The sequence below is a fragment of the Onychostruthus taczanowskii genome, unplaced genomic scaffold (assembly GCF_017590055.1).
Source record: "Onychostruthus taczanowskii isolate IOZ18803 unplaced genomic scaffold, ASM1759005v1 scaffold102, whole genome shotgun sequence".
Taxonomy (NCBI): Eukaryota; Metazoa; Chordata; class Aves; order Passeriformes; family Passeridae; genus Onychostruthus; species Onychostruthus taczanowskii.
The window spans coordinates 1860642-2004820 of NW_024496748.1; the positions used below are offsets into that span (position 1 = coordinate 1860642).

The 144179-nt window shown below is 35.1% G+C and overlaps 1 protein-coding gene across 2 annotated transcripts; it reads left to right on the top strand.

Annotated features, from left to right (window-relative positions):
• Positions 1–32285: 32285 nt before the first annotated feature.
• Positions 32286–99790, top strand: CDH9 (cadherin 9). Of its 2 annotated transcripts, XM_041412973.1 has the most exons (11): positions 32286–32516; positions 52697–52991; positions 74095–74214; positions 76379–76546; positions 80453–80640; positions 81954–82207; positions 83472–83608; positions 85440–85561; positions 95693–95810; positions 95897–96148; positions 98884–99790. In XM_041412973.1, the coding sequence occupies exons 1-11, from the start codon at positions 32286–32288 to the stop codon at positions 99369–99371; spliced, it is 2373 nt and encodes a 790-aa protein (XP_041268907.1). In that variant the 3' UTR covers positions 99372–99790. The 2 variants fall into 2 exon arrangements, with proteins under 2 accessions (XP_041268907.1, XP_041268915.1); XM_041412981.1 differs by lacking the exon at positions 74095–74214 and having other exon boundaries at positions 32448–32516.
• Positions 99791–144179: the final 44389 nt, after the last annotated feature.

Below are 144179 nucleotides of genomic sequence, written 5' to 3' on the forward strand. Positions count from 1 at the left end.
CCCTATAGTAGTTACTGTGTTGTATTTGAAACACAATGAAAAATAGATATAAGGAAACAGGCCTTATGCTGTCTAATATAAATAAAGTTGCTTGTTTTACTACAAAATTGCAGAGGGCCTCAACATCAAATGGAATCCTGTCCATTTATCTGAGTGCCCTGTGACTGGTATTGAGCAGACCTATGCCTATCTTTAAACAGGGGCCAGTTGCCCAGATGCCAATGAATAAGCTCAAGAAAATATTATGAAAAGATACTTTGTTCATCTTTGCAGTTTCAGTGATTCCTTCATACCTGGATTGTCTCCTAATATTGATTAGCGTAGCCACAATGTTCCCGAACAGAAGCCAAAAGTGAAAAAAAGCCAGCACAGTGAAAAAAAGTAGAGCCATTACTCATGCCTTTTTATCATCTAGACATCTTCCTATTAAGAAAATACTTTTTAGGATCTGAAAGATTTAAATCTGCACCAGGACCTTAGGACATCAGAAATATACACTTGTCAGTAGCTTTTCTTTTTGTTCTCCCATATATTTACTGGGACAAAATTTGTACTAAATATTTTTCTTTTCCCAGTAGTTCCATTGCTGAAGTAGACATACTGTGGAATGAAAATGCTAATTAGAACTTTGCTTTATATGTTTTACCTGAACTACAGTAATTGATTTTGTTCTAGGTCTGGATTTAGCTTTCTGATATTCCAGTATTAGACCCAATTCTGCACAGTGTAACACTTATGCAAATATTGCCTTCATGGACAAGCAGCATTCAGAGAAGACCTAGTTTGTTCAGATCCAAATGTAACTGTCATTTAATTCAATGGAAAGGCTCTGACTGGTGTCTGTGAATTTCATCAACCCCTTAATAATTTCAAATAGGACCCAATGGTGAATTAGTTCTCACTAGGTACAGTGCACTGTGAATATGAGTCTGTTGAGCTCATCAATGATATTACTAAAGCAACAGCAAGAGCCTAAAGAAACCCTTAGATTTCTCACTTGGCTATTTGATACAAATCTTCCTTTTGTTATAGTACAGTTTCAGCACCAGATTAAATCCATTTTTTTTTCACCCCAACTACTGAAAGCCAGCCCCAACGAAATTTCATAACTACAAACTAGCCTCATGATTCATCTTTCCAAGAAATAAAGCGTGGGTACTAGATTAATTATGCTACAAGACAACTTCACCTTGCAGCATTTCCTGCTATTCTGTTGGTGCCCACAACAGCTATCATCAGGGTTTGTCAGTACAGAAAGCAATGGCAACCAATTTCTAGAAGTTCCATCACAAATTTTTATCTTATGTCATTGACTGTAATAGTCTTTAGCATCCAGGAGTCCACAGAAAAGGCACAAATAGCAAAAAAAAGAACTTAGGATTCTCAGTGTTCCTATTCTGGTAAACAATGTTATGCTTTAATTGAAAATGATAGCTCAAGCAAACCACAATATTCTGTAATATTGAACATCTGGTGTCATAATAGTGAGCAGCGATTACTTGTACTCAAACAGGCTGCACCAGAAACCAGGAAATTCATTATTGTTACTTTGAAAACTGTTTATTTCTGTGAATGACTTGGACATTATTAGTCACAATTCCCAAAACATTTCTTGCAACTTCGTATTATGTTCACTTTCAGGTACAGTGACAAGCCTATCATTATCATTAGCTGTAAGTGACACTAGAGCTGTAAAACTATTGAGCACACAGGGAAATCTCACACATGTTTCTTTCTTTCACCTTAAAATCATTTGTCACCGTAGTAGCATTAGAGGATAATCTTGCATTCTCCAATGTGTATTGCACACCAATAACACTGTGTTGCTAGTATAGATATTTAGAGTAATTCATTTTTCTCCATATAATTTACATCTTAGGGGTGTACCTTTACCCCGTTATTAAAACAGACCAAACTGAGCTGGTAACATGAGCCTCTGTATTTAAGCCTCAGTTAATAAGAGGGTCCTTAACAAAGCCCTCCTCTCTGAACCCTCCCACTGCATTCAGTTGCAAATCACTGTTTGGCTGGCAAAGCCGCCGTTCTGTCCCCCCCAGCCCCAAACCTTCTCACGCTGAGCACTGCGGCTCTATCAGCCCCAACATCTCGGTGAGGGGCAGCGACACCGCTCCTTGCGAGGGACGTTTTTTATTAATCAGGGGCATTGAATGGAAACCAATCAGACAGAGAGTCCTTTTGGCTCCTGCTCGCTGCCTGCCTGACTTAAAAGTGATGCCGGGAGAGAGGGAGCCCTAGCGAGATTCCGCGCTAGAGACACGGTGACATGCAGAAGGCAGGAAGCAGGTAGAGAAGCAGCGCTGGACGGACAGACCTGGGCTCACACAGACAGCCTGGGTGAGTAGATCAACTTTCTGTAGCATGACAACTGCCGGCAGCAAAAGAACAGATGCTTTCTTTAGGAGTGCCTAAAATGTTGAAGATGCCGTACAGATACTTTTTAGGGAAGGGGGAGTGGAGGGGCAGTGTCAGCAGAGCACTTTGGAGATATTTCTCTTACAGAGTTCAAAAAAATCACAACCCATTAAATTGCTGAAATCTAAACTTCTGATACTGTGCATGTGACAACTACTTGTGTACATTAAAAAATTAGTAATGTATATGCTCTTTGGCAATACTGTTAGATATTAATCAGTTTTTCTTGCCATGTAGGAGTAACAATATAGCCTAACTTTCATGCAGGATGTTTTTCACCTGTCCAGATAGAAGCTATCCCCCTTTTCTTTTTTTCCCACACATGTGTTTGTCAATACATCTAATAAAAACAACCTTGGTTAAGAAGGATGAAAAAATAGGATGTCTTTCTTACTACTAAGAATGAAGTGCTAATGCTTTTTTTTTTATTTTCTTTAGTGAAAGTAGCAAAATTAGTGGGATTTTTTTATATGTGTTATGGGGGGAAGTGCAGCTTAGGTTTCAGAAAGATTGAGAGCTGAGGGAGCTGTCCCTTTGGATATCTGTAGCAGAAAGTCAAAGTCAACAGGCTTAAAGCACAAGGATGCTCTCCAGAAGTCCTTCCAAACTACCTTGTCAGCCTAATATATATATAATCAGAGTCCCACAGAAAGCAAGTCAGAAAGCATAAATGGTCATACTGACTATTAGGCACTGTAGTAACAAACAGAAAACAATTGAATGACATTTTGTCTTTTCACATGCGAGAAATATGCTGTCACACGTGTTCAATTTCACTGTATGAGCTTCAAAGAAAGAATGATGTATATGAATTAAAAGGAAATTGATATCCCTTGCTGTTTAAGGCAATATGGATACAGCAGCCACTTACCTTGTCACAGATTTCTAAGTCATAGTTCAGAAAATAGAATGGCATTTTCTTAAAATACTTTCCATTTTCAGTAGACAAATTTACAACCAATGTATGAGTTTTATTCTGATTAAAGGGATAAAAGTGGTAAAACTAATATTTTACTGAAACCACAGCAGTATTGTGCTTCATTGCTCAGTACTACGTTAGCTACTCATGCTAAGAATAAAAATGGAAAAAAAATGCAAGTGTAATACTTGTACTAGTTTTGGAGATGAGATCAAAACATTTGTTAAATAATATTAGTCATAGTGATAGCAATTGCTAATGATAGATCTTTAAAAATCATTGTCTCTAAGTAATACTCCATATCTGAAATGACAATTTTATTCCAAAAATTGAGTGAACTAATTAAATATTCAGAAGACTTGTGTTATAATTTGTCTATGACTATTAAGAAATTTATTTGTGAATTGTGTTAGTTGTTAAAAAAGGCATATTGCTATCTATATGTCAATCTGACAAATAAAATATATTGTCCTGTCATTTGTACTTCACTGTGTAATAATGTAAATTCAAGAGAGAATTATTGTTTACTGTTAATGTGATTTTCTATTAACAAAAATATAAAACATTATACAGTCAAATGTCTGTGAAAAATAATTCTTGGTTTGGGCTTTTTTAAGTTTGGTAAACAAGATTAATTTTAAATGGAGAATGTAACTGTATCTGTACTATTGCTGCTTGTACCTAAAACAGTTGCCAAGTCTTTTTAAACTTAATGGAGTGAGTTCAAGAATCAAAGTTTTTCGTATGTTTATTCTGTGAACTAAGTAGAGTTTTTAATTTCAGAGGTGATCTTGTAGTCATTATTGTGGAATGTTATGCTTTGTGTGTAACCGATACATCTCACCTAAACACAAAAACAAGTTTGGTGATGCAGTTTGTAGAGATAATGTGGGGAGAAACAGCTCTGCCATATGCTTTGTACAGCTCCATGTTAAAATTGCTTGAAGCTTTCAGAATTTTCACGCTTTTCTGCACAAGTGACCACTCTGAAAAGGGTGTCCTCCTCTCCAGACAGCAGCCCATGTACAGGGATTTGTGCTCTCCTCTCACCTGGCTGTTGCTCCACAAGGATGCTGATCTCAGCAGCAGTTGCATGGTACTGGCAGAGACGCCCTCTCATCATGGGATCAGCCAATAACGATGATTTCATTCCCTGACCTATCCACCAAGTAAAATGTAATAACCAAAATCCACTAGTTTAAATGTCATCACCCATAACGCTGCTGAAAGGACCTTACAACTTAATCCTGACATTCACTTATCTCTGGCATCAGTACATGGTCTCTGAATCTGCACAACATGGGTTGAAGGGAATCTACTGGCAGAAGCATTTGAGAAGTAGAGCCAGAGAGTAACAGGACTGACAATTTTCTCTGAGGATGAGCTTGTTCAGGAGATATCATATAAGAAAACTGGGGTACATAATCTAGACTATAAGACAATATAGATATATAAATGTGTTTCTTCCATGCAGTCAGAGCTATTTAACTGCAGATGGTAACGGAAGCAAAAATCTAGAGAAAAATGCATCTCCCACACATATCAGAATGCCTTCAGAATTTCTAAGGCTTGCAGCAGGTGTTATAATCAAATGTTATCTGCAGAAGCACTAATATTTTAACATGAATAGAGATGCCCAAGTAAAAGGTGCCTGCATTCTCTATGTGAGTGAGGGAATTTAAGAAAATAATTCATAGGAATAAATCCAAAATTTTGCAAAAGGTGGTAGGAGGGGAAGGAAAATAAAGCAAAGGGAAATGAGCAAAAAGAATTTTTGTAAAAGCAGTCAGAGTAATTTCTCTTCTTGCCTTTTAAACACAAAGGAAATTGCTGAATGTTAAAAGGCAAGTTATTTTCCTGACTTTCAGTGACTGATCCTGATAAAAAATACCCCAGTGGCATCGAGGACTACTTGCCGAGCATGACTGAGCAGGAGAGGCATACCTTGATCGAATCATCCTATGTGTCTGCAGTGCAAAATCCTAGTAAAACTGAGACTTGTTGGAAAAATATTACTAGCTTCAGGAAAAAGGAAAAATACTGGATGTACACTGCAGCTCAGAGGAAGGCCCAAAATGTTTTAGAAAAAAAAATAATTAATACACAATATGTAATTTTGTTATAGAAATGTCAGGAAGTGGAAGTATGCTCTTCTGCAATCTTGGGAAGATTACAAAAGGAAGTGGGTGGCATTGTTGTTATCCCATACACACATAGTGCCACACAGAGACTTGACTTGGTCTCAGTTACAGAGGAGGTCTGTGTCAGAGACAAGGATAAAATGGGGCCCCTGCTTTCCCAGTCCTCCAAATTCTCTGTATGTTTACATCAATGTTCAAAAAAAAATATTTACCTTGAATAACATAAATAATTACAATGTTTCCAGAAAATATATTTCTGCAACTGCAAAATGGAGTGCTTTAATGGGTGTCCAGTTTATTTCTCTGCTAGTAAAATACAAACTTCTATAATTAAATTTCACACCTTTTAGCAGTAAGAGTAATAGCAACATCAAGACAACATCACTTTGGATTCTGTTTCCCTATCTCAGAAAAACATAGTTGTCAGATGACGTTACCACCTGATATGCAAATGTCATGGAGGTTTAGGTAAGTAGAAATTTTTATAGATGCTAGATGGTATTCAGGTTGCTTTGTCCTCAAAGGCTGTATTTGAGAGAAAGAATGACCACCTTCATAAAAATTCTGCCTGTAATGACATTGCAATTTTGGGCCTTGCATATTGGTACTCAAGGATTCCACTTTCTAAAAAATACTGACAACATCTTGCCATTGTACGTAAGTATGCTGAGAAAGAGCTCCTAAAGCGCTTGTCCAGATTCCAAACATGATCTTCATAAATTATACCCAAGAAGAGATTCTGTGAAAAAGAGAAAATTGTGGATGATGCATTATGTGGGGATGGAAACAGTAGGACTTTCCATAATTTTAAACAAATTACACAACAGCTCTCAGAAGGAGATTAGCTGAATTTGCGTATTTTTAACAGTTCAGCTGAAGTCAATTAATGATGTATACAAGCCTTCTGGCAATATATGCAGGCAGAATTAGATTTAGCCATTACTTTCAAAAAAATATGATCTATTATATTGACAATCAGCAATGCACAACCAATCAGTGGGTGACATTCATATTTCGACACGTCTTAAAAAAAGCATTCAATAAAACATCAAGTTGTATAAAAGGTGTTCAATAAAGGAAATTTAAAAATATAATGAGCTAAAAAGGCTCAGCTTAAGAGCGTACTAAAATAATTGGATTTTATTTCCTTTGTACTCCATCATTCAATATTTGCTCCTAAGGAGATGAAGAGGCAAAGCAAAAATGGGCTGAGTTGGGTATAAGGGTGAAGTTAATCCCATTGCTTCTGTTTTGAAAGAAAAAATAGGCACAGAACAAGTGAAATTTAGCATTTTAAAATCCAGCAGTTATAAATTCTGTATGATTTGAAGGTTTCAGTAATCTAACTACATATGATTTTAACAGATAAAATAGCCCCAGGTTATTAAAAGAACTGTTATATATATACACCTTCATACATGTACACATGCATCTAGAGACATAAACCCAACTACAACTCATGCAAATGCTAGAGAAAAATAATGCAATGTTTGTAGAAAGCAGTATATTACAATGGGTTTGCTTAAGTTTATAGTGCTGCATTCTGGCTGAATTTTTCTGCTTACTTTGTTGTTTATTACAATACTTTCACATGTTTTGCATTATTCTTTGTCACTATTTTCCATACTACTGGATTTAAATATCAAGCTTTGTAGTGGGAAGCTATTGTAAAAATGTTTTTTTTTTCTCAAGTCACAGATGCTGGTTGTGGGTAATCTCTTGAAAATAATTTTGCCTGTGTAGCAAAAGGAGAAAAAAATCAGGAAAACACATTTATTTCAAAAAGAAATTCTTGTAGTTGTTTAAACTATTTGTCAGGAGAGTTTTTTGTGCTTGTGCTGCATTCCAGAACCTGTATTCAGACAGGGTAACATTTTGCAATAAGACTGGTCCCACTGAAACCAGTGAAATTACTTTTGTGCATTTCCCTTACCCTGAGAAAAATTGAGTGTGGAATCTGTGTTCTTAAAACGATGCTATCTGATACAAAAAAAAAAAAAATCTATTTTCCTCAGAGTAAACATAAAAATATTAAATTACAGAAAATATTTTCCTATTTCCTGGAAGATTTGCAATAATCCTTACATTTGTTTCCCAGATATAAAAAGTAATTTCGTTACCAATGAGAATTCAGACTCGTAGAAAAAATGGATTTCAATATTAAAAATAATGTAGTCACTTCATTCCTTCCTGTTATCTGTGATCCATGGATTTACTGCATTTGAGCTTGATCTTGCTCTTAATGGTTTCAAATTTGTGTTATATATGACTTCTTTCCTAGTCAAGACAGCTATCTGGTTGAATTTGCATCTTTTCTAGGGTAAGATAATAAGTAAAATTCCTTGTGTTCTAAATAAAATTAATTAAGCTCTTCAAGTTACTTCATGGAGATAGGACAATACTGAAGGTAATTGTTCTTTGCTTAGTAGTAGTAGTAATAGTAGTAGTAGCATCAAGGCTGAAAACTCACATATTAGTTGAAGTACTGATTTAGTGATATTTTAATTACATTTGTCACAAGCTTATGCAACGGCCTGCTCTTCCAGTTACTGTGTTCTTGAAAAATCTACTTATGGTACCAAACCACCCCTGCAGTAAGCAAAAGGACTTTCAAATTAAAAAAATATGGTGTGTTTGGTGTACTTATAATCACTTTTAAAGGCAATTAAAGAAAGGAAACTCAAAAACTTTGGTACAACTGCTGTCAGCTATCATTGGACAAAAAAATCTACTGGTTGAGAATCTTTCCCTGAAGCTTTCATTCAGGAAAGGGGAAAGCTCAAGAGGGGGAGTGAATTAGGAATTTGCTAGACTGCACCACAGACTGAAGATTTTGCAAAAAACAAAAACAAAAAAAAATTAAAATATGTTCATCCCTACTTAAAGGTTGAATCTAAGAGATAATGATTTAGCAATATGCCTAGTGTTGCACATTCAGAAACATAAATGCAAGCACTGCTAAAATGAAAGATTTAGCACTTCTGACAATGATACTCTATTCTACTAATTTATTTTCCATTTGAATTTACGCTTAGGAAATTCACATTTACATTTCAGAGCAAATTTTCCTAACATGTCCCTGCAATAGGCACCCAAAGAATTTAGAAAGTATAGAATACAGAAAAAAAAATTGATGCAAAGAATAAACTCCTCAAATATACAAAGGCCCTCTATGGTCTTTTTTCTGTCACCAATGTATTGAGACTCCACTTCATAGCACTCCCCAAGCAGAAAGCCTACAGGCTGAATAGGTTTTTTAGCTTCTTTATGTTTTCAGATGAGTTATATTATTAAACAGAGAACTGCACTGTTATATAGAGACATAAGACCATGGTTCCCTTAATTACTAAAGAGATATACTATGTAATGTCTAGCAATGCATAAATCCTGATTTCGAAGGAATATACAGCTGAAGATTTGCTAACTATTACATACAAGAACCAATGGTTTCTGTGCAGTCTGAGTACTGATCTGTGTGTGTAACATACGAGGAACAGAACATAATCATAGTTTGACTGTCGAATAGAACTAAAAAGAGTCTTAAGGATTAAACAGTGCAGGATTCAAGGTCCTGGTGTCATGACTTAAAATGAATCTCAACTTGTATTTAAAAACTGGCAGATAAATTATACATATATATATACATATATTTATATATATAAAATTTATTTATTTATTTATATACACACATATATATATATGTAATATGTATATAATATATATGTTATGTATTTTTAACTGGCAGATAAAGTATATAAACTCCGGATAAAGTGATATTTTTTGACAAGTGTGGGTAGTTTGAAACAGTAGCTGTCATCTGGCTGAGAGCTTTCCTAAGATTTACATGTGGGGGTCCCAAATAATAAAAAAGTGGGACAGAAACATGCATTAAGTAACCCAGGGTGATTGTTAAAGAAAATGCCTAGAGTTACTAGAAGAAACCTTACCAACCTAGTTGAAAGCATCTCTAGTTCTCTGGAGAAGGAAGAAAATGAAAGGAAAAAGGGAAGAAGGGAAGAAGAGAAGAAGGGAAGAAGAGAAGAAGGGAAGTGGAGGAAGGAAGTGGTGGAAGGAAGTGGCAGAAGGAAGGAATGAAGTGGCGGAAGTGGTGGAAGTGGCAGAAGGAAGGAAGGAAGTGGCGGAAGGAAGTGGCGGAAGGAAGGAAGTGGCGGAAGGAAGTGGCGGAAGGAAGGAAGGAAGGAAGGAAGGAAGGAAGGAAGGAAGGAAGGAAGGAAGGAAGGAAGTGGTGGAAGGACGTGGCAGAAGGAAGGAAGGCTTCCTCTCCAAGAAGAGTGGATTCACAAAGTCAAAGCAACATAAATATTTCTGGATTACTTATTTTGAGATAATTTAAAATGCAATACTGTGGGTAGCTACAATAAAAATAGAACCACAATGATTGTTGTAGTTTATGTCCTTTCTTCGCAAATAGTATCAGAATCAATAATTTTTCAAACTGAAAGCTGAAATCTGAAAAAAAAAATATTTTAGAGGAACATAAATAAGGGGACATTGTGGTAGAATGGAAAAATAAATGAGTCACATTAATTTTCTGCTTCCTTCACCTCTCATTAATTAACACTAATTAAACTTCATGCTAGTCAGACTGTAGGTTTAGTAGAAAATTTAAAAAATCATGAAATTCCATTTCCTGTGGTGAACTTACATGTATTTGTGTATATATGTATCTATATCTGTATCTGTGTTGATATAGTTTTATCATTATTTTGATATAATTTTAGAGACAGAGGTTAGATTAAAAGATCTAAGGATCTAAGTATACTTATATCTCTATATATAGCTACATATGTCTGTGTAAATATAGCTCTAATGTGCAATGATGGATATAGATTTTTAAATATTTTGTTGTTTTTTTATGTGCATAACATCTCTGTAATGAAAGTCATGCATATACTCACATTGTAAGTTTTCCAGAGCTATATTCTGTAGTTGCTAACAGCTAGAGCAATATTCTTATGTGCTGAGTTGAGGAGGTCTTTGCAGGTCCAGTTTTTCCTCTATAATATCAGGCCTAGAATGGTAAATATCAGAGAAAAACACAAGAAAACATCTGCTCTCTCTATGCTGTCATTCCAGAATTATAGAATGACTTGAGTTAGAAAGGAAGGTCCTTTCAACCCCCCTGCCATGGGCGGGGGCACCTTCCTCCAGGTCAGGTTGCTCAAAATCTCATCAAACCTGGCCTTGAACTTTTCCAACAATGGAATGTCCACAAATTCTCTGGGTAACCTGTTCCTGTGTCTCAACATCTTTGCTGTGAAATATATTCCTACACATGTCCAACCTAAACCTTCTTCTCTTTCAGTTAAAATTCATTAGCTCATATTGAGATTTCATCTACCAGTACCCTAAAGCCCGTATCTGCAGAGCTGTTCTCAATCTCTTAATCCCACAGTCTGTAGTGATGCTGAGGATTGCCCAGTCCAGGTACAGCACCTTGGACTTGGCCTTGTTGAACTTCATGAGATTTGCATAGATACATTTCTTAAATCTGTCAAGTTCCTTCTGGATGGTGTCCTTCACTTGGGTGTAACAATTGCACACACAGCTTGGTGTCATCTGCAAACTTGCTGTGTGCAGTCTTTCTCACCATCTGTGTCATTAAAAAAGGTATTAAATAGTATTGGCCCCAGTAGAGACCCTTGAGGGACATCACTCTTTACTGGTTTCCACTAGCACACAGCCATTGATTGTAAATCTTTGAATGAAGCAAACCATCCAGTTCCTTCTCGTGTAACAGTCTAACCATCAAACCTGTATGCCACCAATTGAGCAGCATGACTGTTGTGTGGGATCATATCAAAGGCCTTGCAGAAGTCCAGGTACACGGTATCGGAAGCTACCTCCTCCACTGATGCAGTCAGTCCATCACTGAAGGCCATGAAACCAGTCAGGCAGAGTTTGCCCTTGGAAAAGCCCTGCTTGTTGTTCTTAATCACCTCGTTGTCTTCCATATGCTTTAATACATCTTGCAGGATGATGTGTTTCATACTCATACCAGATGCAGAGATGAAACTGGTGGGCTGGCAGTTCCCAGGGTCCTCCAGCAAATCAGACCAAATTTATTCTTTCAAGATTTCTAGAAAATAATTCCACTTCATTCAGCAGATTTGTTTTGAGGCAAAAATTCCATGAAAGAGGAACTTTTGACTAAATCACATTAATAGAATTACATGTCATGACTAAATGGTAACTTTCAGTGAATAACTTTAATACCCACTCACTTTGTAACTCAGCAAAAATATTGACAAAATCTGCACCATCACAAAATTTAAGCAATTATTTTGACAAAGAGTTTTAAGCTTCCCTTCCTGTTTCTCATGTAAGTGAGCAAAGGTTCAGGAAACCTGAAATCTTTTTGCTACAATGGAGTTTTTTGAGTTCTTCCTCCTTACTGTATGGTCATCTAAATGATCAGCATGAAGGTAAACAATACTTCTGTTAATTTTAATTTTAATGTCCCTTTTCAATGCAAATAAAACTTTTCTTATTCCTATTTCATTTAATCAGTCCTGAAGTTTAGTTTTATCCTGATTATTGAAAGGTCAAATAATGTGAGCATGCTCCTTTTAAACAGAAATTTCCATCCTAATAACCACTATCAAGTATCTGAAGAACAGGAAGGACAAGGAAAACATAGACACTTTTTTTGCAGGTAGTCTGTAGTGGTTAATTCTTAAGCACACTGAAGGAAGTATGAGGTTTCCAGCGTTGCCACAGAGCATCCAAGATTTCTTTTTCTATTTACAAAAAAGACAATGAAAGAAGTTAATATTTAAAGATAAGGTAGTCATAGGACAAAGCCATCACCTCCATATATAAGCAATTGTTTTTCCAGATGTGGTTGACAAACCAGCAGCACCAATCCCACTCAGAAAAAAAGATATTAAAAAAATTTATTTGCCCTGAAATATAATGGTGTTCATTTTTAAGGTAGTATGTTTTGTTACTTTTTTCCTCAAAAAATGGAGTGATGCCATATGGTATGTTAGACAGTTGAGATTGGAAATTGATTTATCTTAATAAATCTTAATACTTCACCAGCCATATTCTTTCATGCTAGGAATGGATGGTAAAACTTCTTGGTTATCTCACTGAGAATTAAAAAAGTTTTTGTCAGTGTTCATTTGTTTTACTATGGACAATCTTCTGAAATTACATGCAAGGGATATTTCAACACAATCATGATAAAACACTTCAATATTTAAAAGCAGAAACATGCATATGCTTCCCTTAGGTTATATGTGTGTGTATAAATATATGCATGTACTTGTGGGCATAAATAACTGTAATTTAAGAACTTGAAGTTGAAGCTCTTACTTGTGAGAGTCATGTACATTATAACTTCATTGAGTTCTTCTGGTAGTGAGCAGGAGTACCATAAGATCCCAGTAGAAACTTAATATGTGTGAAGCCAGTTACAAAAATGATTACCTGCCAGAATGGCAGAAGTATCAGAACACTTCCAACATTTATCTCTTCTCATACTGTGTAACCTTCCCTAGGGTGTATCTTTACAGCCTTCTTGCACAACCAGCAACTGGTCTCTCTGTGGTTCTCCTGTGGTTTGAGCTGGGGGACTATTGAGTTTTTTGGGGTCAGACGGATTTGTTGATTTGAAGAGAGGAGAGTAAAGGGTTCAGAGGTATCTGAATGATCCTCAACCCAATGAAGTGAGGAAAAAGAGAGTGGAACCCTTAATTAAAGGATGATCTGTCAGGAAAAATTACTTTTCCTATGTTCTGGAGACGAAACTGGTTTATCAGGTACAAGAAAAGATGCTTCCCCCTATTCCAAGTCTTCTTGACTTCTTGTTCAAAAGAATTAATGCCACCAGCATCTTTATCTTAACACTTTATTTATATTGAAACAGGGAAAGAGTGAGAAGGGTAGGAGTAATTACTCATATCTGTACTCCATCATTAGGAGGACTCCAGGAAAGGAAGAGGATTGTGCTAAGCATAGGATCCCACCTAGCCTAAGTACATGCATTGGTATCACTGGATATCCATAGCTTGCCATGCTGTTAGAGCAATCATCAATAAGGCAAGTTACATACTCCTCTATCACACTTATTCCCAATAATAGTGACTACTTGGCAAAAATTATAACTAATAACTACTAGAAATATTGTTAATATTTCTGCATTCCTCTGACATGGAAAATATTGCTTATTACTTAAGTGAAAGTCAATTATTATTTGTATATTAGACACAGAACCCATCTTTAGTAGAAAAACACAGCACTACCTAGATGTCTAGGGATACACTGGTTTAAGTGGTTCTTACCCTGTGAGTCTGCAAACTTCTCAGGAACCTGTTTCTAAGAGAACTACACAAAAAAAATGTATAGTCCAATTACAAACAGCTTGAAATTTGTCATACAGAATTGTACTTTCCCAACAGAAAATATTTATAGTATCTGTAATCCGTAGGAATCAAAAAGGAACAATTTAGAACCATATGAGTTTACTGCATTTTCAACAGATTAAAGGTTTATAAAAAAAGATATGTGGCCCAAGTAACCTTTTATTATTGTTAGACCATAGACTGCAAAAAAAGGGAAGAGATTATAAAAGAACAGGGAGTGGAGAATTTTTTATTCATACATTTGATGCGATTTTGATATCACTAAGAAATCCAAAGGACAAGAGGATAATGAGGAAGGCACAGACAGTACAGTTTTTAAAAAACAAGACATTTGAACCCTTCTAATACCTTGCATGGATATAATCTCACATTGTTTAAATTTACATTTTGACTCCATCTTTGATAAGAATAACCAAATGATTTTACTTTTGTAGTCCTGTTAATTTACTGGTACAATGAGAGAGTGTAAACAGTCATAGCTTATTGTTCAGAAATAATATACGCTGGCTTGAACAACACATTTTTTTGATTGTGCTCAGACTAAAATACTGAATTTAAATCTTGAAGCAAGAACTACTAGAACATGAGAAAATTGTACAAATAATATGAGGACATCACATGCATTGTCTTTATAACAATATGGTTCTATCTCATGGATCTAAAAGAATATATCTGTTTTATTAGAGACCAGAGAAATTAGTATTCCAGTGGTGACCCTCAGAAATTGCCAATTACCAGTCAGTAATTACAACAAAGTATTTCAAAGCGTTCTATGACAGCAATCAAGTATAAGCTTCAGGTAAACAACAGAAGTGCATATAGTTCTGATGGAAAGCTCATCATGGTCTAGTTGAATATTCCCATGGACATCAGGAACATTTAGATCCAATCTTGATAAAGGGAGGAAATATTTTCACAGTCATTAAAAGGCCAAGCAGAGGACTTGAGAGCTGCAAAGGGACAGAAAGGGCAGAATGCACTGCACAGCTGAGCACCAGCTTATTCAGAACAGCTGAAGCTCCTGACCACCAGGCTCCACGATCTGGGCAGTAGCAATAGGCGGGAAATGGTCCACATGGTTGCTCAATCAGGACTAATATTAAACTATTACACATTTTCCTTTCTGGTCTCTTCATATCCTTTCCCCTGCATAGGGATTGGTATGTGCACAGAATCCACATTACTTGTATCATGTCCATGTGTATAAAATGTGAGTAGATAGATAACATTAAATGATAGAGCCAATTAGAATATATTATGTGAACATAACTATTTGTATTTTTTTAAAATGTATTCTCTTCTGCACAGAAGTCATCGGTATTCAAGCAAACAAGTGGAAATAATCCATATTGCTTTCAAGGTAAATGTCAGACAAAACAGTATTGCAAAATGCCAACAGATAGTGATTTCTGATACAGCAGAGGATAAAGTTAGATGAAAATACAGATAATATAAAGAGGCTTCTTTCTGCATAAGCTGGTAGAGAAAGGGAAAGTATATCTTGTTCAGCTACCAAAATGAGATTGAAATAAAGTTTTAATATAACTTTAAATGAGACAAATATAATATAATGAACACAGTGTTTATAAAAGTAGTACATTCTTAAAATAATAGTTTTAAAAAAGTGCTATATATGAGTACTGCATAAGAAGAACAACAGACAAACACAAATTAGACACAGGGATAAAAATCTTTTGTTTAAAAATTCAAAATCAAATGTATACATCAGTATTGTGTTGAAGAAGTCATGACTTTAGAAAGTATTAGAATTTACATATTTTGAAGAAAATTTCATTAAAAGGTAGAGACAGAGGCAAAATGGAAAAACCATAGAAATACAACAGAAACCTAACTGCAGGCCATTGTAGACAGCAGAATGTTTTTACTGACTTAGACAGCTAGCAAGAAAATTCTAATATGTCCTGCAAACATTAAAAGAGAGAAAAATATGACAAGTATTATGCACGTGTGGGCAGAGCAAATGCAGTACATACAGGTAAGAGAAAAAACCAAAACACCCCTACAAAGATTAATTGAATATTGAAATAATGTCCTGTGTAAGTGATGGAGCAAAAAAGAATGGAAATAAAGAGCACCTTAATATGCTTAGCCTTTAAATGCATACCAAAATGGAGATCTACTGAAATATGTTAGAAAAATGCAGAATACATTGGCTTCCAGAAAGAAAATGTAAAACTATAATTTTATACATCATAGAAAAATCCCTAGAAATTGGGAATTCCAATTATGAAGTCACTACCTAAATTCTTATTAAGGCCATTTTTTAGTGTAGGTGAAGATAAAACCTGAATTAGAATCAGACAATAATTAGGTAATCTTAGTTCACTGTATGACAGAAGACCTCCATCATTAAAACAGGACAAAAAATTGAAAGTATTAATGTTATTGACTTGGTTATGGAGTATTTAAAGTAGGTCTGATGATATACAGAATAACTTCATTGAACATAATTGAAGTAAATATGAATGTATTTTCAAATGCCAAGAGGGAAAACAAAAGGAGAAAATATGGCTAGAATAAGCATTTTTATCTTAATTGCATTCACAATGATCACATCCAAATGAGGAAAGTTTCACACATAGTATAATTCTCAACATATTTTCTTTTATAATTTTAGCACATTCAAGGTGGTGTTAACAAAAGTGTTTTCTTATGTATTCAAGACAAAAAGGGAGAGCTCAAGACAAGAAATAAGTTTAACCTCAAGTTCATAATTTCTTAGATGATGACTTAATGACTTTTTTTCATGGTATGAAATTATCTGCTCTGCAAGATTACTCACTTTCATTATGACACAAGTGGAAAGGAGGTCCAATATGGAAATTAACATGAAGTATTTAATTTTTGTATCAGATATAACTGGAGTGATTTTATTGTTTCATATGAATTACTAAAAAATTTCACATCACAATGGATATGACAAAGTGGAAAGCTGTTTTCATATTGTGAGGCAATATAATAAAAGCTCATAAAATATCAATAGTAAAACTGAAAAGTTTGACTGAAATTTTAAAATATACCCCCTATAGAATTTTCCTTTCATGGGAAATTTGAAAAAAATACTGACAATGAGAGTAAATTATGGTGAATTCTTAATTTTGTTAAATTCTTAATAAATAGCAACTTGATGAAAATTAATAACTTTGCATTTTTGTATGTTTTGGATTCAGATATGTTGCTGGAGAAAATTACCTGTAGGAAAATTACCTGTAGGTCAAGTCACAAGCTTTTATGTCAAGGTGCACCATAGGCTGGATTGACTGTCACAGGAAGATAGGAGATAAGCAAAAACTATCTAATGAATTTCAGAGTTCAGAAGAAACTGCCTAGGTGCTTTTTTTCAGCTAAGTTATTTTGACATGGAATGTTTATTCCATCATGCTTTATCCATTTGCTTTTCTCATGAAAATCTGCAGTCCTACTTGTCTGCTTTGCAGTGAAGTCACTTCTAAAGCTTATCATAACCTCAATAACATAGAAGTTTTCCTAAAACTTATCTATATATTTTATTGCAGTGGAAATTGTTAGGTGACATCAGATACCACTGTGGTAAACACCAATTTGTGTGAATGATGCTTATTCCCAGACAAACGCTATCTTCAAAGTTTCACAGAAAGTAGCAGCGGCTCTTAAAGTACATGGAGAAAGTGCTGCTATTACAAATATTTCCAGTAAGAAAAATCTTTAAACAAATGAAACAATAGATCCAGTGTAATAGAGACTTTTGTCAAAACTGCTGAGCATCTATAAAACCAGTTTAATTCATGGACTTGCTGATATTTTGCAGTTCTGAAAACATCAGATCCATGTTTCCTGAGGTGGGTAGCTGGAAAGTGTTTCTAATAGACAGCCATTCTTCATCTAACAAATAGATGCTATAAATGGAATATTTAACTTTGTACTCTTCTCTGAAGAACACTTATTCTCCTTTCCTGCACCTTTGTTGTTCTCAAGTGTTTGTATCCTCTCCTTTTTCCTCATCTTCTCGGTGCTTTTCGCATCTTCTCACTTGCTCTTTGCCTTCCCAGTGCTTGCCATCCTCTTTTCTTATTTATTCAGCATTCACCTCACTGAAGACAAAAAGCAACAAGCAAACAAAGAAAAAAACTAAGGATGTAGTGGTTAAAATTACATAACATATTATTCTATGGAATTTAACTTAGGAATAAGAAGAAAAATACTAGAAGAAATCATATTCTATACAAGGGGCAACATATTTTTGCATATATTATTTCATCCACATACATTTATTTGGACTTGCACCTCTGGAATTTTAACTTAGCATGTCTTTTGTCATTGACCAAATAGGTCTGTAAAATCAGCATTTACTTTCAGCCAATACATTGCTACAAAATACTGAGATATAGTCACCGACAAACCAAGAGCTTCCCCTTAGTAAAACAGCAAGAAAAATCAAACTTATAATTTAGTTTAAAAATATTAGAAAGGCATTAAACAACTGTCAATACTCCTTCGTGTGAAGATATTGTGAAAGTAAAGCACATGGTACTGATGACTCCGTGCTTTTCCATTTTACTCTTTCAGAAACATTCTTGTCCACTGACCATTCAGATATGAAGGCAATCTAGCCTATGCTTTCCAAAATATGGGCTATGCCTACATAAGTTCTCTGTTCCTGTAAGCAAATGTTCAATAACTGGAAGCCTCATCAGTTATTAAGAGTGATATTTTATGTCAATCTCACTTTTTACAGAGACATGTAATCAAAGTATGTCTAGAAAATCCTCTTAGGCACTTTCATTTCATATATATATATATATATATATTCCATTTCAGAGGATGTGAAATAAGAAAGAAAATGCCACACTATTTTCTCAAAATTGATAAAAGTGCATGTGGGTGAAATCAAGAGCAAGAAAACTTATTGCAACTACTTTTTTTTTTTTTTTTTTTTTTTTTTTTTTTTGAAGGGTTTTTTTTTGGGATTTTTTTTTTTTTTTTTTTCATGACAGGATGTTTTCTGGAGCATATTTGTCTTTAGTGCAAACATTTCACTCAGATATGATAAGATTATTAGCATGTATTATCTAGTTCTGTGTTACACTTATTAATAGAAAACAAACAAATAAAAGACACCTCAGAGCAAGCATCATCTTTTAAAAAAAGGAATAAAGGAATTTATGCAGCTTCACTGTCTCAAAAAGTGCAAAGTTATAGTATAATGTTATGGCTCCCTCTTTTGGATAACAGATATCTAGTATGCAACAATAAAAAAACCTCATCATGTCCTTAACACCAAAAACAATCTCCACAGGGCACTATTTTTCCCTAAAATCTTACTTAGAAATTATTAGTGAAATCAATAAAAACATTCTTTTATAAGTTTCTTTCAAAATGCAAATATATTATGGGTGTTAGTTTTATAAAAAGACGTGCATTTCCAAGATAGCACTGTAGTTAGAATATTTCTGAAATATGTTGAGCATTAGTCTATCAAGTACCTATAAAAACTGGAACATGAAACTGATGGATTTCTCCTTATTTTAGCAGTGTTGTTAATATAAACTAGAGAACAATAAAGAGTTGATTGATGAAAGCACTTAATAGAACTTACCTTCTGAAAAAGTGACCAGAAATGAACAAATTTTACTCTTACACTATTATTACTTCATTTGTAACTGTGAATGAAAAATGAAATAAATGGCCACTTGGGTTTTTGGGGTTTTTTTTTGGAATTTCCATTTTAAATGCAACCTAGTTAAAAATCTACGGATTTATATGCATTCATTTTGGGAAATTTTTGAACATGCCATTGAAGAAGAATAAGAAATGTAACATGTTTAGAATTTAAAAAAAAAATCGTAAAAGACAATAGTTTTTATTATGTGTGAAGGGTGACGAAAGAGTAAAACTGTTGAAATGCATCACTCAATACAAAATAGTGACTCCTGACAGAGGTTAAACTTCTATGGTTTAAAATCTTTTTATAATGTAAGATTAGCAATTGCTGTTGGCTTTATAGATATTGTTGTATTTAATTCTGAATTTGGCTTTTGTTTTCTCAAGCATTGGAAGCATACCACAGCTCTTCTACATTAATATCTACTCATAATTCCATCATTCCATAATTCCAGGTTCAATTGCCTTCATGTATCTCTGTTGCTGTGAGACAATTGGAAATAATTTTTTTTAAATACCTTTGCAAAATTCAGTAGCACTATTCAATTACTTCAGCAATGTCAGCTAGAAGGCAGAGTTTATTTCACTCAAACCCCCTTTCTATTTCTTTCTTATTGCCTTTATAAAAAATATTGATGTTAGGCAGGCACATATAAATGAATGGATTTACAGGTTTTGTTTAGCACTTTCTATTACTAAAATAGACATTCCTTAACATTCAATAAGATTTTAAGCTATACAATTATAAAATTAGCTCGATTTCTATCAACTAATTTAAAATTATTACGTCATGATGCTCATTTTGGTTACACCATTGCAATGTGTTTTCTCTTCTCAACACCAGAACTGCAATAGGACAATTGCATTTGATATGCTGGGTCATTATTATTCATTCTATTTATTAGTAAGAGTTACTATAAAATGTTTATTTTATAATCAACACTGCAGTAATGAGATTTAGATGAAGGTATATCTTTACCATGAAGAACTGCCTGTGGATAGTGCATATAATGACAGTGTTTCAGAGTTAGGAAAAACAAGGCAATTTAGCAAGCCTTATTGAAAATAGAAATTAGGCTGTTTCATTAAGTGATACAGCTTACTCCCAGCCATACCACTAAAACAAGACAGCAAAATTTTGCTGTAATAAAGATTGCAGAATCCAAAAGATAAAAAGAGGGAAGAAATTCACTTGTACAAGGCACGTTTGTTTAATTGGCAATATCTATTCCTGTTTAAAGCAAGAAAAGATTAAAAGATTAAAAACTAGATCCTGACACATCCCTATGAATAGATAAACTATGCACCTTTTTTTTCCCCTGTTATATGCTTGAGTTAATTTCTTTTCTATGAAGTCACATATTTATGACTTGTCTTAGCAGTATGAAGCCCAAAGAAAGATATGTCTCCTCACATATCCTTTTCCCTTATTTTTTTAGGAACACAAGAAGGAAGTGAGACAATCACAGGCATTTGAGTTTATGCAAAAAAAATTTTAAAGCCAAATGTACTTTGCCATTTCAGGCAAAGCTAGGCCAAAAGTACTAGACCAGAAACCATAAAGCAAATACTTTGCTATATCAACTCTTTTAATCATATTTCTAATATTTTTTTCACTCTGAAACTGGAAGCATATACATGGTTTCATCCAGTTATAATTTTGCTTTTTACTGACTTTTAACCGAAAGGACAGGGAAAATATAGGAGGCAATTCTGAAATGCTGTCTGAATAGCACTCTGTGTGTTTTGAATTAATCCAAATAAATCACATGAAAACTTGAATGTTCTGGAAATTCATGCTGGGATCTAGATTATTAAACTCTCAATCTGGTTCAAGCATTACTAAAGAAAATATGTCACATGCCATTTTAAAGCTGACTTTTATTTTAAGAGAAATAAGCTAGTTGTTTCCTTCTCTGGTAGCTAGAAACAAAAGAAAAAAATAGCAAAAATTTTTTGTGATTGCACAATAGTTAGTATAAGCAATAACAACTACATTGTCATCAGAGCACAATTAAATTATTAAAGACATATGCATGTGACATATTTCTCTGCCTTTAGACCCAGTTCTAGGTGGGTCTGAAGTATTTTGAAATTTCCTGCCATGGGAGCAAAAAATAAATATGTTTATAAACATATGAAGGCTTCACTAATGGTACAAATTTGAGGCGGGCAAATTCAGGAAATACTACAGGAGATCTCAAAACCTCATGGGGAAAACTATAATCAAATTTTCATTATGAAATTGAACATTAAAACCAAATTCTGAGCTACTGCTCATTGCTCTTGGTGGGCTTCTCTGCAGGATTTCCAAACACCAGAGGACCACATCCAAGCTATTAGCCCTTGGGAGCAAATAAAAATGTAAATTCTTAGGGAACAAATTGCAGAAGAGGGGTCCACTAAAAAAGCATATACACCTGATATCCAGAGCTATGTATCAGTGTGATACCCTTTCTGCCAATACATCAGAGAATGAGGGAACAATTTAACAAACTGCTATGATTAAAATCTTCTTTGGGAAGTTCCATGAAACACTTGAACATCAGCACCTAGCTTGTGGCTACCCAATGTTCTGTGGTTCATTTGTTGGAGTTTTCAGAAAAAAAGAGAAGGAGTATAAACCCTAAAGGAAGAAATGTGACATTGGGTTGTTTATTTGTTTATTTATTTGACCAGGGACTCAGCAGAAGATTTCATTTCAGTACAATGGGATTTCAAGTTGGCAGCCACTTCACATACCAGTGAATCCTAAAAAGCTCAGTGTTGAAACTGCTAAAATATTCATTATTTTCTCTAACATTTCACTTGAATTTCTTTGTTACTTGAGTGTTTCAAGGTATCAAAAGCAATATTAAGTTTTAAAAAACTGTTCCTGCAACTTGTTCCTGGTAGAACTGAAACTACATCTGGGCCCCAAATGAGTGAAACTGTTAACAATACTTATAAAGAACACAATAGTTAGACACATGGAGTACCAGGGAAAAGTTAATGTAGCTCTTCAATAGGAAAGTCCTGCCTCACAGACCTATTCAAGTTCTCTGAGGCATCATTAAGCACATGTGTATCTTTGATCTCTTTGATATCATAGAGTTCTGCTTCCAGAAGGCTTTTGACAGGGTGACTCACCAAATGATCTTAAGCACCCATGAACTAGAAGTGAAGGTCCTTGCATATATCAGTAAAGGATTATATAACAATAATTTTAATTAAAGTTATTTTAATTTAATTAATAAATAATTAAAAATTTTAAAGGAATCAATTTAATTGATTAAATGAGAGAAACCAGCAGGGAGAAGTAAATAATGAGTTTTGCCATTGAAGTGTCTGTTTCAGTGTTCCACAGGGATCTGTACTAGAGCTAGTACTACATATACCCATAAATAAACTGAAGGCAGGTTTGAATATCAAGGTGAAAAATGCAGCAAGTGACATTCAGCATGTGCTGGGATAAAGTTAATTTTCTTCATAGTGGCTAGTATGGGCTGTGTTTTGGATTTGTGGTGGAAACATAATAATGGTAATGCAGAAACATTTTCCTTACTGCTGAGCAGGGATTACACAGGGCTAAGGCCTTTTCTGCTCCTCACAGCACCCCGCCAGTGAGCAGGCTGGAGGTGCACAAGAAGTTGGGAAGGGTCACAGCCAGAACAGCTGACCTCAGCTGACCCAAGGGTTATTCCAGATCACATGGCATCATGCTCAGGATATAAACTTGGGCAGAGAAAAAGAAAATAAAGGACATTTGGCATAAAGTAGTTTGTCTTCCTAAGTAACCATTAAATGTGGTGAGATGAAGATGGCTCTCCTGGAGATGTCTGAGCACCTGCCTGCCCATGGGAATGAATTCCTTGTTTTTCTTTGGTTTTGTATGTAGCTTTTGTTTTACCTAGTAAACTGTGTTTATCTCAACCCATGAGTTTTCTCACTTTTGTACTCCAGGATCTCTCCCCTGTTCTGCCACAAGATGAGTGAGTGGCTGTGTGAGGCTTAGCTTCCACCTGGGCATAAACCACCATACACAGCATAATAAAGCCAAGTGGGCGTGCAAAGGAATCTTATGACTGTGGTTATACTAACATACTCCAACTCTGAAACTTTGTAATGTACTTTGTCCATAACTTTTAAATGTAATTACAGACCCTAACATTATTTTGTCTTGTACCAACCGTCACTCTCTCAGAAAACTCCCATCAGGAAATTTCATTGACTGTACGGACATGGTAGACACACTTTGGACTGAGGTAGGAGAGAGAAGAAGGAAGTTTAGCCATAGATTTGAGCCTTGCTATGCCAACCAAACTCTACGTTACAATGGTCTAATAGCTACAGGGGTTTGCCATACCTACATTTGAAGTCTATACAATCCAGTGAGTGGACACCCAAATGATACGTGATAACACAAATTTGTATGAAATGACGTGAAATCACACACAAGGTAAAACCCAGACTGTACATTTAAAATAATAAATTCTTACTACTGCCATTGGGAATAACACCACGATGTGACAAGAGATAATAAAAGAAAACTTTAGCCCAGAGCTTGTGGTCAATAAAAAAGCAAGCTATGCCATATATCATGATGAAATTAAGCAGAGAAGGCGATTAAGCTGCTGTTTATAAATGCATGGAGCAACAAATTATGATTGCCAATCTCAAGAGATACTAAAAAAAAAGAGTAGAAGAGATTCAGAGGAGGGCTACAGGTGCAATCAAAAGTCTGGCACAGGTTCCATACAAGAGATGATTAAGCAGGCAGTCCCAGAGCTTTCCATCTTGGAAAAACAACAGCTGAGGGAGAAATTGATTTAAGTCCATACATTGATCAGTGGCAAAAAGAGTTTAGAGGGAATAACTGTTTTCTGTGACTTCCAATGGCTGTACTCGTTGTCTAATTAAGATGTCACTTACAAATTTCAAAAACAAACAAAAAGGGTTTGTTCTTTTCACAGGATTGGTGAACATGAGTCTCTTTGCAGAATATTGTTCCTCTGAGACATTTATATACTTTCAAAGAAAACTTTGAGAAAGTCATTGCAAAGAGAATCTATGGGGGACTACTACCTTATATTTGGAGACTAAGAAAACGTAAAGAAGAAAAACTATTATATGCTTCTCCACACTTAGGCGTTACCGTGAATGTCTGCTGGTTGAAGATAACCTTATTTGTACTGTCAGGTTACTAACCAATAAGCACTACTTTATTACATTTATTTTGAATTCATTCTTGTTTCACATTTGTTTTTGTTTTCACAAAATTACCTCAGAGTGAAAGTTTTTTTAGGGTTTTTTTAGGGTAATGTTTTAAGTTTTTAGGAAGACCTAGAAATAAGAGAATGGAAAGCTATCAAAATTTATATTTCTGAGATCTATTTTATTCTTGCAAGTGAGAGAATTACCATTTGTAGGTATTTTAAAGTGTTTATTATTATATAGGATAAACCTCAGCTACATCAGGCTCCTTTCAGACTACCTGAGGTAAACTAATAGCAAAAAATTATGTTAAGGTTATGCATTATTTCTGTGTACAAATTCCTATGCTTGTAAGAGTCCTGCTCAGCTCTGAGAATAAAACTTTAGATTTTTTGATCCCATTGGAGACAGCAGAAGGACATAAAGGAGGCTGATCTCTAATAAATGACAGCATTCAGCAGCTGCTCAATTCCCTGAGGAAGGAAGCAGCAACAATGGGCTACAATTACATTCTCAATTTGCTAACCACCTTTAATTGGTCAGCAACTCAGTTTTTCCAGTCCAGAGAAGTGAATGCATAATCCCTTGCAGGCAGCAATTAAGTCATTCTCTATAGGAACAAGATTTCTTATGACTCAGATGTATATGAGCAAACAAAAAAAAAAGGATGGCAGAGATTGAAGCTTTTAAATAGACCTTGAGATACTAGCTTGAAGATGTCTTTATTCTGTGAAATTCTGGCTTGCAACAATCTCTTGGGCCATTATACAAGCTGTAGACTCAGAAAGTTTAGCAAGCTCTCATTGTGGTACATGCCATACTCAGGAGATATGCGGAGAAAGGAAGCACCAGATGTGGAATCTCAGTACACTTCGTTAGGAGCTTGATGTGTGACCAGAGGAGACTGATACATAATGAAACAGCAAGAAAAGGAAATTTAGAGAAAGTGTGTAGTCCCAGTTATCAAGAGAACTGGTAAATCCTGTCATTAACAGTGCTGCCATAGATGAATATCATCTGTCTCATGCAGAGAGAATAATGAGAATCAATATGTCTGGAAAATAGGGGCCTATACCTCCAGATATGGTTTGGGTTTGTATGTGGCAGATAGAAAGCTATGCTGATTATGAAAAAAAAAAAACCAACCAAACAAACAAGAAAACAAGAAAACCCCAACTCCTGAAGACCCCAAGCTTCAAAAACCCAGCAAAAAAAAGTGCCTTAATTTAGGCACCTGCAGGGTATCAATGTCAAAGTACAGACAACCAGGTTATGAGTGACAAAATGTGAAACAATCTTAAAGGGGAGGAAAAGAGAAAAATTTTGCTTTGATTGTAGCACTTATTTTTCCTCTTGTTTCTAAAAGCTATTCTTTAAAACCATGAATGTGATGAATGTGTTGCATTTGTAAATAAGGTGTGGCATAGCAACCTATAGTGCAGCTTCATTATATGATAAGAGTGAAATGTGTTCCCTGTGGAGAAAAATCAATACTAAAGATCAAAGGAATATCTTCAAAAGTCCTTGCTTTAAGGGTTTACAAGTGCTATATTTCCTTGTTCCCCTCACGTTGATGAAAAGGAGATCCTGTAAAAATGTTCATTATTGGAGAAACAAATATTTTTTTTTCCCAATGACAAAATGCACATTTCACATGTGTAATCCAGTGGCCTGCTGCCTTGGAAGCAGATATTTTAAAGTCTCTTCTAGCTTCATTTAATACTATTGCTAAGAATTGAGAGGCCCTTTTACATGATGGGTTGGGAATACTACAGGCTTTGTTCTCTGGCTGAGGGAAGGATGGTTGGGCAACAAGCCATCTAGAAAAAGTTTCATCTGTTCCTCAGAAGATACTTGCTCCAGAGAAGGGGAGATGGTATTTGCATTGCCCAGGGAGAGTTGCTTTAAACCACAGCTTTGCCTCTGCACAATTTTGCCAGTGGGGTTTGTCCAAATTTGAATCAACATGTTCTCTCACCAGATCCACCCACCCAGAGGATTTGAGTTACTCACTGTGAGTGCTATTGAGAGGGTGACTCAGGCCATGATGAGGTGAATTTGGACCTGTGTCTCCAATGTAGATGGAGACCCAAGAGTCTGGAAAAACTCTAAAATAAATGCTAACTCTCTCTTGTCACAGCAAGAGAAATGTTTTTCCTAATGCACCTACAAACCATAGATTCATTTGCCTAAAGACATTAACTCAACAGACATTCCAAAACAAATAGCTTTTACTTCAAATTCCCTATTATTTTTATTAGTATGACTCCTGGAGTCATGTAGCTAAGGGAACCTTCACTGGTGTCCCAGAAATAAAGAATTGCCTTCAGCTGTTTCCTGGCAAAATTTTCAAATGTGCTTCACTGTATTCAGTGCTGAACAGATAAGCAACCCAACAGGCAAAAAACCGTTCTGAAAATCTATTCTGGAAGGTTTGCAGTGGGAGATGCTGAGTGAGAAAGTATTTCTTTAGTGTGGCCCATGTTTCTGTGCCAGAAGAGGATCTGAGTACTTGCACTCAAAGAATGGGTGTTTATCACTTAAAAAACCTGTCCTTTAAGCTTTGGGGATCTCTCAAAACCTACTTCAGCTCTCCTAGAAATAATTTCTTCATTACATCAAGTTTAGTCCATATGCACATTGGTTGTTTACTATTAATCTTTTCATCCTTAGCCCAAAACCCCTCTTTATCCATGAATAGGAAAGAGGGAAGAAAAAAAAGGTTTTGGGCAGAAGAATGCTAGAAAAGAATGCTGTTTTTAGAAAGTCGTATATCCAAAGACTATATTCATGTCTGCAGTATGACTGCACTCAGAGAATTTGAGTGCTGCAGTCAGAGGGAAGCATGTGTATGCATCCTGGGATATCTTTAATTAGTTGAGGAAGTGATAAAAGTGAACCTACAGTGGCACAGACCCAGCCTCTTCCTAGATCTTGGTATTGTCGGTGGCAGTGTGCTGTTTATAGCACAGCCTTTTGTTCTTAGTTCTTAGTGCTCAGTCTAGGTAGATTAAAGTGGCATTCAGATATTTTGTTTTCAGAAAAAGGCTGACAAAGCCAATGAGACTGCTTCCATGCATGCAGTCTACACAAGATTTATATTCACTATATCCTGTTAAAATACATACTTAGTTTTACAGATTGTTTGGATCATTCTGAACATTAGTTACATCTTTCTTATTTAGAGATAGGAGTGCAATATGAAGCACTGCTGCTGCAGTTAACTCTGCTATTTTTAGCTATTTTAGCACCAGGTCTTTTCTTTTAGAACACAAATTTTGCTTCACTGTTAACAAATGAAACAGACTAATGGGGGATACATTATCAAGTTGCCGAAGGTTAGCTTTTCTTCGTGTCACACTTAAGAGTGACTGTGCTGCACTAATTAAAAACATTACCATGGCAATTGCTATAGAAACATTTAAATTGGCATCATCAGTAACAAATCCGTGCTATTGATCCCAGCAAGGCTTATTTCACACTACACCTGAAGAATCTAAATAGAATATTTTGCATTCAAAAGGACTTCAAGAGATAATTTTTTTTCCAGTTGTTACTGTGCTCAGGAGAATAATGTTTTTCATACAGAGATTATTCATTTACCTGGAGGTGTTATAGGATTCTGATACCAAAGTCCTTACTGCAAAGAGAGACTGCAATAGTTCTCTGCTACCACCACATATGCTTAAACCATACAAATGAAAAAATACTTATTACCTCCGCTCAGATCCACTCTTTTGCAAAATGGGTGAGAAAAGCAGGTTCTCAAAAATGTTTGGCATTAACATGTTTTACACATGAATGCCCCATCTTAAGAGAAGTTTCCAAGATAACTAGAAAGAAAACCATTTTCTATTGTTTGACAAAAACAATAAGTTGACATTTTACTGATTATATGATGGGAGCAGAAATAAAGTGCGAAGAAATTGCATATACAATATTGATCAGTTGCTTGGAAAAAAAATAAATTATTCTCTAAAGATCTTTGGTCCTCTTAGAGGAAAAATCAAATTAGATGTTTAGCATAATGTTCAGTATACACTGACCCAGAATAATAAGTCTTTCTTTACACCTAAAAGGTCCAGTTATCTCAAAAATAAAAATCAGGAAAATATGGGCTGTAGCTTAATTTTTTGTTTTTGTTCTTGCTTCATTCTTCTTGACATTAAGGATGCTACCTTTTGACTATGTAGTAAAGTCCTACTAATTATCAAGGAAATCAGTAGAGGGCAGCGCTACACAGAAAACCACATGTTTAAAGCACTCTCATTTTAACTTCTCCCCTGGCTGGGACAAAATATGGGAAACTAGTTTCCTTTGAGAAAAAGACCTCTGTGAAAAATTGGTGTTTGCAAAGAGATAATTTCTTCTAGCAGGGTCAGAACATCAGTGCATGGTGCACCAAATTTCTCTGAACTGGAAAAGTTGGTCTTACTTTTCCAGACCATAACAGAATCCTTTCTTTCAGCATTAAACTCCACCCTCTGAGTCTACAGAGCACAACTACTGACCTGCTTGAACAGCTCACTATGAGACAAGATGCATAAGAAAATAACAACTATGAAGTAGTTTTCTGAGTACAAAGAAAAGAGTAGTATAAAACTCTCCTGCATTTAAATGAGGAGGGCAAATAGTGTTTGGGCAGAAAAGAATGAGGGCAATTTCAGGAAATGAAAAATGCGCAGTTTTGAAATAACAAAAATTAAGCACTTGAAATTTTATTTACATTTTGAATTATCACCAAACTTAGCATGCAGTCATACATCTCTACAAGGCCAAATGAAAATATATTGATGTCACCCATCCCTATCGGTTTCAAAAAAAAAAAAAAAAAAAAAAGAGTAAAATCAAAGTAGACTAAATCACCTGAGTGTTAGATTTCTCTAGGATTTGAATTAAGGACATTTGAAGCAAAAATTTTAACTGGTATTTTTTAATAATTTCTTTTTCACAGCAGTCTTTCAAGACTTAGAGGTTTTAGAATAATAATTTTAGTATTTTTAGTATGCATCAAAATTTTTAGTATGCATTAAAATTTTGCCAAATATGCATGTTATTTTTAGGAATTTTTGCTTGGTTTATGGCTTATTATGTCTTACTGCAGAAAAGACTGTAGGGTCCAAGAAATTAGAGAAATAAATCAGTCATGAACTTAAATATACAAAAACACAATCTTTATCAGAATAGTTACATTACAACACATAGTTCATATCAAGGCAAAAGGAATCAAATCCAAAATCTGATTAATATAAACTTTTGAATATTAATATTCAGAATGTACAGAAGAGGATTCTTGAGCTACAGTCCAAATGCAAGTGCAAATGAAAGAGCACTATTCGAGGACACATTAAGCAAGAATATCTCCAGAAGAGATAAGAGACTCGGTAAGAGTCACTGGACAAAGCTGATTGTCTGATTTCTGAACACAATATTTCCAAAGGTTCCTGTTGCTGCCTACTTTCATTCTTCAATACCTTAAGCAGGATCTAATTTACAAAGCATGAAGACACCCTTCAATCTGCCTCAGATGATGCAGTGGAAATGATTTGAAGTATAAATAATGATGTTTTATGCTCTACATTAATAAATGGCTTTATTCAGTGATAAAACCTACTTCAGCTCAGTATTATACAAGGAATTCAGCACATCAGACTTAAACATGGATGGAAGATTGCCTTACTCCAGGTTTTTCTTTTTCTTTTTATCTGTATCCAGTAAATTTCAATCACAAGACAGGATCAACATGTACTAAACATGTTCTTCAGTTAATGTCAAAATTTACTGGTATTAAATTAACCACAGGAGAGTTGCACTTTGCCCCTCTGCCTGCAGCAGGAACATATTGAGCATTACAAGGAAGAAAAATATAGTTCAAAGAAAACACACTCATGAATGTATGCTAAGATCTATGTACCTTCATGATTTTATGCAAATTAATTTACTTAGTGCTTTGATTCTTCAATTAAAATGAAAAGCAAAAGAAAATAACTTTTCCTGCACGATATACATGATCTTCTGCATAAATATGACACCTATTAGATTGTTTTCTTTTTGTTTTTCTAACCTGATCTTAGAAAGTGATAAATATTCCAAGTCTTCACTTCTTGCTCAGCTAAAACTCTTTTTGAAGTTACTAAAATGCTTATACTTTGATCCTCCTTCAGAATTGCTGGTTAAGACACTGAGTCCATGCAGAATATCATCATTTTAAGACAATTTCACACAAGGGCACAATTCCAGTAATTTAATCATTAAGGCCTTTAGAGTACAATTCAATAAATGTTTTCCATTAAATAGTCTTTGTTCTCAACTGACTAATAATTTTCACAAAAAGCATTTTATTTCCAAAATGAACTTTTGTAGAGAAAAGACTACTTTCCCATCTTCTATAAAAATCCCAAACAAATAAACAACAGGGTGAAATAGCTGTTGGTAATGTTGGGTTGCAGAAGAAAGGGGGATAATTTTGTATGTTTTTTTAAAAATTTCAAAATATCTGAGTGTTCTGGCCTCACACTACTATCACTGTTAATGGACCAGGACTCTCAAAGAAAATATACTTTTGCTTCTGGATTGCTTTCCTATGATTTCTGTAATATACAATGACAGCTCAGCTAAAGATATCCTAAAGCAAAAACAGAATTAACGTGAAAAAGTTTATGGAAAACACTGGGACATCAGGCACTTGAGTTGTATTACCAGATAAAGAGTATGAGACTGATTTTTTTAAAACAAAAATTGCTTACAAACTTCCACAGAAAACATCAGAGTAATTTTCAGAAAAACACTAATTACAGTAAGGTCCTATATAATGAAAATTCCCATTAATTCAGAGAAATTATTCAGGGAAAAATTAAATACATTCCAAATGTAGAATTCTTTTCCAAATACAGAATTTTATTAACCCCAGCAGGATTTCTATGAACTCACAGTTGTCTTACAAGTATTTTTGTTCTTGTTTAAAGAATGTGTGGAAGACATCAATAATACTTTACAAATTTCATTTTATTACTTTCTTTCTGCAGAAATAGAAGATCCTCTGGACAACTGGGGGCTAGCAAAGGGAAAGAATGGGATGTGTTAATCACAAAGTAACAGAGAATTCAGATTTGAAGACAGTTCTTAACAGATATTAAGGGAAGATAATATCAGGCTGAGCTGGAAGAGATTAGGTTGGAAGATTTCTTATTTGGGCTCTTTCCTTGTGTCAGGATGCTGCTCGTAGCTAAAGCTTTTAGAGAAAGTATTTTACTCAGCTTGTGTTTTAAATTAATGTCTATGTACTGTGTGAGTGAACTAGTATAAGATGAAAAAGACATTAAAATCTTGACTTAAAACTCTCTGAGTAATTTTCATGTTTATTTGTCATTCCCATGGGTTATTGTGATCAGTAGACTGTATTCCTGTTTCCTCAGGGAAAAGAGTTATTGCAACTTACACAAACACTTTTCTCTGTCCCCTAGGTTTTTCTTACAAAAGGAATATATCATTTGAAAAATTTGTTCTGGTGAATTATTAGAGGAGTGGAGGCTAACAGCATCTCTGGAAATGATGAGGACTCATTCCTTTCTGACAGTTTTGCTTTGGAGCTCTGTGTTTTATGTGGTTCATATGACGCCATCCCAGAAAAGGACTAACAAGCACTCACACAGTGAAAGGATAACAGGATTGTCAGAGAATGATGGAAAAACACTGCACCGCACCAAGCGTGGTTGGATGTGGAATCAATTTTTCTTGCTGGAGGAATACACAGGTCCAGATACTCAATACGTGGGCAAGGTAAGCCTTGTGTTTAAAGGATTCTTTAAAGGTGTTGCATCTAACACCCTTGGTACTTTCACTCCTTCTCCACAGCTGTTTTTCTTTTTGTACAGCAGTGGTCCCAATTTCTCGTTATGTCAAAGCACACCACAGATCACCTGAGGTTCCATGATTGTTCAAAGGTGTGAGAGAAACAAAGAAGTTCAGTGAAAAAAGAAAGGAAACTGTTCAGACTAAAATGTTCCAATTTCTTATTACACATGCCCATGCAAGTTTTATCACTTTTTCAACTGTTAAACATAAATATTAGATAAGAGAATATAAAACTTATGATTTCATTCATCTACATTCTGGCTTTTGCCAGAGTGCTGGGCTGTATACTTTCTCAAGTAAAATACACAGTTCTATTAACAATAAAATTACTGTCTCTCCATGATTCCAAGTAGGGGTGTAGTGTTTGAGGGAAAAAAATCTGGGGTTTGTGATTTATGAAATAATTTCTAAAATTTTACTTAATGGATTGAAAGGCTTTACATTATTTGAGATCTATCTACATCAGATGTTGTCAACAATGACACCTCTGAATTCCAGTTGTCTCCAGTCCTACCTTTTCTGATAACATGACACTCAAAAATGTCTAGATATTTAGCCCTCTGGTGTCACGCCATCCACAGATCTGACTTATAGTCTAGTATAACCAAGTTATCTTTATCAAGATCTAGAATATCAGAGATCTAGAATACACCGAGAGTGTATAGCAATAGAATACCGAGAGTGATTTGCAATTAAGGAAATGTTTATCTTAATGGCTTAAATTAATAAATGTCTGGTTCAGTTTCTGTCATTCATCCACAATGCTGTCCACTATGTCTTATTGTCAGGTGACCCTCTCATTTTCAGGTGACTAGCTACTAAACTGATTTGGACATTTGTAGATAAAAGCTCCAAAATATTTTTGAACATTAGCTAATATCGCTGGTTGTGGGAGACATAATCATCTGGAAACCATTAAAATCATCTCCCTATATTAAGAAACAAATGTCAAAGAAGTCAGCCCTTGTAACTAAGAACTTTATTCTTACCTTATTCATACCAGCACCTGTACAATTCTGTTTTCCATGAAATGCATTCTAATCTGAAGTAGCAGAAATGAGACAAAGGCAAATAATCCAATGGCTAGATCTGTTTATCAGTGTCAAAAATAGGAAGGTTTGTTGTAGGCAAAAGGGTCTTCAATAGAGGATGAACTAATTGCATAGATATACCTATAAAAACAGCAATGTGTTTGCAAGTATTATTGAATATTGAGTAGATTTGTCAAGAAAACATACAAAAAGGTGCACAATAATTCAAACTCCATAGCTGTAAATCTACCTAGACTGACAGAAATAGACTGATTTTTTTTTTAGTAGAAATCTGTCATAGAGGAGAAGCAAATATCAAACATTAGAGCTGCTTCCAATTTCAGTCCCACTGAATATAGATGAATGACTTCAAACTATTTTAACACTCAAATAAATTAAGCTTATATCAAGAACATCACCACTATCCCTGTTTCACAAAAGGAATGCTTGCATGTTATATTGCAAGAGATGCGAACTTACCAGAGTAAGGTAAGATTCCATCTTACTTATTTCAAACTAACAAAAATTTATTGGAAATTATTACCATATACTTAAGTCCAGGAAGAAAAACCAGATGGCTGTAGAGCAGATGGATCTGAGATGTTTCACTTCTTTTAACTCAAATTACATGTTGATATTTTTTACACTTTATTGCAAAATATTACAGAAAGACCCCTGAAAGACATCAGCATCACTGATTCTCTAAACAGGTGGAAATGACCCCAAACATTATCACGTGTTCCAAAGAAGAGGTGCATTGAACTGATGAACTCCATGTGTTTTCATTGATTTTATAACAGTTTATACCATGATGAAATGATCCCAGTTCTGTCCTCAGTGGTACAAAACTACAGTACATACATTTTGCGTTAGTTCAAATTATCATAGGTACATGTGACGTACAGCACCAAGAGGGAGCTGCTACAACAAGAAGTCAAAGAAGGATTTTTTTGAAAAAAAGAAAAAGCACCCTAACAAGTTCAGGGAACAACATTATTCTGAGAAAGGCTTAAATCCCAGGTTTAGTATTCTCCTCTTCAAAGTGATGGTAATTAGCGAACTAGTATGTGTGAAGTAAGAGCACTTTTATTCCAACCCATGGGGACTAGTTCATAGCAAGCATTCTTATCTATCACCTCTTTAATATGGATATGCACAGGCAGATGGGTTTCTGGGGTAGAATAACAAATGTAGTACTAAGATTTAAATAAACTTAATTAAGAAACTTTATCCAAAAATAAACTTCTAGGGTATCATAGCCATAATATTAAAAAAATTAGTAATTTTTATAGTTGAGTTGTTGGCAGCCACCCTTAAAGGTCGGGGGATATATGCAGAACAATTGCCTTGTAAATGTGATGGAAGTTAAGGTAAATCCAGACAACTTACCATCCACCTCACATCTTTCTTTCCTTCCGCAAACTCAGAGTATTCATGTCTCAAATGCAGGTGAATGCATAAAATACATTGTTTTTAAAATGTATAGGGAGGTAAACAATGCTCTAGAGAGTTTACAAATGAAATATTCAGTCAGACACATATGTAAGGTAAGCAGTACCAGAGTCCCATTTAAAAATTAGATAAGAACAAAAAATAAATTCTAAAATATAAGAATGCTATGTTCTTTCCAAATGCCTGTTGTCTAGTGAGATGTGTATTTAAATCATATTATTAATGGGAGGAATTTTCAGAGGATCTAGTGAGAGAAACTGTAAAAGCTAATTCTGCCTACTAAGAATTCACAGAAAAAGTGGATTACAATACAGCATTATTAGTTAAATTTATAAAATTAATTTCTTTTTAAAGGGAGAAAAACAATCTGATAGGTTTTTGTTATAAAATAAGAAGGTGTTCTTGTTAGAAGAGAAAATAAACACCTGACTACATGTCATATCTGGGAATCTCCTTTTCTTTTGCGAAGGAGGGGCCATAGATCCAGCCTCTCAGCTGCTACTAACTTTAAGCCCCTTGCAGAACCTGAGAAATGAAAGTTAAAACACTGATATTCTATGACAAAATTTTACCAAATCTACTCACTTCCTAACAACCTATCCAGAGAGATAATTATCTTAAAAATGGACAAGCAGTTCTGGAAGTATTAAAATGCTGATGAGGATGATGTTTATTAATCACAGAAAAAAACTTGCACAGATGGCTCTAACCATATAACCCTCAAGGAAAAATTAGTTTTATTTTCCAATTGATATCTTATTATCAATAACATAATATTGATTTTATGTGGCTCCATTTCTAAATGACATAACTGCTACCCACTGAATGGACATCACTTGTGCATAATGGCAAATACCTTTAACTCCACTTCTTATGAAACATCCCTAGATAAAAATAAATAGACCTGATCACAATCATGAGACGCTTTGGAAAACATGGTCCTTTATGGTTTGAACAGTATATTGAAGTGATTTCAAGAGATGAAATTTCCCCTCCTTTAAGTCACTCAATTACATTTTTTACATGGAAGCTCTTCTCTCCCTATATCAAAAAGGTACCTTGCTAATAAAATCTGCTAATCTTGATGGACAGATAAGGGGTGAAGTACCATGCAATATATGTCACAAGCATTCATAAACATTACAATCAAACACCTGCCATATCCCAGAATTTTAAAAAGAAGGAACAAAAAAGAATAAAAACATTTTTTTTCACACCACCTGCAATTTTTCTTTCTCATAATAAAGGAGGAAATACAAAACAAAAAAAAATCACAAATGTCGCTGCTCCAAATTATCTGCACGAATAACCTTCCATTTAACAACTTCCATAAAAACAAATTAACTAGGTTCTGCATGTCATAAACAGCATTTAAATTGGATGAAAACTGAAGAATTATCTCCTATCACCAGTTAATCAAAGAATTTTTTTCATGACATTTTGTGTCTTCATGAGACTTATAAAGTGAAAAGGAAAATAGTAAAAGGGTAAATTTTTAGGTTGTTTTTTTTTTTTTGGCGAGGGGGAGATGTTTGGTTTGGTTTTGTTTTTGGAAGGGCAGGGTACAACATATATTTAAATGCAGCCACTTCTTTCTTGTAATCTACATTTATAATATTCAGACATCTGCAAGTAAGGTTGTATGCTATAGCAATCTCTCTTAAATGAGAGAGACAAAACCAAAAGAACTTAATTAAACTTAATAAATAATTATTAACTTTATAGCTATTTAACTCAAAAACAATAAAAGAGGTATCACTGGATTGCCAACCTCACCAGACTTGGTTATTTGTAACAAAAATTGGCTCAAATGCCCCTCTGTACTGAACAGTTTTGAGGTTTTTTCCTTATTATTTAATGGAATTTGATAATAATTTCTTGCAAATATAGATGCAAATGTATTAATGGCTAAAAATATTATTTCACATTATTTTGCTCTCTGCCTTTGGTGCACCTACCAGTCCAGAGTAGGCTCCCTCTCAATATGAAAAGCAGCAGAGAAGTTTGAAACCTGAGACCAGTAAAGCACTTTCTTCATTAGTCTTATCTTCATTCATGTCCAGTGAACATTTTCTTGAGGCCTTGGCTATACTCAAGCTCTGCTCTGAGCAGTTTGGGAAGAAGAGGCTTATTGCTCCAGGGGTGACCCCAAAAAGCTGGCTCTTGGCAACACTGCAATGCCCAACCATCAATAACCTTAGTTGCTCCATCCTGAAGCATAATGTTTTCTTCCACAGTAGTTTTTACTAATTACCTAATACTATTTTCTTTGTATACTGAATTTTTATCTTTATCTTGCATTTTTAGTGAGAGACAGAACTTATTTTTTCACTTGTGACCTAAATCAATTTATGCAATTTTTCCATAAAGATTTCTTTATAGCATTTGTTACTTTTCCTCTACAGAGACAGTTTAAGAGTGACCTGAAAGGATGAAAGAATGTGCAGGTGCACTATCCTCTCAGAGTTTCAAGTGTGCCCTCTACTTTGTTGCAGCTACCTTCCATTTGTTGCCCCTGTAAAACATTTGCAATCAGAACAGCAACTAAATATGGCTTGAAACAGAATGGTTTTTGATATCTTTAAACTTAGCACAATGGTAAATTAAAAAAGAAAAACCTAAAAAGGAAAAATACCCCCACAGAATCATGAAAAAATCATACGCTTCTACCATTTAAAGATTCAATTCAACTGGGAGAAGATTTCATCATATTCTTAATATATTCCATCTAGTATGTGCTGTATCTCAATGCCATCTTATAAATCACAACTTTTGAAGAAGATATAATAAAATATTTTCATTAGAATCATCATTCCTAAAGTAAAACCAATAATCTAAATTGAATAAAAGATGAAAAAATTAGTAGGGTGTCCTTTTGTTTTTCCTTTCTCAGACCTCAAGTTTTTCCTTGTATTTGAGTAAATACAAGGAAATAATGACGTATCAGAACAGAAAGGGGAAAAAATAGACAGTAAATACCAAAGAAATAAGAAAAACTTTCTGACCAATATTTAAAAATATTAAAGAGAAAAATTATTTGATTTGTAAATTAATATATCATCTCTTACACTGCATTCTTCAGTTAGCACATTTTTCAATAAATATTTGATCTAGTTTTAAGCATTCATATCCTAGGCAAATGAACGACCAAAATGAAGGTAAAATTGAAACAGACAAACAGAAGGGAAAAAATTTTAGAAGTGCCACAAGAAGTCCGTGTCTTCGACACATTCACAAATTAATTGCAAACACCAATAGGGAGCCATAGTTTTACTTGTTTAAAAAGAATTTATTTTCTGGAGGCTTTCAACATAAACCTTATTAAAAAATCACTGACAGTAAAATTTATTTTTGTCAAAAAATAATAAAAACAAAATCTTCAATAAATTGTGCTATTTTAAAAAGAAGGCTGGAGGGCCAGGGAAGAAAATTATGAAGACAAATGCTACATCTTCCAAACACAATGGGACTCTGTTTTTCTAGAAAATATAGCAGTAATTTCTGACAACCTAAACACATTTTTGATTGAAGTTTCAAATATAGTGACAGAGATCACTAAGAGTTATTAGAGATCTAATCACATCATGCATAACCCAATTATAAACAGTTTAAATAGGAAATATTTCAAATGTTACATTGCAAGAATGGGCCTAAGCTGAAATTTTGCTGTCAAATTTGAACATCATATTTCATATAAAATAAAGAATTTTTTTTAAAAAACAATTGCAATGATCAGAGGCTTCAAGGACATGAATAACAAGAGTGGGTTGGCATTGTTTGGTACAGATAGAGAAGCTGTCATGAGATCTGACAGCTTCTGTTTCTTCAGCTACATAAAAGGCTGTTTAAAAAACAATCTGAAGTTCTTGTCATGTTCAGGGTGAGAAGTTGGGTTCATATTGTCATAAAGTTGATTTACAGTTATCATCAGGAAAAAGTTTTTGATGGTAAATACAGTCAATACAGTTAAGTACTAGGCAAAGAAGTCTCAGAGAGACAGGATTATATTGATACTGGAGATTTTCATGACAAACCAAAAACATGCCAGAAAGGTGACAATGATCCTACCCAGAGGCTGAAGCCTGTGTTTTGCTTTAGGCCCCTGACTGTTCTGTTCTCAAGGATTCTGTGTATATTTTTCAAGTTCAACTGCTAAATCAGCTAAAATTATTTTGAGGGGAAAAATTTAAATAAAACAAACCAAAAAAAAAAAAAAAAACCCTGAACCAAAATAAACCAGGAAATATAAGAAATTAGGAAATCTCAAAGCTTTCATTGCAAATTTCCCCTCTATCCTTTCCCTTGTTTTTTCTATTTCCTTCTCCTCTTTGGGGACAGAACATCCAGACTGCAATGATTTTCAGTTTAAGAAGAACAAAACAGGAAGCTATCAAATATGTACCTTTATAGATACTTAATGCAAAAAGGTAAGTTTTCAATGTAATTTTTGAAAATTTAGCAACACTAACTGAAAAGCTCACCCACAGCAAAAATGTAGGCATCTAAAAAATTACTAAGCTACTTTTAAAGCTAAAGTCAATACAAGACAATTCAACATAGGCAAAACCAGCAATATTTCTCCAATTCTTTTCCCTTTTCCCTCTCTCCCTCCATGCTTCTCTCAGGTGTGGAAAATTTCACCCAATGTGAATTATGGGTGAATTATGTTCCAATATGGGTACGTAATACCCAACCTAGCAGCAATGGCGTGGAGTCTACTTTATAGTTCACCTCAATGCTTGCTCTTGGCTTAGTCATAGCTATCCTTCCCTGGGGATGTCCTGAGTGTGCTCAGAGTACCAAGGGGGTGGGACCAGACAACAGGAATGGGGGGGCCTCCCCTGTGTTGTTCACTGGAATTTAGTATGCTGACAAACTAATAAGAAAACAAAACTTGAAGTAAAAATCACCTGTTTTAAAGACACGGTGGGCATGGAGAATGGAGTCCTCTTCTGTCTGCAGTGGTAATTTCCAGCTGCCAGTTAAAACATAATTTTCATTTTAATAAAAATGTTTTTCTGAGCTTAAAAGTCTCTTGTTCTTGTCAAGCTCCAAATATGAAAAGGCATAAGAAGATCTGGCTTGAAGATCTATCTGGCTCAGGAACTTGGCACAATAGTTATGGTAATTGTTATTCGTAGAATAGTTCTATCTTATTAAAACTTCCTTGGCTAGTATTTCTTAACCTTGCAGCATTAAGCCTGGGAAAGAAGATTAGACCAGTGGCAATCTGCAGACCTATCATTATTTATTATCAGGCAATCATTTATTGTGCATGAAAAGGTGGGAGGCTGAGGAAAATGTGTTTTGTGAGATATTTTTCATTAGGTTGCTTATTTATTCCCTTGATTACATTATGGGAATGATTCTGGAGAGGGAAAGGGCTTTGACTGTATTGTGGTTTACTGGTGTCTGCCAGCCCAGTGATAGAGTGCAAAAGCCATCAGAGCAAAACCATATGAGACTACCTAAAAAGGTCGATTTAACAGTATCAAAGGATGGTATTTTGCAATGTCTTGTCTGTCAGGGAGAGGGTTATGAATAGTCATCTTGACAACAAATAGTGAAGCTGCCAACAAGCAACTGCCAAGAACAGCAAGTGTTTTCTTCCTATATGTGCCCAATACATCCAATATTGTGTATTGCAGGAATCATCACACATTTCAGTCTTTTGGAAACTGAAAAAAAAAATAAAAATGTTAGTCCAGTCCATGTAATTGGCCAATTTAACACTATGTTGGATATCAATCAAAAGAGGAACCTGTGTACTCTTAGCAGTTTTGGAAATACATAACCATGGTCCGATCATTGCTGTATGTATTGCTGCAGCAGCACAAACACATTGGGAAAACTTCTGCTCACTCTTACACCAACCTAGGGTCAAGACGCTGCTGAAATCCTTCTTTTCTGTTTTTACATAACAGAATGTAGTAAAATTAATAAGAAAGCATTGCAACCTCCATGAACATTTCAGAAATCACAAATTCCTCTCTTTCTTCACGTTTCAGATACAAGTATACCCATTTCAGATGGAAGCCACTATAGCAGTTTTGTCAAATTTTGAAAGCAAGAAAATAATAACAAGGGTGATAATATTAATTGAATAATTTTACTGAAAAGAAATTTTTGTTATGTATTCTCCATTTCATTAGGAGCAACCTAAGGAGAAATAGCACCAATTCTCCCTTACATTAGTTGTAAAGTTCTTGCCAGAATCTCAAAGTGGTCTTTAGAATGGTTGATTCAGGTACAAGATGGAATTTTTATCCCATATCCTGCCATAAAAATAATTGGTAATGCTGGAAATAATTATTAATAAAATTTGGCTAAATTTTTGTTCTATATAATTTTTGCTTTATTTTTTCCATCTGTAAACATTCCTCTAATGACACTTTTCCTCAGAACATCTCTGTGTATGAGTTGTTCCCACACAATATTACAAAAAAGAGCTCTGGAATAGAATGACAATAGCCAAGAAATATTGGGCTAAATGGTATATCAGGGAACACTATGAAAAGGAGAAAGATACGGAACCAAATATTTACTATCTACCTACTTGGGGAACAGTGCTTGAATGCTTGAATTTGTGATATAATCGATTGCTTTAACTTTTCCTAAAGCATAACAATGACCAAGACAGATACTAAATGGGATATTTTTATACTTCTACTCAAGCATTCATAAAATTAATCTACCTAACTTAAAATATGTATTTGTCTTAAAATTTGTTTCTGTCACCACCTGTAGGCATTTTTGACCTTTGAACTTCTAGCTGTAACTACACATTTCTGACTAAGAGCTGAATTAAACTAAATTTCCAAATATTGAGAATAAATTTGGTTCTTATATAAAATTTCTGGTTTACAACTTCTATGCAGTTAAAGTGGAATTAAACACTAATATATCACACTGATAAAATTTTGTAAGTACTGATGTAACCTTTAAAAATGGTGCTCTTCTGATAGTTCAGTCTTACAGGGATTGTGGAAGTAAACATATTTTTCTTTTTAATAAGCATTTCTGATGAATGAACCCTGTCAAATACCAGGAGGTAACAGAGCATTAAATGTTTATATAGAACAGGTAGCTGACTGATAAGAACAAATTAAGAAATGAAAAACAAAATATTAAAAGTATTTGCTTTCCCTTTCTCTCTACCATTACACTGTTTGCACTTAAAAGGGTGAGATTAAAATCCTTGTAAAGCAATAATTTTTTAAAAAGAAGAGGGAAAAAAGACTGTATGTTCTGTGTAAAACAAGTGACTAAAAGAAATAAATATTTGCCTTTAATTTTAAACCTATATTGATTAGATATAAACAATTTGTGTGGACAATAAAATTAATTCGAAGAGGAATTTGGCTTGGAAGTAAATATTTCTGTATCCATCGTCACTGAAGCAAATGGAAGGAAAGTTGTTGCAAGAAAGCAAAATAAATCACTAAAGTGTGGGGGTTTTTTTGGTTTTTTTTTGTTTTTTTTTTTTTTTAACTCTAAATTTTTCAGAACATGCAAATACATTAATCTCTGTAAAGGCTACTAATTAGGAAATGGAAGTGGTTTGATTGCCACACACTCCATATGAAAAATTTAGAATCACATACAGAAAAGAATGAAGTGAATGGAAAAATATGAGTCTGTAGAAGAAGAAATTCTTTAGTGCCGCAAAAATACAGAGGGAAACAGGAACCATCCATTCTGTTTTCATCTTATTATAGATAATGCAGTTAATTTTCTTTGTACTTCAGGTGGCTAAATCTGGTCTAACTTCATATTGTGTAAAAGAAAAAGAAGGAACAAGCCCCCTCCCCCCCATAATTTAAAGTCCTTTCATTGTCCTAAAAATTATGAAAATATATATATGTGTGTGTGTATATCCATGTAAATCACTGGTTTATGTTCAGGATAAAGAAAGGATTTATATTGATCTGTTTGATGCAAATAAAAGAGAAAAGGATAAGTCAAATGTTAAAATCATGATTCTAGGATTAATAATTTCCACATCCATAAGTATAATTCAATTAAATTTATCAAAGCATTTTACATTAAATGAACATCACCTATGGTGAGACAGGCACTGACAAAACGTCTCTTCTTCTGAGGAGAAAATTGTAACAAAGTTGCTGAAACAATGATTTCAGGTGACAGAACAAGTCAATGACAACTGTGTGATGCAGAACAGAATAGCTACTACAGAATAGATAGGGACAAGTTCACAGAATAGCAAGGCTTATTATTTGGAGAAGTCAAGACAGAAAGGACAGCACTCATCAGGAGTGAAAACAATTTGAAAAAAAAAAAGCACTTCTGTTCCCTTATTTTGATAATAACAAAATCTCAAGTTCTGTCTTAAAACCTATTTTCAAATGATTAACAAGATCATGGTCAACATCTGAATCCAGTTGAAGTTGTAGGATAATTAGCAAAACAACCAGTTTTACTGTGTGTGCTGTGTCCTTCTCCAAAGCACAGAGAATTTTCTTAGACAAAAATGGATTTCAGAAAAGAACGGAGATAGTCATCATTGAGTTCTCCAGTTCTCTCCCCACCAATATTTTTCATAAAGTTATTAGAAAATTAACATCAATGCAATCAGAATTTTATCTCCCTTAACCACATGCAAATGCATTGACTATCCTTGCTGTTGAACAAATAATATAACTATTCCCTTATGCACCTCCTGCTGCTTGTTTTTTTTTCATTAATATTTGAATTAAAAATCTTTTTATTAAATCCCTCCTAAATAACTCCAGCACTGTCTAATTTCTCCTTCTTAATCTCACTTCATCTGATCAGTCTGCAGACTCAGCTATTAAATTAAACACGAAGAAACACTGTGAGTGTGCAGGGTTTTATGCTTGGTTTGGGCCTTACACTTTGATTTCTCTAGGCACTACTTCCCTTTCATGGAGTTTTCATCTGAAGCCCCAGGGAGCCTTGTCCTGGCTCCCTTCTAAGCCACAATCTTCATGTTTAATCAGACAGGTACAGTCAGCCTGTGGTTTGTGCAGAACCCGAAGTCCATCTCAGGCACCCTCCAAACACAGTTACACTCACCAGTTTCTGTTTCTGTGCCATGGAAGTCATTAAGCAGTGTTGACAACTATTCCAGCCACTGCCTTGTCTTTGCCCTCATTACAGTTATGACTTTCAAATTTTGAAACAAGATTTAAAAGAACTATATGAGTAAGTAATGCAAATTTCAATAAATGCAAAATGAGTGACGAATAAGAAAAAGAAAAATATAGACTAAACATTTTTTTTCCTAATTACTGGTTTTCAGGACACTCTTCTTAATAAAATAGCTTCCCTTAGGAAGCTACCTTATCATAACATAGATTCAAGGCTTGGTTCTTATTATGCCCTGTCCTGATTAAAACCTTTTTCTTTGATATACCTACCTTTAAGAATCTGCTTCCCAGATTTTTCCAGGGGCAGGGCATATGCCTCTCTTGGAGCAGACATGGGTCAGGGGAATTGCACTCACAGTGATGAAGGTATGACATGGATAACTCTACAGAATAGTTTCACTAACTGTGCTTGAGCAGGTATGACAATTCACATTTTCAACACAGCAGAACAAAGAAACAGTATAATACTTAAAACTAATTTCACTTTGTGCTTTTATTTTTTTTTGCCAACACTGTAAATAAATAAGCAGTAACAAAGGACCTTAGTGATAATTTTAACAATGACCTTGCCTTTTTTCCAGTACTGTTCCTTTGAAAATTTGGTTTTAGATAAACATTTAAAATATTTAATCTGCCGCCACATAACAATGGAATTCTGAAATTAGGAATCACCTTCTTGTGAGGTGTGTACAGTGTCCACAAAATATTTTATGTACAAGTTTGCAAAGCAGGATCTTAGGAAAAATAAATCATTTTAGAATTAATCTATGTAGTAGAGGTCATTCTGAATCAATAAGCATGAAAGTCAGCATAATGGCTTTTCAGGTTTGAAATGCATTAATGCAAAAACAAGTATGCTTTAAGGAGAGTAAATAATATATTTTGAATATTTCTGGAAACCACATATCCAGCAGCTTAAAAAAAAATTCAGTCAGCAGGTCTATCATCTGGTTTTGTTTGCTGGGTGCTGAAATCCTGGAAGTCTGTTTTCATATTTAAGGCCAAAAAAGACTCTGATCATATTAGCTTACATCTCAATATCCATTATACTACATGACTTCCTAAAACCCATGGAGTCTTGATCAGTGCATAACTGTCAATAAGTATACATATCTATCTATCTATTTATATACATGCACATGACATTATGATCAGAAGTGACAAAATACTCAAATATTCCTGTTATTGATATATTCTTGAGGTTGTTGTGGATGACCCATTCCTGGAAACACTTAAACACTCAGTATATTCAGTCAATGCAGTCATTGTTCAAAGTTAGGGGAATGGATAACCAGACAAATTAAAGAACATCAGATTCATAAAAGATAATAGAATGGAACAAATCACAAAACCAAATACAGGTCTATTATAATCTAAAAGTTCTAAATTCTGGGGCCACTGAGGCAGGGACACTAACATAATCAAAAAGTACACTGGTCAGAATGACTTCTCTCCTAAACCAGCACCTCCTGTTGCCTCTGAGATAAAGTACTTGGCTAAAAAACCACTGGTTTCCCTTATTAGAGTATTTCTTTTAAGCTTATTAGTATAGAGGTGAGCTCAGAGCAATTAGTTCTGCAGAGGGTAGGGATAATCCATCCATATGAAAAACTCATGTTGCTTCTAGGCCAGAGCTTTTATTCCTGCATATCATTGTGAACATCTTTTGGAACCAAAGAACATTTGAGTGCCTCTAAAACAGCAAGGAAAGTCATGCACACAGCCAGATTTCACTCAGGAGCTTCTGGCGAAAGAAAACTCCATGAGAAAGGTATCCTCTGCTATTGTGAAGTATTTAAAATAGTGATGGATTTAACATCCCTTTCCAAGGATTGATTAAAGTGACAGTGTTTGGTGTTATGACGTCATAATTTCTGACCTATAGACACAATTGATGACTGGAGTCACTTCCTGTAAATCTGTATCTTATGTTATGGAGCAGAAAAATGTGTATGGCAAACCATAAATAATAGCAAAAAAAAGTTGGCTCTTTTCATCAGGCTGAAAACCTCTAACTCAGTTGTTGATTTGGAGAGTACAAAGAAAAAATTGTATGTGCTCTGAAATCCAGTTCTTTGTACAGAAGAAAGGATGCAACCACTTTTGCAGGTTTGACTACAACTTATCATAAAGGGCACAGGAGATACAGAAGGTAAGAAGGGTAAGGAGATGCATGAGGATACAGCTCTGGTTTCCAGGACTCCTTCTTACATATGCAGAATATATATATGGAATTTCCCCATGTCGTGTTTGTATCATACGAACCAAAAGACTACTAAGAATTCTGCTGAACTCTTCCCGAATGGAAACAAGATTTACCCTTAAGTATTTAGTAAAAATCAGAACCTGCAGCTGATGTCAGCGGTGTTTTTTGCAATATCATTCTCTCGAGAATTGCTAACGATAGACAGCTGAACACAAGAACCAGATGCTGGAAAGCAGAAGATAAGGAAAGTAAATGTCATTTGCCTTGTTTAATATACAGTCACTCAGGCTGTATATCACACACAGAGTCTGGTTGTTTAATTAAGAAGTTTGTGCTGATGTCACAAATTCAAGTCAGGTAAATACATTGCGATTTAGCACATACATAAAACTTTTGATTAAACACACATAAATAGGAAATTAAAGCAATGCATGTAATGCTATTTCAATCCACACTGAAGAACTACTGCAGCTATTAAGATGTCTTTAGAGTTTTTAATTACTTAAAATGCTAATGAAAAAGAATATTGGCTGAGCTGCTGTTGATGCTGTATCCTAACTGCTGTGGATCTCACATAGGTCTGAAATTATACAGAAGGGGCACTAGTTAATATCCTGCCTGTCACTAGCACTCAATACATTGTGTGTGAGATTTTAGGTTTGGCTGAGATGATACCAGCCCTTATTTCAAGCACACCATTTTCATTTTTTTTATTAGAATTTTTTTTTTCAGGTAATACTTATCCTCTTTCACATATACTGTCTTCTTTCACACTTCTGTATACACAACCTTCTTTAATTGGAACAAGCTAAGAACAATAATTACAGTCAAATTTTCAGGCTCAAATCAATTTGTGGTTTAATATATCCTGGTATAACATGGAAAACTCAATTTCTTTCTGTTTCACAGTTTCAGAATAAATAGCATCCTATAATCACCATATATGAATAGAAATTGATGTAAATAGACACATGGCTTTGTAGAAGAAACATACACACATTTTCCTTTACTTAGCATGTTTCTTCCCTCAGGCCAGGAGCTTTAGCTAAAAACTGTGATTAAAGGTGTTTGAAGAATCCTACAATTAGAGAAATCTTCTTTATTTTTCTCTAGTTATAGAAAGGGTCACTTTGGACACACCTGAATAGCTTATGCTTCCATGTCCCTTCCCATTGCTTGCTATAATACTTAGTGTTTTAAAATTTAAACAGATATAAGGATATTTCAAAGAATCATACTAAATATGACAGTAAATAACTATTTCAGGTTGATAGTTCATGCCATGTACAATCTATTATTCTTTCTCTACACATTTCCCAGAGTCAGGAGGTCTGGCTACATTACAACCAAACCGCAGCACTTTCTAGCTATAGAGCTATTGATACAATGCTTCAAGTTTATGAAACATCTGAACAATTCCTCCCCCCTTTACAGTATTTCTGACTTTAAAACTCTGCACCTTTTCACCCACCCATGTGTATCTGTATTCTAACTTTGCTGTACCATGCAATCCTGATTCACCAACACACCCTTTCAGAGGGTGTTCACTTGTGTTCTGGTAGTAGTTTCACCAGCTTGGACTTCATCTCCCTAAAATATGCAGATATAAGAATTTAATGCCACCCACCAAAGAGTTTGTTTACAACCACCCCCCAATGTATTTTCTTCACTTTAAAGGTAAGGAAAGAAAATTGTTCACTCCTACTAGAAAGCATTTTCAGGCTGGGTCAATCCATGACACAGGCAAATAGACACAGGACATCCAGATTCTTCTGCAGGAGATAGCTGTGTGGGTGGAGACAGTGGAAGTAAAAGATGGGTAGTAATAGACCTTTTTCTCAACCAAGATACAGAGGCACACTGTAAACCTCCTAATTCGTAAGCATTAGCAGAGTGCCTATCACAACATAAACAGGGGTCTGTCCTCTCCCAGTTTAACTTTGTCTTTAATTTCCCCTCTCCCCTCTCCACAAAGGAGATTGTAACTCTTTTCTGAATTTAGGCTACAAAATAAGTGTTTTCACTGTATTTATTCATAACCATCACTAGTAATAAGTGGCTCTTACTGCTTTTTTTTTCTCCTTTTCTTCTGCAACAATAGTTGTACAGAAGTAAACTGCAAATAAAATAAAATCTAAATGAAGTCTGGCAATTTCTTGCTTCTCAATGCAGTAAATTCATTCATATTACTATATAATTTGTTAACTGTGTCCATTGATTCTCTCCTCTTCCATTGATTATATGTCTGCCTAACTTGAAAAGAGTTACTGTTTATTACAAACAGTTAAGAATGAGATTGGCTGCAGTTTACTGGAAATTTAGTAAATCAAAACTGAATTAATAAGAAACATGGACCTTTAAGGAACTCTTTTCTAAGGTAATATTCCTTTTTTTTTTTTACTCTATATTGTGTTTGACATTCCCTACCCAATTCCTGAACTTAACAATTTGAGATACCTTTTCACTTCAAAGAATACTGATGTCTTGTCTACTGTATATAACAGTACTTTTGAGAGAAGTCATGAATTAGCCTCAGACACACTAAGAATGCCTAGTCAAATAAAATACTGCCTAAAACCAAGAAGTTATGTGCCATAAACATCTTTTTGATAAATACGGAGTACTAAATAGGGATGAAGTGTAAACTAGTGGAGCAAGGTACTTGATTTAAGGAAAATAGAATTATGATACAGAACTCTGAGATAATCTCTGCCTGCTTACTCATTTTTTTATTGAAAAATAGAGTAACAGTGATCCACATAAAATTATGTCAAGATTTTTGAGAAGATCAAGATTTCAATTATCACATCACGTAAAAATACAGTTCATAAAACTGGAGAGACAAGCTAATTTGAGACATTTTATCTAGGTTAAAAAAAAAAAAAAGAAAGAAAAAAAAAGAAAAGAAAGAAAAAAAAAGATTGTGAGGCTATTTATAAGTTTACCCATATTTATAAGTCATATAGTGTTAAAAAAATAAGTGGTTGTCATTCCCCTAATCATTACTAATATCTTTGTCTCTGATGATCCACAGGAAAATTTGTGTTGAGAATTTTTTAGCCAGTCACACAGAAGACTAGAAAGAGAGAAATGTGTGCAAAGGAATATTAAGAAGTGCAAATTCTCAGCACTGTATCTGGGTTATGTCTTCATTCCAACATGTTTCAAATGAATTAATGAGGATGGCATTTGTTATCAGCAGTCAATATGTACTATATATACATATTAAGGATCTGATGTATTATCTACTTTTTTTTGGATGTTTGAGGGGATTTTTTTTTTTATTTTTCTTTGCAGGTTTGATTTGCGGGGGTGTTGGTCATGGGGTTTTTTCATTTATCAAAGTGTTTCATGTTTCTGATTTGCAGGATATTTAATTTGTGATATGAGAAAGGAAATGTTTGAAAAGTTTGTGTTCCACCCATGTGAAGTTTTTGCTTTCTAACCTCCCCAAATCCAATTAGAGAAAGGTCATGTAGAACAAATAATAGGAATGATGTTTTGCTTTCTGTGAATGGTGTACCTTCCCAGACCTGCTGAGTCTGTAAAAGGTAGAGGGAAATGACAGCAGTCAAGGATTACTTCAGATCACATTTATTAATAATTTAATGCATTAATACACATCATTGTATGTATTAATATATATTAGTATATTGATAATATGTATTAATATTATTTTTCCAGTTTGAACATCTGAGCCTCTGTCACATATCTAAAGAGTTTACTAATGAAAAAAATTCCACAAACCATTTTGTATGTAAATTTATTTACTGTAATTGGAAACAGGAATTAGAAAATTTTTCTGTTCTCGTTCCTTGGTTTTAGTCAATAAAAAGGCACGATTTTTATAACGCACCACATTTTTGCATGTGATTTACTGCGGGCAATTTTCTGTAGACTTTACGTAGAGAAATTAACATTTGAAAAGCTGGAATTGTATTTTATATTAGAAATTCAAAATATTTAAATGGCTCATAGAAGATTACTATTCATCAAGAAACATTATAGATTAGTCAAAATTACATTGCACTGTCTCTTTACAAATATATATCTCAGTATACTAATTTTGCATAAACCTTCACAATGTTATTTGAAGTTATTGTGTCTCAGAAGCTGAAAGCATATTTTGTATTTATATAATTCTAAACAGTAAGAAGATGGGTTGATTGCTCTGTTTTTCACAACTAGTATTTTATTTTTATAGGATGCCAGATAATATTTTACTTTATTTATTCTTATATATGAAAATGGTCTCTTTTCTTTTCCACAAGCTATGAACTTGCAAAATTGCTTCACAGAAAAAAAGAGATTCCTGTAATGTGAAGAGTAAAACAAAACTTGCATAGGAATTAGAAATTGTCACATTTAGGATAAGCGATAGCTTGCAAACATACTTTTAGTACTTCTTAATAGTAAATAGTCAATAGGTGGTAGAACTCTTCATTGCCAGGAAATCACATTCTAGTCACAATTTTATCATGCTTGAAAATTTGGTAGAAACTTGATACAGGTAGAAGCTTAAAATACCTATCAAAGTTTGAGTTACCTGACATCTTTGTAGATAGTTTAAACAGACTGGTAAAATAAACAAGCCTAATCTCTGGAGGCTGTGTATATTGTTAGGAAGATGGGTAAAGTAATGGCAATGGACAGATAAGATTTTTTGTCAGAACCACTTATTAGCATAGAAAAGATCACTGCTCCCACTACTTGCTTATTGTTGTCCCTTTCAGAAGGTTGTAGACCCTGGTTGATGACCAGCAGAGTTGCTCATATGAGCAGTCAAAATGAGGTTGGCAAGCTCATAATATTTCTATTTACAGCCTGCTGTTCATCTGCACCTTTTAGTGTATAGAACCTCTTTTTAGCAGATGACAATGCAATACTTAATAATTTTCACAGGTATTTATTAGATAGAGAGTGAACACAGTAGGCATTAAAACTTACTATGAGATGACCTATCTTGGATGATTGTCACATCCAATCTTATCTCTTGAAGATCAAAACAGTATTTGGTGACTAGTGTTATGATACAGCGTTAAAAGAGAAGTGAAAGTGAATAATTTGGAAAAAATCTATTGCAATTCCTTCTTCATACAGGTAGAATAAGAAAAATGTTCAATGGTTCAGCTATGAAACATGGAGGTAAACACTGACAGGAATACAGAAACAAGGCAAAATGTGGCAAAAATAAACTTACTGTTCTAGTGACTCTCTAGAGTAATACCGTTATTGATACTGAGCAAGATTTTCTCAGGTTGTTGATATACTATACTTTTGTATTCAGAAAAGTAGAAAACATGCCAAGATAAGATTGTCTCTGTCCATGCTTGAGAAGCACTTAAGTCACCAGTCTGGGGCCAGATGTGACTGTAAGGATTTATATAGGGAAAATTTACTGCATAAGCTCATAAAAAATGAACTACAGGGCCATGTAAATGAAATGAGAGGAATGGACTCCCGAAGAAGTGCATTATGCGAGAATTTCTAGTGCATGGGTCAGCTTCAATGTCTTGTTTTGATTTTGGTTTTACATACTTTTCCATAATAGTGCTGTATGGCAAATTAACCAGTGCTTGTAAGTTCACAAGGAGAGTGTTTTGAACTCTTACAAAGAGGTTGAGTAGGAAAAGGATTGTTAAAGCCCTCTCTATGCTTTGAACATTTACCTCCTGGTGTTCTTGAAAATTATTTCTTCTGTGTGGAGAGGACTAGTAAGAAGGAAGCAATCAACAGAGGTAAGATGTTCCTTTAAAAAATAAAATAAGACAAAAAAATACAACTAGAAACACAAGTTACTTAAATTAGAACATTTATAGGTGATTTGGGAAGGTTCAGAATCTCTAATACTTAAAACTCATTTCTTCTGTTTTGTTTCAAGGTAACATATTGCCTGCTCAGCAACCAGTAAATAGAAGACAATAATTATTTTACAAATAGAAATTTGGGAATTTTGCAGTCCCTGTCATTTTTTAAAAGGAAAATTATGGTAGTTTCTGGTCATACTGTTCAAAGAACTACAATTTTTTGTTATAAATTTGTTATTTTAAATAGCATTTCAACATTCTCTACATCCTCCTCTGTCCTTATGGGTTTGTTTGCAGCTATTTTTTGTGTATGACTGAGCCTAAAATTTTCAATTTTTCCAACAGACTGACAGAAGATAACCACTACTGACCCCAATTATAGTCAAGATTGTACAGACGTATTCATATATGCTGAATTATTTGATCTGTAATAACAATACATATATTTATAAAATTCTTCTTTTCTACCTCTCTGAAGCTACACACTGACCAAGATAAAGGAGATGGAAATTTAAAATACATATTAACAGGAGATGGGGCTGGTAGTCTGTTCATTATAGATGAAAATACAGGAGATATTCATGCTGCAAAGAAATTGGACAGAGAAGAAAAGTCCCTGTATGTGCTACGTGCCAAGGCTATAGACAGAAAAACTGGAAGACAAGTGGAGCCAGAGTCTGAATTTATCATTAAAATCCACGATATCAATGACAATGAACCAAAATTCACCAAGGACATGTACACCGCCAGTATTCCGGAGATGTCTGGAGTTGGTAGGTAAAAACTCCTTATGTAAAATACAAAAAGATTTGAGATGATTGGGAACTTATAAGTAATTTATTATTTGAAGCACTTGCCACTAGCTGCTGTGAATATCCATGGAACAATTTCTGTTGCCAGCAATGTACCATAAATAATTGGATTCTGCTTTTATTCATTTGTTTCATCTTTATCCACTTCTTAATCCTTTTTCCATGCTATAAACTACTCTTTAGTCTTTCAAGCCCACCAGAACCATCAAGAAATGCAGCATGTATGGCTGTCTCATCAGTTACTACATAGTTTTGTCACAGCTGATGCTATCACTTGCATAAAGAGTATAATCTTTTTATTTTAAGGTCTAATTTACCAAAACTTTTTGTACCTTTAGACAGAAACAATTTTAAATGTGTAAGTATGTAAATCAATCAATATATCAAAATGGTGAAAAAATATGTTTTACAATTTTTTTTTCCTTCTTTTTGTTATCAGTATGGATAGTTCCTGTTGGCAGGTTGTTTGTTTGTTTGTTTACTTGTTTAATATGGGCTTTTTATATATTACAATATATTTAGAATACTATATTTGCCTTTATGGGTAAAAACGTACACCTATTTATAACTGCTGAAATGAAAAGTAAAAATGTGGAGTTACAGTAGATGTAACAAATACAGCATAACAGGAAAATAATTCTCTGAGTTTTGTTCAAATATATAAAGTGATAGATAATATTCACCACCAGCACACATTCATCAGAAGATATCATGATTACCTAAGTGCTCCACCTTTTTTACAGCAGAGACAGTTTCTCTCATAAGTAAACATAAAATCCCTAAGCTGTGGGAAACAACTAACAGAAAAAAAAATCTCAAGAGTTATTTCCTTTTCATGATTTACTGTAACGGTTTGCAAAATCAGCCGTGGATGATGGCATTGTTAAGAGATACAATAAAATACACATAAAATAATCTTGTGATTAATATGCATCTTCACAAAATAATTTCCAGAAGCTAATATCTCTGAGAGAAGTAGTAGAAGTATTATAGAATTAAAATTTATTTTATAAACATGAGAGTATAAATACTATTTCTATTTATTATATAAAATAAATAATTTATAATGTACTTATAAAATATTTTATAATAATAAAATAATATTCTGTAATGAGAAAGGAACAAATACACTACCATGTGTAATGTGAGGATCCCAAGCATGCTTCTTTTAAAGATATATGGAAAATAAGGTAATCCTTTTCATTCAACATTTTCTTTGCTGATAATCACTGAAAGAAAAATGTTGGCAGATCACCTGCCATATTTAATTTGAAATATATTTGTAAGGAAGGAACTCTATGGGAATAGATATGAAAAAAATGATGTTCATGTTTAACATTATCACTTAGTCCAACTTTATTAGAGTCAATGGGGAGGCATGAATAAAAGAGAAGTGAATATGATACAGTGATTTGGCACTGCCTGAGACATACTAAATCTATGAAATGTTTATATTTGATGAGGAGGATGACAGCATAAGTACCATAATGTATTTTAAGTTGGGGGAGTGTCCATAAAAGACACAAGAAAAGGTGAGTTTTACTTTGAAACAGAGTTTGTGTATTTTTCCTTAAGAAAAAGGATATAACCAGCAAAAAATTTTCTTTGGCTTCTAATATGAAGACAAAAAAAAAGGATCTGAGTTACTCTTTCCCCAGTTTAGTTGACATTTAACTGCAGTTTAGGAATATAAAAAAAATCCACTGGAATGGGAATTTTTAGCATTTGAATTTGATTGAATAAAAGTAGTTTTTAATTTTTTTTAAAGTAGAATACAACAAGAACCCAAATCCAGACCAGTTCATTCTAGAAACACATATTCTATATTTCTGAATTTCAGTCATAAGAATGTTAATTCAAGAGTCAGGATGTACATACAGATGTAAATAAGATTATGCACATATATATATATTTCTACTTGGAGTCCCTTTTGTACAATATTTTTGTAAAAAAATCCAACTTAAACAGAAGCCCAAAAGTTGAAGTTGTTAAAGCAGTAAGCCCAAACCTTTAGCTGCTTCTCTCCTGTAGAATTTAAAGTGTAATTTGAGGTTGGAGTGTTGTGTAAAAGAAGTCACAGAACCACAGTATCATAGACTTTCCTGAACTGGGAGAGAATCTCAAGCATCATTGAAGTCCAACTCCTGGCCCTGAGCCAGACACCCCAAGAACACCTTGTGCCTAAAAGCATTGTCCAAATTCTTCTTGAACTCTGTTAGGCTGGTGCTGTGGCCACTTCCTTGGAGAGCCTGTTCCAGCGCCCAACCACCCTCTAGGTGAAGAACCTTTTTCTAATATCGAACCAAAACTTCCCCTGACACAACTTCAGGCCATTCCGTCAGGTCCTGTCTCTGGTAACCACAGAGGAGAGATCAGTGTCTGGCCCTCCTCTTCCTCTCACAAGGAAGTTGTAACTGCAATGAGGTCTTCCCTCAGTCTCCTCTTGTCCAGGCTGAGCAGAACAAGTGGGTTCAGCCATTCCTCATGCAGCTTTCCTTCAAGGCCATTCTCCGTCTTTGTTGCCGTCATTTGGATGCTCTCTAATAGACACCAATTTCTTTCTCTCTCTTTCTTTCTTTCTTTCTTTCTTTCTTTCTTTCTTTTCCCTTTTCTCTTATTTCCTTACTTTTCTCCTTTTTCCCTTTCTCCTTCCCTTCCCTTCCCTTCCCTTCCCTTTTCCAGCTGGTGATACTGTGCCTCATGCACCGCCCACCCCAACATAGTTGGCCCTTCTGGCTGCCATGTCATGAAGTAAGAGCAAAAAGTAAAAATATTGGTTGAGCAATACATATTAGAGCTATTGCTGCTGTGAAAGACAGAAAGATAGAAAGACAGAAAGACGAAAGAAAGAAAGAAAGAAAGAAAGAAAGAAAGAAAGAAAGAAAGAAAGAGTCACAAAATAGCATTTCAAAAAACCATTCCAGAATAAAAAATTATGTGCCTTTTAATTGTATATTTTCCTCTAAAACAAATGGATAAAATAAGAATAATACAAGAAAATCAAGAAAAGAGTGAAGAGAGATGCGGAAGAGAGCGATCACCTTTATTAAGACTACTGAAATGAAAAATCAAACTATTCCTGCACTACCTACATAAACACTTGAGTTTATGATGGATATTACAGATAGACTGTATATAGAGATTCTTGCATACCTAATCAATGAAGCTTTCTGACTGGAAATCACTATACGATTACACTATATACACTATAAAAAATTAGATGCACTCATGAAAAGCAGGTCAAAAATCTACAGGAAAATCCCAGTTTCAATTTTTTATCTCTTTCCAATTTTCTCAATTTTGTCTAGAACCACTTTTTTCTTTTTCTTAACTATTATATTTATTATGTTTGCCAAGTGCAACAAATATGACAGCAGATATTTATGAAAACCCAGGAAAATATCACTAAGATTAAGAAACTGAAGAGGGATCATCACTAGCAATATTTCCAGCTGTGTATCTATCTGTTATTCAAATTGCAATCATACTATGTACTTCTCAGTGTGTTACTGACTGTTTCTTGGAATAACTATGTCTAGAGCACACAAGAGAAAATGGTAAGTCAACACCTCTGACAGAATGTGTGATTTTCAGTACCAATAAGCAAACTGCCGTCATGTTTAACTAGTTTGATAGTAAGAAGAGTGAAGGCATAACGTGGATTTTCAGCACAACCTATTCAAGCCCATGGGGAAATATGAATGCTTATTTGTGCACTTGTTTGTTCAGCCATCAAGTTATATATAAATTAGCCCTGCTATGCCTAAGTAGGATCCAATCCAACAGTGTTATGAGTAAACCTAAAATGCTGTGTAGCAAAGTTAGTACTGGGAGTAATCAAAACCACTGAAGTGAGCTGACTGCAGAGTCATTTCAGATAAATTTTATGTAAATTATCATGTTAAACTGATATTGACTTCAGAAGTTGAATGAGAAAGTTAGTTTAAAGCATTCTAAAACTCAATAACATGGATTTTCTCATTAAAATCATCTGCTGTACTGAAGTGCTAAAGTATAACTGCTGTAGCTATATTTTAGGAACAATACTAGAGTGGACTGGAAGAATCCTGTCAATCATGTTAGATTTAGTAAATTGATTAAATAAAATATAAGTTCAAAAAGTGAGAAAAAGAGGCTAGGAAGACCCATAAAAATTAATCAAAACATAATAAAAGAAGCAAATTTTTAAAAGAGGTTCAACATTTTAAACTGATGGAATGCCAAAGTTCTAAGGTATAGTTTTGGTGTCAATGAAGAATTGGTGGATTTCAATCATGACCTAGTCTGAACTACCTATCCAAATCCCCAAACTTCAGAGAAGTTAAATATATATTATGCATCATGATTTTTTTTTCTTCATGTAGAATGAAAAATTCAGCATTAATCACACTTGAAATCTACTCATTTCTTCTTCAAGGCTTACATGAGTATAAGATCAGTCCAAGTATTTTTCCAAGTGAAACATTGCTAAAAAACCCTAAATAAAATCCAATCAAACACCACACCTCACTGAGTAAACCACTTTTTCAGGCTATAAGTAAAGTTATCAGGAACTTTTGAAATGGGAAGTTAGCAATGAGATGTCCTATGTATTTAATCCCTTTTGGCACTCAGGTCAATATTATTACATCCCTCTGTACCTGCTTTGCTAACTTTAATAAATAAGGCTTACCAGTTTTATCTCATTAGGCTTCTTTAGCATGCAGCTGATGAGCATTTCACAACAAATTTTTAATGTTTGCATTGATTCTTTTAAGAAAAGGGACAATGTCTAATTTAGTTTACCAGTCATTTCTTTAAAATGCTACTTTCTAAATTTATATTTTCTAGTAAAAGACACATAACATATTTTAAGATTTCTACACAGGAGGATTTCTACATGGCACACCATATTTTAAATGGTTAAATTTAGAGCATGCAATTTTTCCATTATATCACTTTTATTGAAAATAATCAGAATACAAGAGTTTTTCTTTGGCTGGTCAGTGGGGTTTGTTAGAAGAATGTTATGTACAAAATATAAATATGGCCATTTTCAACTGAGGTGTAGAGGATTATAGCAAGACTAAACATTCCTTGTATAGAAGAGCTATTCTAAGTAAAAGATACAAATAATATATATATATAAAAGACATACACATGAATAAAATGTGAGATGAGCACGCAGTAAAACACACTGGGTAATATGCATTACTGTTACCATTTATTTTACTGTGCTGTTGTCATTGAGTGCAGTAGTATATCCTGAAACACCAATTGCACAATGATTCTCTTAGAAGTTCCATTGTCATTGTTCAATATTTCTATAATATCTCTAGGGAATCTATAATCATCATGACTACTGCTTCATTTAAGTAAGACTACGCTCCATTCTATTATTTTTAGTTATACCATGCTTTCAGCGTCACATAATCCCAAGTGCATTTCTAAAGAACAGTTTGTTATTTTGTATAGGAAGCTCTTACAAGAACAAGTAGGCCATATAGTTAAAAAATCTAAAAAAAAAAAAAGCAGAAAGGAAGAAAATGAACCAAGTGCAGTAACCATCACATTTTCTATTTTTGAATTTGCTTATGTCAGTAACTATTAACCTACAGATGTGTAAAAACAACTAAAGAGAAGCAGCTCTCATCTTTCAAGTTTCAGCAGGAAATATTTATATTTTCTCTTTTGCATATTTTCCCTGGTTTCAGATGTTTATAAAAAGAAGCTATAAATGACTGTTTCGACTTTGACACAAGCTTTAAAAACTAGTTTGCTAACTTGCAAAACTTCAGAATTCTAATTGTTAATGTGCACTCTATTTTAAAATGAATTATTGAGTTAGCTTTAAGAGAAAGATACATTTCAAATAAATATTTAATCCACAACTTCATATTTTACAAGATAGAAGTAGAATTCATTTTAGTCAAACTAAGCATGATGGCAGAATACTTTCAATATTTCTTTTTGCATTTGCCACTGCAAATGCAAAAAGAAATTCTTTCAATTTGAAAGAATTTCAAAACCTTTGTAAATGTCAGCATATTTTTAAATGCAAAATTTTTATCCTAATTTAAGTTCTTTCTTATTTTCATGCAATAAAATTTATTTGTATGAAATAAAAAAAAAAAATAGAAAATAAGAGTTCAATGTCTAACAACATTATCTTAAGCCATCAAGGTAAAAAGTCAAAACACTCTTTTTATTAAGTAGTCAAAATCATAAATCTTTCTAGGATATTTTCAAAGAATTTTGGAGTATTTGGGTTTTTTTCTTTCACTTTTGGGCATGAAGTCTGTTAAGGACATGTATAGAATTTTTATTAGGAAAATATATAGAAGTATTTATATGCATTTGGCATGAGGAAGAACTCTAAAAAAAGTAGTATGAATAGATGCTTTAAAACTTCATATTTCTAATATTCAAAAGAAAATCACTAGAACACCAAAAGAATCTAATTTAGATCATTATTATTTTTACCTTAAATTCTTCTATGCATTGTCTACACATTCATCTATGTCTATAATATGGACAGCATCTTCCTAGCAAAAAGAATGTCTGCAAGGGACTTATTGCAGCTCTGGTACTGTAAGCAGGTTGTTTTGGATTTATACAGCCCCACTGATTTCAAGCTGCGTGTTACAGAAGTGTTAGGATTTTCCTGTATGTTGTTCATTCCACAATCAATGTGTATAATTTCTCTAAAATTTAAATATCCATTTAAAAATACTATTGTTCTTTGTTACAGACTGAAGATAAAATAAACACCTAAAATACAATATAAGTAATCACATCTAAAACTAATATGTATCGACTGTGTGTATCACAGGATCATAGAACTCCTTGGCTTGGAAGGGACCCTAAAGGTATCTAGGTCCCTTGTAGGCCATGGGCAGAGACACCTTCCACTAGACCAGGTTGCTCAGACTCCATCCAACTCAACCTTGAATGCTTCCAAGAATGGGGTTACTTCTCTGGGCATCCTGTTTCAGTTCCTCACCATCCTCAAACTAAATAATTTCTTCCTAATATGCAATCTAAACCTACCCTTTTTCAGTTTAAACTAGTTCCCCCTTGTCCTGTCTCTAAAGACTCTTGTGAATAGCCTTTCTTCCTCTTTCTTATTGGGTCCTTCCAGGTACTAGAAGGTTGCAATCAGGTAGCCCTAAAGCCTTCTCTTCTCCAGGCTGAACAATTCCAATTCTCTCAGCCTTTCCCCACTGGAAAAGTGTTCCGTCCCTCTAATCTTTTTCATGGCCTTCTCTGGACTTGCTCTAACAGGTCAATGTTGTTCATTTTCTGGGAATCCCAGAGATACCTATGCACCATTCCAGGTGGTCTCTCACCCTGCTGGCCAAGATGCTTTTGATGCAGACCAGAACACGTTTGGCTTTCTGTGAGAGCACATTGCTGGGTCATGTCCAACCTCTCATCCAGGAGCACCCTCAATTCCTTCCCAGCAGAGCTGCTCAGTGTTCATGCTTCAGCCTGTGTTGATATGGGGCATTGCCCTGATCCAGGTGCAGCCCCTTGCACTTAGACTAATCCTCATGAGATTCCTGCGGGGGCAGTTCTCAAGCTTGTCCAGATCCCTCTGGATGGCATGCTGTCCTTAAGATGTGTCAATCCCATTACTCACTTGGGGTCATCTACAAGTTTGCTGAGGCTACCCTTGAGCGCTTGGTCTATGTCATTAATTAAGATATTAAATGACACTGGTCCCAATAAAAACTCCAGAGTGACACTGCTTGTAACTGATGTCCATTGCAGCACTGAGGCATTGACAATACACACCGGATGTGACTGTCCAAACAGTTCATTATGGACCTAACAGTCCACCTACCAAATCACTCTCTCTGCAATTTGGAGAAAATAATGTTGTGGGAGACCACGTCAAAGGCTATACAGAAGCCTGGATAGAAAACACCTGTAACATCTTTGTGAATATTTCAAATAATTCACAAATTTAAAGTTTACATTTAAGTTTAGCATTACAGATAAGATATCAAGGCACAGTGGCACACTTTTTCTCCTTTTTGGTCTCTGTTCCCTCTCTGGTGTGATCTCTTGTGTTTTTGCCACTGTCCTCTGAACCCAGAAGAAGAAAGTTTAAGGAGCTAAAACATCATATAGATGGATTTTTCAAGATCAATATTCCCTTTCTATTACTTCTTTTCCCTGATTCAGATAACATGAGGTTAGATGCTAGAGCTAGTGTTAGGGAAGTGGCAGGAATATGCAAAATATAGCAGGTAAAAGCAGGTGAGACTTTCATCCAGCTAAATAATCACTTGACATATTCATTTTCCTTCAGCTACAAAATCCTTCTAACCTAAACAGGATTCCCCACTTTCTTTCTTATTTTTTTCTTTTCTTTTGAGATGGGGAAAAATTTGATTTCTTATTAAGACACCACAAATCTGAGGCAGCACATTGGGAAAACCAGAATGATTGAGTCACCTGAGTAACAGCTGACTCTTGATGCTACAACAAACTGGGGTTTTGCATAAGTGCTGTCAGCAAGTAAAAGTAACTAGTGTTTGTTGCTCACACAGGAAGGTATAAACAATTTTTCTGTTTCTGTCCTGTGAGAACTGAGCCACTGTCAACTCACTGTCAGTCTGTGACCTCTGAGCTCCCTTAGACATCCAGCTGCTGACCTTTCACAGTGTTCTGGTCTCAAATATTTTTCATATGAGAAAAGAAGGTGCCAGAAGTTCAAATGCAGCAATTAGTAAGCAGAATAAGTGACTTTTATAGCACTATATGGGACTTTAGGATTCATCAATTAATTGGTCTAAATTTTGGAGATGAAGTTTTAAGCTGACTACAAACTCATTTAAACATAATTTCCTACTACTTCATAGAAGACTAGAACAGCTCTACTCCATAGATATGCCATAATAAGTTCAGCTACTGCACTAATGGACGTTGAAATGTCCATTGGAATAGCCTTGGAACTACAGTCATCTTGCCACATGGGATGTTCAGATCTGGATTGTGTTAAATGTGCCTCCCCTTTCTATCTCTCTGATAGAATCTCTTTCTATCTCATTGCAAAACTGTTTGCCTGGCTACATTATTGCAACAAATTTATTATTTCCCCTTATCTATGTACATTGAAAGCAAAATAAAATTTAAAAAAAAGACAAAAAACCCCAAAGCAATAAACTCTCCCAAAAGAGACCTGTGCATCTCTAAATCAGAGCTTGAAACTAGCATTAAAAGTTCTTCTCTCATACCTACATTAAATATTTTTTGATGCATTAATTTTCCTACTTTTATTTCATTTGATTTTCAGCTATAACATCAAAATCTGTGAACAAAAGCATAATGCTCCCAGAATCTTCATATCAGCACTTTTACTTACACTGCAGGGAAATACAGTGGGATATGGTCTGCCTGATTAGAGATGCTGTCCCTCTGACTGGATGTTAAATCCTTTCATCTTTCATGGCTTCACATCTGAAAACCAAAATTATCGCTTACATTCTGAAAGAGCATGTTGCTTCAGCCAGTGTCTAAACCTCTTGATACCAACATACACCCTTCTATACGTCCTTTGATATAAACGTGTTACTATTCACAACCATGTGCAACCTGTTTTCAGAACCACAGTAAATGGAATTCCTATGCACAATGCCAGTTTATAGGCACTTAATTTATTCCCCTATGAGCCTTTGAGGCTTACAACCACCAAATAGCTTTCCTTGTTTCAAGACATGCTACAGAATAAGACTTGCAGTGAGACCCTTCTCACATTTATGGGACCATATTGAAGCCTGCAACAAGTGAACTGCTGCTACTAAGGACTGGAATAGCTGGCACTAATTACCAGTACCAATATTAGGAACCCCTGGGTCTTTTTGAGAAGGAACATGTCAAACAGAGGCATATGTGTGTTATAGCCTTCATTGCAACTAAAATATGCCAGACATTAAACTAAACAGCTTAGAATTGGACAGATTATGCATTAAAAGTGCTAACATTAGTGTCACTGTTTATATCAAGCTAATGAAGAGTTCTTTTCTGAAACCATGCAATTATGTTCCTTTATGTGCACTTTTAGGGGTCTGAAAAAAATCCTTTAGGTGTCTGAAAAAAAAACCCTTTTCTTCATTTAAACAATTTTTGAGAATGGAATTTCTCAAATACTGTTTTTGTAGTTGCATGGGAAGGCTGGTTACACAGATCTAAGTCAGGAATTGCAAGTAACTAGATAAAAGGTAAATGTGTTTGAGATTTTTTTATATGTATCCATAAAAGAGATCTTTCAAATCACATTGAGAAGTATAATTTTTTTTTTAATTATTATTGTTTGTTAGATTAAAGTCCATCTGGGATGCTTAATTAATCTAATCTATTGAATGCAGAATATTTCCAGTTTTTTATTTTAAAAAGACAGCTTTCTGAATACCTGAGTATACACCTTAGTTGCTAATATTATGCAGCTGAGTGTAATGTTGAAGTTTTTTTTTTTTTTTTTAATCATGCTAACACCTGCAAGCATCTATTTTGAAACTAAATCATAGAGAAAGGGTTGTTTCCATTGATTTGGTTTGGTTTGTTTGTTGTTCCCTACCAGATTTCTGAATAACTTCTAAGAATCTTTAAAACATATAAATAAACCAATACAGATTATATTTGGTTCAAGATAAAAAACATTTTTTCCAAAATATTATAAATTAACTAGTCATCACACAGAGAGAACACACATAAAGATGCTTGGACATAATTTTCAGTCTTCAAAAGAGATAGCAGTCCTATCAAACAGATCAATCTCTCACAAAACAAAGGTCTAAATTCTAAAACCTTCATTTATCCTGTAAACATCTTTTTGTGAGTTCTCTCACTCCACCTTAATCCTCAGTTTTAGTAGATTTACTGGGAAGTTAAAGCTTTACCTCATGTAAATCTGGATGATTAGTACCATTTCAATTAAAAATTATTTACCTACAGAATTCCAGCAGCCTAAGAGTAGAAAACACAGGAAAAGAACATTACCTGCCCCCAAGAAGTCCACTATTTACCTTATGATAAAATATGTGTCCATAAGGGATACAGTATTATTAAATAAGAAATGTCTCACTTAAAATGTGCTTATATGTAGATGTTTGTATACATATACATACACATTAGATACATATGTTTGTATATATTACTTAAATATGTTTTTTTCAATTAAATCATTAAAATAGGTATGATAATTGATTGCAAGTTTATAGCAACACAGAAGATCAATTATAGGAATGGCAGTTACATGTGTGCTTTTCTTACTTCGATTAATACTTCCGCTTGAATTCTGTTATAAAACAGCATTTTTCCTTCTTACCAATCATATAGTCATTTTGGAAATTTTCTGTACCATACACAGCCTTCAGAGAGTCAGGAAAATGAAAGTAAGAAAAATGTTATCCTCCAGTGTTATCTGGACTCTCTTGTCTGACTTCTGCTTATTTGAAAAGAGCTTGATATTATTCCCACTGTTACTCATACTTTAGTAAGCATGAGAACAAATAGGTTACAGCATTTCTCATGTATTTTTCTCAGTATATTTCAAAATGTACATCTGCAAGTTTCCACAATGACAGAAATCCTGATTCTCACATTTACTTAATTTTGTACTACCTTACCAGATGCCTCAGAACACTTTCCAGAATAGCTTTTTCCTACAACCTCATAGATGCATAACGCTGTAAAATTAAGATCAAGAATGATTAAGATCTGTACAAGTATCAGTTTTATTCCTTATGAAAGTTGTTCATATCTTCATATTCAAAATACATTGCTCACATCTAATTGGAGAATAAAAACAAACAACCCCCGTACCAAACCAGAACAATACAATCTAACTTAATGTCCCCAAAGTATGTACATGTGTGAATATCTTACAGTTAACTGCCAATAAACTCCAAATTCTCATCAACATTTCCTGCTAGAAAGGCAGCTCAATAACAGTTACTTCATTCTACTCCAAGACCAATGATAAATAACCTGTGATAAATTAGGCTATGTACACAGTAAAAAAAATTGAAAGCTTTATTTCCTCATAAAGTCAAAATATGTGACAGTCGTGAAAAGAAATTACCACACACCTAAAGGGTAGCCACCTTTTTAGTTCAAAGATGTGGTTTAGGAGAGAGGAAGGTTAAAAAATAATATTATATTTCATGGTCCAGAAGACTGATACTTACTGACTTCATGACTACAATTTTAAATTCACCTTGGCTGTCAGTAAGATATGTCTACCTGAGGAAAATAAACAAACTGTTTAAAAGCATATGCCAAATTAATTTTCCCTGAGTCTTAATCACCACAGAGTCTCAGCATTTTCAAGTTGGCTCAGGCATTTTTAAGAGTATTTCCCAAGCAAGTAACTTATAGTCAGCACCTTTAATTTTCTTCATGCCCATTTGTGAGATATGTCCAGATGAGATTGTCCCCATGATCATTTTCTGTCAGCGGAGTCTTGCACTAAATCACCAATGAGCTTCCAATTGATTTGCAGGCATAGTGAAAACTCAACAGTCTTTAGCAAAACACGTTAGCCTTTGAATCATTTGACACATTATACTTAAGGCATTTGAACACTTTTGAAGGTAAATGAAGTGCCTAGAGACAATAATAGCAAAATCTCTTGATTGACCCTACTTAATATTCTAGACACATACCTACACCAATACACTCACACATATATATGTACTTACATTTGTATTTATTTATATAGATGCATGCACACTCTAGAAATGTTCTGCTTTTGTGTGAAAATGGTACTTTAATTATTGTAACTTTAAAAAGCAAATAATTGAGATAATTCTGGAATTTATTAATTTGCTTTGTTTTAGACTCCATTTCTCCTCAAAATTGTAGGTCTTTATTGTTATTTTAACAGGCGATATCCAGAGTATCTAAACATCATTGAAGCAAGAGATTTTCAAGAATCACATATTATAAACTAATGTAAATTTAGGGCTGCCATAATACTTCATTGACTGCATTTTTATGGAAATTGCTGCTTTCCACAGCTGTATTAATGTTTAAAGAGAGAAACTTTATCACTACCCAAAAAGGAGTTCCAAGAGATGGCAAAAATGATTCCAAGTAACATAAAGATGAGACCAGCCTGTCATTGTAAAAATTATGTTATTGCTTGTGGTCATAAAAGAGATTCACATGTGGCTTTAAAATGCACCTGTTTGCAGATCTGGCAAAAGTACAAACTCTGTAAAGGTTCCCATTAATTTGTATTAGAAACTAATTTTGAAAATACAAAGGAGAGTGAGATTCTAGTTCTCATTCATAGACAGAAATTCAAAAACTCATAAAGAGATACATAAGCTGAGATCAAAAAAGGAGCAAATAAAAAATAAGTGCAGAAAGTTAGCTTGTTCCTTCTCAAAAAAAAAAAAAAAAATTCACAACTTTTAGTGTGGCATTGCGAAATACAAAACAGTACAGGATTTTTTTTTTACTTTTTTTACTTTATAGAATAATGACTCAATCATAGAAATGCTATTTCTTCACTACTCTTAGCTTCCTTCGTTCATGTAGTACAGCTTTAAGATGCTTTTTGCTTTGCCCTTTTATCAAAAGCAGTTGTGGTCTTCCAAAAAATTTCCAAAGTTCTGACTAAAAATTCTATAAATAAAACTAAAGCCTTCTTTGAAAATGTCGGCTAAGAGTAGGGATTTTTAACCAAGAGTTAAGCATGCTGCAGCCTATATAAACTACTGCTTCTCTTAATAGGATCAACAGGGTGAACTCTTCCTATGCTTAAGCACAAAAACAGCAGAAGGTTATTTCTCTCTTTTGGAGTATTCCAGAAATTAAGATGGGGCATAGGGTGAAAATTGCCACTGTCATCTTTAAAAAGCAAGTAAGTTGTGGAGCTGTTGGGATTGACCTGTCATGGAGGGCAGCTGCCAGTTCATACAGGAAGCCAATTTCCACATCCCTAATGGGCAGATTAGGAGTAATCAGGGTGATTTATGGCCATACTACAGCGTTACTTGTGGCTCCTTCAACATGTCAATTTCATTAGCAACTACTTCTAGTTGGATCAACCCTCTGTACATACAGCAACTTCAGGCTCAGAAACATATTACCGGTGAATTTCACCATTATTTTGAACTGAAATTTTGAGGACAATTCTGTGATTAAGTATTTTAATTGGAATTTAGTGTATTTTTAAGCATAGAATGTAGACATTTGTTCTGCCTTAAAAAAAGTGTTTTCTAATTGTAAAGATGTACAGTGTATTGAACAAAATCAAGACTTCTAAGCTGCAAGTCATTTATTAAGGATGGCAGATAATTTTTTACTGTACCTCCTTAGTCATTAGAAAATGAAATGTAAAAGCTAATCTGCGTTAACACTTAAAAGAGTCTGACTACTCTTTTCTCTGTTTCGTCTCTGCCATTTGATTGCACCAGTATTACTGTTTCAGAAGTAACTTTATGGTGAGAAGGGGAAAAAGGAGTTTCACAAAAGAATAAAATTGCACAGAGTTGTTCGCTCACCAGTCCTTCAAATTATTCCTCATTCTTTTTACTGTTTCCCACTTGTTATTGCTCCATAATACTTTCCAAATTCTCATGCCGGGCATCTGATGCACTTCACAGTTACAATTACTGCCAAAGGAAAACTAAAGTTACCGCATCAAGGTATCAAACAGTGGGAGGGCGAGTGCCGGAGACTTTGTTCAGCTTTAGCCATTCTTTCCTAGTTCAGTTTCTGACATTACGTTACAATGGTGTATGCATTTTATTCACTGGCAAATGCAGGCAGATTATAGACAGAGCAGTTTAGTCACATTACATCTCTCTGTGTGGTGAGACAATCACTAGCACTTGGTTCCTGCTCTAATGCAAGCTCAAATAACACAACCTAAAACAGGGTTTCTTTCTGTCACAGGAAAGGATGCAGTAAACAAAACCCCAAACCATCCCAATGCAACACACACAAGTAATTATGAGCATTGTTTCCTCATTTTGTTTACAAAATATAAAGTACTGTTTCTGAAGTAAAAGTGTGCAAAAATAGCATCTTGTATTTCTGAAATGAGTGGTTTGGTCCATCTGCTTTTACTGCTATGGACTGAAACGAAGACGAGAAAGTAGGGAAAGTAAGGCTACAGTAGGCAGCATAGCTTGGTTTTCTTATGTCTCTCACAAATTACTTTTAGTCACATTAGCAGATATTGCAGTGACTCTTTACCTATACCACAGTGGCGCAAAGTTTGTGATTCCTGGGTTGGAGGTCAGTGGATATCAAAAACAAAGGCACATTAACCATGTACAATAGCTAGTATATCAGCTGATTTCTCAATCAAATATTTTGTGAGACAAGAGACACAAAAATAAGACAGCATGTTTTTAAGTGAAATTAAGCTTCACCTCATAACTATGCAATAGATTATCAAAATTGTTAAACTTGGTAAAACGTAATTCATGAATTATTTATTCTTTGTCCTCTTTTATGCCATCTTTTCACTTTCTCTCTTTTGTCTTTTTAAGATATTTCTTCTCAATATATATGCCTGAACTACATTATAAGGTCCTTTCTACTTTTCCATTTTAATGCTATTGCTCTCTTGATTCTAGCTTCTCAGATTGCTTACTTATTCTAAGTTGGCTTTATTTTATTTTATTTTCCTTGGTCATGCCCATTTACTCCTCTTCTGTCTTGGGTCATGTATCTATTTACTTGTTGAAACTTACTCCTTTTCTTCTTTTATTTGTTCTTTTCCTTTGTTCTACAAAATCTTTCATGCTACCAACCTTCTGGCCCTTTCTACATAAAAGGAAAACCAATCTAGTGAAAACCTCACTAAAATGTGGTCATATAAAAAAGTGCACCGTTTATTTTTGGTTTGCTATTCTTTCAGCTTTCTAGGTAGATTTGTCTTCTAATCAAAATATAAGAGTTGTATCTCAACCTTATTTACTCCTGCCCTTCACATATGAAGTAGTCAGAAGGGATGTCACCCAGCTAATGTGGAAATGAGATACTTGGTGCCTTATGAGATACTAGGGACCCCAATGCCTCTCAAAACGTTTTAGGCTTGGGTCAGTACCACATAGCTCCTATTCCATCATTTGTCTAGTTCATTGTCTTCTTGCTCTCCAGAAAGAAACAACCTTCTCCAAAAGACAAAAGTGGTTTAAAAACCCTCAAAATTTCTGTAGCTCACTTAAAATTTCACTCATGTTTTCAGCAGAGGCATCTCCAGACTACATCTGCAAAATCCTCGGAGAGATGTTGTTTGAGCAAACTACATGTCCATTCATCTTCTTTGGGTTTCCAGGCATACAAAATTCTCAATTTTGCCTCCAGAGGTTTTCCAGAGCTTACCCAAATATTTTTCACATGTAAAAGTAACCCTCTTCTAAAATCTTCCCTCTGTAAATAAACTTTATGAACAGCAGATTGTCATTGTGTTTGAAAACAGGAAGCAAGTATAAGAGCTTCTCCTTTAGGGAGATAAACTCCTTCCTGCCTCTCCAGTTACCCCAGCTGGTCTTCTATTTCTGAAAATGAAACAGACTTTCTGCATATACACAGACAAAACTCCTCTGTAAGAGTCAGAACTTTTCAATAATTGCCAGTTTTGACAGAAGTCAACTCAAAAAAAATAGAAATGAAGCTGTCTCATAATGTAAAAAACATCCTGTTTCAGCATTTTCAGATTCTTTTACTTCAAAACAACTTTTTGAATACTTTATACTTACTAACCAAAGCCTAAGCCTTCTTATTTTTTTTTCTTAAAATCAGAAGTTTGAGTTGTTCTGAAATACTAATTTTATAAAAAAAATTACTGTCATTTTTTTATCCAACATTTGTGGTAGAATCTTGAAGCACATGGTACTAACAACATAATCTGCTAATTTTCTTCTCCCAAGATGGAGAGAGCACTGTTTAAAATTAAGGTTACAGAACAAGTTATCAGTAAAACTAAAATTTTCCAGTAGACACAGATATATCCTTCTGACTGGCAAAAGCTGTTGTAATTCATGTCAGCCAAAAGAGCCAAGTAGGAGCAAGAGTTGCATGCTGAACAGCATGACTTCACATCAAAAGATAGCAAAATATGTACCTGTCTTATCTGGTGGAAGACCTCTTTTGCACTGCAACAATCCTCCTCAAGCTATTTACTTCAGTTTTGCAATGGACTCTGGCATCATGCTGTGAGACCTAATTATACCAGAGGGACACTTTCAAACACTTAATAGCACAAAGGAATAAAAAGCATTTTAAACATAGTTCATAAAAGCATTCTTGCTTCAAATATTGTGGTGTTTTTTTTTTTTTTTTCAAATATATGACTCACTCTTTAAGATCTCTAGTTATCTGTGTTAGTGACACTCAATTCTGACACTTCCTAGATACGAAGGGATGCTCTCTCTAACTCTAATAGTTTTCCTTTTTGGGTTCTACAGTATTACATGCACTTACAAGAATTTTTATGTATACACAAATATATGCAGAAACACTGCTTATGCAGATTTGTCTTCTCTCAGGTTACGTTCAAAGTTTAGCTTGTGCATTTTGCTGCCCCTGCATTAGGATCCCATACATCATACAACATCTATGTTATCAAAGTGCTTAAGTTTCCATTCTCAAGACAAAGAGGAAGAGATGAAAAAGAATGAAAAAAAGAAAAGAGAAGAAAAAAAGAGAAATAAAAAGAGAAAGGAAAAGGAAAAGGAAAAAAAAAGGAAAGGGAAAAGAAGACCTTCCTCTTGAGAATTCTGAGATTTACTTACCAACCTAAAATGCATTAGAACTGGCTGGGTTGGATTGGGTTGAAGTGGACTTGGCTTTGCAGAAGAGTGATGTTTTCACTACTTAAGACTCTTACTGCAGTTATTCTCACATTTTCTGTGTCATCCTTCACACCAATTTGCTCTGCGGCACGTTTGATCATGGCTGGCTGCCAGAAGCCCACCCAACTGCTCTCTCATCCCCCTCCTCAAGAAAACTGGGAGAGAAAAGAAAATGGAAAAGCTCATGGGTTTAAGTAAAGAGTGAGTGATTACTTATCAATTACTACAATGGTGAAATCAGAAGTCACTTGAAAAATTAATTTACTGCACATTAAGAATAGAGTTGGATGGTGAGAAACAAAGGTAAACACTAAAATAACTTCCCCCACTCCCTGTTCATCCAAGATTGTACTTGATTCCTTCACTCCTGCTGTATTCATCCAGACTAGCCTATTTGTACTTTAAATCAAGCTGATTTCCTCTGACAAATGTGGTAAGAGGCTGCTTGTGAGGTAATCTAGACTATAAATAAACAAATAAATGAACAGATCATACTGTGGCTACCATTCAAGTGGAGCAAAGATAAGGCCTACTTTTCTGTGATTAAAAAGTTTTACCTCTTTACCAATTATTCTATAGTTAATATTGAGCTCCTTTATTTCATTGCCTTTATTTCACTGGCCTTTCTGACCCAAACAGCTAAGAGAAGTGTGTTATCTCATGAAACAAAGTCACACAAGTACTGTCTATCATTTGTGAACATCCTTCTTTTTGACACAGCAGACTGTTGGCAAAGAGTTAACTGCCTGCTGACATTGAATTTTTTGAGGCTATACTCTTGTTAATATTTTTTCACAGTTGTACTATTAGTTTAACAGAAAGAAGGAGATTTGTAATACTATCTTTTCACCACATGAAAAGTTTCTGTGCGGTTACATCTTCTGTACTCTCCTCAGCAACCATAATTATATGGCACTTGAGCCTCAGGAAACACACATTCCAATGAGACAAACACAGAAGTCTCTCAAAGACAGCCCTAAGCCCTGTAATAACTGCTCTAAAAAAGAAACAAACAAAAACTAATTCAAAAAATCTAGCATTTTTTCTCTTCACCAAAACACTATACTGGGAAAATAAAAAAAGAACATTCATGTGCACTTGGTTGTTATAACCATACTCAAACTTTTGTGTCAGTCCCATGACAGTGCCTAGACCAGGAGGCCACAGAAAAAAACCTTTTATAATCATAAAGGTATTTTGGGTTGGGTTTTTTGGCGATGGACAGCTAAATTACTCTTGATTCTTAGGTTCTAGATGCTACAATGTCACACATTATAAGCACATTATTCTATTGATTATGTTTTTTATAGGCTAGCAAGGGATATTGACTCTTCTTTCTCTGTTTGTCTTAAGGCGGCAGGGGATATAACTTGCTTTTCTGAAAGCAGATGGGAGTAATGGAACTTTACAATTATCAAAGAACTGTCTTGATTTTTTTGTCCAGATGAACAGTTCTGCTGGACACTGCTAGTGATTAAAATGTCCTAAAATATTCACTTCTTAGGGATAATCTTTACAGCTCAGCTTGGCACACAGATGACATCTAGCTGTTTAACCAGGCAAAAAGTAATCCAGATACCTGATGGCAAAAATTGTCTTCAGAGTCTGATGATTTGTGACAAAGCATTTTTACAACATTTTTGTGCTGGTTTGTTGCAGAGAAAGAAGTATTCATCCTCTCTTGACATGTTCTTCAGATAACCTGAAATATTGGGAATTGTTGTGTAGGTAAAACTATTATTTGTAAAGTTGTATTATGTACTACAAAAAAAAGGTTGCATCTAACAGGACCTGATAATAATGTTATCATCACAAATCTGTTTTGATAACTCTGGATTTCTACTTTTCCCAATCCCTGGGATATGCTCAAAAGCAACAGTACAAATGATTCACTTCAGTGTCATTAATCACAGGTAAATGAGGGTCTTCTAAACTTACAGTCAAGGCAGACATTTTCCTGCAAGTTATCTGAGGGATAACTTCAATCTAGAGAGACTGAAGGTATAGAAAAAGAGGAATAGGAAATGATATCAATTAAGTCAACAGTGCTTACTAGAACTTTTCCTTGCAAAGAAAGTGAAGAAAGTGAGATACCAAAAAAAAAAAAAAAACCCAAAAAAAATTCCACCCCCAAAAAAAACAAAAAAAAAAAAAAAAAACAAAACCAAACCAAAAACCAAAAAAAAAAAAAAAAAAAAAAAAAAACCAAACCAAACCAAACCAAAAACCAAAACAAACAAACAAAGAAACAAACAAAAAAACCCCCAAAAACCAACTGGCCAAGAGTAGGGTAGGGCAAAGAACTTCTCAGTTAGCCTTCTTCCCCTGCAAGGAGTCAAGCACCTTTACACCCCTAGCTATTGGGCTGCCTGCATCTATCTAGACATTTGTCAGTGCTAGATTGTGTGAGCAAAATGCATTCTGACATCTAAGTGCTAAGAAAAAAAAAAGCCTGTGAAGGATACCTTTGTGCTTTTATATCTTATAAGAAAGGCTTTAGAGAAGCTTTAATTTGCTTCCAACCCATAAACTACACCAAATTTATTGGCTCACAGTACTCATAATCCTGTATAACCTATATTTTCTTTTTTATGATCACAGGACAAGGGTAAACTATTGTCACGTAAAATAAGCGAATGCCAAAAAAAATCAGTAACATTTTATGCCCTATATTTGCCAGATAACTTTGACCAAGAGAGAAAAAAACAAATACAATCCCACAAATAAAATTTCTTCCTGCAAAACCAATCTTCTAATTTTTTTTTCTTTTTAAAGGACCTCAAAAATCAGTTATGGATGAGACAAAATGTTTTACTGAGCTAGAATTCAGACACTTGACATTTTTCATCTGAGCAGAAAATGAGTATGGGGAAATTTGATTTAGGTTTATTTATTAATTAAGCCAAACCTTTAAGTGAACAGTTTCAGCTGAGGCTGTGTTATTGCCAGAGAACAATCTTCATATCTGTTTGATCACCAAAAAACCTAATGCTGTGTTGAGTTTTAAAAACGTGTCAGTCCCTGTATGTTTATCTTGTTAAACTGAAGCATGAATCTTAAGTGATAATGATTTTAGGTCCTGGCACCTGGAAGATGGGATTTTATTTTACTGTCTCTTGAGTAGGATAACTCTGGATTGTTCCATTGTATATTGTTTGATTTCTTACTGAATTCAATACTGCAACAACTTTATGGGTTTTATAAGAAGTGGATGCCTTCCTTAAAATCTGCTGATTCTTTGCTTGGTACCCATTTAGGCACATCTGTTATTCAGGTGACAGCCACAGATGCTGATGATGCTAACTACGGGAACAGTGCAAAAGTGGTGTACAGCATCCTCCAGGGCCAGCCATATTTCTCAGTGGATCCAGAAACAGGTTAGCAATCCATTCAGTCTCACTGGAATCAAAATAAAAGTATGGGGTTTTTCTGTTTAAATAATATTAATGCAGAAAATTTGCTTTTCTTGGTATAACTAAGATTTCCAGAAGATGATTACAAACTGTAAAAGCCAAAAGTTAAAAAAGAAAAAAGGTGTAAAGTACTGTAAAGGGTCCAAAGAATCATGAAAATTAATCACAAGCCTATTTTACAGTAGTTTCTGGGAAATTAATCTGTTTACCTTTGAAAAACATAAATAGGAGCTGGACATTATCATACTATAAGGCAAAAAAAAAAATCTCATAGGCAATTAAATATTTTTAGAAGTTTGGAATAGATCCCTGACCACTGATTCTGAATCAGTTAATTTTTAACTTAAGCTTTTTTTTTGAAGCTGCATTATGATTCCAAGAGGTATGGGAACTGAACCAAGTATCATTAATGCTTTCAAGTCGAAAAAATGAATTGAAGCCTTTTTCACTGTTATGCAAGAAATTGGATAAAAAACAAGCACAAGCTATAAAAAAAAAAAAAAAAAAAAAAAAATTTTGGATATCTATTACTCAAAATTAGTGTTCAGAAAAGAAAGTGTCACCAGAACTCTCCTCTTCCAAATATCTGATCCTAAGGCACTCAAGACTCAGTAGGCATTGCATTAGTTTTTCTTGCATATTATCAAAATTATTCTGGTTTTCTAACTGAGAATTTAAGTGCAATTCTGTCCATAATCCCTGAAATTCCTAATCCATTGAGAGTGCTCAGATGATGGCTAACTTTCTGTTGAAACAATTTGGGTTTTTTTTTCTAAATACAGCAAAGACATAATATTCAAAAGATAATTAATGACACAGCTACAATTTTAAAAGGGAGCATAAAGAAGTTGCATTGGATAAAAGTGTTTGGGTTTCCCCCCTTTTTCAATCTCTCTTTTTTTTTCTCTTTTCTCCAGTCCCCTACTCAAAGATCATTACCAGTGGTGAGCAGGGAAACAGGACCAGTACTACTCGGGCAATAACTGATGGCAGCAGGTGTTTAGGCAGGCAGACAGTAAGGGAAACACCCAAGACTCTCATCTTTAGTTCAGGGATTATTTTTCATTTTAATCCAATTTGCTGTTTTATGTTACATGTATTAGCAAGCCTAGGTATGATAATCAGAACCTGGTAATCCTGGCTCAGACATAAATGTCATAACCACTAAGCTGCAAAGGTTTTTTCTTTATTTCACTCACTTGCTAGAAGTATAAATTTTCCAGGGTTGCCTTTTTTTTTTTTTTTTGTGTGTAATATCAAACTGAGCCTATAATGAAAGCCATCTTCTGAGAAAGAAAAGGAAGTGCTGTGAATCCTTCAAGCAGAAAAGGATACTATGCTTACATTTACCACTTCACAGGAGAAAGCTCTGCTCACTCCAGCTTTGAAAAGCCACCAGTCTTCTAAATAAAAATAAAAATAAAAAGCTCTTCTTCATTTTCAAAAAGGAAGTTTAATGAAAAGTGGTGTACAGCACTTTTTTGTACAGTACAGAAAACTTTTGGTTTTCTCACCTGAGACTTTTTTTTTTTTTGTACTGCAAAAGTGTCTGACATATTCAAATTACAGTTATGAAATCCTTCAAATTGGACACCCCGAAATAATTTTTTCGAAAATAATTTTAGACTCTTGTCCAATTTTTTTCTTAGCTGCAACTCCAGCTGACTTACTGCAGACATCACTGAGCATCAAAATCAATGATCTATTACAGCCCAGAATAATGAGTACTGGGCATGTTAGAGTTCAGCCTTGTGCTACAATATCAAAATGTCACCAGGGTTGAAGATTACACAATATAGTAAATAATAACTGGGGATAGAAATTGCAAAATTTCATTAATTCAATGAACATATTGGTATTTTTGTCATTAAAAGAATAATCAAATTGATTTAGCAAAACAAAATCATTGAATAATGTCTGTTATATTTTTTTGTCTTTTTTCTCTAAAATCACATTAAATCATCCATAGACTGAAAGGTTTATTGCAGTGTACCTTGTTGTGATTGCTGTGGATTATCATCTGCACAGAGTATCTGACATGAATCCATCTAAGAGCTCTGGGATTATAATGGATGGGGCTTCTCCTTCACCACTCTATCTCTGTTTTTTTTTTTTTCACTCCTTCAAGGCATAATCAAGACTGCTTTACCAGACATGAGCAGAGAAAACAGGGAGCAATACCAAGTGGTCATCCAGGCTAAAGACATGGGAGGCCAGATGGGAGGACTATCAGGGACCACCACCGTGAACATCACACTGACTGATGTCAACGACAATCCACCTCGCTTCCCCCAGAGTATGGAGCGTCTAATAGTTCAGTTTTCCAAGAACCTCTCAAAAATCAGCTGGTTTGCTTTGGCCATCTTGAAGTTTTGTGCAAGTTTTTTTTGTTTGTTTATTTTGGTTTGGTTTTTTGGTGTTTTTGTTTTGTTTTCTTTTGGTTTTGGGTTTTTTTATCACTGTTTTTGTAGTACTTGCCCACTGCTGTGTCTGTTTATTTTGCAGCATCCCAAGGCAAATGGGAATCTCTGCCTACATTTTTTTAATATCAAATTATTTGTTGGAGTGATAAACTTCTCATTCTTACTCTGCTTACAGAAATATAAACGGTAACAATAATTTAGGCCAACTGCAGGGACTTTAGAGGAATTTAATTACAAAATATAAGGACCTGCTCTTGAAATCACTTTTAGTTTCTTGTGTTGAAGCAAGCAAATACATTGCAGGTTTTCTAATGTTCTGACTTGAACAGGCAGAGTTGATCAGGTCATTTGTTCTGCTGGCAGTCTAAGCATTTGGTTTACATGCTAGTAATTTGTGCTCAGTTCTGGAATGATTTTGATAATCTAGGCCAGTCTAACACAATAAAATAAGGTTTTTAAAAATATCTTTGTACAAGAAAAAAAAAATAGCAAACAGCAGAAGGCTGCACAACACAGAAAGCTTCAGAGTAATACCCTACAAAAGACTTTTTATCCTAGGCCAGTGTTTAAATCTAATCTCATGTTGTTACAGTCAGTGTCTGATAACTGTTTGATAGGCTGCAGATAGGAGAAATTTGCAGCCTCAGTTCAGTGCCTGCCAGAAAAGTGTCGACATAATAAAATTTGAATTGCTTGTTCACACTGATGAGAGACCTGGCTCTCTTTACAGATCCACTAAGGACTGAACAAAGAGAGCTGATTTATAAAATGCTCTCCTGGACTTGAAAAGCACTTCAGTACCATGGCAATAAGTGCAACCAGAATAGGACAAACTGTTCAACATAGTGCAGATTTTAAAAAAAATATTGGAAAATTCTGAGAGCATGGAAGAATGGATCTTTGGAATTATAAATTACTGTTTTAATCTCTATCCATGATAACACATTGTTTTAAAAGAAGAGAGGGGAGGGAAAGTACTGCAACCCTCATAAAGAAATATAATTTCAAATCCCATGCAGAGTTCACTTGATGAGAATCACCTTCACACGGTAAATTCAAACATCAATTTTTAACTGAACTTCCTGTTCGACTTCATGAGGGGATACTTCTTAAAAAGGTATAGCATGATGCAGCCTATAATATTTTGGCAAATAGGAATTCTGGAACCTAAACTATAATTTATGGTGGCACATTGCCTTGTAAGCCTCACTGTTGAATAAAATAAAATAAGATAAAAGAAAGAATGAAGAATGTATAGAACTGCAAAATATTTTAAGGTTTCCAGTCCTCTTAGCTTGTGTTCTTAATGTTGCTTTTCTTTCAAAATTAACAGAAGCCTCAAGTCTATGAAAGTTGTTTTTTTTGGGTTTTTTTTTTTTTTTTTGTGATGGATACTTTTTAGAGAAATTTACACAATTTGACATTTGAAGCTTCATACAATGTCCCCCTAGTATTCTACCTTGAACATCACTGAAACACTTTGTGTGGCCTACAGAAGGTCTGCTGTGGGATCTTCCAATGCTGCAGTTTCAGTTGTGCTGATGATTCTTCCCTCTCATTTTCTTTCTCCTCAGCAGGGTGTTTTTTAATATTTTCTAGGAAATCAGAGAAAGAGAAATATCAGGCAGATTTGATTCCTTATTAGGTAGTTATGAAGAGGGGTACACTTTCAAAAAAATACCTGTTCTGGAAGTTTGCTTGTTATGAAAATATTTATCTTCCATTTTCTCTTATGTGAATCAACTATAAGTAAAACTGTTGCCCAAAGTAGAGGGTGAACAGCAGTTGCAAGCAATGCCAGTCAATATCAAGATATGTAAGAGTCAAAAATCAATTTCTTAGTGGGACTGGAGAAAGTAAAATGGCACTGTGAAGTAGTGGTTGTTCAGTCTGCATCAAGAAGAAGCATTTTCTGTTTTGTTTAGTTTCCTATAAGTAGTTGTGCAAAATTAGAAGACATAGACCTAAATGGAATTAAACTGGTACTGCAATAAAAACATTACATATTTGAATTCTATTGTAGTCTAAACCAAATAGCCATCTCACATGCTGAAATGTGTAGCATTCACACAGCTCCACAAAAATAAGAATGCTTCCAAACAAAAAAGCACTGAAGGGTGGTATTTATCTGGAAGGAGCAATAAGTACCATGCCTGAATCTGTTCTTATGGTAGATCTGGCTCATTGGCCAAACCCTTGAATTTGTCAAGGGTTCAGGGCTTGAAACTCATGGTTTAGCTGCCAGGAATCCTACCTTTCATCCCATTTGCAGACTGGTTTGAGGGAACAATATGCATTTTAGTCTGTGGATCACAGAAAAACAGGCTGCTGCTGAGTTTTCACTTACAACCTTGAATTTGTAACAGCAATCACAATTTAGCATCAAGCATTAGCTTCCATTTTGCTACACATATATATAAATATAAGGTAATTTCAGGAACTCTCTTTTGTACTTAGTCTTTACAACTGGGGACAGAAACTCATTCTGCACTTAGAATTTTGATATATTCCTTGTCTTAAATGGATTGTCTCTGTCTCTCTGGGTGCCTCCCAGTGAACCCCGGCCAGCCCCGGGTCGGCAAACAGCGGAGGGGCAGCCCCGAAGTGACCGACAACGGGGTCATGTCAGGATCCTTTAGGTGTCTTAAAAGGGCATATAAATAGAGGAAATAGGGTTGTTGCAACAAACAGAGTTGATTGTACTTTACTACAAGACAATATCATTTATATGTGTCCACTTCAGGTCCTTTGAATAAAGGTTGTACACTTTATTAAGTGCTAATTTTGTCAGATTCTTAAGTTATTTCTCCAGTGCTACTACTTCACTTGGTAAAGTAATATGAATTTACATGAAAAAACAGATCAAAAGAAACATCAGATTCTGGCATGTGCAAAATCTGAACCCATCAGATGTGTTTGGAATTTTTTTTACTTTTTTTGGTAACAAATAACAGAAAATACTGAATTTGAAATTTGTTTTGTCTTGCTAGTGAGGAAATACCTTCTATGTCTGCTTCTTGCTGGTGAAGAAATCCATCTGATTAATAGTTTTTCTGCTACAGCATGGCTTTAAAATTAGAATTTTTTAAAAAAAAATGTTGTCAGAAAATATGTATGAATTCTCTTTTCATACACACAAGCAAGAGTAAAGGGTCTGTGTAATCAGATTTCTTTCTAGAAGACCCTGATTATAAAAATAGCAATACCAATTATCATGAAGATATGCCCTTTACCATGACTCTTTAGCATGTATTAGCAATAACAGATAAATTTATTATTTTCAAACAGAACACTTACTGGGATATATTTAAAAGTAATTAAAAGAAAAGGCTATTCAATTTTAGTGTCTTTCCAAAATCCTCACTTATTTCTACAACTCTTGTTTGAGAACAACTTTAAGAGAAAAAACAAAATTATTTCCTATTTCTAAATATATCTAGGAGGATTTCTACAGGAAAAAAAACGATATATACTGCTAATAATCAGAGTAAGAACTGGTATCTTACTATTTGGCACCTTCTTTGTCTCTTAAAACTGAAGAAAAAAACAAAGAAGAAACGCAGTGTTATATGGCTCTGAAGAATAACTTGAATTTTTTTGACAGTTTCTCAATCAACTCCAAATCCTTTTTTAAAGTTTAGTGTGATGACTAGCAGCATTTTTCTTACAGTGTTTAGAACTTCTAGTTACTTTTAAAAATCTAGGTGAAATTGAAATAATTTTTATTCAGAAAAAAAAATGTTTCTCAAAACAATAAATGTTTGATTTTGCTTTTCTAGGCTCCTACCAGTTCAGCTCTCCTGAATCTGCACCACCTGGGACTCCTCTTGGCAGAATTAAAGCCAATGACCCCGATGTGGGAGAAAATGCAGAGATTGAGTATAGCATCTCCAATGGGGATGGATCAGACATGTTTGATATCATCACTGACAAGGACACACAGGAAGGGATTATAACTGTCAAAAAGGTTTACTTTTTCTCCCTCTCTTTTATATGTACTTAGCTCTTCAGGTGTTACGGTTATTTTTCTTTTTCCAGGGGAAGGGAGGGTAGATCTCACAAGAGGTCAGGCTGCCAAGGAGCTGTTGTATTAGTTTTGTTCTTCTCTTTCTTCAGCAGGTATCTGTTATTTTCAAGTCTCAAGGGAAATTTACTGGCATGTCACTTCACATAAAGCAATATTTCAGGGGCTGCTGTCTGTTCAATATATAGACTCTCACACACAGTACTTTCAAATTAGGGCTGTGAAAACTTGGAGAGGTTCAGTTCACAGTAGGGTTTATCAGCTGATTGCTGTGCTAAGACTTACAAGAGTGGTAGGCTTACCTGGAGCTTGATGAATTTGCACGTCCAAGACTAAACTCTCCCTTCTCTAATCTGTTCAATAGCAAGTTATCTCCAGTACCTAAAATCTGTCTTGGTTTAAGTCCAGTCTTGGTGATATTTCACTTGTTACATATGATGTCAGTGAAACTCCAAAGAGCAAAGGCATTCACAGAAATTTAATTCAAAGTACCATGTCTGACAAATTTATTGGTTGCTTTTCAGAATTCAGCCTCTTAAACTCTGAACACTTTGTTTGATTTTAGTGTTATTAAATATGTCAGTAACATTAATTGATAACTACCTGTAAATAAAATTTGCCAATCTATAAACATATTGGGAAACACATATACTTCTTTATGCATATGTATCTATGAAGGTCTACCTACATATACATATATGGATATGCATGATGTGTCACATGGATTGAAAATTAAACTTCACAGATTTTCTTTTTACTCAGGAACACAGAGACCAGGGACAACTCTGGTTTGTTCCTAGTGCCAAACAGGCACAGGTAGATGGTAATGGGTAAAAGAAAATAAAGAAAAGATAAATAGGACAGAGATAGTTTAAGAACTGGAATAATTGCTCTTTTTATTGCCAATGAGATGAGACAAATAAGACTTTACACAAGTCCTTGCTGTGGACTGGGTAAAACTTCCATTTTTCTATCTTTTTATTTTTATATAAGTCAAAGCCTCTTGGTTTTTTTCAGGTACCTGAACAATTAATAGGCAGAGGGATCATAACTGCCTTGTTATCCTATAATAATCCTTAATTTTAATGTCTAGAATAAGATCTCATATACTCCATCTTCTCCAAGATGGATTAAAATTTTGAGCTTTTGCTCCTAAAAATGTTTCATCTTTTGATTCAGACTGTAAAACTTACTCACATTTTTTTTGTAAAGTGATGTAATTTTCTTTATTATTATTATTCTTATTTGCTCCTCAGCATCTGGATTTTGAAAACAAGGTGTTATATACCCTAAAAGTAGAAGCAAGCAACACTCATCCTGATCCTCGTTTTCTTCAGCTGGGGCCATTCAAAGACACGGCTTTTGTCAAAATTTCTGTTGAAGACATTGATGAACCTCCAGTGTTCAGCAGACCCTGGTATTTAATAGAGGTAGATGAAGATGCCAAGGAAGGAAGCATTATTGGGCAGGTTGTAGCCCAAGATCCAGATATAGCAAAGAATGCAATAAAGTAAGCCATTATACAATATAAAATTCTTTATATGTTGGTCAACAGAGAATGATGAGATTGCAAAGTAGAAAGAGGCTGTTTGGGTAATTAAGCACATGGGGGCTCTCAGAAAGTGTCCAAGAGAAAGATCTTTGTGAGTTTGTGAAGGCAAATACAATTAGCACCATAAGAGGTTCAGAGAACGCTTTTTGAGAGCATTCTACAGGAACCAGGTAAAAGAAAGGAGATGTCAGCATTTAATTGCCAGCATGTTCTAGTAGTTGCACCAAGCTGTTCATAAAATTATTCTTTTATACTATTTAAAACATTCAAAATTTTGTATTTCTGTGCTCCCTGATGCTTGATAAGTCACACTTCTGTACATAACATCCGTGTTCCATAACTTAACTATTTAATGATCACAGTATATTGAATAAGAAATGACTGCAAGAAAGTAATAACAATTAGAAGTAAGAGTTCAGTGCTGTGAAATTGCTGTAATTGTTACCAAACTGCTATTATTATCTGCAGTGACAAATACAACACTTAAATTTGTCTACTTACCATGCAAACGATTATGAAAATTGATCTCTGCATTTCTGAACAAGCTTTCTGTCCTACAGCAGTATGTGTTGAGGTAGGAGGTGTGAGAGGAGGAGGAAAATAAAGTATTTTCTAAGTAAAATATGTATAAAATCTCAATTTAACCTGATAATGACTGCCAGCTACTAGGCTGATTAAAAAAACAGCTGTAAACCAAGTTTTACCTCACTGGGTAACAACAAAGCAAAGGCAAGTATCACAAAGCAAGATTTAAGAAGTTTCATCTCAAAGAACAAGCAATTGAAAGATTCTTCCCCTCAAGTTTTGTGGTCCTTGTTACACCTCAAAACTAGATATTTTAAACTGATACTTCCTTGTGTCTGCAATATGTATCCCTTGGTGACAGAGTTCTCTAACAAACAATTAGTTTGCGAAAAATCTTATCTAAAAAAGTTCACTTTTAATTATTATTCCAAAATTCACATTATGAGCTAAAATGTAATTTCAGTTATCAATCTAAAAACCACCCACATAATAATTTGCTCTTCATACTCCTCACTAGTCTTAAATTGTTTCTAATATTTATAGCATGCAGGTAGTTATGGGAAAGCTTAGGTCAATTGTAAAGAAAACATTCTTGATTAAGCACAGTTAAAATTGGAAAACTTTTAGAGGTGGCTGTGAGCTAAACTGGAGACTGCTTCGGGAGATCGTGATGCTCAGTTTTACTGTATCTTGACAGATATTCTGTAGATCGACACACTGACCTTGACAGAATATTCAACATCTATTCAGGAAATGGATCCTTATTCCTCTCAAAGCCACTTGACCGAGAAGAAACTCCCTGGCACAACATCACTGTCATAGCAACTGAAATCAGTAAGATGAAGATAAAATTTATCTCAGAGGAATATTTGAACTGTGAAAATAATTAAATTCTACACCTTCTATGACTTAGCTTGTTTCATTAGTTTTACGCTTATCCAGATATTATTGATAGACAAGACATCTTTAAACACACATAGAAAAGTCCAATTTATTATTTTAAGGCATGTTTTGCCAATTTTTACAAAGATATTTAGGAACTCTCAGGCTCAACAACACCATGTACAATATACATTAGGTAAGTTAACCAATTCCTTGAGAATTCACATCAAATAATTTGGTGCAGGTGTGATGGACTGGCTCTATCCCAAGCTAAGTCTCCGGGAAAATCCTTGGGGTAAGAGGAGAAAAAATGTCCCTGGCATACAAATACATTGTCAGAATAACCTCTGTAAATGAGAAAAAATTATGCTTTATCCCAAGTGATTTAACTTATCTCAGAAAATGGCTTTGATTGAAGTCAAGACTTGGGAAATTTTTTGCCCTCCGTATCTGAAGTAAACCCTGGGCTTAATCTTTCACCTGGATTCTTTACTATTCTGTTAGATACTTTCAGGCTGAATCCGTCCTGCCTACCTTTTTTTTTGAAGCAAAATCATCCAAGGGGTGATGTAGTTTTTTTGGGGAGGGGGGCACCCCGTGGTGCCCCGGAGGGCCCCCTAGGCTGTGAGTTGGCTGGCAGCAGCGGGCAGGCAAGGAGACTCCACATGGCTTCTGAGGGTGCTGATTAGATGAGGGTTTATTGCGGGTCCCATCCCCGGGAGAAGCATGGTGGTTATCAAGAGGGAAAGGGGAGGGGAGAGGGAGAGCCTAGGGTAGGGACAAGAGGGGAGGAAAAGGGGCTAAGAGAGGAGAAAGGCTAAGAGAGCGACTGGTCTGGCTTGCAAGGTTTAAGAGGGAGATTGAAGTGGGCGCGGAATCAGACTTGGGCCAATGGGATTACAGGTCATGATGGTCATGGCAGGACCACAGGCTTAGAATATACCATACATTTTGGAGGGGTGAGACAGAGCATACCATTTAAATAAAATGCAATACCACAAAGGGGGAAACAGACTGATTTTAGTGAAAAATTTTTCTGCCTTCCTTTATTCTCCTATAGATTCCCCTGGAGTCAATATGCTTAAGAGTCTGAGAGTTGGGTAATATGGAGAGATTAATCATATCACCATTTTCAGAAAGATTTATATCTTTTACCTTTTCCTCTTAAATTATTTTCATTGTTTGGGCAAACATGTTCTACATTTTCAATATGCATAGTGTGAGAATCCTTTCTGGCAATACCTTGAGTTGGGAGGTTTTTGAAGATTGATTGATGACCATATCCTGGATAAATAATTTTATTATTTTGGTTTTTACAGTTATGGGAGGAAGGACAACTTTGGTTTGGGTTTTTCATGGTTTTGTGTTTGCGTGTGCTTTTGGTGGTGGTGTTGTTCACTGAAACTTTTACTGCTTTATTGATTTGAAAAGTAAATGTTCTTAACAGCTCAGTCTCATGGAACAACTTTTGCAACAAATTATTTGCTGAACTCCTGTAAAGAATACAACTCCATAACAATGGAGTGACCTGTTTTTAATAAATCAATTTAAGCATACTTTATATTATAAATACATACATATATATAGAAAATAGTAGAAAAACTTGTTTCAATTATAAATAGGACTTTCATGTATATGTAATATATGTCATCAGAAAATTAAATGTATTGTTTTAGTAAATTAAGAAAATTGAAAATTTCTGGTCTATATTGGAAAAAAAAAGTATTGAATTATTTTCATATACATATCTGTTTGTATTGTAATATATATATTTTTTTTTCAGATAATCCTAAACAAAGTAGCCAGATACCTGTCTTCATACGGATTTTAGACATAAATGATCATGCACCAGAGTTTGCCAACTACTATGAAACATTTGTTTGTGAAAATGCAAAAGCAGGACAGGTAAACAATACTTATATTACAAAGAACTTATAAGGAAACTATCCTGCAGTGCCATCATGAAGACTTCAACATATTGGTTTGAACAGCAGTAGACTAACCCAGCCTCTTCATTTCCTATCTTCTGCAAAAAAAGTTGATTCAAAAAAGAACATAGAAGATAAAGAATAATATCCTAATACAATAGCATAGGATATGCTATTGTATTAGAATATTATAAAAACATAAAAAATGTTTTTATACATAAAAAACGGTACTTTAAGGTGGTTTTTAATTTCTAATATCAGAAAATATTTTTCCAACATAGTTTTGCATAATGATGCAAAATGTTTTATATTGTACAATAATTTTATTTATTTATGGATTTTTATAATTGGCTTAGTTAATGTAGCAACACCTTCAAGTACATGAAGCAGGAAAATCTTTATTATGTCTCAGTTAAGATGATGTGTAAACCAAACTTTTTCAAAAATAAAGGACAATGCAACTTTCTATTGTAGGTTAAAACTAGGTCTGCTATTGAGTCGAGTCTGGTCAAAGGTAATATATACTCCTTTCTAAACTACCTCAGAATTCTGTAAAATTCTAAGAGAAAGAGACAAGAAAAAAACTGAAGATAAAACAAAGTGATAATTTGGATTTGAGTAAGTAGACAAACAAGAGAATTCAGACCCAGCAAATTATGAAAATGTCTTAATATTCCTGCCATTACATCATCTATTTATGCTAATGCCAGTCAGTCCTTAAGTTTTAAATCCTGTGAAGATTGTTTTCTGAAAGTATTTACAAAGGAACTGGATTTAGCAGCAGATAGGGTACTTTAAGATTATCTCTCCAAAATGGCTCATGCATGAGCCTCTTCTCCAGACTGATTAATTTTTTGGAGGAAAAAAGGTTGAGATCATTATTTTCACTAGCACAAGCATGTGTGGGTCCTAGTCTAGGAGAGACAAGCCAGGATGAAGCCCTAAGAACAGCTTAGGTCTATCCTCATGTCTCAGTAGCTTTAGACTGTCATCATCCAGACAAAACTGTCTGGTTTCATGAAAAATATGTGGAAAGGATCAGAATGTACAATATTTTGCTTTTCTTTAGAGCACAGTGACCACGTACTCTTCAAAGACTTTACGAAGATGAGTAATATGGATACACATCAGGAATCATGCTCATGTTTTACCTGATTTTCTGCCAGTGTTTACTTAAATCACAGAGGCTTCACTGAAGGTAGCATAGATGGTACCTGAGATGAGTTTAGCTTTTCAGGTATTGCAGAATTCTATGCAGAGCAAGAACATATGCTCTTGCTCAATTGAGATCCAATTCAAGTGATGTTTTATGAATTGTTTAACAGATAGAAAAAGAAAAAAAAAAGGAGAAAAAGATGATATAATAGATTGTAGGGAGACTGCATAAGATTCTATTTATTTTTCATTTGTTAAACATAATATCAGAATTCAGGCAAAATGGGTTAACGGAAGAGGATGCTTTGATTAAAAAATTATGTCCCTTTGAAGAGGTATTTGACAATTTTTTCATTCTTTTTTTAAAAAATGTTTTACTATTTTTCATGTAAATTATATAAATAGATGAATATACACATCAAAGGAAGTGATGAATTAAATTAAAACAGTAGAAGGAATTATCATACCAGAAAAAATGAAAAAAGTGCTTTTCACAACAACTAAGGTTTATAATCACATCATCCTGTCTTAACCAGTGACATAAATTGCCACATAAGAATACAGTTCAAGTCTTACAGAAAGTACAAAAATTCTCCCAGCTTTTGGCTATTAGACCCATAGAGTTTTACTTTATGTCTTTTCAGCTGCTTTTTTTCATGCTGAATGCATTCAGATAATTCTAGCCATTAAGTTCAAACAGCTGCTGTAGAACCTAAATTCTGTTAGTGCAACGATATCTCATTACACAAGACAAAATTGAGGTAAATAAATCTTAAAATCTCAGTGTGATGACTGGTAGAAAAGTGAATAATGTATTTTATTTGCATAACACAAAGAAATGTTCAAAAGCTTAGAAATTAAGATCTAATTGAAATTAATCTTGTGCAATTTTGCCAACCAGCAAACACAGTATTTGTCATATATTTGAAGAAGTTCAGTCCAGGCATACTGGCTGTCAATTTCCTTAATCCAATTTCCATCTAGTCTAGCATACTTGGTGAAATATCCATGAATGTATGAAGTATCATTTATCTTTCTGGTAAATTCTGTGCTTACCTAATAACATATATGACAGAGACTCATTAGATAGGTATGCATGTTGTTTACCAGATCTCCCACACATCTAATTTACCAGTGTAATTTCAGCAATTATTTTCCCTCATTGGAAAATCCCACAAAGATACTAGAAATAGAGTGTGCAGCAAGTATAGCTACAGAAAAATGGAGATCCATTTTGGTTTTCTGTTTGTTAACAGCTGAGGTCTTCAAGAGAGGCACCTGAGTTCGTATCTGGACATTTATGTGTAATTGACTTAGTATTTCAGAAAAGAGACTACCTTCGATACATGACAACACTTTTATTTTGGTGCTTAATATAGCAATGAATATAGAAATATGAACCTGAATGTTTTGGCCAAGGGTGCTAAGTTCCAGAGAACCTGTATTTCTCATGTCTAGCAGTCCCTGTATAATATAAGAGAAATAGAAATGTGTTCATTTACTACTATTCTAACCTATTTTAGAGATAGCCTAAATAAGCTTTTTCATTATAATCATTATTGCTTCTTTACACATTACAGCACTGCTTCTGCATCTGGTACCATAACAAAAGAATCAGACTGAGAAGATAAATATATTTAGTTTGTTGTTTTTTTGGGTTTTTGGTTTGTTTTTTTTAACTGAGACCAGTTATTAGTCACACTGCTCTCTAAGTCTCAGGTGCATCAAGAAGCATCAGAATGATCAAATATTGTTCTCTGCCACCATTTCTCATTCTCAGCATCAATAGATATTAGAGGCTTCACTCGTGGTTTTCAGATAGCCTTCGGAGGGTCAGAGGAAAGAAAATTCTACAGAGTTTCTCCTACTCTTTTGTCTCCAGGCAACAATGGGGAGAAACCCTATCACAAAGACTTAATAAAAATTTATGCTCATTAGGCTGAAACACATTTGTCACCACAAGACTCTTATTCCATTGGCTAGTACACAGGCTAAAGAAAAGCAGGGAGCAGACTTCCTCTTGTGCAATTTAAAAACCCCTAATCCTGAAGCCCCAGGGACTGTTGTGGGGAAGGCTTTGGTACAAGCTCTCTCATGCCCTTGTCACAGGAATTAATTGGGTCTTTTTAGCTGGATTAGAGGACGAGTACTCTCCATGGAAACAAGGAAGATATACATGAGAAGGAGACTGATTTAGCTGAAAAACTTGTTGGTAAAAATTTAGCTCCATATTTTATTGCATAGTTTATTGTTGGCAAAAATTTATCTAATTTCAACATCCATCAAGAAGACAACCTGGGTCACTATTTTTCCCCTCTGAGGCAATATTCTTTCCTGCCATTCACAGGCTTTCAGATATCAGAATGTAGAAAGTTTGTTTTCTCCTTCAGAGACCTGGCTGATTTTTCTTTTCACTACTCTCCACACCCTCCCTCTCTTTTTAAAATAGAGCAGAGGGAGATCACTTTTTCTCAAGAGTGAATTGCTAATTATCAGTCATGACTTTATATACGTTGTAGCTGCTTCACTAGGTAGACACTTTTTGGGTTATTTCAGTGACAGACCCATGCTAACAGTCTGTCTTTTTAAGTAAGAATTGAAGTAAGAGTTTTCCAACTTTTGATAAGCATTGAGTCCTGCATAAAACTGCCAACACATTTGTGGAACAGAGCCAAGATCAGGAAACCAAACTGCTTTGCATTACTGAATGTGAAGTTTTGTTAAGTGGCAGGCATCTCTTCAAGCTTGCTCATGCATGATGGAGGCTGTTTTCTGCAGCTAGCACCTTACAGGGGTATAGCCTAGAAATGTGTCTAAGGTTAATAAAAATCTATGTGTAAAAATCTATGTGATCACTCAGGCTGCATAATGACAAGATGGGCATCCACTGACAGCTGAATTGATTTTGAAGCACTCCTATGGGCCATATCATCACATCTTTCACATAACCTTCATTCTACATATTTATGCTTGCTGTTAGTAATATATTCAAGGTTAGTTAGTCATTGACCCTACCAGATCATACAGGCAGGAAAAGAGGCAAGATGAAGAAAGGATAGGCGAAAAAAAGCTAGTTTTCCATCATTTCCCTGTAACATTTGCACACATTGTTCTCATGATTGCCATTCATAGCTTCTCTCGCATGATTTTTTCTGCATAGTTTATTGCAGACAAAGTGGTGAGGTCTTTTCAGATTCCTAGAGAAACACTTGCAGCACCAAACAAGTTCAATAAGTTTCAAAAAAGTCAGTGATTTGAGATCCAGAATTTCTGTTCTCTTCTATATCACTTGTTAAAAAATGTTAGACAAAAATAAACACTAACATTTCCTAGACATTTCTTTCTCAAGTGCTTAGAGATACTTTAAAGTATATTTCTCTGTTGTACAACAACCAGGTTTAACTAAGAGCATGATTCAACTAAAAATAAAAGCCCAAATGCTTCAAGTGGACTAAAAGCCTCCTTCTCTCTTGTGTTACATACAGAAACAAAAAAAAATTCAGTATTTGTTAGTGTCTCTACCTTAACAATAGCTTTCTCTAGTGGTGTTTGTGACTGGAAGTACAATTTTTATGGTATATGTTAATCTTGTTGTATTTAACAATTATTATTTTAATTATTATTAGTTATTTCTGATTTCCTTCAGAAAGGAGATCTACAACACTGACCATCTTCAAATTTATGTGAAAGTGACATTATTTTTCACCATATATAGTGAATTTTGAAAGAAGGAATTTTGAAAAAAGAAACAGGTGTAGAAATAAAACAACAACCACCAATGCACTACAGTTTTGAAAAGAAGTAGCAGCAAAATTCTTTGCAAACCTTCTATTTGTCTCAGGTTTTGTTTTATTAGTAGTAATGTTTAACCTGAAAACACATTGCATGTGCCCACCCGTGGACCTCATCTTGTTCATGTTTCTCCAAGGAACTTTTCGAATCATGTGGCTGTAGCTTTTAAAGAGTACACCCTGGAGCCAAGGTGCAACAGCCATTTATTTGCATGACATGCCAAGCCAGCACACACTGAAAAACCTGTGATAAAAGTGTCCAGATGGTGCTGACCTCTGTGCTGATAAAGCTTAACATTTGCTTTAATGGTTCCTATATTTCTTTTAAAGGCATTCCCAATGCTGAGCCTGCAACCAAAGCCTTCTACTTGTGCAGCTTTCTGTGTATACAAGTGCAGCCTTAGGAATGCTAACAGCATGCTCTGAAGTACACAGAGACCCTTCCTAATTCAGAATTCTCCCACCTAGCTTCTACTTGCTTGCTGTCCTTAAAACAACTTGAAGAGCAGCCTTTGCCTAAGGATGTAAGAGATATATAAAAGGAATCTTTTTCTCTAGGCAGTCCACTCACCCCCAACCACTTTTTCAGGCATGAGTAAGAATAACTATAAAATAGCCTGAACATAAACTACAATCATAGTTTTGACTGTGGTGCAAGTCCTAAAATTACAGCATCCAGGTCAAGCAAACCAAGCAATACGAAACAGGATTATAAGTGTAGTATTTCAATGCTTGAAAAAAATTATTTCAGTGGAAAATGGGTCCAAAGCCTTTAGCAGAATCTCTGCCTTCATCATGAAAGAAATAAATAGAATCATGGAATCATACAATGACTTGGATTGAAAAGCACCTTAAAGATGATCTTGTTCCAACCCTGGAACAACCTGGCCATGGCCAGGAATGTGACCCACTAGACTGGTTGGGTTGCTCAGGGGTCCATCCATTCTCGCTTGGCACACTTCCAGGGATGGATCATTCACAGTGTCTCTGGGCTACTTGGTTTAGTGTCTCACTTTCCTTTGAGTGAAGAATTCCTTTCTAATATCTAATCTAAATCTTTCCTCTTATAGTTAAAAATCGTTTCCCCTTTTCCTATCCCCATCTGCCTGTGTAAGAATTCAATCTTCCACTCTTTTATAAGCCCTCTTAAAGTACTGTAGGATGACAATAAGATCTTTCTAGAGCCTTCTCTTCTCCATACTGAACAACCCCAACTCTCTCATCCTGTCTTTATAGGACAGGTGCTTCATATCCCTAACCATCTTTGTTCCCCTACTTTGGACTCACCCCAGTAGGTCCACATATGGTTAAGACTCCAGACCTGAATTCAGCACTCCAGGTGGGATCTCACAAGGGAAGAGCAGAACAGCAGAATCACTTCCTTTGACCTGCTGGCCACTCCTCTCTTGATGCAGCCCAGGATACAGTTGGCCTTCTGGGCTCTGAGTGCATATTTTTGGCTCATGTCCTGCTTTTCATACACCAGAACCCTCAAGTTCTTCTCTGCAAGGCTACTGTCAATGACATCTTCTCCCATTCTGTGCTCTTGTTTAGGATTGGCCTGGCCCATGTGCAGCACCTTGTACTTGGATTTGTTGAACTTTGTGAGATTCTCATAGGTCAATTTCTCAAGATTTCCCAGGTTTCTCTGGACAAGATCTCTTCCTTCTGTTGTGTCAACCATACCACTCAGCCTCGGGTTATCTGCAAACTTGCTGAGGATGCACTTGATCTCAATGCCTATGTCATTGATAAAGATATCAACTAACAACTTTCCCAAGACACCAGTCATTGTCAGAGCACTGCTAAAGAGCATGGTTAAATGAGCACTGGTCCCAAGATCCTTAAAAAAAGTTTCGATTGGGAATAATTCTTCTTGCTACTCATTTAACATTGTCAAACTGCTACAAATATCTTGTCCTGAATGTAAAAGAGAAAACTTAATGTCAATGCCCATGTTTAAATTTTCATTACCCTCAAAGAAAAGTGACTTCAAAGACTTGAAATGACCCATTAAGATCCACTCGAGAGTATGACACTGTTTTTTTTTTAAATACACAGAAGTACTCATGCACATGCATAGGTAGCCCTGAAAATGGTGACAATACTGCTGTATTTTATAAAATGTTCTCATTCACATGGGAAGGAATGAAAGAAAGAAAATAATGAGACTGGTTTTAGTTTCTCTAAGATTGATCTGATTGAAATATATTTGAGTAAAAGTAAATTTCTTGAAATAACTCTTCCGTCATAAATCTTACAACATCAGAAACCTTGCTCTCAAGTCCTGATGAAAAGTGATCATAACTCAATGTCCATAAATGCATCAAAATGGGTGAATATATTTCTGAAATTAAATCACAAAATGTACACAGAAGAGTACTAGATTTTCTTCATATAAATACTTACTTAAAAATAGCCAGATTACTTTCATTTCTGTGGTGATTATCACTGACATCGTCTTTTATTTACAGCTGTATAACTGAAAAAAAATTTCCTTAATTAGATAAGATTTCTAATTTCCTTTCACCTGTTCATCATTTGGAACACTTCACCTGCAATCATGGTTTCTCATTGTTCTTTTAATCTCCTTTTTTTTTTCTGGTAGGCAAACAGCTGGTTCTCAATTCATGTTGCCAATTGTTAGATCAGGTAATGAGGTTGTTTTTTTTTATTCTTCAGCCTTACCCTCAACAATAATTATTTGTTGTAATTAGATTCTTCTGTGCCTGGTACAATTGTATTTCTCTATGTGATTTACACATGAAGGGATTCAAACCCTACAAACACTGAATGATTACATCTCAAAAAGACCCAAGATACCCAACTATATTTTCTGATAGTTATTTCAGCAGGATATTTTCTCCTTGTGTTTTTCAGCAAGTAACTGTAAACAGAACAAATGTTGTCGCTTACTCTAATTCTCTCTTCTGCCTGGTACTTTTCTATTTCTTCTGTATTTTCAAACTTGTGCTAATGTGAAAGGAAAATTTTCTCATTTAAACTTGGTGTCTTAGCCCACTCAAAATATTTTGGGTTTTTTTTTTTAGCATATTTTAAACTGTGGAAAACTAAAATTAAACCAAATCCTGGTCTTGCTTTCTGTACTAAAACTCTCAGAAGCAGATTACAGGAAAGACAAAAGCAATTGAACATTAGAAAATTATTGACAAAAATTACAATGTAGAAACACTCTAAACAGGATCCTTGACCATAACCAAGGATTTGACTAATCTTATGAAATAGCTAAAAATTATTTTTAAAAAAGCAAATCAAAAGATCAATGCACATTAAATGCTTTAAAAGTGAAGAGATTTTTATATGTAGTTATTACTCTAATTACACTCAGAAAAACTTCATAATCCTGCTTTGAGCATAGTCACATCCTCTTGTGCAAGGCTGATGTTTACAAATTACCATTCAAGTTGCTCAATATACCTCAAAAATAAAAAGAAATTATAAAAAAATCTTGTACTTTTTTTAGAAGGAGCTGTTGGAAAGTGAATGAGCTAAACTCAGACCCCTCAACTACTTCTGTGTGTTGTGTTTTGGGTGGGTTGTTTTGGTTTTTTTTTTTTTATTTTGTTTTTTTTTTTTTGTTGTTGTTGTTTTGGGGTTTTAAAAATTATAATTCAATATTATTAATTGTAATCAAATTATCCAAAGTTAGCTAGAAAAAATGGGTTGAATATTTGTGGTGCAGTACAGCACTAGCAGTAGCAAGTTTCTGAATTGTAACAGCAAAAAAACACTTTGATATAATGATTCATTCTGTGAGATACTAAATACTTTCCAAAACTTAACTGTATCCTCAAGTCCCATTAAGGTCAATGTTCTGAGATCATATATATGAAAAAGGAATTCCTTATTTGATTGGCACAAAGTTTATAGATTATATTAGTGCTAGTTGTCAATTACTGTATTTCTGGAAGAAGTCAAGCTGCACCTTCTCTGGAAATAAGAGAAAAACAAAGTCTTTGATAACAAGTGGCTTTGATATCTGTGGGATTTCAAGCCACCCTGAACACTGGAAACACCTGAACCCCAAGACAGTCATTGGCTCCCTCTTGGCTTTGAAAGAAAAATGTCTGGCTGGTGAAGTCATTCTGCTTTTAAGTGCCATAGGAATGAACCTGTACTGAGTTATAGCATCCTTAGTTGAGACTCACTCCTATTCTTATGCTACTGGTTTTGTCATCTTGTGACTGAATGCAAACCTGTCCTCGCAAGCCAAGGTGGACTATAGGTTACTCTCTAGTGTGACACCCACCAGGAAGGGCAAATGACAGAACAGCCACTCACAGAGCTTTCTGGAGTTACTGTGACTCACGCAGTGTGGCACGGTGTTAAGTGTTGCAAGTCAATTCATAAACCACAGTTGTTCCCATGTAACTTTTCCTTCCTCAGCTCTGCAGATGTTTCCTTTAGCCTCTCTGCCAGTCCAGCAGCAGATAGATTAAAAAAAGAGTCAAATTGTTAGCATTTATGTGTGTCTACATAAACCCAAGTGCACACATTTGCACGTTTTGATGCAACGGGAAACCGTATGCAATGCAGAGGTACTGCTGAAGCCTCTCTTTTTTTTCAGCCCATTCTATTCTGACCCTTTTCTGGCACTATTATCACTCTTTCCCAGCTGGGCTTGAGTGGCCTTGTTAGGGCAGCTATTAAGCTCCACAGCCAGAGGTTTCAATTTAGGAGGGAGTAAAGCTTCTCTTTTTATTACCCCAGGAGAACCGAAAATCCTGCCAGTGCAGTACTCCAATTTATCGCCAGGAGCAGATGAGGTGGATTGAGAATTAGACCCACTTAACAACTGGTTTACACAGCACTCTCTGTCATTGCTACATGAAGCCACAGGAGGTTTATGGCTTATTCAGAAGGGCAAATGTTTCTGTATCACTGCAAGATATTGAGTACAAATCAAAGCACATGGCTGTTCTGCAGTGAGGACTGGACCCTTTTTTCATCCTTTGTTATGTATTTAAACCATAAAATAATTTGTTTACTGTAACCTCTACTGTAGTTATGTGGGAAACATTTGGCTTAAGACATCAGTTTTGTCTTCAGATAGAGATTCATTGGATTTTTACAGGACATGAAAAGCAGAGAATTGAAACACAAGATTTCTAAAATAGCATGAAATACTCTTTTCTTTATAGCTCATACAGACTGTGAGTGCAATTGACAGAGATCAGCCTCCTCGAGGACACAAATTTTTCTTTGAGTTGGTGCCAGAATTTGCTGTTCACCCAAACTTCTCTGTTGTAGACAACAAAGGTAAGTGCTGACCCCAATGTCCCCCTCCTCTATGTCACATAAAACTTAATTCAGAAACATTTATCGATTCTGTGTTTCCATTCTAGATAACACAGCAGGAATTATGACCAGAAGAAATGGATACAGCCGTAGTAAGACGAGTACCTATCTTCTGCCGATCATTATATTTGACAACGACTACCCGATCCAGAGCAGCACGGGCACGCTGACCATCCGCGTGTGTGCCTGTGACAGCCGGGGCAACATGCAGTCCTGCAGCGCTGAGGCCTTGCTGCTCCCTGCCGGCCTCAGCACGGGGGCACTGGTGGCCATTCTCCTCTGCATCATTATCCTGCTAAGTAGGTACCTGTGATGAGATGTTTACTTGACCAGAAAAAGATCTAGTCACTTTGAGAGTCCTGATATTCTTAAGATCCTTAGTCACATGACCCTGCAGAAAATATACCATTACACTTTAGAAGTTTGTGTGAGAAGAGTAAGACTGTGATATTCGAATTAAGTGCAATTGAAAATATAGTGTCAGTTTTAGTTACTATGCTTGTTTGAGTAATGTTCATACCATAATCAGATCTTCATTTAGATCCAGAACTTTAAAATCATATTTCTGAAGCGGAGTGCTAAGTTTTGCAACAATTAAATGTTATGAATTATATTAGCTATTTAATGATGAAAGGTTTGGGTTTTTTCTGTTCAGAAAATACTTAGCTCAAAAGCATAGGATAGAAATATTCAATTTCTAGCAAGTGATAGTGAGAACTGATGATTAAATAAGTATGAGAACAGAAGTCAGATGAGTGTTTGGAAGGTAGAAGCATTAGAAAGATGTAGTTACATATGAAGGAAGTAGAAAAAATGTTAGCTCATTATCTGGTGTTAAGAACATAAAAATTTCAACTTGCATGTTTTGCAAGAAAAGTGTCATCACCTCTACTTTCCAGTGAAACTCTGCAGAAAACCTCTTTCCTTTTCCACCTGTCGTAGCAAATATAGCTTGCCAAGGGGTCAGTGGGAAGCTACAGGTGTTAGTTTATATAATTATAAGGGGATTTTTTTTTCTTTCAGTTTTTACCCTGGATTCAAGATAACTCTGTGATTCTCCTAATATTTGCTGTAGATATTAGAAGAAGGGTAATATCTATAAACTGTATCTGTACTGGGCTTAAGGGAGGGAGAATACTTGAGCTCTAGCAAACTGATAAACTGTTTAGATTCCAAAATTGCTGCTGGCGTGGTTTCAGCATCAGCCCCCTTGGATTTCCCAGGATGTTACCCAGGCATAGTCAGGAAATCTGCTGATAGTCTGCTGAGAGGCAGAACTTGAAAGGCACCATTCTCAGGAGAATATGGTTCAAACTCTGCCAGACCTAGCTCTTCACCTTGCATGGTTCTTATTGTCATGTCAACAAGCTCTGTATCTTTAAAGCCATCCTGCATTCCCCAAGAAGAGCAGGAGAAAAAGGAGCATGAAACACATGCCCTTACTCACTCAGAATGAAAACATTGCTCTGATTGGCTGCAATGCTTTAGTACAGATTGAAAAAATCTGTACTAAACTTTGAACTTATTGAAGTTAAATGTGCCTTAGGCCCAAAGCAATAGAATATGAAACACAGAAGAGGTTCAGGGACGATTGCTGTGCAGAACAAGTGACCACTTCGTGTCTCAGCCCCAGGGTTAGAGGCCCTGCTCTGTTTAGCGCTGCTGGCATATGTGAAGTCAAAGAAACATGTGGCTGTGGAGTATATAAACAGAATTTTTAGTCTACAGCTAGGGTGATACTCAGCATCATATTTAATTTTTCAACAAGGTAGTGTGTTGTATTAGTAAACTGGTGTCAACATGCCCAACATGAGACATACTAAGTACCAGGCTGTGAAAGACACTCCGTAATAACCTCTCAGTGATCTACCTTTTTCTCCTCCATGGAGTTCTTTAACTTGTTAAAGTGTTCCTCATCTAACATTATGAAAAGAAAGGCCTGTGTACAGGCACAAGGAAGAAAACCCAAACAATACAGAATGGAATACATTTTTATTAATTTTATATTCACAACATAATATCATGGCATGTGAAAGATCTCTATTCCCCTTTCCCTATCTGCAGCATGTCAAATCGTAGCTTTTATTCACCAATACTCAGGTGATTCAGAGTAAAAACTTAGCTCCTAGGACTCAACTAAACCATTCAGCACTGTTGTAATTTATGGTTCAGCAATCATTGTTATGTCTCATTGACAGATGGTCTTTCTGTCCTCTCTTATTTATTTATTTCAGCTACTGGAGAGAGAGTCCGATTTTTACATGCACTTAAGCATTGAATTGCTTCTGAAATCAATAGTATTGAGACACCAGAATGTACTCACAAAATCCTAACTTCATTTTTTTATCTCCCCTTATAGAGCTTCTTTTTTATATCAATCCTTACCTCTTTCAATAGAAAGAGTTATTCAACTAGCACTTCATAAACCAAGGGGATCACGTTTTTCAAAAGAAGCATTTAGTAACAAAGACTGGATTTCAATTCTCACAGTCATTGAAGCAAAAGTAGTTTTGTCAATTATATTGATAGCTTAAGGTCTTCAGGTTCTTATTTTCAGAGGGACCTGTAGATCCCGTATTCAGAAGTGAATTAGACACTTGGGAATACCTAAATCGCTAGCTTTCAAGAGTGTGAATAACTTTTGCCAAGGAGATTCAACTACATTCGATGAAAGGACCCTTAATGACTACCAGAAAGGTGGTACTTACAAAACTAAAATCAAACTCAAAACTTTGTAGGATAATATTGTATCATATTGTTTACTTTTCAACTTCTGCTTAGTTGCAAATTTATGTAAAGTATAAAACATTTTGATAATTTCTCCCATAGTTTAAAAAATAATAAGTTTTTGATTGCTATCAAATAATTAGTACTTTCCCTTATTAACTTGGAGATAGATTTTATCATGACATTCCAATTAAAAATCCCATTCCAGCCTTAAAACCTTTCCAAGGCAAAAGATGAGGTAAAATTTTGCCTCATGTATTTATTTTCTAACAATCCATGTATTCATTCACTTTTTCTTTCCTTTAAGTATTAGTTGTCTTGTTTACGGCTCTCAGGAGACAGAGGAAGAAAGAGCCCTTGATCATCTCAAAAGATGATGTTCGGGACAATATTGTGACCTACAATGATGAAGGAGGTGGGGAAGAAGACACCCAGGCTTTTGACATTGGCACGCTGAGAAATCCAGAAGCACGGGAGGAAAGTAAAATGAGAAGAGATGTTATCCCAGAAACAATATTTCAGATAAGGCGGACTGCACCTCTTTGGGAAAACATCGATGTTCAAGATTTTATTCATAGAAGGTTAAAGGAAAATGATTCAGACCCAGCTGCCCCTCCTTATGATTCATTAGCAACATATGCCTACGAAGGAAATGATTCCATAGCAAATTCACTCAGCTCCCTGGAATCACTTACCACAGAAGGCAACCAAGACTATGATTACCTCAGTGACTGGGGACCTCGGTTTAAAAAACTAGCAGATATGTATGGTGGAGAGGACAGTGATAGAGACTGAGAAAGTAATTTGTGACCCTGGTCAGTGTTAGTGGAATTCATGTCTATGTTCCTAGATAAATAAAGTGGCCTACTCTCTTACTTGGGAATAAAAAATTTACAAAAAATAGGTGTTGTCTTAGTAAGGGTTTGCTTAATCAATAAGTCAACGTGAATGAATATGAACGATTGAGATTTTGAAAAAACATTATAACCCACCCTCTCTGCCTAGAAACCTCTGATGAAAGGGTTTTTTAGGGAATGAAAAGATAATAAAAGGCTTTTTGTGCCTTTGATAATTACATGGAAAATCCATATTTTTTAAATTGCTTTGCTTTACCTTTCCTACTATGTTGGATAGTGTGCATCTGCATTGTAACTTATTCTCAAAAATATACTTTAAAAAGATTAATATTACTGCCATATTTATTGAGTTAAAAATGTCTGTGTGTTGATTCATCCTGATATTTTTATATATGTATATTTATATTTTTGTATTTTTATTAAATAAATTAGAATTTATAAAAAGACTACTTATTCATGTACTTTGTCAATCGTAAAGAACTGTCCAATCTTTCTGAAGAAAGGAAACTTTTTATTGTGCAATACTTAATTTTTGAATGCATCATCTTATATCAGGTTAGTGGTTGCAATGTACTGTGCAAGAATGATATGGAGAGAGGGCTCTGTAATGAGAATGCAGTGTAGAAAATAGAAAAAACTATTTTGAAAAGGTGATTATAAATAAACACACTCTGACTTGCAATGTGTATTGCTACATGGCATAATAATACAGTTTCATTGTGAAGCTCACTGACACATACCTCCTTACATGTACAGATGACCACTCAGAGGAACAGATAGATGCCTGGGGATCTAAAGAAACTATTAAAGTTTATTTTGACAGATGGGAAAACAATTTTTAATATACCTTCAAAGAAATTGAATAATTAAGCTAGCATCAATAATGAAAGGAAAGTTATTATATACTAATCTTATTTTGGAACTTTGAGTCAATTAGAAAAATCAGGTATATAACTGACAGTATCTTTTGAATAAAAGGGAGCCAAGATATAAAAACAAAGTCTATCTAGTATTTTATTAAAGTTGTTAATGTTCTAGTCCTTCAAAAAAGTGTGTATATTTGCATATTTCCTACAGCCTTAATGACAGTCATCAAGTATATATTTTTGTTTAAAATATATTTTCTGGATATGCGTTTTGAAATGCGCTTATTTTTTCACAACAGAATAAAAGGAATATAAGTGGATCAGGGGATCTAACAAAGTTGAAGGGTTTATCCACATTTGTTTAAAAAAAGAAAAATATAAAACCTCAAATTTATGCAAAAGAAGAAACAGTTTTGACAATATAGGAAGTACCTTATCCATACCATTTAAATTTTTTTGACTTTAAGGAAAACCCACACCTACAGATGTTTAAAAAAAAAAAAAAACACCTACAAAATAATAATGTTTCAAGGTTTTCTCTATATTAATTAGGCATTTTTTCAGGTCTTTTTATAACTAAACTTAAGATACACATTGACAGTGTTATGTGGACTATTGAAGCACTTATCTCTTACCATAAAAATATTAAAGAGGCTTCAGACTCAGGGACCCTTCAGCCAGACCTAGGAACACACTCATAATTATCTTTCTACTATGTTGACTTTCAGATTATTTATCAAAAATATTTCTTTATTATTCTTTATTTAGTCCTTCTACCATAGTCTTCTGCCAGCCCTAAGGATGTATATCAAATTTCTTTGCACTGAACTCCTTTTTTTGGGGGGAAGGAATATCTGTGTGATTGTGGCTCCAAACAAGCACCTGAACAGCTTGCTCTGGCACGCACATCAAGTCTGTGACGCTATGTTGAAAGCAAAAAAACTTTAGTGTTGCAGAAGTGTCAAAATAACCTGCAAATATGTGTCAGCTATTTACATGGATGTGATGCAGTTACAGGGCATTATTGTGTAACTTGACGACATAAGAATGCATGTTTCTGTTTTGTGTCTTTTGGAGGTGAAACCAAAAGAGTTATGGAGTCTATGTTCTCAGCCTGTTGCTAGGAAAGTGAAAGTACAGAGGAATCCATTAGTCTTTGAATTCAATTTCCATAACTTTACAGCATTGCCTCAAGATGGGATAGAGGAAAAAGTAAAGGGAGAATAAAAACCCCTGTCCCTGAAGAGAAATGACTGGGGGAGAGGGGAGGAGTGAAACCCAAAAAAACCCCCAAAATAGAAAGAAAATATACAAGAACTTTTCTGACTTATAGAAGTTGTGCACCAAACTTCACCTTACACAGTAGAGGACATCTTTCAGCAATCTTGTAAATTGTCATCAGAAGCCTGAATATCACGCAATGAAGTGAAATGACAGGGAAGAGAAAAATGAAAATCTAACCTCAAACAAGAACAGATACAGGCAAGGTGTATACCCCTGGAGTTGACTAAGTTTTTAAATTGTCAAGACCTGGAGCAGGACACATCAAAGGATACCAGTGTGACTTCAAAGAGGCTACTAGCAAAGGCAGGATAACAGGAACTGGGTGTGAGAAATCCTTCTTCCTTGAAGACACAAAAATACCTTAAAAATTATATATTCCACATAGAAACAAGTTCATTTCTGTATTTTAGAAAGTTGTGTTTTTTTTTTCTTTTTTGGTGTTTTTTTTTTTTTTTGTTTGTTTGTTTGTTTGTTTGTTTTGTGGTTTTTTAAATGTGTTTTGGTTTTTTGGGTTTTTTTTTTGTTTGGTTTGGTTTTTGGTTTTTTAGTTTTTTTTTTTTTTTTTTTTTTTTTTTCTTCAGTAACAGAAAGCAGAAAGTATAGTATAGGTCACCTCACAGAATGCTCTCATAGAGACATGTGCTCAGTATCACCATGTCATGGTACCACTGTGGTAATTTGGAAGAGCAGAAAGTCCAGAAAATCAACCAAAAAAGGTATCTTCCTCCCCTTCTCTCACCCTGGGTTTTCTCATCCCCTGAGTCATACCCACTAAAGAGAGAGAGACAGCCTTTGCTTTCAGAATGAGACTTGCCCATGCTTTCCTGTTAGTTGCCTGGTGAGTCCAAGAGCCCTGTGATTCTTTAAGAAATATGTGTTTGAAAAATTACCTACATGGATTTACAGATCACAGAAATTCATGTAGTTGACATAGTAAAACAAGTAATTTCACAAAACTATTGGGAATTTTAGGTATTCTTACAACACATGAAAGTAGTTAATAAAGTTGATTCTCAAAGACACAGAGGAGGAAAAGAAGGTTATGAGAGGCCTCTTAGAATTTGATGGCTATTGCTGGTTTTACAGGTCCATATTTGGAAAACCTTGAGGAGCACTGCAGTCCCTGGGTGGGCAAGGATAGGTTGGATTCAAATCTACACAGGGACCCTCAGCCAATGTCATTCAGCCTTAAATGCAGATGCATCACTGGCCAAAGAGCTGGATGGTGCTAAGACCTCAACCAATCACATGTGTAAGCTACAAAAATTGGTGCTCCTATAAAAGGAGCTGAGGGAATAAACTCCAGGCTGCTTGTCACAAGGACCATTGAGTGTGTGTCGTCTCTGTCTCCAACCACTGACTCCACATTACACCTGGGTGCAGCATGGGTCCTACCCTGGTGTGGTAGAAGGAGCTAACCGATACAGAAAATGCCTTGGAGTTGTGCCATAAAAAATGGTACTCATTAAGTTGTTAACTTCCTTAGCATTTCAAGATGAGTGATATTGATGTGTACAATTTAGAGAAAGTACAACAAACAAAGACCAGCACAGACCAGGATTCAGCTGTATAGGCAAATAATCTAAGTCCAATAATGGGCACAAGTGCTGATTAACAGTGGGATATGCCATACTGGTTAAACATCAAATAGCAGCGAAAGAGAGACAAGAGGTCAGAATTCCTTCCAGTGATGCTTCTGCAGATTTTCCTTCCTCTGTTAGAGAGCTGAGACACTGAAGCGCTGGGTGTTTCATATTTATGCACATCCTCGTCTTCTGTGAAGTCATCTGTGCTTGTTGACCAAAGTTCCAGATCCATGGGACTGACTAATATGTCAGACATCTCTCACTGGGAAGTTCAAAGCCTTGGGACCTTGGAAGAGCTCAAAAGAAAAGAGAAAAGTAATTTTTATGGTGCCAATCTCACCAAGGATCTCTTTTCTGCCACTCAGAACCACTCTGTTGTGGTTCACTGCAAAGGAGATGAAGCAGTTGGGAAAACTTGAAACTTAAAAGACTAACTCAATCTCTAGCAGAAAACTTACTTGTGATTGCTAAGGACCAAGATAAATTTAGTAACTCCCAAGGAAATACTGTTAGATTTAGTGATCATTCTGAACAAACTTAAATCGATTTTGAATGGGCTCTCTCCAGGGTTAAGAACAAACAACCTTAGAAAAAGGAGTAAAAAAGAATACAGCAAAATGTCAAGTGAATGTTCCAAGGGAAAAAAAACCCCAAACAAACATAAAGTCATTCCAGCTTGATGGAGGTCTTGTTTTGTAATAGCTATGTATTTTCTGTTTCTTTTCACTTAAACTGTTTCTTTTTGCTATTGTCATAATCTTACAACCTTACTCTGATAAGTAGTCTTAGTACAAAATAATGCTGGAGACAATCTCCCACAGAGGGTTACATTTTGCAGTGAAATGCCAAAACAAGCTCCTCATTATGCCAGGTTAAGTAGCCTAAATGCAACCACCATCATACATAAAATGCCTAAAATTTTTAGTCCTTTCATTAAATGACTAGTTTTAGAACAGAATAGTCATACACAGAACAAAGAGAAGCATATGAAACTTCCATCAGCATATTTCTCATGCATTTATGACAACAGACATTAATGCCTTTTGTTCTACCAAAGGCATTTCAACTACTAGTGGTATAATTTACAGTGAAAGTCATATTTTAAAGTTACATTTACACTTCATTTCTCACTTGTGCTAAGTAGACAGTGCACATAAGTGTCTGGATTATTGCATATTGGAGTATTGTTATATTTTATGTTTTGTAATTGATTTTGTAGACAAATGAGAAGTTTCAGAAACTAAAATAAAATGGGGATATCACATTTTTTGCTTCTGCCATGGGAAGATGAATGGGAAATAGAGGAATTTTGGAAGAATTTTTCAGGAACAGGCAAGGATATTATTTTACAGGCACCTGATTTTTTTGTTCTATATGCACGTGTGAATGCATATGTATACCTATATTAGAAAAAAAAAATCCCAGTTTATCATCTAAAATGTTTACCAACAGCAACTTTAGGTACCACACGTCATCAGACAGGGATGCCCATCTAAAAGGAAAAAAATCCCTAGCAGAACACAAGACACATTAAGCTAAGTGCAAACTGGAGGATATAAAATAATCTAATTTCACAGATTAATTTATGCTGCTCTAGTATCCTTTTGTTAGAAGGTATATTTTACACTTTGTTTCTGTTTCAGTTCATGAATCAAAATTCAAATGAGGAGAGATCTGACCTGAAGTCTACTTAAAAATCCCTTCCAAATTTGGGATTTTTCGTCTTCATTAAAATCTCACAGAAACTAAAAGCAGAAAAGAATGCTGTGAATATCAATGATCTTGTGTTCCAAAGAAATCATGTTGACGTTGTTTCTACAGGGGAAGTGAGTGCCTTTGCTTGGAATCAACCCACTGGCTGTCACAGGCCACCCTGCAGCACAGGAAATCCAGGAACATGTACTCCTTTCCTTTTACTACCCACCCCCCATCTTCTCCATTCAAAGCAAGGAACCTTTCTCCCACTCCAGAAAAATTCATTAGAATGCTTTTTAGAAAAATTTCAGATCACCGGTAAGAGCTGAAAAAGTGACAGTGTCTTGTCACACCTCCAATGTCTTTTTCTTGTGCAGTGTTTTAGAAGGAAATACATTTTCATAAAGTCCTGTAACTTAAAATATGAGCACGTTCCTGATTTGTTCATTTTATCATGGAATTTGACACAGCTCCTGTCATAACACATATTAATATACCTTTATCAAGCTTCGAATGAACTCTGTAATTTTAAAAGCATTTGCTTTTAGAGTCAGCGTGGCAAGCATTTGTCCCATCACTTCTCACAGAGGAATGACAGGCTGTACAAAGCATTCCTTCAAAAACACAGATCTTGATTTTAGTGGGAGTAAAATAATAACATTGTTCACTGCTTATAGTTCTGTCCTTCATTTTACTGGTGGAGTTATGGGTAGATATTTAGCCCAGACTAGAAACAGTTTATGATCTGTTTGAGCAGTGCAAGGATATCTTTGGAGGAACACAGGATCCCAAAACCTGTCCAGGAGCATTACAGCCTTCCCTTCCCTCTAGCAGCTGGAGGCAGAACGATCACCCCAGCCACTTAACAATGTAAGTAGATTTTTGGCACATAATAGTGGAAAAAGGGGTGAAAGAGTTTAATGAGTGAGAAGTCTTCAGTGAGAAGAAATTTAGGTCTGGGATTTTTGTCACTTGAGACTTGCTCTTTCATCTGTCAAGAAGCAGGCTGCTAGTTGCTAGGGGCGATGATAATAATACTTACTTCTTATATAATGCTTTTATCCCTAGTTTTTAAAGCTTTCTTACAAAGAAGGTCAGTGTCATTATCACTGTTTCACAGGTAGGAAAAGCTCTTACTTGTGCACCAGTTCCCCCAAAAACACCCAGCAGGACAATACTGAAGACAAGCAAAAACCTGTTCTTCTCTCCACAGGCCATACTCCCTTGAGGAGAGCTAACAATTTAGGAGACATTAGTTTATGTACCTTCACTGATAAAAGTAAGTAGAAATTTTGCTGGTAATTAGGTTTCACTGCCCCACAAGTTTCAGACATCGTAAAACAAGAAAACCTTCCATATGACTTTGAATCAAGGATTGTTTCCAAACTAAGTTGCTCTTTGGACAAGTATGTGTTTTGGAGACAAATCCAAGACAGTTTTAAGAGGACAAATTCAGTTGCTTTCCTGGGTTTGCCTTGTGCAGGAAAGTGAATGAAAGAGGCTTTTAATTCCAGGTACAAAAGAAAAAGGATAGATAGCGAAATGTGCAGTAAAGACTAAAGACTGCAGGAATATGTTCAGATTTGAAAAAAAAGTAGTTCTATCCTTAGTCTCTCACTTAAAGCAGATTACAGTGGTACAGTAGAAGAATATCTGGTTGTAGTACCCAACACCAGCTGGCCTCCACTCCTTCAGAACTGATTGGGTTTTATTCCTAAGGACTCCTTCCATGCTTTTTCATTTGATTTCTTGATGAGACATTATCTTTTGATTGCTGAAAAAAAATTTTTTCTCCAGCAATTCCAGATTTGTAATTTAATGACAAATCTTTAGGAACAAGCCTGAACAACTCTCGGCAGGGATGCAGAGAGAAAGCAAGACATGAAGAGGCTTTTCAACCCCATCCACTGTGTAAATGAAGGGCTTTGTTTCAACTAATGCTCAAATTAGGATACAGAATGGGCACCAAGCAACACAGCAACATCCAACGGGAACCAGAGTGAGAGCCAAAGAGAGTAAACAGCTTCCCCACCTGCTAACACATATGCTGCCATCTGCAACTTACTGACCAAAGGGGAAGTTTGATCTTTTCCACAGCAATGCCAGTGTGTTTTCTTCTGTGCCATGGATGAGTGCCTTCAGCCATCCTGCACAACAGTGCCAGAATATTTGTTGTCACTGATGTTCAGCCAACCCTGCACTGTTTTACAGCCAGCTTTTGCACAGCAATAGCAGTAAGGGCCAGATTTCACCCACTGCATTTCTCTTCCCAAGTCATTGACGTGCTGCTGTACGCACCAACACTAAACTCATTGAAAAGTAATATGACCACCATTATGTAATTTTTAGAGGTAAAAAACCCCATGTGTTAAGGGTCTTTCTTTTGGTTTTGTGAAAAACCCTTAAAAATAAAACAAAAAAGATATATGCATTACATCGTTAATACAAACACCTTTTTACTGGTGATGCAATCTGATTTAATTCATACATTTATACATTTGCAATGGAGCTAAAGCCTGAGGAAAGAGGTAGCATTTTTTATCCAGCTATATTAGCTGTTCTAATGAAGGCAGACATGCTTTTAGACTTATGAATCCTTTCTCATAAGGGCATATTTCTGCAGTCTTTAGAGCTTACTGTACATTTCTTTGTTCATCTTTTTTCCTGGAAATTATTTTTTTACTTTCATACTATAGTCATACTTGGAGAAGGGGTAATACAAAAAGGACTATTTATATACTAGTTTTTTATTAATTGCTGTGGATCACAGATTTCAAGTTGCAATTTGGGAAGCATCAGAATATATCATAAAAGAGAGATATATCAGAATGATAGCATGAAAAAGTATAGATGTGTGGGAAGATAAAAGATAATGAAAATTTGGGAGCAAAAATCAAAAGCATTTTAGGCATATTTTAAAAGCAAGAGTCACAGAATGCAAATGGACTCATCAAGGGACCAAAAGTGGACTGTCAGAAATATGGTCAGTGACAAAAAATAGAAACTAGTTAACCAGAAATATGTTTATGTGTCTGCATTAGGCTCTTGGTTTTAGCAATAAGGATAACCATAAAACCAGAAAATGCTAAATTTGTGAATTGATATTGTTTATTATTTCATCAACAGGAATTGCTTTCAAACTTCTTTCAATCATCAATCATAAAAAAATTACATATTTTTGTTCAAAATATTAATAATTTAAAACCACTTAATTTTTTAAACTAGCTTGGAGTTTTCTTAAGGATTTTTTGTAGTAACTTCTAAAGAATTTTTAGTACAATGTCTTCTAAGAGAGTATCTTATATTTTGTGACTGTCAGCAGGCAATATAGGTCTAGCCTAGCAAATAGTTCAACAAAAATGGGGATTCCAAATTTTATGAACTGGTAGTGCATTCAAGATCATATTTTCTCAGTACCCTAGTAGAAATATTTTTTTCATTCTTAGTCATGCTTCAAATGCAGCACAGAAGAAGAAAGTCATGCTGTGTTCCTTTCTGCCACATGCATCACCCATAGTTCTGCAATTAAAACTTCTGGAGTGAAACGTGAAACAGAAGGAAGGAGAAGATTTTGTGACATAAAAATAATTGTAATAAGATAAAGTTTCTTCTGATATCACATAGGTTAAGAAAATACTTGGCCTGTTTGTGAACTATAGAATGTCTGAAATAATTTAAACAAATGAAACAAGAACTGTCCTTAAGCCCAAGCAATTTTCCACAGAATTTCACCTTTGAAATTTAAGAACAAAGAAAAAAAAGTGTAAATAACAGAGCTGATCTACAAGATACTTCTCTTAAGAAATACAGGATATACAATATAGAAATATGAAGAGGGATATATAGATGGACTATAAGGAAATTCAATATCAAAACACAGACATTTGTTACACTATAGAATTATCTCCCCGAGAAAAATGTAGATGCTCATTTCCTCCTCACAGTTAAAACTTACTATGATAAGACCAAATAGTAATTCAGTAAAGAACCATTGTCCTAGGACATAAGGAATGGAGACAGAATGAAGGAGTAAAAAAAATATTATCCTTTTACATAGTGTCATCTACAACATTAAATAATTGTACACAGATTCCTTTTTTTTATTGCACAGTGTTGAGGTGCAGACATGGTCCTGCAGAGATTCTCCACTGACAAACTTTTCTGTACATGCAAAATACTCCTATTAAATTGTCTTTACTGGTCATGTTTTTTTTTTTTTTTTAAAGAAGAGGGTCTCCATTTCTGAGCACTGGTACATAACATAAAGCCTATGGGGCATGGGAATGTCAGACTTACAACCCTGCTGCGATTTTTATGCGTATATTTTCAAAAAGAAATGTCTATGCTAATACAGCAATATGCTTGAGTCAGCCCAGTATGTGTCATTTATAGGTTCTCTTGCTCTCCCAAGGAATATTAAAAAAAATATGATGTTTCATTTGCTTTAATTTCAGCATTATACAGAAGAAACCACAAGAAAATATTAAATGTTTTGATTATGTTTGAAAAACATTAAACATGACATTCAATGTATCAGCTGTTAAGAGCATACATTTCTTGTGCTGCTACTCGGGATGTAATCAAAGAAAAACAAATCACCAATATGTCAGATATGGAAATTTAAATCTCAGTAGCATAAACACATTTCATACACTACATTCACATATAAATATTATCATCCCCATGTGGACTTTTCCTTTATTCTTTCCCATTTATTGTGTAATATAGCACTGAAATTATTTGCTGTACTGCCATTATCATACTGAGATATATAGAGGACAAAAGCATGGAATAAATAACAGGAAGAGCATTTCACTGTTTTCTGTAGGAAAAACCTAGTGGGCATGGGCTTCTGCTGTTTCTATGCCACTTCCTCTGTCACCCAGGAGGCTACCAAAAATATCACTCACAGACAAAACTGCTAACCCTGACAACAAGCTAGGATGGGCTTCTGCATTCAGAGAAATAGACCCAGGGCTCTCTGCCTTGAATCACAGTCTGTGCTACTGAGGACAAGGGTGACAATGGCAAAAAAATAAAACAGAACCTGAAAACCTCTTAGGACCATGCATCAGCTCTTCATGGAGCTTTCCACACTGAAAGCTGGGGGAAAATTTTCACATTTTTTTGCTGTTGGCTTATATTGACAACAAAATATTTGAGGCCAAATCCTTTACTTTGAAGCCTATTTCATGGGGCGTGTTGTAACCTACCCTGGAAGGTGAGGGTATCTCAGATTCTTGGTAATTGACCCCTTATGGCAGATTAGAGTGAAATTACACTGAAGGATCAATGTTTATATATATATATATATATATATATATATATATATGCTTATTTTAGAAGAATTTGTTTGCAATGCAAAGGAGGTAAGCAGCTATTTTGTTATTATTATCTAAATAAAACAAATATTTAGATAAATAAAGATCGTACTTAAGAAAATCTATATGGAAGAGACAAATTGTAATAGCAGAAAGATCTGACCACCCATGGATCAAAGAAGTGGAGCAGATTGTTGCAATTTTAATGTTTTTTGGTGAAAGTGATGGTTGCAGTCTTGATCTATAGGGGGTAAAAAACCCTAGAGCAACTATCTGCCATAGGACATCACTGAATAAGAATGTGATTTCTACAAAAACTTGTGTTCAATGAAGAGCAAGTGCTCAGAAACTCACCATTGAACTATCAGTTCATCAATTGGACTATCATATGACACTGTGCTCAGCATATAAAGCTGGGTGAAGAAGAAGTAAGAGGGAGACATTTGCATTGATGGCGTTTGTCTTCCCAAGGAACTGTCACACATAATGGGACCCTGATCTCCTGGGAATGGCTGAACACCAGCCTGCCCATGGGAAACAATGAATTAATTCCTTATTTTGCTTTGCTAGTGTGCATACCTTTTGCTTTCCCTATCAAACTATCTTCCTCTCAACCCATGATTTTTCTGCCTTTTATCATTCCTATACTCTCCCTCATCCAGAGGGAAAGGTGATGTAGTGACTTGTGTGGGGTCATTTGACAGCTGGGGTTAAATCACAATGCAGAAAAAAAAACCACAATCAAGGTCTCAAGCACCAACTTTGAACTAAATTGGATGTATTTATGCTATCTCAATACATTTCTCTATTTTAACCTAGTCTCTAGTCAAGACTACTTCTTTCTTCTACTCTTCTGCAATATTTCTGAATCTTTTTTTTGACACATGCTTCCTTCCAAAAACCAAAATACCACTCAAATTTGTGATATTGTAACCAATACAGCTTTCCAGCTAAATGAATATTTAGATAGGCAGACAACTTCAGAAATACATTGCAGAACCCACTGTGCCTGCTGTGCTCCTCAGAGACATTTGGCAGGATATGACATTCCACTCTGCCAGTTCGCCAGCTTCATGGAAAAGGAAGTAGTTGCCCTTGGCAGGGCTGTTCTGCCCACCTGGAGCAGCTTGTCTGAAAATGAGGATACAAGCCAAAGAGCCTGCTACATAGCACCAAGAAACTTAGGCAAAAGGAACACACGTGACCAATTTAGAATGTGGTTACGTCATGGTCAGAAATCAGAAATCTCAGATCCAAAACAACTCCTCCACATCAGTCTTTATGCCTTCTTTTCTTCTTTTTGTAAAAGAGGGATGTATGCCCTCTCTTCTTCTTTTTGTAGAAAAGGGATGTTTTTTGCATTTGCTGCATAAGTTTTATATGCCACTTCTCTTTTCCACAGGTGGTCAGGACAGATTTTGTTAGCTTCAGTCTTGTAGTGGGACTTAATGATTAGAGAGCGAACCTGGCATTAGGAGGCATGAATTAACAGAATAAAATAAATATGATACAAATAATAAAATATAAAAACCTAATTAGGATTTTCTTAAATTGTGCTACATAAATTGTTGACTCTACTCAAATTTAAAAACAAAACAAAACAAAACATAACAAAACAAAACAAAACAAAAAGAAATTATGAAATCTGCTTTTGTTAAGTGAAGGTACACCTAGATTTTTCAGTAAAATATGTCCGCATTCTTCTTAGAAAAGAGTCATGTCCATCTGCATATGAATCATGTGGACAACTCCCTTCAAATCTTCATGCAATACAGGTTTTTAAAAACTTTCCTGTTAGAGAAAGTTAAATTTAATTCTTCATTTAGAAGGATAACATCTCCCAGCTCACCAGGAAAAGAGTGTGCACCAATACAACTCTTAGTACTTATTGGTTCAGCAAGAATTCTTCCAGCATCCTGGTGATTTTGTAATGCTGGTAAGATTGGCTGAGTCAACCACTAAGCCTATGCCATCATAAATGTTACTGCCATAACATTTATTCTAAAGGACATAAGACCACTAATTATAACCTTTAATAGCAACTCAATGGACATATATAAAAAAACCCCAAAAAAACCAAAAAAAACCAAAAACAAAAACAGTGTCTTGGTTCACAGTCATTGTATGAATACAGCTATGGTGAAATCATCGGGATTTTTTCAAGTTTTTGAAAAATTAAGTAACCACTTTTACAAAGATGTCAAATTTTTTGTGATCTCATGTCTTAGTAATAATTATAATGCAAGCAGTTAAAGTTGTAACCTGGTACTCCTGTCCTTAAAACATGTAGCAAAACACTCAGAATTTATTATTGTAAAATAATAATGGGAACCTACTAAATGTAGACAAGGAAATAGAGGATGGCTGTATAGCTGGAATGTACAGTGGAAGATCATAAGTCTAATTTTGTTATGTTATAAGCAGAAGGTTTTTCAACACAAAGAAGTAGGACAAAAATGGGTTAGATTGGTAAGATAACTAGGATTGCTATGGAGATAATTAAGGAAGATTGGATTACCAGCCATGCCAAATACTGAAATCAGGTTGATTAATCTCTTCATTAGCAGAGAATAAGAGGACATCAACTACTTCAGGGAAAGTGGTTTCTAAGGAAGCTACAGCAGAATGTTTATTGAATTTGGACAAATAATTTGCCCCAGGGTAAGAAAACACATCTAAGATCTGTGATGAAGAACCATAGATTTCACACCCCAAAACACCCAGAAGTTCGAGGTGAAAGAATTTCATGGTACTATTACACACACAAAGTGCTCTGAGCACCATGAGCAAGAGTGAGAAAGGGTAATAAAAAAATTTCTCCCATGTTACTTTTGCACTTTTGCTTACCTCTTGACATTTCTTGTCATGTCCAGAATCAAGATTATAAGCAGGACATTGTTAACAGATAAATTAAGGGAAAAAAAAAATGTAAGAGAAAATAAAGAGGCTGGAGAGAAAAATGGTGCAAGCTCTTTGTATTTTTCTGGGAGATGCAGCTGTGGAGGAAAGGTAGGCCAGAAATAAGTCAAAGGAAGACAGGCTATTTAATTTGTCTTTTTGAAGGACATGTAAATTAGATTTCGTAGTTCACAGGATATACTTGTGGGAAATTCTGGTAAAAAAAATCTCGCATTACTGGCCAAAGCCAGATATTTTATGTCAGTATGAAAAGCTAAAGCTAACAAAAGCCATATACATTAAATATATTAACTGTTTATTACCCATTTATGAACCGCAATACAAAACATAAGGAAAATAATTGCCACGCCACTTGATCTCATGATTACTTTGAAGTTACAGAATTTTTATACATAGTTTAATATTTACTTTTAAAAGACTGGGAAATTTTAGAACTGTTGTGTGAAAAATGCCTTTGGTTTTACCCTCAAGCATGCTCTTTCATGCACTAAGCAAGAGGGTAGCACACAGGAAATTCTGGTTTATTGGTAAAGCACCATGGGAATGTTCTCAGACACTGTGAAAACTTCAATTACTTCTTACAGTTGAGGGGTGCAGTCTTCAGTTACTGGCATCAGCCACAAAACTAAGAGATTTTTTAACTATCATTAATATTATTACTGCTAGAAGAAAAAGATAGAAAAAAAAGATGAAAGAAAACCTGCTACACTTCTGAAACCATGGATAAAAGACTTACTATGTTGCTGCTTCTGCTGTTAAGTAGCACATTAAAACTGACTAACATAAATCTACACAGCAAAACAGGATCGAATTTTCTGGGCTAGTTAGTTAAGTGGCAGCAACTTTACAGATATTTTGTTCAAACTATGACTAGTTTTGCTGACAGCTGTATAACTAGATAATGACATCAATGTTACACTTTAATTTTAGGTATTTTTCTTGACTTAAGATGTTCTGCTGTAAAAATAAAGAAAAAAATGCAAATAAAAACCCACTTTTGTTTGAAATTTCAAATTTCTGTTAATATATATATTACCGTTGTACTGAATGGCATCAGTAAGTTCATGTTTCAAAAAACCTGAAATCTTTATGTTTTTTAGAAACATATCAATATCTGGGAGCATATTTGTCATGATAAATACACAGTTTTGAATGTCCCTGTGTATATTAAATTCTTCTATGTTTTATCTAAAAATACTAATCTGGCAGAAATGTGTTGCTCATGTTTACCAAATTAATGATTTGTTCTAAATGGCAGTTATTAGTACCATATTTCTGAGAAAGCACTGTCCTCTTTTCCATTGTGCCTACAACTGGTAAATGCAGAAATTTTTTTTCCTTTTAATGAAAGAAATTTAAAATTTATTGTAAAGCTACTCTAAAATATAGAAATATCTGTACTAGCCTTAAAGATTGTATACTAAAAATTAATTTAAAAAAATAGTAGCACAGTTTATACTGTAGATGCATCTGCTGCTAATACAAATACAGCAGACATCACTATTGTTTTCCTGGGAACAGCTTCTTCTACCATCTTTAATAAAATGGCAAATCTATTAAAGTAAAAAAGAAAACTATTTCAGATTTCTCTATAAAATATATATTTACTGTGAGGCACTGGAACAGGCTGCCCAGAGAAGTTGTGGATGCCCCATCCCTGGAAGTGCTCAAAGCCAGGTGGGATGGTGCTCTGAGCAACCTCGTCTAATGGAAGGTGTCCCTGCTCATGCCAGGGGGATTGGAGCAAGAAGGTTATAAGGTTCCTTTCAATAAAAACCATCCTATGACTACAGAAATTGCTTATTAGTCTGGAAGGAAGTCAGTCTCCTGGAGAGCTAGGACTGTTTGAGGAATGTTTCCAGAAGTTATATTTTATCTCCTAGTGTATATTCATTACAATCCAGTATTTAACTGCTATTTGTATAGTATTTTCCCAAAGGACCTTCTCTACTTTCCCAATTCATATGTACCACAACTAGCTACATGAAAGAAAACCTCTTTCATATTTTCTTATACTGTTACTATTTAATATTAGCCACATAAATTATCTGCTGCATACTCTGCACTGAACACAGAATTTTAAATTTTCTCACTCTTGATTCTCTGAGGTGGATCTGGCATATCAGATACTTTTATTCAAGAATTCTTACAGGGTAGGAACCAATTTTTTAGGCTACCATTGACAAATGATATACTGTGCATATTATGCACTTCTCTATCTATAGCATACTAATTGCAGTATACCTCAGCTGTAGGAATCATCTTTCAAGAGGGTTTGCATAAGCACTAAAAAATACAAGAAAAGAAGACACATTACTGTAGGATGCTGCTGTGAATTGATATGATGTGTCAGGGAGTTACTAGATATTCTGTTTTAATCATTCGGGGGTATAAAATCAAGGGCCTTGAAAAAAAAAAACCCTAATCCGAGGATTTTTTTGTCACTTACTTGAAACACTGTTTGAAGAAATATAGAAATTTTTCTGAGAGAAGAATCTGAGCTTGCCCTTTTATTAAAGAGATGGTCTAAAAAAATAATAATGTTACACTGCACTCCCTTCAAATCACTCTTTCCATCTCAGGGAACTTAATTTTGGTTTGGTTTTATTTTGACTAGTACTGACAAAGTTTCAAATATATGAATGAAACATTTCCATTCAACTTACGGTGTCCAACTTCTCTCACATCCCCGCCCCATCCCTGCAAAAGGATTAACTTTTGTTTATATATAAAAATAAATAAATAAATAAATAAATAAATACATATGTATCTATATATACGTATTTATATGCACACACATATATAAAAGCTGACATTGCCTATCTTTTAGAAGAGAACTAAGATCTCTGTTCAGGTCTGTAAAAGAGTGTTTAACAGGTGGCTACCTTCCCAGCAGAGGTGGAGAGAGCTGAGATTTCCCAAAAGTATATTTCATGTAGCTCTGTATCCCAGTGCTGTGAAAGGCATTGCATTTGTCAGGCTCAGAACCAGCTGAAGTCTCTATACGTGCACTGCACAATTAATAAATGCACACACCTTGTTGGACAGAAGTTTAGAATACAACTAAAAAGTTTATAGGAATAGAAGTGCCAGATCCGCCCTACTTCCCCTTCACACTCTTCCCCTGCTCCCCTTCTACAGAGGAGACAGTCCTCTGTGAACTTCCCCAAAGTGAGCCCTTCCAATGCATTGCAGTTCTTCACAAACTGCTCCAGTGTGGGTTCCTTACAAAAGGTGGAGTCCTGCAGGATTAGATTTCTTCAGCATTATTCCTCCCAGGGTCACAAGTGTTTCTGAGACACCTGCTCTAGCACGGACTTCTTTCCTTCCAAAAGCCCTGCCAGAAGCCTATTCCAGTGTAAACTTCTCAAGGGGTCATAAACCTCCTTTGGGCATCCACCTACCGTGATGTGGGACATTCCAGAGGCTACAGAGGGATGTCTGCTCACTTGTGGGGATCCGTGTGCTGCTGGAGAAAGTCTGCCTCACCATGGTGTGCACTGTGGGCTGAGCAGGAGAACCTCTGCTCCAGCATCTGGAACAGTTCCTTTCACATATTTTCACTCCTTCCTTCTCTGGCTGAAGTCTCTCCTGAGCAGTTACTTTTCCCCTTTCTTAAATCTGTTTCTGCAGAGGCATTACCACCTGCATTAATGGTCTTGGCCATAGCCAATGGTGTGTCCATCTTGGAGCTGGCTCTACCAGAGAGGGGATGGAGCTTCCAGCCAGCTTCTTGCAGAAACCATCCCTGTAGCCCCCAGTGCTACCAAAACCCAGCCATCCAAACCCAATACAAATCAATGGGTGGCATATACACACTAGCTAGTGCTATATAACTCTGACAAATGTCATACAATTTTTGTGCTAATGGAGTTAAAATACTGTCCACTATTTTTCACTCTGCTTATACAGTGAAAGGATATTACAGGAATTTGGCTTGATGAGAAAGGAACAATAGGCATGAACAAAAGGCATGGGCTCCTTACTGTTCCTGAACAACTTTCACTGAGCTATAATTTGTTATTCTGGCTGCTGTGTTTGGGAAGGCTTCTAAACCATTGTATCTCAGGCCAAGTTGGTAGAGGGAAAAAAAAAAAAAAAAAACAAACAAAACCAAGAGCCATTTGGTTTGTCTTCTTGCTACAATAGAACTGTGAACTTTTAAATTTGCAATATGTCAAGAGGCAAAACTTTGAGCAGCTATTCAACACTTAGGAATGATTGTAATGATGTTTAATTCCCTCTTGCATAAATGTTACTATGGTAACTACCCATTCTGATCTGGTGAAGCCAAAACTGCTTTAAAATTTCAAAATATTTCAATAGTATGTTTGTTTTGTTTTTTAAAATAATGCATTTGGACTTCACATGTTTCAAAATGTATGAATAATAAGAACACAACATTATGTGGGCATAATAAACAGGCAAATGATACTTGGGACAGAAATGCTGCAAGAGCCTCTGATAAGAGTATTTGTTGGCGATGAGGACATGCAGCACAAAAAATCATATGCCTAATCTGAGCACAAGTAAGCACATCTAGTCTTTCATTTTTGTAAGGGTGCTCAGGCTAAGGAATTAAAGCCACACTTTGACACAGGCATATTACTTTGTTGCCTCTTTTCTGCCTATTTGTTTACAAAAATCACTTTTTTGTTAGTTTTTTTTTTTCCCCCCAGAAATCATCATCCAGTAATTTGGTTATGAGGTATCTGATGAGAAGTGAATTGGCTTTCTGCTTGTGCTGAGAAGTGCTACTTTATTGTCACTGTACACCCTTCATCTTCTCCTGTAATGCTATTGCTCAGACACTCAAAACTTCATTGTACTTTTAAAGGCAAAACTAAGTATTCCCTCAGCATCCCCTGGCTTGGCCTATAATAAGAAATATTCACTTTGACTACGAGTCTGCATTCCTTGTAAAAGTAACTTGCTTGATGGCTTCAGTGGGAGTCTTACTCGCAGAAAGAATTCAAGATAGAACTTATAAATATGATGTGCAGCACTTCTGTATTCCTCATAGGGCAGCCAGAAATATGGAACTGTACATGCACATACCTATTTTCAGAGGCTGCTTAATAGAATTACATTGAGTTTTAATAAATCCAAACTATGCCATTTACAAAATATGTTGGGATCACTCTCAAGAAAAAAATACTGCAGTTATTTGTATGATATCATTAAACACAAGGAGAGGGGAAATGAGAGAGGATATAAATGGAACCATAAAGCAATGCACTTCTCTTTAAAAACCTGAGTAGATCATGAAAAGCCTCATGGACATTTAAAATATATAAAGCATCTAAACACTTTTACAAAGTTGTTGCTCATTTCAATGATAGTATTAATAACTCAAAATATGGCTCTTACAGGTTAAACAATTTTGATATATGTGAGTTTGGAACAGATAGTGGAAGCAACTGGAATCTGTTCCTTATTTGTTTCTTTATAGTTTCATGTCTAGCATGGATAGCTATTGTCTCTCAAACAGCTCAAAAATCGTCTTAAACTCTTCCAGGCTCCTCATTGCAAAGCACCAAAGGACCCTGTCTCAAAAGCAGCTAGCACAGACAAATTAGGGGATCTTTCATATTCAGTGCAGTGTATGTTATGAAACTTCAGGTGCAGAAAGTGGTGAAAGAGGCACCTCACTGATGGCCTGTATATGTTTGACTGGAAAACTCCAGACCTCAGAAGATAAAATCCAGTAAGCAGGTACAAAAGATTTTAGAGGGACAACAGGGAAAATGTAAAGAAGCAGAAATTGTTTTTTTTAGCAGAATGGAGTAATAGCAATTGGTACTGACTGTGAGTGTTTGGGATAAATTGAATTCTGAACCAACAAAATTCATTCTCTCTCTGGGCAAGATAATCTGGAGACAAAACAATTGTGACCTATCCAAGCACAAACCATGAATGGTTTTGAAAAAAACCATAAAGAGCAACAAACAGAAAGTGAAAGAGTACACAGGAATAAGTTCCATGAGAAATTCACTGCTGTTTTTGGGGAAGGTTACTTGCATTCATCTGCTTGAACAATGACTATTAGTTAGTTAGTTCTCTTTTTATTTAGAAATATTTTTAATCTCTTTTCAACACTTAACCAACAATGTAATATTTCAGTTACAAACACACAAAAACCTCAGATATAACTGTGAGACTATTGTTTTGTTTCACTTCAATTGGGGTGGGGGCTGTTGTAGTGGGTTGACCCTGGTCAGATGCCAGGTATCCACCAAAGCCTCTTTATCAGTCCCCTCAGCAACTGGAGAAGGAGACAAATATAACAAAGGATTCCTGGGTTCAGATAAGGACAAGGAGAGATCATTCACCAAATACCATCATGGACAAAGCAGGCTCAAATTAGAGATTAATTGAATTTATTGCTAATATAATATATTAAAAGAGCAGGTTAATGAGTAATAAAATAATACCTTAAAAAACACCTTTCCCACAACCCTCCCTCCTTCCTAGCTCTATCTCCTTTCCTTGGTGGCACAGGGAGACAAGGAATGAGGGTTATGGTCAGTTCATCATATGTCCCTTCCACTACTCAGGGAGAGGAGTCCTTCCCTCGCTCCAGTGTGAGGTTCCTCCCATGGGAGAGAGTTCTCCATTAATAAATGTGAGTCTATCCCATGGGCAAAACTTCTCCACAAACTGCTACAATACTGCTACACTTTCCCTGGGTTACGGATCTTCAGTCACAGCCTGCTCCAGCATGGGCTCCCCTCTCCATGGGCTTGCAGGAAGGAGGAGTTTGCAGGTCCCTGCCAGGACCCTGCTCCAGCACAGTCCTCCCATAGATTCACAGCATCCTCTCAGGCATCCACCTGCTCAAGCATGGCTCTCCTCCATGGGCTGCAGGTAGATGTCTGCATCCCTGTGATCCTCCATGGGCTGCATAGCTGTGTCATCATGGCCTGCACCATGGGCTGCAGGGGAATCTCAGACCCAGCAGCAGGAGTACCTTATGCAGCACCTTCTGTACTGACCTTGGTGTGTGCAGGGAGTCTCTCTCACATATTCTCACATCATTCTTCTCTGGGTGCAATTATGACTGCACAATAACTTTTCTTCTTCTTAAATCTGTTATCAGAGAGGGGTTACTGTCATTTCTATTTGGTCCAGCCTTGACCAGCAGCAAATCCGTCTTTGACCCTGCCATGCATTGGCACTGCCAGACATGGCAGAAGTTTCTGGCAGCTACTCACAGATGCCACCCCTGTAGCCCCTCTGCTACTAAAATTTGGCCATGCAAACTCAATACATGGCATGTTTTTGGTTTGCTTTTGTGGCTTCTTTGTTTTATATTTTTAAAGAAAACTTCATAAACATAAAACTCTATCAAAGTTTAACCTGACATCACCCCTTAAATTAAGGTAAAAAAAAAAAGAAAGAAGACAGAAAAAGGGAGAGAAAGATGCAAGCTGAATAAATAGCTCCTTAAATATCCTGAAAGACATTATAATTGCTTAGGAGGGAGTCCACTGAAATCCCAAGTTTGGCAGTAGCCTTACCATAGTAAATCCAAAAGAACTCTGAACTGTCAAGTGCCACAGTGTAAGCCTGTTGCAAATAATCCAGAGAATCCATAGAAAGGGACCTTTAGAAAATACCTAAATTTCACATATGGTTTTAGCCTAAAGGCAATGGGTGTTCTGTTGTTGCTTTTAATGACACACTATATCGTATGCAAGTTATAGGTACATATCAACATCTTGCATTGTATAATCCTACCATATTTCACTGAAATGTTAAGCTTTCAGCACTTTCGCCCACAATATGATAATTACAGCCATTCAAGCACTAAAACTGGCACATTTCTTTTCCACAGAATATCATGGGTTGTTCAGACATTTCACACCCCACCTCCTTCTACAATTTTCTAAGTAGCACTAAGATAGATATAAAAAGTGAAGATGGCAAACAGTGTGTGCCAGAGAAGATTGTGAAAAGCAGACCTTTATCCTCAGTTCTGTTCTTCACCTGTGACACCAAACTCTAGAAACTTGTTCTCCCTTCTCCCTCTCTTCTCCTTCCTCCATCATATGGATAATGTAAGATATTCCTCTTTGATCTTTCCAAACATATTTCAAGCTCTTTTGATGACTGTGCATATGTAGTTTTTACAAATCCTTTAAATCTTTTATAGTTTTAAAGGCTTTCTGAAGTATAAGAAGCTTTTAAAATTTAATGTTCACATACCCCATCCTCTTGTGTCTATGTTCCAGAATGCTGTGAAAAGCATGCTGACCACCCTTGTTCTTCGTGTTACCCTTCTGGAATTTCATGGCTCCCTGCATGCACAGTAATACAAATTTAGTTAGTAAGGAACATCTTGAATATTTTCTGCTAGGAAGTATGCCTCTGTAATAGAGAGTCACTCTGGTTTTAGAAAGCCTCCAAATAGGGGTCTATTATTTCTATTTGTATGATAGAAGTTGCATGGGTTTATCAAAATATTTTTCTCTTTTCTTTAAAAATAAAAAAAAGTGAGAAACCCCACATCACTATTAAAAAATTGTTCACAAGTAGCTGGAATTGCGTAAAATTCCTAGAAGTGCTAAAGGCTTAGAGAAAAGGCTAGAAAAGAATGATTGCATTAGTCCTGCTATTAGTTTAGCTATTCAGTTGAGTTTGAATAATATATTTAAGTGGTTTAAGTTATAAAAAACAATATATTCACAGAGATTCATAGGGTCACTTAGGCTGGAAAAAAAAATTTAGTATCCCTGAGTCCATTTGGTGTCCCACTAAAATGGACCACGTTAAAATGTAAAAACATCTGTGATGAATTTTAGATGTTATATGCAAGGCAGGAGAACTGGGTTTAGAGAAATAGTGAACTGAAATGTTATGTCTTTCAGAATTCATGAAGATTTGCCAACAAAAGCTTGCCTTCAAATCTTAATAAAAAAGTATCAGAAATGAGTATGACAGAACAATTCTCTGCAGCCTGACATCCACAACCCACCAAGAGCACAATGATGATAGTCCTCAGCTTTGTGATTAAATGGACAGATGCAAATCAGTTACAATCATCACAATAGAGATGATTATTTTATATTTTTTGGCAGAAATTTTGTTGTCTTCTGCAACACCTTTTCAGTAAATTGTCTATAAATAATCACACATATGCAATTGAAAGTAATTCACTGGTCTTGTAAAGTAGAGAACTGAACCAATGAAGGTTTTCATGGATCACATACAATGTTTTTTATACGTCACTGTTTTTACTATGACACTTAACAGAAAATTAATTAGAAAGTTAGAACTATGCAATGAAGAAAACAAAACCTGTTACAGCAGTATGGTGTGTTGATTTCCTATTTGTCCTAAGAATATACTATTAGGGTCATTTTGCTATTTTGTAAAAGTACTTCAAATGTTTACAAAAAACTCAACATGAAGGAAAGTTCCTGAAAAGCATCTTCTCTATGCATAAAATGAAATTTTATGGGGGTAAAGGGACTTAAATAGTAAAGTACAGACAGTATTATGCACTGAAACTCATGAAGAAAATTATGCATTTTAAAGAAATAAATTTTAAAATCTGCTTATATGAATGTAATTTAATATTTAAAACTAGCACAGGACAAATTGCTCGGATATTCCTTTCTGGTTGCAAACGGAGCAGCTTTCAAGGATGAACATAAATAATTGGTAGAGGAGTGACTGGGGTGAGATAGCACTCTATCGTTTGAAACCACCATATCAGGGAATGCTTCTTCCTCCAAACAGATTTAAGTCATCTACACATTATTAAATTCAATGGCATCCCATTACATATTAAGAATAGCACTAGATTGACTTGATGCCAACATTCTCTTTTTCCATTTTATAATATGTGGCACTAGATCTACACAACAGCTTATTTTAGCTGTTAAAAGGAATAAATAACCACACCCCAAACAAGAAAGCCAAGTTTGCAGGACTGTGCCAGTACTAATTTTGTCAACTGTCCTCACATTTGCTATCAAATTCAGGGGTGATCCATTGCTATCCTAATCATCTGCTGTGAGCCTGCTTACGGCTTACTCCTCGTTCACTCCATGCTCAGCAAAGGGAACCAACTGGCCCTTTACCAGCGGCTTCTTCCCACTCCTGCCCTGCCAGCAGCTTTGAGAAGCTGCACACAAACACAGGGCTGCAGGATTATAGTCCAAATAGTCAGGAACCATCTTTGCATTGTCCCGCTGCCTGCTAGCCAAAACTATTATTAGTATGTGTCCCATGCCGGTCTAATGTGTAACAGACCGAGTAAATAATGACTTTGCTTCAATCCAGCAATTGCTGTGGTATTTTTTTCATTTTCTAATACTTATAAGAAATCCCCATATTCCTCATTTGTTTGAGAAACTCCTTCGTATTGAACTATCAAATCAGAAGGTTCTTGATTCTGCTACCATAAGGGAATGGTAATTTACCACAGGATAACAGTAATTTATTTCCACAGGACTTGTCTGAAATATTTCATATTGCAATGATTGTTTTCATTTTGCTCTTAGGGATTGCTGTCTGCCTTTGTAAGCTGAATCCTGATTTTTGCACCTCTGTACACAGAGATTTGCAGTGTGTCCATTGCTTCATTACCTACAAGTGATACTGACTCCGGCAATAAGGAAAGTGGAGGTGGTAAGACTTTCCTTTTCAAGCTTGGCAGCATCAGAATTGCAAGTATAAGCTCTGTCTATTAAAATAACTCCTTTCTCTTGTGCTGAGAAGCCAGCCAACATTTGTCACTGGAGTAACACAGAGATGGGAGCTGCTTCTTTGTTGCTGAACACTCAAAGGTATCTATTTTCTTTTCAATAGGTCCAGCAACTCCCACTAAAAATCAATGAGGCTTAAGCAGAGCCCCAGGATTTCTTTCTAAAACCATTTCTTAACTGCCCCACAGAAAAATTGGTTACTTTCATGTAAATTTCTTTCAAAAAATTCCTAATAAATCATTTGGGTTCACCTTGAAAAAAATACTGAATTTTCAAAATAATTTGTGTGGATAAATATACTAAAAAATTCAGGAAGTAGAAATTTACTGTATTACTTACTCATTTTCACCTCAATTATGTCTCTATTAAACTGTATTAAAAAGAGTAACATATTAAAAAATAAAAAGTGCTTTAAAAAAAGGCATGAAAGAAAAATAAATTTATTTGAATTCTTGAAGAATTACCTTGCCCCATTTACATTAGAAACATTCATTCAAAGAACCCTCATGAAGTGAAATGAGACTCAACAATGCACCACAAGGACCTGCACAGCATGGATGTTACAAGAAATCAGTGACATAAGAAGTATCCTTGTCGTTGATAGAACTCCATATTTTACCTATTATTCATCCAGATCTTCTTCTTAGGTCAGATGGTGGAAAACAGGTGACAGAAATGTAAATTAATGTCTATTAGTTTCAAATGGGTTTTATACATATTTAATTTGGTTTATTATTTCTCTAGCCCAATTCTTCCATTAAATTTTATTTACCTGTCCTCAATTCCAATGAGAATTGAATATACTTGAGATTATTTATATATCTCTGCCACGCTAGAGATGGACTATAACAAGTCAGAGAAGAGCTCTCTGTACAGAGAAAAATGAGAAGGCATAGGAGAGAAAGGAATGAAGAGAAACAAACGAAAATTAATTCTGAATTAACCTACTGTTGGATAAAATATAAACAATTTCGGGCAATGATTTTTAGAAAATAGTGAAACAATACTCTCTTATGGCAAGCAAACTATTTTTTTCATGTGTATATTCCTTAAAGATAATTTTTGAATATTTTGGGAATCATGCAGAACACTCTTCTGATCCGTTCTCAAAGTTCATGCAAATACTTTGCAAGCTTGGGAGAAATTGTTATAAGGCTTCAGCTGAAGCAGTTGTTGGTGGAAAAAAAAAAATCAGGTTTGTTCAAATCTTATTGGATTCAAGATTTCCAGGAAAAAAAATCCCAAACATTTCCAATAAAACCTGTATATTTTTTTTTGTCCAAAAGAACCCCATGATGCATTTTAGAGATAGTTAGGGATGTGACCAGTTTGCACAAGATCACTTGTCAGACTGTACAATAAATGCAATTTTGACAGAAAATGTCATAAATAACAAAATGACAGAAAAAATATTACCTATTGGGTGTAAGTGGAGCTGTGGAAACATGCAAAGGTAGCAAAGATTGTGGCTGGGAATGGAAGGCTTTTGGAAGTAAAGACTATAAAAAATAGAACTCTAAAAGAAGGAAAAGATCACAAATCTATAACAAAAAAAGGATCTGAAGAGTGGAAATATTTGACAGAAATGACAAAAAGAGAGTCATTCAACTGATCAAACTTTTTTACCCATATGCATCTACTTCCTTAGTCTTCCTTTCAATTGCTATAGCATTAACTCTTCATCCCCAGAGACAAGGAAGAACATTGCTGCCAGAGATAATTATGCCATAGCTTGTTGGAAGCATGGATTTGTCTCTGAACATGCTGAAGAAGCTGAGCATTTGGAAACATCTAGTTGACAAAATTAATAGGTGCTTGTCTTCTGCTCACAGGTAGAATTGATTGATGAGTCTGTCTTCCAATCACATCTAAAATCTGGTTACAATTTAAGAACAGTTCAAAAATTACTGATAGATGAAATATGAGCAGATAACCTTAGTGGCATAGGAAACACAATTTAAAATCCTTTCAAGAACAAAACAAAACCAGATACCATACAGAGACCTTAAATTGTACAGTGCAGCTGAAGTGATCACCTTGGCATTCATATGGTATTAACACGTAAAATGCTTCAGAGTTTACAATCAATGCCATCTATGTCATGTTGAGACCTAGAAATAGATGTTTTTGAAAGGAACCTGGAGAAGGAAGAAAAGAAAAATAAGAAAAAATAATCTATGGGGAAGTAGTGGAATATCAGCGAAATAACATTGCTCCCTAGTATAATTAGTGCATCTCCTTTTGCAGCCAGCAATCTGTGACATACTAACCAACGTGTGCTATGTACTAAAGAGTTTTCTGGGAAATCTTGAGCTTCTCTTTGGTGTCCTTTCAGGTACAGATATCCAAATGGGTCTTGCCTTGGCAGAGTATAGAGCTGCTCTTGATCACTTGCTTCAGCATAACAGAAAAGGTGTCTCACTGAGGCCATGGTGGGAGAACAGAGATGTTAAGTTATCTTGTGAAAGAGCAGTTATATTAACTAAACTAAGCAAGCAAATTTTAAAGTATGGAAAAATACCGCTTCTCAAGAAGGAATGCATCTTTTGCATAAACTAAATTAAAGCCACTCCTTATTAGAGCTGTTCCAAAAATTAAATTTTCATCTCTCAGAAAGACTAGGCTTTTGTTTTGCTTTTACTTGTCTTGAGTCATAACTAAGCATTGCTGCTGAAGAATTTCTCATGGAATAGTAATTCCAAAATATTTAATTCAGAGCCATCAAAATACATTGAGCCAGCATTGTTGGAGTGGGATCATAACAGAGCCTAAATAGAACTGATTACTTAAAATAAAATATTGCCACTTTATTGATTCATTACCATTATTGATAGAGGCATTTCCAGGAAAGTCAACACATTTGCAAATGATCAAAATCCTGACTACTGCAAAATCTGATCTTCAATACCTTCTGAGTGAATCTACATGGCACTGTGTTAGTGACCTTGAGGCCAAGATTTATGTTGTTCCATAATATTTACCCTCAGAAACACAAGGGTAAGACCTAACGTGAATTAGATTGTATGCACAAAGGGAAAACCTAGGGTACATCCTGTGTTTAAAAGGGCATGCTGTTGCCTGCTACATAGGTAAGGCTCCAGAATTCATGATCATGTACTCCTATGCAACATTTGTAACACCTTCATGTGATCAATATCAAGCTAGAAATACAGTCTGGCATGCTTCATGTAAAGGCACAACATATTTGCTGTGAGAAGTGGAATTTCAATCTTTTGCAAGAGCAATACTCATAGCTGAAGCTGTGTCTTGGGAGTACAACGGGACTTTCCAGCCCAGAGACCCAGAAATAGTCTATTTGTAAGCAAACAGTCACTTATGTTCAGTAGCAGTACATTTTTAACAACTACCAATTGAAATGTACTCAGCCATTCTTTCTGGAACAGTGATGCTTGAAACAATGAGGATTAGGGCAAAGCAAAAAAACCCATATGCTGCATTGAAATGACCTTTTCAAACAATGTTTCACTGTGTAAACAGAACTCACGGTGTAATTCACCTGCAACTAATGACTTTACTGTAAAATTAATGCAGCATTTAATCCTAGTTTATAAGATAGCTGCTTTCCTGATATGTCACAATCTGAACACAAATATGAGCATGCAGGAATTGCACAGTATGTCTGATGAAAAGAAAGAAAGGACACCATGATTCTGCACAACTGACGCAAAAGTTTTGACAGGGATTTGGAAGAAAAAAGAGAACTGAACCTTTCACCCCCAGCCTATGGACAACCTCAATAACTGCTGCCATTGACACTGGCAAGAATAGTCAGCTTTCCTCTTAGTTTTAGAAGTCAATCTTCAAGCACATTATTACAGTTCAAATCAATGCTGAACAGCTGGTAATTCTTCATACGACTTAGCTTGAACTGGAGGAAAAAAGAGAGCAACTCTAAAAAGACTGAAAAGGAATTGCAGTTGTTTTTTAACAGTATCCTTTGAACTGAATACTTTTGCAGCTGCTCCTTGAGGATGAACTGTCAGCTTGTTTCACAAGGTCTGAATACGAATCGAGTGAGCAGAAAGTGGAGCAGCAGATGTGTTGCAGACCAACACACCCTACCCACTGAGAGCCACAGGACACCCAACCACAGGAGCAGCTTCAGAGGGGAAACTGGAGGACCATGAAGTGTGACCTCAATTTCCACAAATCGGTGGATACAAACTCACAGCAATTGTCGATGCTGCATAAACCCTGGTTTCATCTACCGAAGGGCTGCATATATGTTCTAACTGGAGTGGGTGAACAGGATAAAAAATAAATGAAATGGTTCAATTCTCTGTGCGGAGTGAAAAATGTGTTCCAAAAAGGGTAGATTCCTCCAAGTTATATGAAGGACAATGGCTAAATTATTATGACTATATAAAAACCCCACAAATTTGATTCTGAAAAAAATATATTCACAACATGGTATCTTCTTTTTCCCTTCCCTTGCAAAATAGACATGGGGAGAAAAATCAAAAACACAAAAACACCAACCCCACAGCAGCACAGTTTTAAATATATTTTTGAGTTAAGGATTTGGGCATTTGGGTTTTGGGAGGAGGAAGTTGTGGGATTTTTGGTTCTTTGGTTAGTTTTTTTTATTACTGCTTTTGGAGTTTTTTGGGCCTTTTTTTGTTTTTGTTTTTTGTTTGTTTGTTTTTTTTTTTTTTTTTTGTGGGAGAGGTTTATCAGATTAAATGGAGGGTGAAAGTGAAAAAAAATAAAAAGAGAGAGGAAATTTTATTTCCCCATCAAAACCAACTGAATATATTATGGTATACGACTTTGTCCTCATGATATAGAATTACCATGTGAATGAGTGATTCTTTCCACATCCTTTCTGACAATATCTTTATTATGGATGACATTACCACAGATGGTGATTTTTCTGTTTGTGATCGTATTTAGCTAGTAAGCTGATAATGATAGAATTACAAGGAAAATGTTTGGCACAGAGTAAAAAATTTAACTCAAATAGAAATTTCAAGGCATTTGACACATGTTAAACCTTATTGAAAGAAGAAAGAGTGAAGTGGTTTCTCTTAATATCATAAGACAATGACTTTGATTTCCACAACAAAATTTATTATTCTTACTCTGTCTCAGAACACCATCACTACATTTTTCTCTTCTTAATATTTGCAATGCTATTTAAATTGTAAGTAAGAAAAGTAAATATGCTGCTTGTATCACTGGCCTCAAATGGGGAGAGTAGAAAGGAACCAGGGAGGGATAGAGTAGGGATGAAACTTCCATTCAGAAACAATTATTTTCAAACAATGTTACACTCAGTTGCAGAAAACCTCTCATTCTTTAATACCAAAGTTCATTGTGTACTGTCATGACTGATTTAACACACATTGTATACTTGCTGCATACTTGATAGCTGCTAAGTGACACATTTGGACCTAATTCAACAATTCTAATAATTATACTGTAGGTCTTAAAATATTTGGTCTTCTCCTTAAAAACAGCTCACTGAAACAAAACTGTTTACATAAGAGGCTCATTTAAAACCACACCAAGTGTCCAGTCCTCATGTTCTCAGAAAAAAACTTTAAAGCATGTTTAATAAGTAAACAAATAAGTAAAAATAACTATCAAAACTGAATAGTAAAAATATTTTCTTTAAATCTACCTTGATATTTTATTATACCCTGATTACTTTCAAGCCACTTGGTATGTAGATTAAATCTAGTGCAACAGAAATAAGAAAGTCATTAAAAATTATTAATCCAGATCTTTTGTTTTACCCATTTTGTTGGATTTTTTAAGGACTTTTCCATTTGTCAGATTTCTTTTCTCCCAAATATGCAGAAGTAAGTAATATCAGAGGTGTTCGTGGCAATTTCATTGAAGTGAGGAGCCAGTAGAAGGAAAGATCCTCAAAGATGTAATATATCCTCATTTATCAGCCATTTAGAAAGGGGGAGCGGTGTGGAAATCAATTAAATAACAAACATTGCTAGTGTTTCACAGATCCAGATATTGTTTATGATAGGGGGAAATCACCAATAATAATGGAACTCTGTTGTTGTGGAAAATAAAGGAAAAAGTGCCACTTCACTTAGCAAAAGGCACTGATTTTTAAAATCAGACAAGAGTTCCATCGTGTAAGATTGTACATAGAGTGAACACTGTAGTAATTTGATCAATCACCTCCTTTTTATGGGTAGCCAGTACCGTGAAACTGGAATTCTGTAGAAACCAAGGGGAATTAAGATACTTGAAATCTTACATAATCACAGTCTTAAACTACATTTGATTTTACCAGCAGAGGACTGCCAGGGTGTCTAAACATAGAGAGTGTCAGAGTTGCTTTGCTGGGCCAGCTTTCTTGACTCTTCCTCTTGATCAGGATAAAATATGCTGTATCATTTTGAATGACAAGCCTCTTTGCTTCTGGGATTTATTGTGAAAGTAGCATAATGACTTGAACAATTCTGAAGTCAGTTGTATGCACAAAGGCCAGTAATTAGTGCTTCCAACTTCTGACTCTAAAAAATTTACATAGTCATTGAGCTGGCATTCAAGATTTCATGGCTGAATTAAAATTAAACATTTACAATGAGGTTGTTTGCATGTAAGGCAAAAATTATAGTCCCCTATAAAATCTATTTACTTGTAAAATGAAAAAAAATAACACAATTTTTTATAGATTTTTGAATTTTTCATCAGCTATATACAATTGGCTGCTCCCCCCCAGGAAAAAGACCCTTCCACAGTTACAAGCTGCCAGAAAAATAGACTGATGCCTTAATACCCCTAGCAAAACTAGTATGTAAAATGTGTTATACTGGTTTTGTGAAAAAAATAGGTTTTCCTTATCATATAAACACATTTTTGCTGTTATTACAACATCTATTCAGGATTATCATGATAAGCATGAACTTTAACACATTTCTTGACATTATCTCCATGACACCAAATGTTTAGACCAAGATTTTTCAATTATTCTCTCATGATATCAAAATGGATGAAAAAAAACCAAAAACAAATTCACTAAGTCACAAGCTGTGCTCATCTAGTGAAGTATTTTGATTCATGCAAAACTTCAGATTGGTTACTATTTTAAGAAGATCTATTTGTAAGTGTGACACATTAAGATTTCCTACATAACCAAGAAAAAAAAAATCTGGCCTTTGGACAACAGTGCTGAAAAAAACAATATTTACAAAATACAGAGGCATACAAGCAAGCAGTATGAACTCAATAGAAATAAGAAAAAAGCAGAATTGAAAATTCTCTCTGGTTTTCAGTACAGTTGTTTGACAGGAGGGTTCAAGCACTACAGCCTTTGACAACAGTAAGAGAGGAGACAATAGCCATCTTAGAGATGGATTTCAGAACAAAATAAGAGGAACTAAATGTTTCCATGACAGACATGTTTTTCCTTGGCCTTCTGGCCTGTATTCTACTAGAGCAAAAAAAACCTAAAAAGAAATCCAAAAACTTTTTTTCAAAAGGGACTCAATACTTTTTTTACAAGTGAAAAGCTGTCAGCAACAAGACAACTGAAATGACTTTCACCCAATCCCAAGTACATCCAGGTGCTCATGAAAACTCCTCAGCAGTACTCCTCTTAGGACATCTGCCTTTAACATGTAACCCTCACCTGGTTTAGAGCTACGGTCGAGAGGTGTCTGGCTCAGTAGAAGCAGCTGTTTATGCTGCTCAGTAAAATGTATCACTTCTCCTTTTTCTAGGGCCACTGTGATCCTCAAAGGTGGATTAAGGAAGTGAAGAACACTTCAATACAGAAGTATCAAGATGCAATGAAGAAAAAAGCTTCATGTAGGAATGCATGAAACCTATTTCATCAATCATTCTTTGATTGTTACTAGACCTTACTTTCATTCTGCTCATCCTCAAGCCCTTGAGCTCCTCTTGTATTTCTTTCTCCTTGCTCTTCCAAATGTAAGGTGTTTTATTTTTTTATTTAACAATCATCACACCATAATTTCCCATAACCTCACAACAATGTACGAACATATACTCTATCTTATAGTAAGTCAATTATCTGCTTTGTGTCACATTATCAATTCCGAATTACATAAGATAGACTAGGCACTTCGTGAAGATAAATATCTTGTAAAGCATGTTGTACTATACCCATCTTGCTATATTAGGAAGACATTAATTGAAGTGTGTTATCTATCTTTCCAACCAAGAGTAATTCAGATATAAAAAAAAATTGTGACGAATAGGATGAACTCTAATGATGTAAGGACTTTTTTTTGTATAGTCAGCTCCTTAAGAAATCAGTTAAAATTCCTCCTAATATAAAAAGATTTGGAGTATTCTTATGGGGTTAATGACTTTATTGGCAAGAAACATCATGACATTAGAATAACTCAGTACATGTCCAACAGGTCATATGTTGATGTTTCATTTCAGATTCATATAATCTGATGTCAGCCTTTGGTGATCCTCCAATTTTATCAGCCTGTACACAAGTTCACACATGTTTCTCTCAATATTGCTAACTTTTCCAGAAGAGGATAATCATACATTTTCATCTCAATTATTTTCAAATGAAAAAAAAATAAAAGTCACAAAAGATAAATGAAATTCCATAGAGAGGGGAAAAGCCCATTTTCCTATTTTTTTAAAATATATTTCTGAAACATCATTACTATAATAACTAAATACCTCACAGATTTTAAAACTATTGTCTTCATATCACCGCTCTAAAGTAAAGCTGTGATATTGCTTCTGTTTTACAGCTGGGGAACAAGGGCATTCAAACTCTATACAATCTTGCCATACCACTGGGTCAGATTAGGAGAGTATTGAAGTCCTTGTAGCCACTGGTAAGCACCCTCCTGCATGTCTAGCAAAGTGGTCATCCACCTTACAAGCAGGCAACCGAGTAGGTTGAATCTTGGAGCAAAGACCACCAGCACAAATGAGAAATTAAACCCCACATGTACAATGATTAGCTTTCCGAAGAAGTGCTTTATCCACATGCATAAGCAACTCTTGCAAAGAATCTGTAAACATAATACATAAACCAAGGAACTAACTTTCATTTTACCCAACATCTTGTTTCTCTTGTACATCTGCCTTCTTTCTCTTAGTTTTCAATATATAAATGGAACATATGGGGAAGATTGGGAAGACTGCAGTTTTTAAATATGTCAAGACCAAAGGCAGCCAATTCTGTATCTGGGTATCAATCACCAACCCCCGCAAATGACACATGAAATGCTCTGTACACATAGGGCCCCAAAAGCCTGCTAAATGACAGAAAAAAAATTAGGTTTGGGGTTTTTTCTTGTAGTCTGTAAGAATAAAAATTAAATATGGCATCAGTTAAGGGAGGATGCCTGCTACTCACCAGAGTGTATAATCTGAGATTTTCTTTTTTCTTTTCTCCTTTTCTTTTCTTTTCTTTTCTTTTCTTTTCTTTTCTTTTCTTTTCTTTTCTTTTTTCTTTTTCTCTTCACTTCTTTCTTTTTTCTTTTTGTAATAGGTCTTCCACCTGCATGAGGCCAGGAGATACATAATGTGGTTGTTGTAATACTTTTCAAGAATGAGAACAGGACTGGAAAACCTGGAAGAGATTCCAGTGCAATACCTCTATCTTCCTATGTAATCTAGGATGATTTCTGTATTCTGACAATGACATTCTGAATATTAATCTGTCTCTTCACTGAATGTCAATTAGAATTTAGACTTTTATCCATAATTTGCACCCTTGCAAACCGCTAAAACTTCCACAAATAATCCTTTTGTGTTAAGATGCATACTCATAGGTATTGCTTTGTTTAGCTCTTCTGTCAGTCGCTGTGACAGAATGAATGTGTCTGAAGAGTAAAAAAGAAAACTCTTTCTCACCCAAAAAATTCTTTTGCAAACACTTCAAGAGCTTTCCAAGAAAAAAAAGCATTTCCCACTAAAACCAAATCAGTAGAAATTCCAAATTTCTTCTGAAAACATAAAACCTTGAATGAAAATTTTGTAATTATCGAAGCTACTTTGTAGGAAGGTTTTAATATGTTATAGATCTGAGCCTTAAAGTTTAGGAATGCTTCTATATTTTGAAAATCATATCAGTGATATCTACCCTGGAAAATGGCTGATAATTTGATACATATTTCTGTCCAGCATTACTGATTTTACATAACAAGCAGCATAACAAGACAGAAGGATATCTCCACTTTGATATTGGGGCACTTTGTTCTAGAAAGGGATAAGGTAAAGAGGAGATAAAATAAAAAGTTTGAAAGTGAGCTGAAGAAAAAAAAAATTAGTGAGGAGCTATGCTGGTGCCTGGGCTTCTGAAGAAGAGCTGTCACCCATCTGGGTCTGTACACAAGCAGAAAAGGCCACAGCTTCTGCCTCCTCCTTGGTAACACCTCAGATGGAACTTGTATGAGCAGTACTTGAAAAGGTTAGCATGTGGAAGGTTAGCCCTTGTGCAGGACACCTGAAAATTAAGCAAATTTCTTGTGTTTGCTTTCTTTCTTACCTCCCAAGAACCTACAGAGTGCAGAATCACCATCTGCTGCTCCTTTGGGAGGAAGTGTAAAAGGCAACTTCAAACTTCAATGGCAAGCACCTGCTGTGTGTTTGCTCTAAAATACTTATCACATAAAACCAGTTTCAGTGGATTGAGGTTTAAGGTCTAAGCACACTGAGTGGAAACATATTGCTCACAGCTCTGTTTATTTTTGTATAAATGTCTTTTGATTACTTTTGCTTAATACAAAATTGGAGACTGCATTGCTCTTTACGACAGCACTCTGCTCTTTTGTTCTTACTGTATTAGTCCAATTTCTTCTTTGAAGCAATTAAAAGCCTAACCTTTCAATTTGTGCCAAATTAGTAGGAAGATGAATCTTCTTTTACCCATAATTGGGAAGCATTTTCTTTGCTCCTCAATCTAAAAAAGTCCTAAACTCCAACACAGATGTTTCATTATATGACACCTGTGTAATTGTTCCCATGTTGCTATGGGAAACTCAGCTCTTTAAACCTTTGAAATAATTAGGACTCAAGCAATAAGTGTTGCTTATCATAATGCCTGGCTAGATAATGTTTGTCAAACAATTTAATGAATTATGCCATAATAATCTTCTGCATGAGTTTAAGGTTTTTGGATATTCTATTTGTTGAAGTGTGACAACCAATGCAGCATGATACAACCGACAATCATGACAGCATGAGATATGTATTTGTATGATATATTTACTGGGTTTACAATTACACAATGGAAATAAAAGTTGGCTATAAAAGGGCAGATTCAAACGGATGATGCTGAAAAAATAAATCAGTGGCTCAGATCCACTAGATTGAGTCCATTCCCAGGGGAATGTGGGCTTAGTTTCTTTACTTTCTCTTTGAGAGCACCACCTTTATCTCAAAAACGAAATCAAGAGCTTCACTGGCATCCAGTCATGAGTCTCAGCAGTGGGCTGAGATTTGTCTTCTCATAGATCATCAAGTCCTGATTACACAGTCTTTGAATTTTTGTGAATTTTTTTCATTAGTGAATATATGTCTCAATAATTATTATTGAACTTTGATCAACAACCTTTGGGAGTTTTTTATTACTGATTTTTTTTCGGTGCTGATTTTTTTAGTACTGATCATGAAGATGATCATCATTCTCTGTGGTTGCAGGAACAGTACTTTGTTTCAATGCAGTAAGCTACTTCTCCACAAATTAACCCAGTACTTTTAGCGTAGGAACAATATGCATTTAGCTGCCTAAATTAAGTCTCAGGATACCCAGAAGATTTCATCATCTGGATCCCAGTTGGATTCCAAATCCAGGTACAAGTTCAATCCCTGGGTTTTTTATGATTTCTCTTGTGAAACAAAGGAAGCAGTTTCATTCTGTCTGTACAACATTAAATCCATGTTTAAAAAAAAAAAAATCTAGACATAGCAGGAATTCTGGCTTTGTTCCTGCCTGAAGGAGAAATTAATCTAGACTCTTCTCTTTCATTAGGGCTGCTGAAAGTAGAACAAATTTTTATCATCAGCCCTGAGAATATCTCAGAGAAAATCAAGGTATCTGTAATCTTGTTTTTGAATTGAAATTGCCTTTTTATGAAAGACTGATGCTGGAAATGCTTCAAATCTTAAAAGGCTTCAAGAGATGACAGCGTCAGTTTATTTGCTACTCTAATAATTGATATACTATTAAGAACTCTAAATAGACTTAATGATAACATTGAAGTCCAGTATAGATGACAAACTTGAGTGGAGGAAAAAAAAAGATAGAAAAGAACCTAAAAGATCTATGGAGGAATACAAAATTTAGGAATGTTTATGTAATTTGTACCATAGAAAACAAAATCCCCAAGATCTCCTCCAACATTAAAGAACCTGTTTTATTGATACAAAGTACAAAGAGACAAATTACTGATGCTTCCCAATTCTTAAGTTTTTACACATAATATTCATTGACATATAAATATGATTTTATCAACTGCCACAAGACTAGAAAGCAGTTAAAAAACTTCCATATACGAAAAAGCTCAACCCAACCACCTTAATTGAAAAAACCCCAAACCCAGGAAAAAAACAAGCCTACAAAAATACAAAACGACCAAAACAAACAAAGGCATAAAAAAGGTCAATAGAGACTGGAAGTCTGAGCATCAAGAAAAATTGGAGTAGTAAAAGGAAAAATCCCACCTCAATTTAATTCATAAATGTTTACACTGAATCATTCAAGACATATGTTTTAAGAGTTGTAGAAAAACTTCCAAGGAGAATTGCAAGTTTATTCTATTATTTTTTAGATTATTAGACTTAGGTGTACATTGTAGCTTTCATATTTCTCTGTGCAATTATTGTGTACTATTTTTCAGTTTTATTGAGTGGGTACTAAGTCCTCAGATAATTGAGCGTACACTCAAAGACCTAGATTGATCTAGCTACTAATTTGACCCTTTAATTTCACTTATATAAACAACAGACTAAATTGTGGAGTAAAAGATTTTTTTTCTTTACTCATGTTATGTCTCTCAACTTTTTAATTCCACCACTTCAGTTTCAGTTTCAGATTTTTTTTCTTAAAGAATATAAACAGATCAATGCAGTTAATTTTAAAAAGAAAAAAAAAATCAATTACAGAGCAATGAGAAATAAACTTAATCAGCTTAAAATTACTTATGCTAAAAATAACAGAGAAAATAAAAAGCACTGTATCTGTTATTCCAAACAATGGAGACGTATTTTGATTAGACAAATTTAAAAAAAAAAATCCTCTGTTCTAAGTCAGTGTTAATAATATCTAAAAGCTTTTGCTTGCCTTTGATCTTCCTTTTTTATTCCAAATTTGGTTTCCTTCTTTTTCTTATAGATGTATATTAGTGAGATTGGGAGTTTGGGTTGGGGCTTTTTTGGGGATTAAAGCATCTTTTTACTTCCTGGAAGACAGACCTACTAGATATTGATCTATAATGGATATTGATTTACAATTTTTTTTCTTAATTTGTGTTTGTGTCTTCATTCATAGATTGTTTTTTCAATGTAACAAATGTCTGTTTATCTGTTGCTCTTATGATGGCTCACTATTGATGAGATTTAAAATTTTTATTCCTGTGTCATTCTTTCAGTGTAGAATTCTCTCTTTTAAAAAAATAAATATAGAGATATATATGTATATATGTAGTAGTCCTTATACTGAAGGAATAATTTTGGATCAAATCCTTAAAAATCCTGTGAGCTTAGAGAAGAGACCTGTGACAGGGAGGTGTTTGCTAATATCATAATTTTTTCATGGCAATTAATGCAGAAATTGAAGAAACCGTGGAAACCCTTCAGGCATGTTCTGGGGTGACTTTATGATGCCAAATTGTATCCCCATTTGTCTGTTTAGCTCAGAAATAAGTTTTGCACCTTTAAAACTAAATCTGAGAATGAAGGGAGGGGGAAGCCGTGGCACACAGTTTGTGTGTCCAGAAACTTCTTTTCCACTCCCTCGTAATTCCTTTTCTCTTGGTGCATGTTGTCTGCAGCACAGACAGCTGGAGAGAGCTCTCCTTTGCTTTTAGTCAGTTTTTTTAGCTAGCTGAGAACTTCCAGAGAAGTTATCTGGACTGTGATTTTTCTTTTTCTTGGAACTGATCAGTCCTTCTCTGGACTAAAAACCGGGGCCCAGGACACAGCATTTCCAGTGCAGAAGGGACTGATAAGAAACTAAGTGAGCTGAGCTATGCCCCATGAAAAGGACTTTCTGAATTTGTCATCTCTTCAGAACAGCCAGAGGTTTTATTGTCTAATGTTACTCATTTTTCCATACTTTGCTTGCCAAACAAACATTTTTTTCCACTTTTCTCAAAGGAGGTTTACCTCCCAAACAGGCTGGGGGGAGGGGTATCTTGAATTTCCTTTGTAGAAAAGACCACTTCAGAAGTTTTTGACCAAAATTTACCCTAAACCAGAAAAAGGCATTACCTTGTTGAAACTATGAAGCTTCAAAACCCTGAGTATACTAAGTCTACCTTTGAAATACTTAACTGGAAAATGTATGGTTCCCTACTTGAAAATTTTTACTTTTTTATGAGAAAGAATAACATTATGAAACAATTAGATTGAGAAATACTACTTAGAAATATCTTGCGAACTGTTGTAGAGGTGAAACCAGTGTCTCCTGACTTCGTACTTGATAAAACGTTCTTCATCAGATTTTTATTTCCCGTAATGTATCCTGGTCTCATCTTTGAAAAGAAAGCACAAAAATCACAGAATATTTTGAGTTGGAAGGAACACAGAAGGATCATCAAGTTCAGTTCTTAAGTGAATGGTCCATAGAGGAATCAAACATAAGATCCTGTCATTATTAGCACCATGCTCTGAAAAGGAAAACAGCACATATTTTTCACAAATATTTCCCTTGAACATTCAAAAAGAGAGACTCAAACAGAACATTTAAACTTCCTGAAAAAGCCATGAAGAGGTGTATTTTTTGAAAGTCAATTATCTCATATATCTCCTGTAGTTTAAGACTTGATGTTGAATCCACTCTCTCAGAATGAATTGGATATAGGGGTTACAATTTAGATGTGAGGAATTAAGATTATTTTTAGGAAAAAATCTATGGTCCAAAGTAGACCTAACTCAACATCTGAATTGTATGTCCTGATTTAGACGGATAAACATTCCATCAGTTTTGAAGAATTAAAAAGAGAGTCTTTTCTGTTCCAAAATGCCCTAAAACATTTTAATTTAAGGCTTTGCAGGATTCAGACAGACACGCTGAGTTACCAAAATCCTTGAGTAACATATAAAAGCCAAAAACTGGTCTAGCACAAATGAAATCTAGACTCCTTATTTGCATTGGCTTTCCTTTTACTGAAAGTGCCTGAAACAAAATGCCTAAGCCTTATTTCATGTAAAATTAAATATATTGCCAGTGTGAAACTAATTTATTTATGCACCCATTTCAGCTGGGACACTTCCTTCCTTCCCTGATTCTTCTGCTCAGCCCACAAAATTACATAAAACTGACATCCATCCCATAATCCTAGTGAGAGACACCAGAACTGAGAGTGGTTTTGTAGCTGTTCAGAAACTGTCAAAGTGAAATTGTTTTACAGCTTGCTGCTGCTTTGTCTCCAAGTTCACTTGATTTTGTTCTGTGCTAGCCTATAGCATGTCAAACGTGGCTTAACCTGTTATAATTGAGCATTTTGTCTGTATCTGCTGTTCCTTCTTGCTCCCTTACTGCCCTGTCATACTGCAGTGTCAGATCTCTCATACAGTTCAATCTACATGCTGTGGACACAATATGTTTTATGCTCAGTAGTACACATCAATGCTATGCTAGCTCAAGGATTGCACAAAAGAGCATTACAGTACTATTTTATCTTCACAGGTTTCAGGTGGTTGTTTCACAACAGAAAAACATACAAGGAAAATAGTGTACTTGTCTAAAGAGAGATTCCAGACCAAAAGGATCTGCAACACTGATTTGAGACAAAATGTTAATTATGGGTTTTTTGGGTTTTTTTTTTTTTTGAAAGAAAGGATGAGTACAGACCTAATAAGTTCATCCCATCTGTGTTGTTCTTTCTTCTGTGTCCCTAGTGAGTGGAATTTCATGTTCCAGTACTGTCAAATGTTCTTAGGTTCAGAGCTCTTGTTTTTCCTTCATGTTCATCATCATTTTAGATGTTAATTCTATACAACTTTTTAATAAAAGCCTCTGTGTTCCCTAGTAAACATAGCTGTTCAATACTGATTGTGCAAGTTCAAAGAAATGTGTTGAATACCTTCACTTTTCTTCTTCTCTTCAAAGAGACGCCTATTAAACTGGCAGTGATAGAATGATGGCACATCACTTGCATACATTTATTCAGTGAAAAGATCTGGCATACCATTTGGTGAGAAAGTAATTACAATCTGTGTTAACACAATATGCATGGTATGTCACTGATTGAACATTGAGTTATGTTTGGTGTCAGTCATTTCTGGATTTTTTTTTCCTTTTACTGACTGCATATATTATGAAAGCACTGAGGAAAAAAAAAATTAAACAAAAATAAGATGATAGGCATCTTATTTTTTTACATGTTGTAGCAACTTTGTGGGTTTTTCCCTTCAGATTTGAAGGGAGGGAGAAAAAAATATTGTCAACTGGGATAATAAGTTATATTTAATGACTTTTTTTTCAGAAGATTTAAACCACAAATGTAACCCCAAAACATTATCCCAAGGAAGGAGGCACCCTACTGTGAGGCACTCTAATACTTTTGTTTCCCAATCACCATAAGTGGAATTCTTTGCAATGATTCTCTGCATCCTGGGAACAAGGTTGGAATGGTACCATTTCTAGGCCTTCTAAATGCCTGAGAAACATGAGAATTTCTCAGAACTGCTGATTTAATGCTTAGTCCTTAAAAGTGTTTATTAAATGTCTCTTTAATGATAGGCCTACTGTTAGCAGTGCCTGTTTATTATATGAAGAAAACTCTGTCTGGTCATTTGTCTGCTTATGATAAGAAAAACACCATACCCACTATTTTGACACTGAATTTGTTTTCAAAGTAACAATTTCAAATGATGGACAAAAAAATATCACCAAAAATAAAGGCATCTCTCAGTTTTTTTCAACTGAGACCTGTTTCATTCTTGTTCATAACTGATAGGAAGGAAAGTACTGTGTTCCTTTTCAATTTTCATATTGTTTAGACTAGCCAGTCTCTTCAGAGATTTCAAGGTTATATCTGTTTTAATTAATGATTACCAATACCTTTGTGACCAGCTGATTCTCTGAGGCTATGTGGTAAGCTGAGATGCATTGAAAGCTAATGCCTGTTTTATCACTTAGATGGTGTGGTGGTGTTCTGGTCTAACCACATGCAGCCACCCACTGGTGAGACAGTGAGGAGAATCACAAAAAAACAACAAACTTGTGGTTTGAGATAAGAACAGCTTAATAATTGAAACAAGGTAAAACAAAACAAACAAACAAACAAAACCAAACAAAAAAAGCCTGCAACAACTACCACTAGTAATTTTAAAATAAATGAAAACAAAAGAAAAAAAAAAAAGATGCACACTTAAAATTGCTCGTCACCTGCTGACTGATACTCAGCCAATCCCAAGGCAGCAGCTGGCTCTTCCAGTCAAATGACCCCAGTTCATTCACTGGGCATGACATTCTGCAATATGCAATACCCCTTTGACCAGTTCAGGTCAGCGGTCCCACTTATGCTTCCCCCACCTTATTGTGCAGTGGCAAACCATGGGGAGTTGAAAAGTCCTCTATTCAGGGTAAGCATTACTTAGCAACAACCAAAATGTCAGTGTGTTATCAGCATTTATCCCCTACAAAACAGAAGACAGCATTGTAACCAGCTACAAGGAAGAATATTAACTCTAAGCCAGTGGAAACTGGAACTGGTGAGTTAACCCTGGCTGGATGCCAGGTGCCCACCAAAGCCACTCTATCAACCCCCTCTTCAGCTGGCTAGGGGAGAGAAAATATAACAAAAGTTTCATGGGTCATGATAAGGACAGGCAGAGAGCATTCCTGATTATTGTCACAGCCAAAACAGACTTGGCTTAGGGAAATCTGTTTAATTTATTACAAGTCAAACAAACATAGGACAATGAGAGCTAAAACCAAATCTTTAAACACCTTCCCCCCACCCCTCCCTTCTTAAAATGAACTTAGTCCCAAATTCTCTACCTCTTCCCCTCAGTAGTGCAGTGGTCAAGGACTGGGAACTGTGATCATTTTATCACATGTTGTGTCTGGTGTTCCTTCCTCCTCAGGGAGATGATTCTTCACATTATTTTCTCTGGCTTCAATTGCTTTTCTTCCTATTTAAGTTGTCCCAGAGGCACTAACAGAGGCACTATTGCTGATGGGCTCAGCTTTGGCCAGCAGGTCTGTCTTGGAGCTGGCTGACATTGGCCCTATGAAACAGGATGGAAATTTCTAGAAGCTTGTCACAGAAGGCACCCCTGTAAACGGCCCCCCCCCCCCCCCCACCAAAATCCTGCAACACAAAGGCAATATAATTGTGATATTTTTTATGGTAGCATTCAGTAAAATATCTTTGAAATACGATAAAATTGTTTGGGGTTTTTTTTCCCTACATATGTTTTTTCTCTTGTAAGATAGGTTTTATTAGAAAATCATGCTTTGGTAACTATGAAAATGTCTGATTCTCAGTGCAAAATCCTTGATTCTTTAGGTACTCCAAATAATTTCACTTTTAAGAAACCAGATCCAATCTTCTACCACTTGAAAAGTCCTTCAAGAGTCCTTGGCCACTTAGCATTACTACTTTTCCCATATAATGAGATTTCTTTTATATCACTAAACTCATCCCTTAAGACAGTCTTAGTGGATTGTCTTTTTCCTGTAACTGGGCTTTTTTCCAAAGATCTAACAGAATGGGTTCTCAGACTTTCTGGAAAGCAACAACAGAGCATATTTTCCTAACAGTCCTGAGCATGTGCAGAACATGTGTTTAAACTGGCTGTACTCTCTTAATTTTCACATAACATAGAGTTTATCAGTCATGAGATAGGAAGTCCCAATTGCTGTGCCCAGGACAATCAAAATTCTTAAGCTAAATTTATTTGGTTTTCAAAAATTAAGACTGATGATTCATCCTGGTACTAAAAATATATCATGGCAAATTCAGTCAAGAATGGAGATAACTCTGCAAACTCAGAACCTCTAGGATTCTCATTAAAAGTGAGGTATTTATCAGACTTTATTTGCTCTGATATAAACAAATTGTCTCGAGTTATATATATATGTTGGAGTTTGAGATCACTCTTAAAATATATGGAACATGAATTTGTGTTATCTTTTGAGTACTTGTGAATTAGAACCCCAATGTACTGTGATTGACTGCCAACTGACCTTATCAGCAGCATTACTGTTCAAAACCCCAGTTCCTCTGATCTTGCCATTTATTAAAATTCTTGACACTTATTAGAAAAGTGGGTGGAGAAGGCAATCAGATTTGACTATTTGAGCATAACAAGCATCTTACCCTGGCACACTGCATTAGTATTGTTGTTTCTGGACAGTTCATTTCCTTTCACCTCCTGCATTTCTTGCCCACACACTGTTACTGTGGTGTATCCTGTCAGCCTAACATCTTTTGTCTTCCAGAACAGAATGCACTTCAGAAAGGTGTATCAGAACACCACAAATTCCAAGAGCTAAGCCATTTTGCACCAAAAATAATATATTTACAGCTCTACTGCAGTTGTACCTGCCTCCCTCACTCTGGGACCAGCAAGACACATGGTAGTTTTTTTCAGGCTAACTTCTTCCTTCAGAATATTTTTCTTAGTGTTTATCTGTCTATGTTCAATGCATTATTCAAGCTGACCCCTTGAAAATACTTGATGTTAAACTCTGAATTGTCAGTTTCTGGATGTGATGAGCTTAGGGGATAATTACATGACATCTAGCAAGAAAATAAGTACTTTATTTCAATGATCACTGTCTGGAGCTTCACAAATATTTTCTCTGCCATAGATACTGTAGATCTTTATTATGTTTACAAATACTACAGAATGAGCTACTGTTTGTTCTGCCACCTGGTACATTAATACATATCTGTACTGATCAGAAACTATTAAGATTTTGCTACTTTGGCACAGCATGACACCAAATTGGCACAAAAGTTTAAAAAAGGAATATATGTATTCATTTTACTATCAAGTTGCATACTAACAGCAGTGGAAAAGTCCATAAATCAGAAAGTACTGTAGTGCTACTAATGACTTGTGATTTAAGTAAATGTAAAATTTGACATGTTTCATATTTTCACTAAGACAGCAGTAGTACACAAATAGGGTTTGCAAGTTTTAGTAAAAATCATGTCAATAGTCTTTACTTTTAGAGCAAAGCTTTA

Excerpts from the sequence above, each read along its gene's own strand:
- CDH9 (XM_041412973.1), top strand. The coding sequence starts at position 32,286 with ATGATGAGGACTCATTCCTTTCTGACAGTTTTGCTTTGGAGCTCTGTG. Across the intron at positions 76,547-80,452 it reads TCCACCTCGCTTCCCCCAGA|GCTCCTACCAGTTCAGCTCT; the intron begins GTATGGAGCGTC and ends TTGCTTTTCTAG. Across the intron at positions 96,149-98,883 it reads CTGCATCATTATCCTGCTAA|TATTAGTTGTCTTGTTTACG; the intron begins GTAGGTACCTGT and ends CTTTCCTTTAAG.